Source organism: Andrographis paniculata, unplaced genomic scaffold (genome assembly GCF_009805555.1).
Source record: "Andrographis paniculata isolate CXL003 unplaced genomic scaffold, ASM980555v1 Contig69END, whole genome shotgun sequence".
Taxonomy (NCBI): Eukaryota; Viridiplantae; Streptophyta; class Magnoliopsida; order Lamiales; family Acanthaceae; genus Andrographis; species Andrographis paniculata.
Genome location: NW_026137605.1, coordinates 7,464,445 through 7,608,623, shown reverse-complemented (window position 1 = coordinate 7,608,623; position 144,179 = coordinate 7,464,445). Strand labels below are relative to the sequence as shown.

The 144,179-nt window shown below is 30.9% G+C and overlaps 14 protein-coding genes and 1 long non-coding RNA gene across 17 annotated transcripts; 7 read left to right on the top strand and 8 right to left on the bottom strand.

Moving 5' to 3' along the window:
* The first annotated feature begins 3,731 nt into the window (after positions 1-3,731).
* On the top strand, positions 3,732-7,465 carry LOC127263930 (cytosolic sulfotransferase 12-like). The gene is made up of 3 exons (XM_051293243.1): positions 3,732-3,875; positions 5,082-5,546; positions 6,836-7,465. The coding sequence occupies exons 1-3, from the start codon at positions 3,762-3,764 to the stop codon at positions 7,250-7,252; spliced, it is 996 nt and encodes a 331-aa protein (XP_051149200.1). The 5' UTR covers positions 3,732-3,761; the 3' UTR covers positions 7,253-7,465.
* A 6,473-nt stretch (positions 7,466-13,938) lies between these two features.
* LOC127263992 (cytosolic sulfotransferase 12-like) lies at positions 13,939-14,955 on the top strand. The gene has a single exon (XM_051293317.1). It carries the CDS (start codon positions 13,939-13,941, stop codon positions 14,953-14,955), a length of 1,017 nt encoding a protein of 338 aa, XP_051149274.1.
* An 11,460-nt stretch (positions 14,956-26,415) lies between these two features.
* On the bottom strand, positions 26,416-27,523 carry LOC127264053 (cytosolic sulfotransferase 12-like). Its single transcript, XM_051293398.1, has one exon. The coding sequence runs from the start codon at positions 27,490-27,492 to the stop codon at positions 26,485-26,487; it is 1,008 nt and encodes a 335-aa protein (XP_051149355.1). The 5' UTR covers positions 27,493-27,523; the 3' UTR covers positions 26,416-26,484.
* Positions 27,524-34,820: 7,297 nt separating this feature from the next.
* Positions 34,821-35,864, bottom strand: LOC127263991 (cytosolic sulfotransferase 6-like). Its single transcript, XM_051293316.1, has 2 exons — positions 35,525-35,864; positions 34,821-34,996 (listed from the first exon to the last, which is right to left on the bottom strand). The coding sequence occupies exons 1-2, from the start codon at positions 35,862-35,864 to the stop codon at positions 34,821-34,823; spliced, it is 516 nt and encodes a 171-aa protein (XP_051149273.1).
* Positions 35,865-42,091: 6,227 nt separating this feature from the next.
* On the bottom strand, positions 42,092-43,358 carry LOC127264028 (cytosolic sulfotransferase 6-like). Its single transcript, XM_051293362.1, has one exon. It carries the CDS (start codon positions 43,211-43,213, stop codon positions 42,206-42,208), a length of 1,008 nt encoding a protein of 335 aa, XP_051149319.1. The 5' UTR covers positions 43,214-43,358; the 3' UTR covers positions 42,092-42,205.
* A 12,456-nt stretch (positions 43,359-55,814) lies between these two features.
* On the bottom strand, positions 55,815-57,852 carry LOC127263380 (cytosolic sulfotransferase 8-like). The gene is made up of 2 exons (XM_051292371.1): positions 56,877-57,852; positions 55,815-56,484 (listed from the first exon to the last, which is right to left on the bottom strand). The coding sequence occupies exons 1-2, from the start codon at positions 57,760-57,762 to the stop codon at positions 56,342-56,344; spliced, it is 1,029 nt and encodes a 342-aa protein (XP_051148328.1). The 5' UTR covers positions 57,763-57,852; the 3' UTR covers positions 55,815-56,341.
* Positions 57,853-82,613: 24,761 nt separating this feature from the next.
* On the top strand, positions 82,614-83,624 carry LOC127263990 (cytosolic sulfotransferase 12-like). Its single transcript, XM_051293315.1, has one exon. The coding sequence runs from the start codon at positions 82,614-82,616 to the stop codon at positions 83,622-83,624; it is 1,011 nt and encodes a 336-aa protein (XP_051149272.1).
* Positions 83,625-92,708: 9,084 nt separating this feature from the next.
* LOC127263640 (ACT domain-containing protein ACR4-like) lies at positions 92,709-95,662 on the top strand. 2 transcript variants are annotated; one of them, XM_051292753.1, is made up of 7 exons: positions 92,709-93,183; positions 93,665-93,737; positions 93,829-93,874; positions 93,955-94,069; positions 94,181-94,248; positions 94,346-95,053; positions 95,146-95,662. In XM_051292753.1, exons 1-7 carry the CDS (start codon positions 93,180-93,182, stop codon positions 95,485-95,487), a joined length of 1,356 nt encoding a protein of 451 aa, XP_051148710.1. In that variant the 5' UTR covers positions 92,709-93,179; the 3' UTR covers positions 95,488-95,662. The 2 variants fall into 2 exon arrangements, with proteins under 2 accessions (XP_051148710.1, XP_051148711.1); XM_051292754.1 differs by having other exon boundaries at positions 92,709-93,216.
* LOC127263639 (cytochrome P450 CYP749A22-like) lies at positions 95,579-97,656 on the bottom strand. Its single transcript, XM_051292751.1, has 4 exons — positions 97,294-97,656; positions 96,964-97,187; positions 96,603-96,823; positions 95,579-96,520 (listed from the first exon to the last, which is right to left on the bottom strand). Exons 1-4 carry the CDS (start codon positions 97,562-97,564, stop codon positions 95,713-95,715), a joined length of 1,524 nt encoding a protein of 507 aa, XP_051148708.1. The 5' UTR covers positions 97,565-97,656; the 3' UTR covers positions 95,579-95,712.
* A 9,444-nt stretch (positions 97,657-107,100) lies between these two features.
* On the top strand, positions 107,101-109,377 carry LOC127263531 (cytochrome P450 CYP749A22-like). Its single transcript, XM_051292610.1, has 5 exons — positions 107,101-107,660; positions 107,727-107,950; positions 108,047-108,279; positions 108,493-108,853; positions 108,941-109,377. The coding sequence occupies exons 1-5, from the start codon at positions 107,384-107,386 to the stop codon at positions 109,370-109,372; spliced, it is 1,527 nt and encodes a 508-aa protein (XP_051148567.1). The 5' UTR covers positions 107,101-107,383; the 3' UTR covers positions 109,373-109,377.
* Positions 109,378-109,546: 169 nt separating this feature from the next.
* On the bottom strand, positions 109,547-115,792 carry LOC127263530 (uncharacterized). The gene is made up of 15 exons (XM_051292609.1): positions 115,427-115,792; positions 114,934-115,068; positions 114,508-114,655; positions 113,813-113,889; positions 113,403-113,462; positions 113,093-113,299; positions 112,777-112,905; positions 111,993-112,682; positions 111,712-111,904; positions 111,325-111,518; positions 111,130-111,231; positions 110,863-111,002; positions 110,233-110,505; positions 109,859-110,134; positions 109,547-109,715 (listed from the first exon to the last, which is right to left on the bottom strand). Exons 1-14 carry the CDS (start codon positions 115,649-115,651, stop codon positions 109,870-109,872), a joined length of 2,838 nt encoding a protein of 945 aa, XP_051148566.1. The 5' UTR covers positions 115,652-115,792; the 3' UTR covers positions 109,547-109,715; positions 109,859-109,869.
* Positions 115,793-118,805: 3,013 nt separating this feature from the next.
* Positions 118,806-120,115, top strand: LOC127263529 (uncharacterized). The gene is made up of 5 exons (XR_007841494.1): positions 118,806-118,917; positions 119,175-119,231; positions 119,486-119,693; positions 119,812-119,921; positions 119,993-120,115. It is a non-coding gene; the product is annotated as an uncharacterized LOC127263529 (long non-coding RNA).
* Positions 120,116-128,829: 8,714 nt separating this feature from the next.
* LOC127263528 (squamosa promoter-binding-like protein 6) lies at positions 128,830-130,868 on the top strand. 2 transcript variants are annotated; one of them, XM_051292608.1, is made up of 4 exons: positions 128,830-128,990; positions 129,467-129,973; positions 130,067-130,170; positions 130,278-130,868. In XM_051292608.1, the coding sequence occupies exons 2-4, from the start codon at positions 129,645-129,647 to the stop codon at positions 130,661-130,663; spliced, it is 819 nt and encodes a 272-aa protein (XP_051148565.1). In that variant the 5' UTR covers positions 128,830-128,990; positions 129,467-129,644; the 3' UTR covers positions 130,664-130,868. The 2 variants fall into 2 exon arrangements, with proteins under 2 accessions (XP_051148565.1, XP_051148564.1); XM_051292607.1 differs by lacking the exon at positions 128,830-128,990 and adding an exon at positions 129,003-129,330.
* A 5,177-nt stretch (positions 130,869-136,045) lies between these two features.
* Positions 136,046-137,756, bottom strand: LOC127263989 (protein CRABS CLAW-like). The gene is made up of 6 exons (XM_051293314.1): positions 137,648-137,756; positions 137,381-137,524; positions 137,201-137,303; positions 136,488-136,536; positions 136,295-136,370; positions 136,046-136,156 (listed from the first exon to the last, which is right to left on the bottom strand). The coding sequence occupies exons 1-6, from the start codon at positions 137,714-137,716 to the stop codon at positions 136,046-136,048; spliced, it is 552 nt and encodes a 183-aa protein (XP_051149271.1). The 5' UTR covers positions 137,717-137,756.
* Positions 137,757-140,520: 2,764 nt separating this feature from the next.
* On the bottom strand, positions 140,521-142,849 carry LOC127263790 (probable UDP-arabinopyranose mutase 2). The gene is made up of 4 exons (XM_051293016.1): positions 142,449-142,849; positions 141,404-141,654; positions 141,142-141,310; positions 140,521-141,046 (listed from the first exon to the last, which is right to left on the bottom strand). The coding sequence occupies exons 1-4, from the start codon at positions 142,764-142,766 to the stop codon at positions 140,699-140,701; spliced, it is 1,086 nt and encodes a 361-aa protein (XP_051148973.1). The 5' UTR covers positions 142,767-142,849; the 3' UTR covers positions 140,521-140,698.
* Between the last annotated feature and the right edge of the window lie 1,330 nt (positions 142,850-144,179).

Genomic DNA, 144,179 nt, shown 5'->3' with positions numbered 1-144,179 from the left:
AGTACAACAATTATTTTATACATATAAAAATTAAAAATTCTATTTTTTATAATAAATTTATAATTAAAATTATTTAATAAATATTATTATTAAATAGAAAGTTATTTTTAATATATAATAATAAAAATATATTTTATAAAATAATAATAATAATAATAATAATAATAATAATAAAATAGGCCGGTTAGTTAATTTTTTTTTTCTTTAAGTCTAAGCATATTCTATTTAAGTAAAATAGTTTTAAAGAAAATTTTGATTGCTCTTTTTATTAAATAGATCAGACCATACTAGGCCTTATGTAGGCCAAGCCGTAGGCCCTGATAGGCGGCCTGACCTATTCTTATCCCTACCTTGAACCCACGGGGTTGTTCGTTTAAGTCAGTAATATTTTTAATCGCTTAAACTTATATTATACATTAAATAAATTAAAAAATAATAATTTCTTTATTTAATCTATAAAAATGAATTTTTTTTTTTGGTGTGTGTTCGAAAGAAGAAAGAAGAAAAATGAAGTGTTTTGTGTATCGTATGGGGATACAAATCATCTCACTCCATTATATCAATTTCTCACTCCATTAAGTGGTAAACAACAAATTAAATTGGGTATATAGTTAATTGTTTGGGCTTGTGCTTGGGCCTATGCTGGAAAGCCTATTAAATTCAATTTTACAAATTTGAATTTAAATGATAATTGACTAATTTAAATATACTGATTCTTTTATATTTCATATTCTCAGTATAGATCCAATATTTTTAATATTTACTTATCGCGCGATCAATCAAATATTTCACCTATTTCGTGACCACAATTTAATGTAATACAAGGGAAAAGATTGTTTCCATAGGGATTGTACATGTGATTCACTCTTTCATGTTCTAATGCAGTAAATAAAATGAAAATTTTCTTTTATTATCTAACGAAGACAAAATAACAAAGCAATTAAATCAACAGGGAACTAGCTATCAAGGGGATGTCTGGCTCAATAGATGATATAGTTATGACACCTGTGTTTTATCATTAATTCAATAAAGTTAATTCTTATTAAAGTATCAATAAAATAGTTATAGTTATTAACAAGCTCTGACAACCAATTTTCTTTATAGTGTAGATAATTAAGGCACGACTGTTGACTACCCCTAATTAAGCAAATAAACTTAAGTGCGTCCATAAGAAATATTGCTTAATCGCATTCAAATTTAGAAAAACCTAATTCAAAACAATTACTACCTAAGAGGAGAAATTAATTTGATTGTCTAACCCCCGGGAAGGAACTATTCAACCCGGTTGTCACCGATTCAAGTGCAAATACAATTACGGATATCATACCTGAATTAACTTTAGATTATCAGACTAATTCAAATATCGGTACCAAAATATTCAATCAATCTAACAATCACAAATGTTATTATCAGAATTAGAAAAATATTGATAATAAAAAAAAACTTTTATAAAGAAAATTAAGAATCTCCAAAACAAAAAAATCAAAACACTGTCATCCATCAAACCAGAAAAGTATCTACTCCATAATTAAATAACAAAGAACAATAGAGAAAAATAAAGTCATACTGAGAGGGGAAATCTTCTATGTCGATTTGCTCATGCGCGATCTATGAGTTTGTTAGTCTCCTGCTCCTGTACGTATTTGCTCAGGCCGTTCTCCCCCTCTTTCTGTGTGTGATCCTCTCATTTTATTTAATTTTTGCCCTAATTATTGATGTGGTTAGTCATGGTCTAACTTGATTGTCTAATGCTGATTTTTTTTCTTTTATTTTTTTCCAAATTCACGAAATTTGTCGTTTTTTTTCTTACATGTCGGAAATAAATAATACGCATCGAACTTAGGCAGAATCCAATCAAAATCAATCGAATATCGCATATAATATGATTATTTAACGCATACGATTTATAGCTATCAACTTATAAGAGGCTTAAATGATATATGAATAAATTATTAATTTATAAATTTAATTTATTACTAAAATAGGTATACATGACTTAGAAGATATGATTTTAATTAGTGACAAATTGAAATTGATGGTTTCTAACCAAAATGATGATTTGAAACGTTTGATCAAGTCAATTTGATAATTTTTTTGAAAATTTCAAGTTTTGAAAATAGTTTTTTTTAGAATAATAAAAAAAGAAATTGAATATATAATATAATATAAATAAATATTGGATGTAGTATTTTTAACTTAAAGTTTGAACTAAATATAAAAATGTATGACCAGTAGTGAGAATTCAATCGAATTTTTAACATGAAGTTGAAACACGAATTTTGCATTTCTAGCACCTTTGTTTACATATAAAAATTTGAAAATTTTAATACTATTAATCTATAATATATATATATTGTTCAAAAATACTAAATCAAATACATTTTTTATCACAAAATATCATATAAAAAATACTATTTTTTTTTAAAAAAATTATTTTAAAAATTTTTAAAACTTCAAAACTATAAAAATGACTGTATAAACAAAATATTTGACATTATTTATTTATTTAGTTTTATCAAGTTGGATTGCAAGACTCTGTATCAGAAGGCTTATAAATTGGTTCAATGTAATTAACAACAAAGATTTCATTATTTCAAAAAAGATCATGACCAACTATTGCATTTGCAACCATGGCATGGCCACTAGGGGACCTAAGGATATTGCCTCCTAATTATTTTAATTGTCAAATTTTATTACGTAGTATTTGTAAATAATTTTAAAATTATATATTTAATAAAAATACTATTATTAAGAATATTCAATCTACATATCCAGAAAAATTAGTTCAACCAATTCTAATATTCAAACATATCTTAAAAAAAGATAAGATAAGAAATACAAACTAATGTTATAGGTTTGTAATTTTTTTTTATTTTAATTTTATTATATAATTTTAAAATTATTATATTTTAAAAAAATTTCTGTCTCAATCAAAATTTTTCCCTGGCTCCACCACGTTTGCAACCAACTTCATTTCATTTATGTCGTAAAATGGAAGAAAAAATATATGTGAGCAATATATTTAAAATTCAAAAATTCGATTTGAACCAAATTAAAATTTTAAAATTTGGTTCGGATTGATTGAGATTGAATATTTTATAAATTTTGAATTTTTAGATCAATATGTTAAAAATTCGAACTACTCCGAAATTCAAAATATAATATTTTAATATATATTTAATATTTTAATGAAAATATAACATTTCAATAAAAATAAAAAATCAAAATTATTAATTATCTTTTAATATATTTATTTTTATTTATTATATATATTTATATTATAAAAATATAAAATAAAATTTAAAATTTATAAAAGTAATAAAAAATATAGAATTTCGGATTATTTTGAAATTTTCTATTTTTGGTTCGAATTTTTTTATGCAGATTTTGGTTATTACAGTTTGATTCTGATTAATTTTTCGATTTAAATTTGAATTTTCGAATCGAAGTGAAGATCTTAATACTTAGTACCCCTAAGAAAAAGTGTATGAAAAAAAAAAAAAACATATATATAAGAAAGTTGTTTTTTCTTTTTTTCTTTATTGTTCCTTGCAATTCCGTACAAAATATTTTTCCCTACCTAAGCTAGTGACACAAGAACAACCCTCCACCATTTTATTATGTACGATCTGATTATTACACAAGTATATGAAAACACGACCCAAATTTCTCTATTTATGCATATGTATATATATATATATATATAGTCGTATAAAACAATTAATACCATACATGCATGCACACGAAGGAGGTGCAAGAAAATGTCGACATCGCCGATCTCTTCGCCGCCACGCCCAAAATACCTGCAAGAGGAAGAGGCATCGAGCCAAGAATTCAAGAGCTTCATTTCGACTCTACCCCGACAAAAAGGATGGGTAGTGTTAAGATATTTTAGATATTTAATTTATGATTTAAACTAAATTGTCTAATTAGATTAATTTGTTATTGTTAAACTTTCTCATTTTTAGGGCGTTGATTGGGATTTTTCAGCAATATACTGATTACTTCAGTTAACATGTAAAATACTATATATAACATATAAAAATAGAACAAACAACAATATAGTTCTAGTTTATATATGTGTTGAGTTCGATTCTAGTATATACTCTATGAACTATTATCATATGTTGTATTTCTATTATATAAATATATTAGTGATGTTAAATTTATATTAATGTACTGTCTGGTATATATTTAATTAGTAACAATTTTTTATTTGAGTGTATCCGGTTTAGGCATGAATCAACATATACTATAAAGGTAAACCGACTTATATTTATACATTTTTTTTTATTCATATTTATAGTACAATCTATATATTACTCTCTTCGTCCACTTTGAAAGTTTGCATTTACCTTTTATGTCATTATATTTAACATTAAAAATATCATTTTATTTATATAAATTTTTATACAAATGTCATATTTGTACTATAAGATACTAATATAAGTATTTTTGTCATTTTTACTTAATTTGTAGAATGTTTTAATATAATAATTAATATTTAAAGATCAACAAAAAAAAAAAAAAAAATACAAACCTTTATAATAGACGGAGGAAGTATATTATAACTTTATTTTATAACACAACGTAGCTGAGATATGTACAAACATATGCCGGTCACTATGCTGATCTCGTCAAATCAGCACCATGCTAAAGTTCGTGAACGTTAAGGAGCTGAGCCGAACAACATAAACATGTTCGTTTGGTTAACGAACGAGACCGAACTTTATTCGCGAATGTTTGTTTAAATAATATATTTATTATAAAAATTATATATACATATAAAACTATAATTTATAAATAAATAAAATATTAATTTAAAATATATAAATAAAATAATTTTAAAATTTCTTTTTAATTTATATATAATTTTAAAAAGTGAGACAACAAGCTCGAACGAGCTTAAACGAGCCGAACACAGGCTCAAACAATATAAATTCTTAACGAGCCGAGTTCGAACACTACGAACGAACTCGAAAGCTTAACGAACGAACACAAACCTTGTTCGTTAACGGCTCTACCTGCTGCTATCCAATTTATATCATCACATTACTTTGAAATTCTGCAAAATGTAACAGGTAGTATCGAACATTTACCAGTATCAAGGTTTCTGGTACGCCGCCAATCATCTCCAGGGCCTGTTTTCCTGTCATAAAAACTTCAATCCCGAAGATTCCGACATCTTCCTCGTCACCACTCCCAAATCAGGCACCACATGGCTGAAAGCCCTAATCTTCACTTTATTGAACCGCCATCGCCACCCTGTCGGCGAATCCCATCCTCTCTGCAATTCCAGCCCTCACGACCTCGTCCCCTTCCTCGAAATCAATCTCTACGCCGACAGCCAAAACCCTAATCTCGCCTTCTTACACACTCCCAGGCTCTTCTCCTCGCACATTCCCTACAGCTGCCTGCCCGAGCCCGTCAGAAATCGCTGTAAAATCGTGTACCTTTGCAGGAACCCTAAGGACACGTTCGTGTCCCTTTGGCACTTCACCAACAAGCTGAGGCTGCAAGAAATGGGCGCGAATTCGATGTCACAGGTATTACATTTTGTATAATTTCAAAGTTTCTTTCTTTTTTTTTTTTTTTTTTTTTTTTATCAACGAATGAATCAATAAAAGATACAAATTGGATAGACTCAACTTTATGAAATAAATATAATCAAACAATAACTACTTGATGTAAAATAATATAAAACAAGTTACATTTTTTTACGTATTGATATTTGAATATTAATTATATCAAAATATAATACAAATAAAAAAAAATAAAGACAAAATACTTTTATTAGTTTCTTATGATACAAATACAATAACATTTGTATAAAAATTGTACAAATATAAAAATATTAATATTAAATATAATAAAGCAAGAACTAAATATAATTCTTTTAGCCGGACGAAGAAATAGTATTTTCTCCTCGCGACGAAAAAAATTTAAGCTTTCTATTTTTATTTGTCCAAACAAAATATTAACATTTACATTTTAGTAAATATGGACAATACTATATATTATAATATTATTTCAATTATACATATTTTTATTAATACCACAAACCTATCATTTAAAGTAAAAGTAATATAATCAGTACATAAGAATATCATCTACTATCATTCAAACAATACTATACTTCTTAATTTCCTCATCTAAAATAAATGTTGAACTTTGGCACGGACCAAAGAAGTAAAAATCTAATTTAAATCATAAAATAAAGGGGTTGATTAAACCGGTACTGATCATTTAAACTAGACAACATATATAATAAAGGTAGACAAAAAATAATATAGTTTTACATATCACAACATATTATTAATTTCAAAATAATATACAAATATAAATCTTCATAGCACATGTTTCTATATTACATTAATAGGGAAGTTTACGGTTCTGATTTTCCATATCAACACCCATAAAATACAAAAATAACACAAGTCTTTATTAAAAACAACACGTGCTATTTGTAATAATGACATGTGCGCTTTGTTTATAATCACACGTGTGTTGTACAAGTGTATGTTATGTGCTGAAATAAACCATTGCAGGTATTGTATGAGACTATATCATTCGTTGTTAGTTCATGTATTGTGTTTGTATTATATGAATATAAATAATGTACTGTCACTAATATTATCGTATGTTGTTTGGTAGCTCTGTGCGTTATTAGTTCATATGCTGTTGTTTGTATTATATTAATATAAATGATGTGTTGTCACTGACTTTACTGTATATTATTTGCTAGCTATCTGTGTGCTGTTTAGGACAGTGTTAGCCGCCGCCTACATAAACACTCTAACCGCTCCCGATAAACTAATAAATATGTGAACAACAGGTTTTCGATTTGTTCTGCAATGGAGTCAGCCTGTACGGCCCCTTCTGGGATCATATTCTGGAGTATTGGCAAGGGAGCAAGGAGAATCCTGAGAGTCTGCTTTTTCTGACATTCGAAGGCTTGAAAGATAGGCCTGGATTTCATCTCCGGCACCTGGCGGAGTTCCTCGGCCGGCCGTTGTCGTCGGAGGAAGAGGAATCAGGCCTGGCGGAGGAAATCCTGGAATTCTGCAGCTTTCAGAATCTCAGCGCCACGGAAATCAACAGGAATGGGAAACTCTCGTCGGGGGAGGTCAACTGTGCGTTTTTCCGGCGGGGCGAAACCGGAGACTGGAAGAATCATCTGTCCGATGAAATGGTCCAACGGTTAGATCGAATTACTGAGCAGAAGTTCAGTGGGTCGGGGCTGGTGCTCTAATATTGTTCTTATTTCTTGTGTTATTAATAAATAAAAAAAACACTCATATATATATTTTGTTTTGTATTATATTGTATGTGCTTGCTTCTGGTAATTGGCTTTTGATGGTAGTGGCATCTTTTTTTGTCCGGAGAGTACAATATGTTGAAATTCTTCTACTCGTTCGACAATATTTGTCATCTACCATCACATTACCTAATATAGTATTTCTTGTCGTGCAGTTTCGCAGTTTCTATGTGCCCACGATGTATAATTCGCATGCGTCTGCTGATCCGCACCGAACTCTGGGGTGATTGGGCCATCGTGCAATACGAACATGATAAACCTAATCTTCTTCTGCCACCTCTTAAAGTCCACTCCCGTAAATAGTTCTGGAACTTGTACATAGGCATCATCTGTGGGCCAAGCCTAGGACCAACAGTTTGGGCCGCGAATGAAGCAGAGAGTGCGGCTCCAAACCCAAGAAATCCCCGGTATCCCCAGGGGCAAATCCAAAAAATAAAGGGCTATCCATAAAAGGAATTGGCCCAAGTGGATGAGCGAGTACCTTGTCTGCGGCTCCGGCAACTCCTCCGGCGGTGGCTCCGGAGATTCCTCCGGTGGTGGCTCCGGCGACTCCTCCGGCGTAGATTCTGGTGACTCCTCCGGCGATGGCTCCGACGACTTCTCCGGCGGAGGCTCTAGCGACTCCTCCGGCGGTGATTCTGGCGGCTTCTCCGGAGACGGCTCCGGTGGCTTCTCTGGTGACTTTTCCGGCGGAGATACTGGAGACTTCTCCGGCGGCGGTTCCGGCGGTGGCTCCGGCGGCGACTTCGGCAGGGGTTGACATTATCGCAGAGTATTATCTAATTTTCGATTGTTGGAATATATGGGTATTGCGAGAATAAAAGTGAAATCGAGTCAAGGATGGATCATCTTTCCGAAAATTAGATACAACCTGATAGTGTCTCCGATGGCTGGTGTTCTAACCCAAAGATAAAACGGTTTTCGTCTCCAATGAGAGTGACACCTATGATTGTTGGAGCTCTGGCGAACAAGAACGAGAGAGGAACTGAGTTGGGGAGGTTGTCGGAAAGCTAGGAGAGGTGAGAGAAGGATGAGAGAATTGTTGATGCTTATGTTTAGAACTAAGGGGGAGACCCTTTATATAAAGGTCTCAACTCGGCCAAAATGGCAGGGGATCAATTACTATCATAATTACGACCTTAATTATTGATGTAATTTATTTTAAATTCAAACATTCCGTTTGAAGCAGCCGTCATTGATTTTAATTACAAAATTTCTGTTTGTGACGATCGTAATTTATTCTAGTTTCAAACATTTCGTTTGAAATTATAATAAATCTATCCAACGGATAATATTTTATCCAAATAATACTGCGGGCCATATACCCGGGTTTAATTTAGGATTGCACAATTTGATTTGTCTCGAGAGAGGGACAGTATAGCCAAAATATTAACCAAATTCCATACACAATAAATAAATAATATTTATTTATTTCTTCCAAATTAATTTAATTAATTTGGTACACCGGCCCGTCGCATTTTCACTCACAAAATAATCGATTGCAAAATAACCGATTATCCAACATATTATAGAACATATTTCACCATTTATGTTTGATTTTGCTTTAAAAGTATTATTTTCTCTCATAAAAAATATTACATTCACCGGCAAAACAATTGATAATTACCTTGGCAAATAGCCTCGGAAACAATTTTAAGACTATAAAAATATGATTTTAAATAATATTATATGATGTAACTTCGAAAGCTCCGAGTCCATTATGTGACTGGTGTTTAGAACTCGGAAATTCCAAAACTTATTATATTTAATGTTTTTTAATATTTAAAATGTATAGAAAATTAAAACCCATTCGGAAGCCGGTGCTATGGGTTTTGGAAATTTTGAATCTTTATTAAAAATAATATTTTTAATATTTAAATACAAAAAATTTTTAGTCCATTTCAAAGCTATATTATGAGTTTTGAAAATTCCGAAGCCCTCTTAAATATCATATTTTAAATATTAAAAAAGTAAATAAATTCCAAATCCATTATGAAGTAATGCTACGAGTCTCTGAAATTTGAAAGCTTTCTTAAATATAATATTTTTAATATTTGAATAAGTTTCAAAAATCCGAGTATATACAGAATTGTTAGTTTAAGTCTCGAAAATTTTGAAGTTATATTATATAAAAATATATTTTAGTTATTATTAATATCGGAAGCTTCCGAGTCTGTAAAATAATTCAAACACCCCGCCTTCAGTAAAATAATTCAAATATCCCGCCTCCTCTCTTTTTTTCTTCGTCTTCTCCTTCTTCCCCTTACCTTTTCTTCTTCTTCGCAGTTGCCAGAATAGCTAGCTGGAGGAAGCTGCTGCTGATGCCGTTCGGAGGTTGCCGGAAAGAGCTAGCCAGAGGAAGCCGTTGTTGATGCCACTGCTGATTTATTCAGTGGTCTCCGGAAAGAGCTGGCCGGAGTCGTCACTGTGAGATTTTACTTCTGATTTTACTATTTCAACTTTTTTTTTTCTCCAAAAATATCAAATCTAACACTCAATTTTTATTTATTTTATTACACTAAAATCTAATTTTACATTCAAAACATCACATCAACACATATTTATATCACGTCAAATAACTATTTCAATTCAAAATTTTACTATTTAAAATCAAAATCAAAAGCTAAAACTAAAACCCCACAAGTAAACACACCCATAATTATATGTGTGTTTACAACCAAATGTCATATCCAGACGAACATAGTATTTAATACAAAAAAATTTTACACAATAAATAAAATACGAGATACTTTATTTTTTTTATATTTACTAAAACATAAGGTATATTATGAAATTCATCCAAAATATAGTAAACACTTAAGGGTGTGTTTGTTTGGGGGTTTGGATTTTGAATTGGGATTTGAATAGTAAAAGTTTTGAATTTGAATAGTTGTATAATATGATATAAATAGGTATTGATGTGATGTTTTGAATGTAAAATTATTTTTTAGTATAATATAAAAAATAAAAAATATGTGTTTAATTTGATATTTTTTGGGAAAAAAAATTAGATGAATAGTAAAATTTTGTTAAAATCTTACAAAGAAACATAAGTGTGAATAAAAATATATATATTATTAAAATATAAAACATATACGGGTAACCCGAAGAGAATCGACTATAATACTATATTAAAATATAAAATTAAAATTTCCTTAAACAAGACAACAATTATAAATATAATATAAATTTTTAAATATATCTTAACAAATACACTATGAGGACATTTATTTGATATCATATCATTATAATACATATATTCTTCTAATAAATTATATACTCGTATGATAAAATAATTTAATATCTACTTTAATTTGTTACTGTATCAAATTATTAATTTAATATGAAATATTTTTAATTATATGATAAAATTAATTTAGATATTAATAAAAGATATTCTTTTAAATAATACTTTAGTATTATTTAATACTCCTTTCGTCGCAATACAATAGTCTTATTTACCAATTTTTGTTTGTCCCAAAACAATAGTATTATTTCCGTAAATAATCATATCACTATAAAACTATCCCTACTTTTTCATTTTTATTACACAATTGCCACTACTTCTTACCTTAATACACTCACAAAGGCAAAATTTTTTTTTTATCTATACTTTTTACCAACTACCAATATAATATAATATCAATATTTCTTAAATCTCGTACCCAACTCAATTAAGACTATATTTATGAGATGGAGGGAGTATAATCTATAAAAAAATAATTTATTAATAATTTATTCTCATATTATTATAAGAGGACTTTATTTTATCCTAAATTATAATAATATATAGTAAGTATATTATTAGATTTATTGAATATTTATCCAAAGTCAACACATCCTATTTGTAGTATCTAATATAAATACACTGCATTAACTAATATTCCCTCCGTCCACGGATAAAGTATACATTTATTTTTAGCGCGGAGTTTAAAAAATAATAATATTTTAATTATAATGGGTAGATAAAAATAGTGAAATGACATTTTTGCCCTTGCTTTTTGGTATAAAAGTAATGATGTGATGTAAAGTAAAGGTATTTGTGAAAAAAAAATGGAGTATCTAATGAAATGGTTACTTTGCAATTGGACGTCCTAAAATAGAAATATGTATACTTTGTAGCTGACCGAGGGAGTGTATAACAATATATCAAACATCACTTTTATGTTTTGGAAAAGAATTATACTTTGTCAATCCTAGTTACTGTGTCAGTGTTAGTGTTAGTGTAGACACAAAAATTTAGGAGGAGTATAATTAGTAAATAATTAATAATGTATTAGTAAAATTAATTACAATATAATATAAATAATTATAAATTAAAGTTATAATAACTAATCAGTATAATAAAAGTTAAAAGATTATAAATTATAAAATTTAAAATGTGATTAAAAATGTATAATACTTTCTCAAAAACAAAAAATGACATAACATGCGGAACGAACAAAAATGAAAAGTTTGATAATATATGTGAGGTGGAAGGAGTACATTTAATCATATTTTAAATTTTTAAATTTATAATTTATTTTAAATTTTAATTAAACTAATTAATTATTTTAATTTTAATTTATAATTATTTTTATCGATATTTATTTTTACTAATACATTATTAATTATTTACTAATTATATCGCATATATATTCCTATGTCTACGGTAAAATGGATATAATATTTGGATAAGAGGGAGTATTTTACATGTGAGTAAAAAAAGAAAAAAGGAAAGCATCATTGTGCCGAATATATTTGATTATTAATTAGGGCTTTATTAAGTATGGTTCCAACTAGGGGGATGGCTGTAAGGTCAAGTTTTGCCGTCTCACCTAGAACAAGCAAATTTATTTTTTTCGTTTTTTTTTTTTTTAATTTATTTTTTATTTTTTTATTTTCTTCATTAGTATGTAAGACTTTGTTAGGTTGTTAGACAATTCGCAACAGAGATACCTACTTTTGGGTATTACAATTATTTTTACGGTCCATTTTATATTCTCTTTCGGAGATAGAAGTAGGGATATTTTATTTTATTTTATACTTACAATAGAGATATTCATATTAATTTTTATTCTCATATTACATATATATATTATTTTTTAATTATACTTTTTATTTTTTAATTAATTACATTATTATTATTTTTTTGTCAATATTTTGATTTATTAAAAATTTATGAAAACAAAAAGTTATATTATTCATTATTTAATTTATTTATTTATATCCAATATATTTTATTTTTAGTATAATTTTTATATTATTTAATTGTGTTAAAATATATACTTATATTTTATTCAATAAATTAAATTATTTTGTTGATATTGATTTGTTTAATAAAATTAAATAATATTTTTATTTATATATTTTAAAATTTAAATTAATAAAATATATCCAGTATTGATATTATTTTATAGGATATAAAATTTTATAAATTATAAAAATATTATAAATTTAAAATATAATAATATATTTAGAACTATAAATCAATAAAATCATTTATATACATATCTAATATATATGTATATATATTTATGTATGGAAGAAAACATCTCCTATTTATTTTTGTTTATTTATTTATTTTTTTGTAAAACTTAGAGCAATGACAATTGTTATTTAATAGAAACGGTCCTCTACTGTAAAATATTTTTAGTGTTGGAAGCTATATAATATTATTTCATCATGCTCTAAAAGTTCCATTTGTATGTTAATTTTTAAATATTAATTATTATATTAAAATATAATATAAATTACAAAAATATTACAAAAATATTTTCATTAGTGTCATGTAATACTGATAGAAATTTTTAAAAAATATATACAAATATAAACATATTTTTAATGTAAAATACTCCCTCGTCCCATAACAAAGTATTCATTTTTCCATCTTAGTCTGTCATATAAAAGAGTATCCATTTTATTTTTTAGTACCTAACATTACAAATACCTTTAGAACTTATAATATATTGTACTAATAAGGTTATTTTAGTCATTTCTACTTTATTTCTACTGTATCCCAATATAATACTAATATTTTTAAAACTACGTACAAAAAGTAAATAGATATTTAGTTTCGGAATTAAAGGAGTACAATAATGTAAAAAATAAATGTCACCGCGCTGACGAAAGGAGTATATAATAGGCTAAAAAATGGGATGGCCACCAAGACAGTAGCGCGCAGGCAATAGCCGTCCAAGTCTTCCATTTCATTCTCTCACACCAAAATTGCGCACGCACATCCGTATCCTCTCTTTGTCTCTCTATTTATTTGCCACTGTATATTTTTTTTATCAATTTCTTTCTTCTTCCTTGAACAAGTAAGAGGGAAGGGAAATATAGATAAATTTTTTCATCCAACCATTGTATTTGGCGCACGTCGCGGCTGCTCTTAGGCACTGCAAATAGAGAAAACATTTCCTATTTTTCTTTAAGAAAAAAGCTGAGGTGGCGCACGTTATGGCTGCTCTTATACTGCAAATTAAGTCAATGCTCATTCATGTCCTCCATTGATGCTATACAAAATTTCTTACTTCACTTATATATATATATATATATACTGCAAGTAATCTATACTCATATCAACAAATTCTCACCAAAATTAAGCTTCTCCTTTTAAAAAAAAAACAAACCACCAAAAAATGTCGTCGTCCTCATCCGATCGAAGCTCTTCATCGCCACCAAAATACCTCCAAAAGGAAGACGGAGTGAGCCAAGAATTCAAAACCTTCATCTCCTCTCTCCCCAAACGAAAAATTCATCTCACACCCGATCTCTACCAGTACCAAGGCTTCTGGTATCCTGTCATGATTCTTCGAAGTGTCATTGCCTGTCAAAACCACTTCCATCCTCAATCTTCCGACATCTTCCTCGTAACTTTTCCTAAATCAGGCACCACCTGGCTGAAATCCCTCCTTTTCACTCTTTCCAATCGCCGCCAATTCGCCGCCACCGATGCAAATCACCCGATTCTTACCACCAATCCCCACGAGCTCGTCCCCACTCTTGAAATTGCTCTCTACGTCAACAATGAAAACCCTAATTTGGACAACTTCGAATTCCCTTCTTTCCCCAGGCTTTTCTGCACCCACATGCCTTGGACTGGTCTACCTCAGCCTATCAAGAATTCATCCACCAATAAAATCGTGTACTTGTACAGGAATCCTAAGGATGTGTTTGTCTCCTTATGGCACTTTGGGAAGAAGCTGTCCCCCGAAGAAAGCAAGAAAATGGGGCCCGATTCTTTCGTCGAAGGTTTTGAAAGCTTTTGTGAGGGAGTAACTCCATTTGGGCCATTTTTTGATCATATCCAAGATTACTTGAAAGAAAGCAAGAAGAATCCTAGTAGGATATTATTTCTGAAATACGAGGATATGAAAGAGCAGCCTGGATTGCATCTGAGGCGCCTGGCGGAGTTCCTCGATTGTCCGTTCTCTAGTGATGAAGAGGAATCTGGTCTGGTCGAGGATATTGTGAAGCTATGCAGCTTCGAGAATTTGAGCAATCTGGAAGTGAACAAGAACGGGAAAGTATCGTTTACTGGTGTACTCAATAGTGCTTTCTTTCATCGAGGAAAAATTGGAGACTGGAAAAATCATCTGTCGGAGGAGATGGCTCTAAAGCTCGATGGAATATGGGAAGACAAGCTTGGTGGATAAAGAAGACCAACAATGTTTAAGTTAATAATGATGATGATGATGATGATGATGATGATGATGTTGATCCTTTGAGATTATGAATCTAAGATCTCGAAGCATTTACTTCTCCCGTAATTCAAATTTATGCCTACTTTTCTTTTTACATGTTATAAAAAAATATTCTAGTTTCTTTTTAATGTAAAAATTTATTTCACTTTTGTATTTTTTTATTATGAAAGAAAAAAAAACATAATTAATCATTTTTATTAAAATATGTGTCTGATCAAATAAGTATAAGTTTGCATGGCAGAAAAAGTAATAATTTATTGTTTACCCAATTTGGCGAACAATGAGATTTATATTTGAGGGTTACCAATCTAATTCTTTCCACTAAAATTTAGGTAGAATATGAACATATACAATTGCACGAACTCCTCATATACAAACAAACAAACTAACCAACACAAAAGCAATATCATGCATCGATTATCCATTGCTGCGGTAATATTCTCCCCAAAGAAACAATCAAAAGGCTTCAAACTCAAGATTCATGTTCTGTTCTAGGATGTTATGGTGGAAACTATTATCTCATTCTCCTCCTTCATACCAATCTTTCTTTAGAACAAAAGCAAAAGTGATCTCACAAGTTCAACATCAAGCTTGGTCAACAAACTTCGATCTGGCCGGTGATTCGGTCATTCATACAAATTGAGCAAAAAACAGATCCAGTTATACGAAATGAAAGAATTACATTATTAATTTATGGGTTTTCTTTCAACAATATCCCTCAAGAATATAGAATAATATCACTTGCAAGAATGCAAAACTCATCTACTAAAAACAAGGCTTGTGATTTTTGAACAATGTCTGTGTTGGTGAATATGAACACTCGTCTAGTTTGTCTCGGAGATTCTGAGACTTTTATTAGTCTCAATTATTCATAATCTATTTTAATTAGTCTTGAAAATTCCGAATTTTTATTAGTTTCTGAACTTTTGAATCAGTTTTAATTAGTTTCGAAACTTCTGAACCTATTTTAATTAATCTCGAAAATTCCGAGTTCATTTGTTAGTCTCGAAGATTCCGAAACTATTTTAATTAGTCTCAGAACTTCTAACTAATTAAAATTACTTTCGAAAAATTTGAACCTTTATTAGTTTTGGAACTCCTGCTCATTCTTAATCTCGGAACTTCCAAACCTATTTTATTAATTTCGAAATTTTCGGAACGTATCAAATAATTTAAATTTACCAGCATAATTTTGATTTCATTTTATTTAGATATATATTTATAATTTATTTATTGTGTAAAAATATATAAAAAATAATTGATTAAATTTTTACAATATAAAAATAATTTAAATAATAAATTTAATAAATAATTAAATTAAAGGTAAAAATACATTTTTGGTCTCTTTTACTCACTAAGATGTCATTCAATTTCAAATAGTTTCACAATTAATTTTCGAATATTAATTATATATATTATTTTATTTTAATCAAAATTTTTTGAGACTATAAAATAATTCATCATTCCCGCTATCCTTCTATAGTTTTAAAAAATTTTAATATTAAATTTTTTCTTAAAAAAACCAAAAATTTTAAAAAATATTAAAATATAATTTTTTTGTCTAAACTATTCTCCCTAATTTAAAAAAAAAATGTAATATTAATTTTTTTTATTAAAAAATATCTAAAATATGAAAAAAAAACCCTAAAAAACTCTACACACCTACCACCATCAAATTAATTTTCTCCTTCATTTATTTCTTTCTCTCTTAAATTTTCCTCCTCCTACTACTTGAAGACGGCGGCGGCGACGATGGTGGATGCGGCAACCGCGGAGCCCGTCCTCCTCTTTCTTTTTCTTCTTGCTCAACAGGCGGCGGCAGCGGCCCGTCCTCCTTTAATTTTTTTTTTTCTTCTTCTTCTGCAAGCGGTGGCAGCGGCGGAAGCTCGTCTCCTTTTTCTTTTTCTTCTTCTCCGGTGTGGTGGCCGCAGCGCTGGAGCCTCCTCCTTCTTCTCTGGCGGCGGTAGCAGCCCCTCTTCCTCTTTCTTCTTTTTCTTCGGCGACAATGGCGGTGGGGGCGGTTCGTCTTCTTCTTTGACTACCGCTAGGGGTGGCAGGACAGTGGTGGCTTTGGGATAAAATATTTAAAATTTGCTTTGGAAATTCTGAGACGGCTAGTATAGGTTCGGAAATTTCGAGGCTATTCAAATTAACCTCCAAAATTTTGAGACTATCCAAAATAGCCCTGGAATTTTAGAGACTTTACAAAAAAAAAAAAAAAAGCATGAAAAATTAGTTTCAGGTACCAATCCGAAACAAATTTCGAAACTAATTCAAAGTAGCTTCAAATTTAGTCTAAAATCCGAAGTTTTATATAAAAATTATTTTTACACTAAAAAATAAGTAAAATTTGAGATTTAGGGGTGGTGCCCGTCATAGATATGATATAGACGAGAGATAAATAAGATAAGGTAATTGTTAAGAAGGGATCCGAGCATCCAAACTCCAATCAATTGGTGATAGGTAGAGTGACCCTTCATCTTATATATTATGGGAGTCCACACATTTAACAATGTGGGACAATATTCAGCAGTAATAAAGTTAAAGTAATCATCATAATTGATGAACTAATAATAATAATAAAACAAGTAGATGATAAAACTATTATAATTCTAGTATGCAACAACGAAAAATATTGACAAAACCTCAAACGAGAGTGAGTACAATGCACATCTTTGAACACATACGACAATCAAGAGGAAATCAACAAATAAATGGGAATACCGCCCCAAATTTATCATTGTCTTGAAAATATTCCAATATAATCATAAAATATTCTAATTCAGATAGTTACAAAAGAACCTTTCAATATTCATAATCATCAATCAAGAATGCAAAATTCACAAAAACAGACTAAAATTATCAACCAACAATAATACATACATGCAAAATACTTGTGTTAAATCTTTGAATTCACAGCAGTTATTCCAATATAACACTTTTTAGTAAAGATCCATCATTTTTAGAGAGTCCATATTCGGAAAAAAATTGAGAAATTTCCTACTAGTAAAATTTTTCCCTCTTCTATCAACAAGAGGCATAAAAATAAAACAATAAATAACAAATAAATCCAGTGATGCCATCGAGTCATTTATGAAGTCTATAACATGTGAACAGAAAATTAAAAAAATGGCAGATTTAAGGTTGAATATTATATACATCATCAATGGGTAAACAAGCATGGATATAGTTAATGAATACAAACTAGACCGGTAAAAATAGAGTAAGTAATTAATAAGAAACTCGATATTTTGAAGTACATAATTTTTCCAAAGGCCTCCATAATTCAAGGTCAATAAACCATACTACAGACACAAACAAAACATCTAGATTAAACTAGTCAAATTTTACAGCAATACAAATACTATAAACTATAAATGTTTTTTGCACCAAAAATAATTTCAAGATAAGCATCCCAACACTATATCAAGTATAAACAAATCTGCAATTCTGTCAATAGTATTTTTCCCCATTTGATCTGTGGAAAGCCACCATTTGTCTTCGTATATTAAGCATCAATGTTCAATTTGATTGTGGACCATGAAAACGTAGCATTTAAGAAATAAATCATTGAGAATTTAAACAATAATAATAAATAGATTCTTTAATTAAACAATAATTAAAGTTTGGGAAGGAACACATCATGGGCATAAAACCTAATCTCAACCCCCAAAAGTAGGAAGAAAATAGACGCAAGATGGAATAATAGAGAGAGTGGTTTAATTTGAAAGGATAAAATTTAATTTGGATAAGATGTGTGTTGTTGTATGCGTTGTATGAATTTTACTAAATATAATAAAAAAAAATTAAAAGTAAAATTACTTCATAAATCATAGGGAGTGAGGTCCACTACCTAGTGTCTATTTCCTTCCTGCTTTTGGGGTTGAGATTGGGCTTTATGCTCATGATATGTGCCTTCCCAAACTTACCATAACTCACTTTACGCCTTATAGCTGGATGGCTCCGTGGCTTGGGGGCCCCGGCCCCGCCCTGCCTTCATCTTCAAGCCTTCTCTTTTGTAACTTCATCTTTTGGAGTTGTTTTGCTTGAAGTTTGATCCTCTGGAGCCTTTTTCTTTGGAGCCTTGTTGTCCGGCTAATAGGGGCTCTGGCTGAGTAGGAAGCTTTGGCTTTGGGAGACTCTTGTAACCTATGGGGTCTTGAAGCTTCTTCATTTTCAGTTTTGGTTACATGACTAACAATTGCAAAATTGCATTTAACATACAATAATCAAAATCTATGCAGCATAACAACTATTACAACAAAAACAATAATAATAATAATAAGTTGAAGGTTTACGTGCTTCCCGCGCAGATGTACTGGAAGGTTGATACTGAGAACCAGTCATGTGGCTATGACTTCTTTCGACAATTCGACCAGATCGGAGTCGAATAAAAAGAATTTGTTTTAGTGGTTAAATAAAATAATTAGATAATGACAATTTTCATACAATTTATATTAATTAAAATTCCAAGGAAATAGAATACAACAATGTGCCAAACACATAATTGAGATTCATTAATTATTAAAAAGTTTGTTAAAAACAAATATATCAATGGTTCATTGTCGCAGATTGGCGTCGCGGATCGACCCTAACCATTCCAGATACGTCGCAGCGTATTGGACAAATATCGGCCTATATAATTATTTTTTACAAAAATTTGTATTTTTAACAAAATTAATAATAAGCAATTAAAATTCATCAAATCATAAACATAATCAATTTTTAAAATATATAATATTAAAGAACATAACCACGGCGGGTGCATGCCTCAAATTGTTAACCTCTCGAACTGATGAATAAATTTTGTCAGCAATTCCACTATATACAACAAAATATTAGACAGTACCACATGCACTCCATAAATTCTAGGACGTGTTAAAAACATAACAATGCAAATATTTCCATCCCAACATAACAATACATACATCTCTATGCCAATGAATAACTATAACAAAGACTCTTTATAGATGGTCTGGAGTCTCATCATGTGCATAAGCCTTCAAAGATGCACTGCATGAAAGACCAACAATATGAATGTTAAATGTCAGATTTTTGAATAAAAAAATAGCAACTGACTTTCATCTAAATAAAGATTTCAAAGCCTAACATTGTTACATTGAAACCCAATACCAAATTTCCACAATTCTGGATCATTTCATGGCCGTCCTCTGAAATGAAACAATCTTTATTAGTTAAATTAAATTCAAGCAACCTCAAGTTGTTACATATAAATAAAAATTAGAAATAAAATTTTATAAAATATTTAAACTATGTTTATATTAAACATTTATACTTACCATTCAATACCTTGTGGAGTGTCGTGGAGCTTCAAAACCATTTCCATCTTCTGATCGATCATAATATGAATATCATTCTCTAAATGAACCCCTTCGATATACCAAGTAATAGGGATAATGATATGCATTTGGTTGGTCCCACTCTTGTCTCCCTAATCTATTACTCGAACTCGAATTGTGGGAAGAATCTCCATATGAATAACCTATATTCGAATCTTGTATATGTTCGTGAACTCCATAATATCTTCTAGTATCTGAAAAATTTGAAGCATCGGCTTCACTTGAAAATTCTGTTAAACTATTTAGAAAATCTCTTTGAGCTTCTATCCCAGGACGATATCCATGATCAGTGTCTTGGGTAGCATAATAATATTCATTTCCTTGAGCCCATCCCATATCACTTGAGTATCGACTATCTCTATAGCTCTCACTCTCACCACCACCATCATCGGCACCACCACCACCACCACCACCACTACCATCATCACCATCATCATCATCGTTGCTATTATTCTTATCTTCACCGTTAGTTGTTGAAGATGAAGATTCAAATATGATTGCTTTTTTTTTCTTGCTCATATTTTTGTTTTCTGATTTTTTCTTTTTGGCCTTCTTTTTTCCATCGATTATAAACTGAGATAAAAACATATCGCTGTCATCATCATTACGCTGACTGTCAATTTCATCTCCACTTTCATCAATAGGCTCATCCAACAAATTCAAATCACTATCATAAATAAATGGAGATTCATTTTCTCTGACTCATTTATCTAAAATATCATTTTCATAAAAAATATGATTCAAATCAATCGGGTCGTAGAAATCGTCTGTGTCTGTCCTTTGCATAAAAATTTTCACCCGAAGACGCATGTTATAGTGGACATAGACTAGCTTATGCAGTTTTTCAATAGCTAATATATTCCGAAGTTTAGTATGGATCAAGGACCACGTACTCCAATTGCGCTCACAACCAGATGATGTGCATGTTTGACTCAAAACTTTTAATGTAATTTTCCGTAAATTAAGGGCTTCATCACCATACATATTCCACAAGTTAGCTATTAAAAATGGTAAAAAAAAAGTTAATAATAATGCACCATATTATAACATGTTAAAAAAAAAACATAATTGAATGATAAGTTTTATAATATATACCTGGTAAAGATATAACTACAGCTCTAATAACAAGTTTAGGTCCAAATTCTTCAATTTTGTTAACAAATGTATTTATCTATATTTCTTGAAAGCTCATTAAATTATTTGAAATATTAGTTCTAAGTTTCACACATTTTACCTCATTCATAGCCTTTATTTGTATATCCAAATCTGGCTCGAGTCTTTTAATAACTTCTTTTACTCATTTTTGAACCTCCGATGAATCAAATTCACAAGTGCCAGAGTATTAAAGATCAGGATTTAAAAAATAAGCTGCATCAAATATATGTAGAATTAGAAAATAAAATAAATGATTACTACTATAGACACTAAAAATATATGTCTACAATCAATTAGATATCATATATTTTGGAAGGAAATAAAATTCCAATAATATAAATATATGATATTTAATTATGCACATATGTTAATTTTTGTACAATAAATATCAACCATTAATACAAAAATATGCTTAAAATGGAAGATATCGTACAAATATTACGTGCATAAATAGAGTCATAATAAATTTGGCAGCAAAATAAATTAATCTTGTCAATAAAGGGATTGATCTAGTCAATAAATGAAGTAAATAAATTAATATCTTCCAAAAAAAGACAATGATTAAAGATTTTGGCGAGAAAGGAAGGTGCGCAATCAAATCCGTCAAGAATGGAAAGCAGCATCTGATGGAAAAGGGAATATTATAAAATCTTTCAATCCACGTGGCACCATCCGAAAAGGAAGCCAAGGGCACCCTCCCCTATAAATAGGAGCTATGGTCAGTTCATTTGAGACACCGAAGTTGCATCGAGGATTCAAGCAAAGGGGTAAGTCTCTAGACTCTCTCTGTATTGTTCTTCATGTTCTTCGTGTCCTTCGAAGCGTTCTTCGTCGAAAGTCACTGATTTGGACAAATGATCCAATATTGGTTGATGAATCGATGAAGTTAACGTGCTTCGTCGTATGTCCAAGCCGGAGGAAGGATCAAAGCTCTCAAAGCCATCGAGGAATCCATCAAAGCCAAGGAAGAGCCTCCAAAGTCGCTTCCAAAGCTTCAAGGTGTTCATCACATTCTTCACTAAAACAACAACTCGGCCCTCTTCGATCCAAAAGTCAAAGGGACACGCCAACAAAAGCGTTATGGAGCACCAAATCCACCTTCTCAAAGATCAAAGCTGCGGATCGTTTAAAGAGGACATCAAATCCAAAGCTTAGGATCAAATCACCCGCACGGAGACCGAAGCTTTCCAAAAGGCGGAAAAAGCAAACTAAAGATCAAAGTTGCGGATCGTCTAAAGAAGACATCAAATCCAAAACCGACGATCGAATCGCCCACGCGGAAACCAAAGTCCTCCAAAAGCGGCAAAGCCAAAGCAAAGATCAAAGTCGCGGATCGTCTAAAGAAGACAACAAATCCAAAGACGATGATGAAATCGCCAACGCTGAGACCAAAGTCCTCCAAAAGCGGCAAAGCCAAAACAAATGTCAAAGTCGCGGATCGTCCAAAGAAGACAACAAATCCAAAGACGATGATCAAATCGCCAACGCGGAGACCAAACCTCCAAAAGCGGAAAAGCCAAATTAAAGATCAAAGCCTCGGATCGTCTAAAAAAAAAGACATCAAATCCAAAGCTACGATCAAATCGCCCGCACGGAGACCAAAACCCTCCAAAAGCCGGCAAAGTCAATCTGAAGACCAAACCTCTTCAAATCAAAGAAGCCATCGAAAACCAAGTTGGAAAATAAATCGACTCGGAAGGAGAATCAAAGGACCCATTTAGAGAATAGGACCCGCTTTAAATTCAAATCAAATATAATTTGTACAAATTTTGTATTTATTAAAAATAACACAATTTTTTGTCCACAACTACAATGTAAAAAAAAAAAAAAAACCAAAAAATTACCTACAGCATGCAAATCTTAATGCAATTGGTTATACCATATTTAATTGATGATATCCCAATATTGCCCTATCCATTGCCTCGTAAATGATAGGTAGTGTAGGTTTCTTTTATCTTGATCAACTACTTTTAAAACCTTCACTAAAGGTTCCATGACCTCACAACCTTGGCGTACCCGTTTCCAAAATCTTTTATTCAGAATCACGTCTGATATATCTCCAGCTTCATGTCTTCTTTTCAAGGTATAATTATACTCAACCAATTCGCTAGAAGTACATATTCTTTTCAAGTTAGTTGCGTATCTTAGAAGACTTTCCATTGCAACAAACTCGGTTGCAAATCTTGTTATGCCTGGTCGCAACAGGTCTCGACCATTCGTATATATTTTCATCAAATTGACCACTTTATCACTATTGTATATAAATCATGTAATTCTTCTGGCTTCTTTTATCGTATCCTTCATTGAAAATATATCTCCAATGTCTTCTAACATCAAATCAATGCAATGAGCAACGCATGGAGACCAAAAAATGTGTTTTCTTTTCCTCATCAGTTTTTTCCCAGCAGCCTTCATACTAGCTTCACTATCAGTTTCGATTTGTATAATATTGTCAACCCCTACTGAATCCACAACCTTGTCCATTATGATGTAGACAAAGTCTGAAGTCTTTACCTTATTCGTACAGTCGAACGAACTGTGATATATCATATCTCTGTCACAGTACACCATAAAATTCATGATTGGATGTTTTGTGTGAGTACTCCAACCATTGCATATAATTGTACATCCATGTGTTTTCCATTTCTACTTTAAAGAATCAACATATTGTACCACTTCTTGCATCTCCTCGTTCAAATATTCACTCCCAATTTGCTTACCAGTAGGCCCTTTAACTCCAGGTCTAGCGGATGCAATCGTGTCAATCATTGTTTGATAGTAAGGACCACTATCGGTAGCGTGAAATGGTATAGCATTAAAATGAAAAAAATTCGAAATTGCTCTACCCACCTTTTTCACATTATCTTTTGAAAGCATACTTTTCAAAGACTTATTCTTCGATTGAAACATGTATGGATCAAGCTTTTTTTGATGCAAACCTTCTGTCTTTCTCGTAGAGCTTTCGGAAAAATTTCTTTTAGCTCCTTTTGTATTCGAACTGTTTCCTCCTACAAAGATAAAAAAAATATGATTATATATAGTTGTTATTTCAAAATAAATATACTAATATTAAATTTATTTTTTATAAAATTTAATAAATATACCTGCTTTAAAATTTAAGCTTGGTAGATCTCCGGATACAAAATGTCTACGCTGCTGCTCTATAAATTCCATATTTCTGCTTTCAGCCATTGCTCTTTTTAATTGTTTTCTTTCAAGAGCATCTACCCTATCTTCATTTATTTCAAAAATTTCATCTTCTTCCTCATCAGAATCATCTTCAAAATGAATATAATTGTGCAATGCTTCTATTTTCTTTTTATTTGCTGCTCGCATACTTTTTCCTTGGATTAAGTGTTGTTTTAGTAACTCTCTTAATTCTTTTGGAGCTCTCGTACACGCTTCAACTTGACCTGTAATATGTGCTATATGTTGTTTCATCCTAGTAATCCCATCATGAACAATTTTTCCACAATAATTACATTTTGCTTGTTTTCTATAGTTGCTTATAGGAGTAGCATGATCTCAACCAATATCTTTATGTGATGTCATTTTACACAAACTCTGCAATTGAATAATAGAATTGTTAAAATATTTATAAGTAGTAATTTATTAGTTAATTGGACAAATTATACATATTATTTTATTAATAAATCAAATTTATACAAAAATTTAACTTAAATAACTAAATCGTAAAACTTAGACTTAGAATATATATTTATTAAATATATATATATATATATAAACAAAGTTAATTTTAATAAAACTTACTTTATATAGATTAAATAAAATTAAATACAATAAAACATAATTAAACCTATCAATTAAATAAATAAATCAATCAAAATAATTCAACATTAATTTCAATCCAAAAATTAAGGAACAAAAATAATTTTAAACTGTATTTAAAAAAAATTAAATTAATTAAAGTAATAATATATATAATTACCACACGTTTTTCTTCCACGGCGAATCTCCCGTTCTTCCTCTCAAAAATCCAATACTCGCCGAAGCTAACTTTTTTTCTATACAATATCAATAATATTTCTTCAATAGCCGAAATTTTTTCTCAAATCCTTCTACACATAGACGATTGCTAAAACCCATATTCCCAACACTATAGATACCCAAAACTTACCTTGTCCACCACCAAGAACAGAGAGCAGAAGCCGAGCAATTATTTTTCGTCACCACTAAGAACATTGAGGAGAAGCCAGCGACAAAGAGAAGAGAGAAAATAGGTAAAGGAATGAATAAGAATGAGTTTTGGATAAAATTTGTGTGTATTTGAAAACCCTATGACTGGCCGATCCGGCGAACTATGGTCTCTACCGAGATTCAATAGTAAATTTGTGAGTGTTTCATCCGGGAAGAAGAAGATAAAATTTGATACAATGACAGATTTGATCTTGAGCAAGGAGATGCATAAAAATTCAAGTTCAAACACTGGATCTGGATGGTCCCTAATTGCCGAAAATAAGGGAAGATATGAGGTGAGGAGAAAATATCAAAGTCGAAATAGATGATAGTCAGAAATTTCATGCGACAAATGTTAACATTTCAAAATTGCATTTAACATACAATAATCAAAATCTATGCAGCACAACAACTATAATAATAATAATAATAATAATAATAATAATAATAATCCTCATCCTTCAAGATTATGAAGGGGTCGTTTGGAATCATTTGATTTATTTTGTAACTGTTGATGTATGTGTGAAATTCATTACGCCTTTTGATTAATTTAAGTTGAAGGTTTAGAATCTGTTTTAGTGGTTAATTAATACAATTATATAATGATAATTTTCATACAAGATTAATTAAAATACGAAGAAAATAAAATACAGCAATGCATCAAATACATCATCTTGATTAATTTTTAAAAGTTGGTTATTAAAGAAATACAACCTCTTCATCAAATTCCAATAATTCGATTTATTTGAGTGATCAATGGTTGGCATTACTAGAATCCTAATTCTCTAAGCTTCTCTTCACAGATTGCATTGAGCTTTCGAACCATCTCACCCGTCAGATGATTCTTCCAATCTCCAGTTTTGCCCTGACGAAAGTATGAATTATTCTGTATACCTACAAACGATAGTTTTCCATTCTTGTTGACTTCAAGATTGCTCAGATTCTCGAAGCTGCAAAGCTTAATAATATCCTCTACCAGGCCAGATTCTTCTTCATCGGGTGAGAAAGGACAATCCAGGAACTCTGCCAGCCTCCGCAAATGCATAGTAGGTTGCTCTTTCATATCCTCGTACTTGAGGAAATAAATCCTATCAGGATTCTCCTTACTTTGTTTCCAGTAGTCAAGCATATGTCTCCAAAATGGTCCGTAGTCAGTAACTCCCAGGCAAAAGCTTTCGAAAGTTTTCACCATTGCATTTGGCTCCACACCCTTATTAGTTTCTCCGAGCTTCAACTTGGTCCAAAAGTGGTACAATGAGACGACTGCGTCCTTGGGGTTTCTACACAAGTACACAATTTTACCGGTGGAACTATTTCTGATGCTCTCAGGTAAAGCAGTCCAAGGCATGTGAGTGGAGAAAAGCCTGGGAGAGGGTAAATAGTTCAAATTAGGGTTTGGGGTCTTGAGGTAGGTCTTCATCTCCAAGAAAGGTACGAGGTCGTGTGAATTGGTGGTGCACAGAGGGTGATTTTTGTCGATGGGAAATCGGCGGCGATTCAATAGAGCGAAGAGAAGTGATTTAAGCCAGGTGGTGCCTGATTTGGGAAAAGTTACGAGGAAGATGTCGGAAGATTGAGGTTGGAAGTGGCGTTGACAGGCTAGGACACCTTGGAGAAATACAGCAGGATACCAAAAACCCTCGTACTCGTAGTTGTTAGATGCGATCAATCCCTTTTGTTTGGGAAGATTGGATATGAAGGTCTTCATTTCTTGGCTCAATTTGTTTTCATCTTCCACGCGTTCCCGTAGCCAAGCAGAGGGTTCATCGAACGACATTTTTTTTTTTAGTTTTTGAGGATTTAGTAAGATTATGGACCTCGCTTATAATATGATTTTGATTGAGATTGTTGGGTATAAATAGAGATTGGGTGGGCATCTAATTGATTAGCAAGAAATTAAAAGAATATTACAAAATGGTTGCCCACAATTGGTGGAATTATTTTCTATATATTTTTGTGAAATAGAGGCAAGATTGACTTTTTTTTTTTTTTAATAACGTGACAATCCGCATTTGCTATAAAAAGTGCGTATTACTCAAACCTCAGCTGAATCTAATACCTTACAAACTAGATTCGACAAAGCAAGTTACACTAGGTCATCTCTTGCGTGATTGGAACTACCATTTTTTTTATGCTATACTCCTTCCATTATTCAATTGTATATTAATTTAACTAAACACTAATTTTAAAGAAAATAGATAAAAATATAAATTTTTATTTTTTCGATAAAGAAAAAACTATTTTTATTACTTAAAAAATAAAACGAAAATAAATTTGGATGAAAAAAAAAAAAAGTAAGAAATTGATTTTGACTATGGAGGGAGCAGTATTTTTTTTGAACTGTTCGGCAACTATTGAGGATTTATTTCATGTTTTTGTTCTCTATGTTAAAATTTCTGTTCGTAAAGAAATTCAAACAAAAATAAAATATTCATTTTTTAAAGTGTTTTAGTATTATTTTTAATGGTCTATTTTCATTATGTAGTATTTGTAAATTATTTCAAAAATAAATTTAATAAAATATTATTATTACAAATATTCAATTAAAATATTAAAAAAATATAGTTCAAACACTTTAAATATTCAAACATATATGAAGAAATAATATAAGATAAACAAACTGAAATGTTAGCCGTTTGTTTTTAAAAAATGAATTTTATTATATAATTTTAAAACTTTTATATATTAAAAAAAATTGGCCCAACCAAAATATTTTGCAACCAACTTCATTTCTTTTCTGCCTTAAATTGATATAAAAAATAGATGAAGAAACTGCCATGCCATAGGAATTAAATGCAGGAGTCCAACCTCATGAGAGCATTCGTGTCATTCCTCTATTTCATTATTATTATTATTATTATTATTTATCTCATCTTACATATTAAAATTCAAATTACTTTTAATTACCTTCAATATATTACTTTTCCTATTTTATATGACTCGCAATAATTTATTTACATAATATATATAAATTATTTATTTATCTATACATGTTTCTATATATTTTTATTATTTAATAATATTTTATATAATATTATATTTAATTTTAAAATATTAATACATATAAATTTTAATATATGGAAACATATAATTTATTATTTTAAAATTTGAAATTATTCAAAATAAATCAACATATATATATATTTATAGATAATTTTTGTTATTTAAATTTTAAAAAATTTTGAATAGTATGTTTTTACATTTTTCTATTTTTATTGAAGATAACCAACTTCTGAGAAATGTTATAAATACTTAATAATTATATTTCCTTATTAAAGATGAAAAAGATAATTAGTTTATATAGTAAAAATAAAAAAAGACAATCATAAAGGTAAATATTAAAAAAATAGAGAAAAACGAAGAAGAAAAGTAATGTTGAGCATGTTAGAAAATAAATATATAATCAAATATGTTAGCGGAAGCGGAATTTAAACAAACCTTTAGCCATTGCTAAAAATTAAAGTTATTCTCGATATTCTTTTTCTCAAGCAAACGGTAGATTGGAATCGTGGGAAGATGGTGTTGCCAAACTCTGGAATCCTTGGGAGGATGTTGTCAAACAAACCCTGTGAAGATGTTGCCAGATCTTGGAACCCTAGGATGATGTTGCCGAACCCTGGCTCTCAAATAGCGATGGTGTATTCTGATTTTCTGAGAGTAGGTTTAGTAACCCGTATGTGAGAACATTTATAATAAAAAAGAGAAACCGTCCATCACGATTTTTCTGCCACTTCTCATGTATATTTTTGAATGTGATAGACTTAATGGGAGAAAAGTGGGCCACAATTTAAGGTTAGTTTAATTATATAAGACAATTAAAAAATATTCAAAATTCAAATATGATTAATTAATTAATTAAACTAACATTCTCCCACTTGGCCCACTCAAACCATCACAACATAACGAGAAACTTTACATACGAATCATAGCGGTAGGTCTTCTATAAATGAATATTACCTTCCATGTATCACGATATGTCAAGTATCTCAAACTAAATTCAAAACTTAATGAATAAATCTTATATTTATTCCGGGTTAAACTTAAGCGAGTTTTCTCAATAATAAACAAATATGTGCACAATAACGCGAGAAAACATCAAACTGAATAAGAGTCTCAAATAACAATGTGCGCAAATAAACTACATTGTATAATCAAGTCTCATACTTGCTACGTGATCCCTGAAATTCTTTAGTGGCATGCCTTTAGTCAAGGGATCAACAAGCATCAACTCTGTACTAACGTGTTTAATGAGTACTTTATTTTCCTTGACACGTTATCTTAAGGCTAAATACTTGATGTCGATGTATTTACTTCCACTCCCACTCTGTTTTTTTTTTTTATTTGCCATAAACACCGCAGCAGAGTTGTCACAGTACAACTTGATCGGTCTAGAAATAGAGTCAATGACTCTAAGCTCGGATATGAAACTCTTCAACCATACACCATGCGAGCTAGTCTCGAAACATGAAACAAACTCAGCCTTCATAGTGGAAGTAGCAGTGATAGACTGCTTTGCACTTCTCCAAGAGATAGCTCCACCAGCCAACATGAACACATAACCCGATTTGGATTTCCGAGTGTCAATGCAGCTAGCGTAGTCCGAATCGGAGTAGCCAATCACTTCCAGGATATCAGTTTGTCTATATATGAGCATAAAATCCTTCGTACCTTGAAGGTACCTCATATAATATCCCTTTATCATTAGTTGTAAGCAAAATATCATCCAAGTACAACTCAAGGAAGCAAATACGACTCCCACTAACATTCTGGTATATATAGTGATCTATGACGTTTTCTTCAAAACCGAATGAAAAGATAACATCATGAAATTTCAAATACTATTGGGGAGGCTTGCTTCAATCTATATATAGATTTATTAAGCTTACAGACTAAATTTTCTCACATTCCTCCATCAATAATTTTTCATCCTCTTGAACACACATGGTCATCAATTCATTGATGGACCATTTATCTTTATGTGTATTGTAAAATAATGTCCCACATCCAAATTATGTGCTCGCGCACACCCCTCACACCTGTGAATCTAATGGTGGAGAACTGAATGACTGGCATAATCAATGTCCATCCAACCTAAATGAAGGAGGATCATTTCCTTCCAGATTTCGTAATTATCATCAGTCAATTATGGGACATCACACTTAATATCAGAAAAATTTATAAGATTAAACACTTCAAAATTAAATATACATGCTCATCAATGAACGAGACAAGTAAATTACATGTTCTACCAATATAAACATGTTAAAACATGAATCTAGAGACATAAGACTTGCATGTGGGCTAAAGTTTTACTCAATTAGATTTCATCAAAAACTTTACAATAAAACTATCAACTTGCGTTCCTTTTCTCAATTCCTATGTGTAGATTAAGAAATACAACTCAATATTTTATCCTAATAATTCATATAAACATAATAAGACTCCTGTGGGTAGATCTAATCACATCGTACATGATAATTACAATCGATGTCTATTAATGTGATTTCAAATAAATCATAAATAAATTTTTAATTAATCGAGGATGCTGTGGCTATTCCCCAATTAAATAAAATTTAAAACAAATCACAGACATCATGAATATATAATATGAAGTTCACATAAATAAATGAGATTAACACCATCAGCATGCTTCAATCAAGAATATAGTACAAATATATGCAAAATAATAATGATAATAATAGTAACGATAGCACTGCAGAAAGAATAATAATAGCAATATTACCACTACAGAGTACTACTGCAACAATACTAAATGTCGCACGGATATCGAGGCATAATGTTTATTCAAGGCATAATATTCAACACGTATAATCTCAATTGTAACCGAAAGATGTGATTTAGAAATTTGATATTTTGAATTAATTAATTTCAAAATAAAACTCAAAATTTTTTCAAAATATAACGAAATTTTCTCAAATAACAGGATCGGATCTTGATCAAAAAATATCACAAAGCAATTGTTGAAAATAAAAAAAAATTCCAAATAAGAAATTAAAGCGAATCTTGATCAAGAATTTGACGAGAAGAAAATTCAAAGCAAGGCAGAGGCAAAAATTGCTCTGATACCAAATGTTAGAAAATAAACATATAATCAAATATGTTAGCGGAAGCGGAATTTAAACAAACCTTCAGCCATTGCTAAAAATTAAAGTTATTCTCGATATTCTTTTTTTCAAGCAAACGGTAGATTGGAACCGTGGGAAGATGGTGTTGCCAAACTCTGGAATCATTGAAAGGATGTTGTCAAACGAACCTTGTGAAGATGTAGCTAGATCCTGGAACCCTAGGATGACGTTGCCAAACCTTGGCTCTTAAATAGCGATGGTGTATTCTGATTTTCTGAGAGTAGGTTTAGTAACCCGTATGTGAGAGTATTTATAATAAAAAAGAGAAACCGTCCATCACGATTTTTCTGCCACTTCTCACGTATATTTTTTAATGTGATAGACTTAATGAGAGAAAAGTGGGCCACAATTTAAGGTTAGTTTAATTATATAATATAATTAAAAAATAATCAAAATTCAAATATGATTAATTAATTAATTAAACTAACATTGCAAATATCTCTAATCTGAAAATTCAATCAGAATCAAACCAATTTTTAATTTAGATTGCGATTATTTTCGTCGGTTTACATTGGTTTTTTTTTTTTTAAAAAAATTAATAAATTTGGATTTTCATATCGATTTGAATTTGGCAAAATTCTAACCGAAAATCCGAATAGTTAATACCCCTAAGAAAAAGTGAATGAAAAAAGCACAAAAAAACATATACGAAAGTTGTTTATTCTTTTTTATATTTTTTTTTCTTTCCTGTTTCTTGCAATTACGTACAAAATATTTTTCCCTACCTAAGCTAGTGACACAAGAACAACCCTCCACCATTTTATTATGTACGTTCTGATTATTACATAAGTATATGAAAACACGACCCAAATTTCTCTAGTTATGAATATATAATATATATGTATATATATAAAGCAATTAATGCATTATATTTATTTATACGAAGGAGGTCAAGAAAATGTCGACATCGCCAATCTCTTCGTCGCCACGTCCAAAATACCTGCATGAGGAAGAGGCATCGAGCCAAGAATTCAAGAGCTTCATTTCGATCGACTCTATCATGTAAAAAAGGATGGATAGTAGTGATGAGATATTTTAAATATTTAATTTATGGTTTAAATTAAAATATTATTATTCATCGTATTAATAAGATTAAGGCTTTGTTTGGATTGATTTCCGGCATGAGTTTTTGACTTGTGCTTCTAAAAAAAATATTTTGTACCGATTTACATTAATTTTTGTCGGAAAGTAAAAACAATTTTTTAAGCTAAAAAATATATATATATTTTTAATTTCTGAAGCACATTGGAGGTAACTTTTTAAATAAGTAGAAGCACTTATCAATATTCTCACACATAATTCATTTGCATTGGATATGATTATTTAGATAGTGAAAATTAATAAGTTACTTATAGTAAATTAAGATACTTTCTCCGTATACCCAAAAACTATATATATTACTATTTTGGATTATCTTATTATATGGTGAGAATATCAAACAATTATCATAAAATAAAATTTGATAATGAAAATAATTTATCGAAATAAAGTTGACATCAATATAACTTATCAGAATAAATTCGATATAAATATAATTATCAAAATAAATTCGATAATCACGCCGAGTCGAGGTAGAACTTCTTTTTCGAAAAAGAATATTTTGATGTATTGCGAGAATATCATCGCTCGATCAAATTGCGTACATTATGGATATTGTTGGCAATTCGAGTGTAAGCTTGACTGGCATTGATCTTCCTAGTGTGTCGCAGATGCCGTTTAGAGTCTCATTCGTCAAAACACTTTTCTTTCATTTTCAATTCTCTCATACAGTACAATGAACTGAACTTACACTTTTTTATCAAATAAATTTTTTAATCCATTTGTACTTTCATAAGTAATGAAAATTGCAGCTTTACAATACTAGTATATTCGGATTGATTGCTTGCTTTCATTCCTTAATGTTTAAATCTCTCTATCACAATGCAATTAATATTGAACAAAGAGCACTGGGAACTTTGTAAAATCTTCGATTGAACACTTACAACTTGAGTAGTCATCCAATATTTTACTACTTGGAGTTGGCAAAGAATCTACAGATTCAAACTCCATTCCGAAAGAAAAACTAGAAATAGTTAAAAAATAATTATAAGTAGCAAGTCATGCATGGAATTGAATTTGAATATGAAATTAATTGCCAATTTTCAGCTGAATTTTCAGTGCAAGCCTGACAACTAATTTGTACATTATATATATATATATATATATATATAAACAATAAACAGGAAGATAGAGAACTTTTAAAGACGGCATACTTAATATATGCTAGTTCTTCAAACGACAATTTCAACCCGAAATTATTCCAAAACGAGAAGTATGCATATAACTTCACAAAACATTACATTAAAGTTCAAACCATTATTCAAATCAAAATCCAAACCTCCAAAAAATCCGTGGTCGCAACTAGGAATTAACATTTAGGTATAAATTAAAAGAAAAAAGAACAAAAAAATTACATTTAAAGTGGGAGGGCCAACCTGCTGCCGCTCTCCCCCGGCCGACAGGCTGCAGTCGACGGCATCTGGCCAAGGGGCCGTTCCAAACAAAATAATAATAATAAAAAATACAGTTCTCTCATCAATTACCATTCAAAATCTTAACAAAATTAGCTCCAAAAGTTACCTAGATCTGTGAAGTCGAGTAGGGGAGGGCGGCCGGCGGCTGACGTCGTCGGGATAGGGGTCGGACTCGGGGGAGGGCCGGCGTCGTAAAAAAATAAATTTAGGGTTGTGTTGGCAACGGATTGTATTGTGTGGTGTAGAATGTGAAAAATAGATTTAAGATAGTATCAGTCACGGAATTAGCTTACGAAACCTGAGGGGCAAATACTTATAATTTTTTTAATATTTAATAAATAAATAAATAATTTAATAATTTTATCTTTTAGCAAAAGTTCAACATAAACAGAAAATATTTTGAGGGGGCAATTTATATCTTGGATGTCCCATGCTTTGAACTCGTCTCATAAGCGACAGGGTATTTCACCGGCCGTGATGAATGCTTGGGGGAAAATAGAATCAGCTCGGAATTTCGCCACCTTAACGGTGCAGCTGGATGAAAGCCAGAGACAATGCCTGTACGACGTACGAGCCCTACATCGCCTGGCAGAAACAGCACCAAATGGCGCATACAGCACAACTAGCCAAGGTTCCCTCTTGTTTCAAAGTCTTAACAGGTTTTCCATTTCAGGCCTGCTCAAGCTCACAATGCTTTTGGAGATAAAGAGATGGGTATGAACATAGTTTGTCGTCCGGATCGTTGTCGCAGATCGGCCTTTACCGTTCCAGATACGTCGCGGCTTATCGGTCAAATACATAATTTTTTATATAAATTTTTTTATTTTAAAAAAAATGATAATAAATTATTAAAATAAATTAAATCATAAATATAATTAATTTAGAGAATATATAATATTATAAAATATATTATAATTTATAGTAAACTAAAAACTTAAAATCTTATCTAAAAAAATAATTTTAAATAATAAATTTAAGTTGTTTTAAAATATTAATTTTAATAAAAATCAATTTGTATAAATTAAATAAAAATTAAATACAATTTAAAACTATAAAATTTATAAATTAAATAAACAAATTAATTAAAATAATCTAATACCAGCTCCAATCCAAAACTTAAGTAAACAAATTAATTTTACATTATATTTACAAGGATTGGCGGTAAGAATTGGGTGGTTTGCGTCGTTGACGGGGAATTGGCGGCGGTTGGAAAGAGTGAAGAGGAGCGATTTCAACCAGGTGGTGCCTGATTTGGGGAAAGCTATGGTGAAGATGTCGGAAGATTGAGGATGGAAGTTTTGCTGGAAATTAATGACACCTGGAAGAACACTGAGAGGATACCAGAAACCTTGGTACTGGTAGATAGAGGATCCGAAATGCATTTTCTTGTGGGGGAGGGAGGAGACGGAGCTCTTGAATTCTTCACTTACTGCTTCTTCCTTTTGCAGGTAATATGGCTTCGAATTAGGGTTTCCATTCGACGACGACATTTCTTCGTTTTTGAAGCTTTTGGTGTGTAATTGATGCAGTAATGATGGAGCTATATGGATATCCTCCCTCCTGCTATACTGTAGACACAGTATAAAACGAGTATAATTAGTAGATAATTAAAAATTTATTAGTGAATATATATATATATATATATTTGAATATAGTGCCAATAATAATGAAATTACAACCAAACTAACTCTCAAGTGTTACTTACCATGCAAGATAAAATGGGGAAAATAAAGAAATTTTTACACGGCTTATCGGCATTTAATTGTAGCTTCAGGATATTGAGGGCTTTTCTTTTATTTATTTATTAAATTAGTGTTTAATTTGGATTTAATTTCTTACATTTTGACAGTTTGTGCTTACTAGCTGTATTCAAATTAATTTTCTTGTTTTTAGTTTGATTCTTCAATGTTGCGGGCACTTCAGCATACATATATATAAATGAATACGAGGGGAATTGCTTGTTGATTTTAGAATGCGAAAATATTATTACAAAACATATTTTGAATAAAAATCATTAAAATCTTATTGTAAATCTTTTAAGGTCAAGTGCGAGCGAGTCAAGAAACTAATATTTAGATGAACAAGTATGATCACACTCTTTAGTTATGTTATCTTGTTTTATACATATATGTTTCGTTGTTTTTCTTTCACTATTCGCTCATTTCATCCATGATAATCTAATCATTTCCGAATGCACAGATCACACACAACTAGAGCTGTCAAAATGGGTTGAGCCCGTCGGGTTGGCCCGCGCACTTTACTTTTAAAGAGGGTTGGGTTGTGATTTTTTAAACCCGTTAAAATGCGGGCCTAAATGGGCCAACCGTATGAGTCGCGGGTTGAGGGTGGGTTAGCTCGCAGTGGGGCGGGTTAGCCCGCGGGTCAAGTAAATATAATAATTAGTACTCACTTGTCTAAGTAAATGTATTTTTTTACTATTTTTTACTGTCTGTATTAAAAATATATAATAAAACTAATCAAATATTAATATAACAATATATTTTAATTTTTTTATAGATTACAAACATACCATTATAAATACGAATAAAATAAAATTTATATTATCACTAACTTAAATAAATTATCAATATTGTCTATACGCTATTTTTCTTCTCTAATTATGTTATTCATGACATTGTTATTTGTTTCGATTTTTTATCATTTTTTTGTTCGTCTTCCATTTTATTATTTTATAATTTTACAAATTCATAAAATTAGATATGATTTATTTTTAAAATGAAGTATTTCTTATTATTAATTTTTTTTAAATACACCAATTAATAATATTTAGAATTGAGAATTTTTATATTTTTTATTTATTTTAAAATATTTATTATTTAAATCTACAATAAAACTGTTTTTAGCTATTTTTAAATATTAATTACGAAAATATTTATAATATTAATATTCTTTTAATATTTTTAAAAAGCCCGTGGGCTAACCCTCTTAGCTCGCCACCCGTCGATCGGTGTGTTGAGTTGGGCTGATAAAATTTTGATCCACCCCGTGCGAGTTGGCCCGCAAACAACTCGCTTATTTGTGGGTTAGGGCGGATTGTGGGTGAATCTGCCCCACTAATCTGTTTTGATAGGTCCACCCACAACGTTTTTTGTTTCTTTCTGACAAGAAAATTAAAGACCATTTCTCTACATTCTTATCGTTGTTATTATTGTCGCTCACACGCCCATTATCATTTTCATTCATTGCTCCACTCACCAACAAACTCACTGAATCCGCTGCTCCGGTCATCACCACTGGCCGCTCACTCTTACTGCTTTATTTACTTTATTGCAATTTACTGTTTTCGGCTCGTTTTCCAATGAGCCACCCCTACTGTTTTTCCGATTTAGCTATACTTAATAATTATTTTTTGATTTAATTTTATAACTTAAAATCTTTGTGTTCGACTTGAAAATTTACCGGTCAAATAGTATAAAATTAATTATGATATAATATTTTAGAGTCTACAAAAACTTCATTTTTATTAAATTATATATCTGACCATTACCAATATGCCAAGATTCAATATTACTTTAATTCATAAAAAAATCCTATTTGTCGAAATGCTAAATATCTTCAGCTACTAATATAGCTTACTAGTGGTCTTTCAGAAAAATAAATAAATAATAAGTGGGGAAACTAGTGGTCTTTCAGAAAAATAAATAAATAATAAGTGGGGAATGCATTGCATTGGACCGAAGATGACAAATTCAAGGAATGATTTAAGTGTGTGTTTGGTTTGAGATTTGAATTTTGAATTAAAACAGTTGTATTTTCATTCATCTATCTATATATCCCATATATATGCAGTTATGTCTGACATGGAACACATGTGAGTGCATAACATAGAACGGCCTGTCATAGACATCACAGTAAGTCTGGATCTTATAACACGGGCCTGTTTATAGCAAATACGACTGTGATGGAAAACAACTCTAAGGTTAAACACGGCTTGTCTTCGATCTGATTCAGTCGCTACCTCAACTTCATTACAATCACGTCAGCATAATTTGTTGAAATTTAAACGATGGAACAAAAAATGATAATTTGTATTTCGTATGACATTAATTTTGATAATTTATTTTTTTTAGTGGGACCAAAAATGAAAATATTGGATTTGAATGGGGCTAATAATAATTTTTGCATAACCAATTAAATACTACTCCTTTCGTCTCTGATATAATGTCATGTTACTATAGATAGGGGTGTCAAAAGTAAACACGACTCGAAAAATCGAACCCGTTCGACCTGAAATTTTTCAGGTTTGGGTTTGGGTATTTCGGGTTTGAAAAAAATCAGGTCGACCCGAATCTGAAACGTAAAAAATTCGTGTCGTGTTCGGGTCGTATTGGGTATTTCGGGTTTGAAAAAAATCAGGTCGACCCGAATCTGAAACGTAAAAAATTCGTGTCGTGTTCGGGTCGTATTTTGGGTTGACCTAATAACATGAAATATCAAAATCAGGTTAGGTTTGAGTTTCGTGTTTCGGGTTGACTTTTATTATTATTATTTTAATTTATAATATTTATATTATTTTAAATATAAAATAATATAAAAATTAAAATAAAAATGATATTTTTTAGGTCAATTTAATTTTTTTTTAAAATTTTCGGGTATGTTTCGTATCGGGTTCGTATCGGGTTTGTTCGGGTTTCGGGTGACCTGAAACTAATTAGGTCAACCTGAACCCGATTTGAAAGAATTCGTGTCGTGTTCGGGTCTAGGGTTTCAGGTCAGATTTCGGGTTCGGATCGGGTTCGGGTTGACAGTTTTTTTGTTATCCTCATAGCTCAATCCGACACGAACACGATCCAAAAACACGAATTGACACCCCTAACTATAGACATTAGAATCTAGGAGAGTTATGTTTAGTAAATAATTAATCATATATTATTAAAATAATTATAATATAAAAAAATAATTATAAATTAAGGTTGAGATAACTAATTACTATAATTAAAATTTTTAAAAATTCAAATTTGAAATTTTTAAATATAATTAAAGTGTGTTATACTTTAAAAAAAAAGTGACATAAGATGTTGGAACGAATAAAAATAAAAAATGTGACATTACATACGGAGGCAGATGGAGTATTATTTTTTAATCTAATATAAAACTCCAAAAGGATACATTCGAGTGAGACTGGAAGAGTATTTATTTTTAATAATTCATAATTTATAATATTTATAATATTATTTTTAAGTACTTATAATTTATAATATTTATATTGTAAATTATAGTACTATATATTAAAATTATTTCTTCTAATATTAAATTTTGATTATTTTTTTATATTTTAAAATAATTATGAAAATATTTTTTTTAATTATAAATAAAATATATATATATATCAAATAATTTGAAAAAAAGAAAATGAACATAACAATGAATATAACCTAAAATATAGCATGTTTAGAACATAATTGTGAATATGAGCATGAACATCGTTTTGTTCCGAACATGAATAGGAACATGGTATAATTATTAGTATTTTATCTATATATAAAACACATTGGCGTAGGACTGATCGATTATATTATTTTTTCTATTTTTTTGAAATTTTGTAATGAATTACTTGTATTAATTATTCTAATTAATGATCATATTGATAAAATTATAATTATCGAAATTAGTCTTATTATGATTAATAGATATAATTAGATAATAAACAATATTATATCTAACATAATTTTTATATATAACATTGGTGTGGATTCTACCGATTATTTTTCTCCTTTTTTATTTTTTAATAAATTGATTTTCATTAACTAGTCTTAATTAATAGACATACTAATAAAATTATAATTATTGCAATTAATATAATTATAATTAATAGATATATATATATATATTAAATAAATAATATTATATTTAAGATAATTTTATTTATATATATAACACAATGGTGTGAGTCCCACCTATTATATTTTTTTCCTTTCTTTTTTTAATTTTTTTTAATAAATTACTTTTCATTAATTATCACTAACCGAAAAAGAATTATTTGGTGCAAAAGAAAACGTGCCAAAATCATACTATTTATGTTTATATGGCGCGGTAATTGGCACAATTCTGATCCATTGCTGAATTACAGTGCTAATAGTTTAGCGTTGGCTTACCGAACCAAAAAATTAAATACATGGTGCCACCTTCGCACCATAAATGATGTTTACAGCCCTATTTCCAATTCTAAGACCATTGAGAGTTTTATTTCCGACTTTAACGGTACTGAGAGCTCTACTTTTGACTTTGATTCAATGAATAATCCTGACTATATGATTTTTAGTCTCTCTTTGGACAAACTCAGTTGGTTCGCTTCTAATATAAATTTGAGGGGTGTTAAAATATATTTTCAAAACATATGTATTATATTTGTGATAGTTGTCTTATTTAAAATTTTTGTAAAATTTTTGTCTAATTTAAAAGATTTCTAGGGTCATTATAAATATATACATATTTTTATTATTTATATATTGAATTTCATATTCCCATTCTAACAAAGATGAAAGATCATATACGCGGCACGGACTTAGAAGTGGCACTAGAAGGAAAAAAATAAAAATTGAATGAAGTTCTCTACAAGAAAATGGACATAAAGGTGATGAGTGTGATTCGATTTACCTTTTTGGAAAGCGTCATATTTCACACGTTCAAGGTAGAATCAACGAGAGAAGTTCTGAGGATCTTGCCTTTAGGAATAACCATTTGTTTAGGGCCGGCTTGGAGTTTTCTTAAACCGTGAGTAAAAAATAAACTATAGACTCTATAAAGATATTATTAAATTTATTTTTAAAATAATATTAACGATAAATATAATAAAAAAACTGTACAAAAATAAAAATTATGTTCATTATATATCCAATAAAAAGTCATAAGAATAAAATATATCCTTAGTGAAAAATAAATAATATCATGATTATTGTAAAAATCAATAGTATAATAATAACAACAATAACAATAATACTATGAACTCAAATTGTATTTTTCAGGGTAAAATCTTTGTACAAATAAAGATAAACAAAAATATATTTAAATTAAATTTTAATGGGTGGGACGTGCGGGTGAGAAAGAATGGAGATAGGAGTGAAAAAAAGTTGTTCAAATCTAATTTTATAATTAAAATTAAATTGAATAATTGTAAAAAAAAAAATAAATAAATAAGATCTAAAATCTAATTAAAATATAATAATCTAATAATAATAATAGTAATGAATAATGATATAAATTTTAAAATTATGGACCTTCTTACAATAGAGCCCTGAGCACTTGCTCATATTGCTACCCCTAAGAACCGGTCTATAGAAATTCAAGTTCAAATATCGGATTTTGAGCCAAATCTGCCTTAAGTGCCAAAAATAAAAATAGATCCCAGATGGGGGAAAAAGTCAAGATTGGATGTTAGAAATCGTATGCGACAAATATTCATATTATAAAATTGCAAATAACATACAATAATCAAAGCCAACAACAACAAATAATAATAATAATAATAATAATAATAATAATAATAATATCATTTTCATCATCAAGATTATGAATGCATCGTTTGGAAGCATTTGATTTATTTTGAAAGGTATTGATGTATGTGTGAAATTCATTGGGCCTTTTGATTAATTTTAGTTGAAGGTTTATAATTTGTTTTAGTGGTTAAGTAATACAATTATATAATGACAATTTTCATACAAGATTAATTAAAATACGAAGAAAATAAATTGCAGCAATGCATCAAATACATCATCTTGATTAATTTTTAAAAGTTGGTTATTAAAGAAATACAACCTCTTCATCAAATTCCAATAGTTCAATTTATTTGAGTGATCAATGGTTGGCCTTACTAGAATCCTATTTCTCTAAGCTTCTCTTCACAGATTGCATTGAGCTTTCGAACCATCTCATCCGTCAGATGATTCTTCCAATCTCCAGTTTTGCCCTGACGAAAGAATGAACTATTCTGTATACCTGAATACGATAGTTTGCCATTCTTGTTGACTTCAAGGTTGCTCAGATTCTCGAAGCTGCAAAGCTTAATAATATCCTCTACCAGGCCAGATTCTTCTTCATCGGGTGAGAAAGGACAATCCAGGAACTCTGCCAGCCGCCGCAAATGCATAGTAGGTTGCTCTTTCATATCCTCGTACTTGAGGAAATAAATCCTATCAGGATTTTCCTTGCTTTGCTTCCAGTAATCAAGCATATGTCTCCAAAATGGTCCGTACTCATTAACACCTTGGCAAAAGGCTTTCAGAGTTTCCACAAGTGAATTCGGATCCAATTCCTTCTTAGTATCTTCGAGCTTCAATGAGCTCCAAAAGTGGTACGACGAGACGACTGTGTCCTTGGGATTTCTACACAAGTACACAATTTTACAGGTGGAATTGTCTCTGATGGACTCAGGTAAAGCAGTCCAGGGCATATGAGTGGAGAAAAGCCTGGGAGAGGATAAGTGGTCCAAATTAGGGTTTGGGGTCTTGAGGTAGGTCTCCATCTCCAAGAAAGGTACGAGGTCGTGTGAATTGGTGGTGCACAGAGGGTGATTTTTGTCGATGGGAAATCGGCGGCGATTCAGTAGTGCGAAGAGAAGTGCTTTCAGCCAGGTGGTGCCTGATTTGGGATAAGTTACGAGGAAGATGTCGGAAGATTGAGAATGGAAGTGTCGTTGACAGGCAAGTACACCTTGGAGAAATACAGCAGGATACCAAAAACCCTCGTGCTCGTAGTTATTAGGTGCGAACAATCCCTTTTTTTTGGGAAGATTGGATATGAAGGTCTTCATTTCTTGGCTCAACTTGTCTTCATCTTGCATGAACTCTAGTAGCCAAGCAGAGGGTTCATCGAACGACATTTTTTTTTTTTTTTTTGTTTCCAAAATTTTTGGGGGATTTTTTAAGTGTGAGTCTTGGGTAATTGATTTGGATTCCGAAAGTGGAGAGTATAAAGAGTAAAAGCTTAAGGAAGTTCGACAAAAGAAAGATTTTTTAGTTTTAATATTTTTCTTGTATGGACTTGGGTTATAATATGGTTTTGAAATTGTTGCGTTTAAATAGAAGTTTGGTGGGCATCTAATTATGAACAAGAAAATAAAATTACAAAATGCTTGCCTGCAAATTAGGTAAGTAATTGGTAGAATCATTTTCTATATATTGTTGGCTTGTAATTACCATTTTTTTTAAAAAAATGTATATTATATTTTTAAACTATTAGGCAATTATTGAGGATTGATTTGACTTTTTCTTTTTATAATGCACAAATCCGACGAATACACTCTGGAAAATACCCTACAAAATAATTCTCTTTTTTTTTTCTTTTTTTTTATTTATTTGTTCTTTGCACAAAAAATTATTGATATTTATTTTATTTCAAGTGTTTTAGTATTTTCTCTGCCTCAATTAAATATGATAATTTGGAATTATGTCATGTGATAAGAAAAAAATATATTTATTTTTTTTTATTTAAATGATGTGATAGAATAAAATATAGAATAGGAATTTAGTAGGCTATTCTCAATTTATGTTCTTATATTTGATTGTCTTTTCAAATCATGTCCCTCTAATATTAATTTTGTAAAGTATATCTTTAATTTTTATTAATCAATATCAAATGTAGTCTAATTATCAATTAGAGGATAATTAGTGAATATTTATGAATTTCTCTCTCTCCTTTGTTTAATGTTTCTCTCACCATCTTTTTTATGATGATTATTATTATTATTATTATTATTATTATTATTTGCATTAATTAATATTAATAGTATATAATATAATTTCTGGTATAATATAATGATATTTTTAAAAAATAATATATATTTATTATATTTTTATAATAATACTATATTTTAAAATAATTAAATACATTAATTTCATTTGGGTAATTTGATTTAATCTATATTATATCACACAATTATCTAAATTCAAAATTTTACTATTCAAATCAAAACCAAAAACAAAAATCCTAACTAAACACATATTTTTCTTTTATCGAATATATTAAATACAATTTTTATTTTTAAATCATAAATTAATATTCGTGCTATAATCATTATAATTTCAAACTTTATTCTAATTTTCTGATAATTTCAATTTAGATAAAATTATATATAAAAAATTCTTTAACATTTCAAATATATTTCTAAAAGCAACCAACCACACCTTTATATTTGAATTTTTGGTGTGCTTTTTAGAAATATATATGAATGTTTTGTTGTTTTTCTAGGGAGATTATGATAATTATAGTAACCAATATTAATTGATATTGTAAAAATAAAAATTACATTTAATACATACAATAAAAATAAAATAAAATAAAATAAATTTGTGTATTTATTTGTATATGTATTTTTTCTTTTAATTACAATTTAAATTTTAGAATTTATAATATATTTAATTTTAATTAAATAAATTAATTATGTTAATTTTAATGTATAGTTATTTATACTAATATATATTTAAAATTATTTCCTAATTATATTTTTGCTTAAATTCTTATATCATCGGAAAATTAAACATTTAAGGGTAGGACCAAAAGAATATTATTTATATTATTTTTCATGTCATTAGAAAATTAAATATTTAAGACAGGATGAATAGAATATTAGTTATACTATTTTTATATAAGATTTATTTTATTATTTGTGTATATCTATGAGATTTGGTTTGACGAAATAAGTGATACACATTAGTGGAAAATTTATAGAAAACTATTTAAATATTATTTTTTTTTAATTAATATCAAATACTCCCCCGTCCCAAATATTGTGAAACATTTTATTTTGGCACGGGTTTTTAGGTGAGTAGTATTAAGTATGATAATTTATTTTTTATTTGGATGATATGAAGGGATAAAATGTGGGGTAGAGATTAAGTATAATTAATTATTTTCTATTTTTGAAAATATTACAGAGTGTTTGAGACGTACCAAAAATGAAATGTTGGAAGATATTTGAGACCGAGGGAGTATCAGTTATGTAAAATATAATTTTTTTTTTCTAATAGTTTAAAATAAATCGAGTATAGATTCCAATTTATTGGAATACTCAATGCAATTTAAATAATTAAATAGTACTAAAAAAATATTATAATGAATAGATTTTCAAATAAATATTTTATTAATTATCTATAATTATTATTAGCATACAATAAAATTAGTTAAATACATTTGTGACCTCAAATAATTTTTCTTTCTTCAATTTAAAAGTATTGTTTTTATTATTTTGTTTCTCTAAAAATTATTTATTTGGCGAAGTGGCGTTAAGCATTCCTAGCGGTTTATTATACTCTATTTGTTCTCTTACCTTGTCCGATTATAATAAATATAATTACTAAATAATTAAATATCTATTAGTAAATAATTATTTTATAATATAAATAATTATAAATTGAAATTAAAATAACGAGTTAGTTTAATTAAAATTTAAAAAAATATATAAATTAAAAATTTGAAAATAAAATTTTAATGTGCAATCATTTTTAAAAATGAAATAACATGAGATATTTGATGGATATAAACGGCAATGTGGTCACGATGCGTACGTGAGACGGAGAGAGTAATAAAAATTAATCACATATTAATATCAAAATACTCTTAATTTTTACATAAATTGCAAATATACCACTATATAAATCATTACTTTATGTATAATAAAGGACAAAAATATTAAAATTATTTTATATATTTCCACTCATCAATCAAATAACAGAAATAATTTTTAGTACAAATACTGAAAATACTTCATTGATGTGAGACCAAAAAAATACTTCCTCAGTCCGAAAATAGTTGTCTTGTTTTTCCATTTCCGTCTGTCCTAAAACAATTATCTTGTTTTCTTATTTATTAACTGCGGTCTCCATTTTATAAAATTATTTCTACTTTTCCAAACTACCCATAATTATTATTCTAATCAACTTTTTAAAATCGTAAGGACATTTTAGTTTTTACATTCTACATTATACCTACTTTCAATTAAAAACTATTATTCCTTAATTCTCGTGTCAAACACCCAATAAGACATCTTTTTTGGAACGAATGAAGTATAAAATATTAATTTACAATATGTTGTATATTTATTTACATAGGTTATAATATTGAATTTTAAAATTTAATACATTTTGTGCTAATAAACAACACATAAATACATTACCTCAACTTATATAAATAAATTTGCATCAATTTCTTTCTTCTTTTTTTTTTTTTTTAATATGTATATCAATCTATAGTAAAAGATGCCGATTTCATATCCCACTTTTATTTTTTTCATTAAAAATATACTAAAAATAGAAATAATAAATATTTCCGGCACAGATCTCGAGGCCTTATTTATCTTTGATTATTTTCCAAATATAAATAATTAAAGACATGCAACGGTTTTGGCGAGTGAAATATTTTAAAAAATAAATAAATAATTTTTAATATATATATGCATAAATAATAAAAAACGTGTTTTTATTATAATTTTTTATTCAAGAATTAATTTCAAGTGCAAAGTTTCCAGTCAATTTTTTTAATTATTATTATTTAATTTTTATCGAAAAAAAAAAAGTAAGTTAATATTATTGAAACTGGTTGTTGTTATGAATATCACAGCGCCATTCCATACCAATTATTAGGCCACAATTATTTATCTATTTTTTTTTAAGCAACGTTAATTTTTTTAAAAGTTACTCAAATTGTTAAAAATAAAAATATATTAGTTTAAAAAAAAACATTATTATTTATATTATTTTGTTAATAAGAAAAATACATGTCTAAATAAAATCAAAATTGAAATTAATAGTTTTTAAATAAACTAAAATTAAAAAAATTGAAATAAATAAATAAATATAAAGCGCCACTTCAAATCAAAACTAAACCGACAAATACAAATTAAAATAATGACTTAAAAAGTTCATGTTTGACTTGTGATTTTAAATTGTGACAGAGAATTTGAACTGTTAAAGAAAACTTAATTTATTATTTGAAATAAATATATATAATTTTAGTATTATTTCTTATATATAATTTTAAAATATTTTTTTATTTAAATCTATTCTTTTCTTTCTCAATATTTATTTCATTAAAATTTTAAGTATATAAATAACAGTAAATAGTTATTATTAATATAAATGAAATAATAATATATTTCTTTAACGTTTGTGACTTTGTATCAACGAAAATCGCAATAATTTTATGACTTAATTAGCTATAATATTTTTAATTACGACGAATTTAAATTTTTAAATAATTTTTAATTTTTAGCTACAAATATTCCTAACAAATATTCCAACACGGTCATGTTTAAGTCAATACAACTGTATTCAGTCCCAGTCCTGGTCAATTATCATTTTGGGACTAAAATTAATAAATTTTTATTTGAATGAAACCAAGATTTAATAAAAAAAAATTCAATTATACTAAAATTGATAATTATAATATTGAATTTGATTAAAAATAATTGTTGCTCTTCTTAAAACTTTTTAAAAACATTGAAGTATTTGATATAAATTTTAAAAAGTTCTTAAAAAAACTTTTAGATATTCAGTCATTCATAAATTGTGTACATGGTAAGAAATTGCATGTACAAATTTTTTACTGATTACCCAAAATCTCGAAGGATTTTCAAAAGTTAAAAGAATATATTACTATTTTATTTATATTAGTAACTATTTACTATTATTTATATACTTAAAATTTTAATAAAATAAACGATAGAGAAAAAAAAGAAAAGATTTAAATAAAAAAAATTGGCAATTATTTTAAAATTATATATATAAGAAATAATACTAAAATTATATATATAACTAATAAATTAAGTTTTCTCAAATAGTTCAAATTGTTTGTCACAGTTTAAAATCGTAATTTTTAATCTGTCGAAAAGTCAAATATGAACTTTTTAAGTCATTATTTTAATTTGTATTTTTCGAGTTAGTTTTGATTTGAACGGGCAGTTTATATTTATTTATTTATTTTAAATTTTTCTTTTCAATTTTAGTTTTATTTAAAAACTATTAATTTGAGTTTTGCTTTTATTTACACAAGTACTTTTCTTTTTAAAAAATTCATATAAATAATAATTATGTTTTTTTAACTAATATATTTTATGAAAAATTATATTATACGAAAAATTAATTTTACATTAAAAAATCATATGTATTTAAATTTATATTATATTAAATAATTATTCAAATTTATAATTTTCTTGTATATATCAAAATTCAAAATCAAATCACCAAAATGCACTACATAATTGTTTATATATATAAAAGCAATCTTTATACTGCAGAATTTAACTATCATATAACACATTATAATATTACCGGAAAAACATCATTGATATTAATATTTTTCGAATTTATATTAACCCTAAATAAAGTTATATATTTTTCAAATTTATTTTTAATATTTTATTGTAGAAAAACTAGTTTTTTATAGGGTGTTTAAGATACCTATTTTTTGTCTTATACAAACGTTAGTCGGTCATAATAAATATTTTTTTATAAATATATTATATTATGATTTAAGCATTTTCTTTATTTTTTAAGAATTTTTATCAGCGTTGTATCGAATCAAATAATTTATTGTTGAACGATAATTTCAAAATTGATCACCACACATTTTACATATTAAAATAGTGTTCACTTTGTTCTTATCTTCTACTATCATAAGCCCTGTGGATGAATTAAAATTTGTAAATTTATATCGACAATAAACACAAATAAATTTACAAATATTATGTCGAAAATATATATCTTTGCAATGATAAATTGCATCGAGTTGAAAGGAGGTTCTCGTGTCGTTTGTACTTTAATATGAGAAAAATATACTTTTTAATACAAAATTTTGTACTTTTCGAATTTATTTTTTATACTTTGTTGTTAAATAGTTAGTTAAATAGTTAGTACTTCTACACAGTATTTGAAAAAATACTTACTTTTTGCCTTACACGAACTTTAGTCAGTTGAGACCAATAATTTATATAAGTTTGCATTGTGATTTAAGTGCTATCATTATTTTTTTAAGAATTATTATCATTATTGTCATGTGATACTTTTAAACTTGAGCACCATATATTTTTTACTTAAAAAATATTAGTGTTAACTTGATTATTGTATTTTGTGTGTCATAAACCCTAATAAATGAATTAAAATTTGTAGGCTTATATCGAAAATAAACACAAATAAAATTACAATAGTTGTGTCGAAAGACATACTATAGCAATGGTAAATTACATCGACTAGAAAATGTATTTTGGTGGCGTTTGTATTTTTCGTATAAGAAAAAATATACTTTTTATAACAAAATTATACTTTTCAAATTATTTTTAATATTTTATTGTTGAGCAATTAGTGCTTTTATATAGTGTTTAAAAACAATATTTTTTGCCTTACATGAATTTTAATTGGTAGAGACCAATATTCATTAAAAATATTTTCTTTTGCTATCTATGCGTTGTCATTATTTATTAAAGAATTTTTTACTCATTATTGTATCAAATCAAGTAAGTTATTGTCGAACGATACTTCGAAAATTGAACACTACGCATTTTTTATTTAAAAAATACTAGTGTTTACTTGATTCTTATCTTCTACTATTATACAATAAATCTCAATGGTGAATTTTATTAAATTGAAATGAAGTTATGATATTGTTTGTATTTTTCATATGAGAAAAACACATTTTTTTTTTTCAAAAAAAAAAATTGGAGAGAATAGAAATAAATAAGAGTATTATGGTCTTTTTAAATAGACAGAGAGTGAAAAAAAAATTATAAAAATAAAAAATAAATAATAACATATTTATATCTAAGGAGTAAATAACAATTTGTAATAAAAAATAGATATTTTATTCGAAGTTGCCTTTAATATAATACAATAAAGCATAAGCACACAACCATATATGACATACTTCTACAGAGTACACCGAATGAAACAACAATGTAGGGGCACCTGACTTTATCCCTCAAAGTAGGGTTTTTTTTAAAAAAAAATTTAAAAAAATAAAAAATATGTATTTTTAATAATTCCTTCCCCCTGCCCAATTTTTCTTTATATTTATTTTTGTGTAAAAATAATAAAATTTATGTAAATTTGCTATATTATTTAAATTTTTTAGTAAAAGGTAATAAGATTTACTTACTATATAGTTTGTTCATTTTTTATTTTTTGCTCTAAAGATATTGTGTCTGTCCACTTTTTACCTTTTTTTTCCTTCTCATTTACACCCCTACAGCAAAAAAAATAATAATAATAATAATAACACCGAATTGATAAAAATAAATTTATATGTTTGTCCCTAGAAATTAAGAAGTTAATTCTGTCACTGATAAGAGTATATGATATACTCATATAAAGCACATTACACACTTCTATAGACATGCATTTTAAATATTAATAGATACCATATTTTTTTATTTCAGAACATATGCTATCCACACTTTTTATCAGTGCTATTTGAAGAAACTAGCATTGTAACCGAATCAGTATTTATGCTATACTTAAAAAAAATAAAAAAAAAATAAAATTGGAGAATCTAGAGAAATACCTATAGTAATATATGTGTTTCTTTTTAATTTATATCTCATATTTTACTATTTGAATTTTATGTTTTTCAAGAAATAATACTTCCTTTGTTCTAGCTAATTATGCCATAATGATATTTTAATATAAGAGTTGGGTAAATATTATACAAAATTTATTAAAAAATTAATAAAATATGATAATAATTGAAAAAAATAATAGCAAATTAATTATTATTTATTTAAGCATTGGTATTAAAACCGATTATACATAATTTTAACGAATAACAAAAAATTTTAGGATATATTTATAACATAGGGAGAAAGTAATAATTTCTTATATATATATATATATATATATACAAATTAACACATCGAATATTGTTTAAATTAACAATTGAAACATATAAATTTAGTCAATACTACAAAAATAAATAAATAAATAAATAAAAATTACAGATTTAACAATTTGTAATCTTGTACTCTATAATCTTCCACCATCTTAGAGCACCTATCACGGTAATAAATTTAAAATAAGAAAAACAATCCGTAAGGGATGACTTGGTGCTATGGGGAGTAAATTTGTAATCGTTCGACGCCTCCAAGTCTACTTGCCACACATGGTTCGCCTAGTGTAATTATGTTTACTTAGCATTTTAGATGAAACTATTTTTTTATATATATTATTAAAAAAATATAATACATACACATTAATACAATATATAATATATATTTTTATCTATTCATAAAAATAAAAATTTAAATAAAAATATTATTTTTTATATTACTAACATAAATTTTCATACATAATCAAAAAAATACTTACATCTAAAACACAAATACTAACATAAATTTTCATACATAAATACTTGCTACATCTGCTTTGTTGTGTTTTTGTTTTAACATATTTGTATTATCATATATTTATTGATATATTTAAAAAACTTTTAGTGTTTTCGTTCGCCATTTTTTAAAATTTAGTTAGTAATTAAAAAGAATAAGGAGAGAGAATGTAATAAAATTAGTAATAGTAAACAAGTGTTGAATTAAATTTTAATTTTTTAATTTTTTCCAAATATGATAATAGGACAAATTTAACAAACCGACAAAAAAAGAAAAATAAAAATAAATTTATGAAAAGAAAGTATTTTTTTAATAAATTGGGTTGGGCCTGTATGGCCCGGTTTGAACAGGACTAGACCCATCACAGTTTTTCAATTTGATCATACTTACCCGGTCCAAAATTATTTTGGGCCTAATTTTAAAGCTCAAATTCAATTTTTTGAACCGTGTTTAAATTGAATTTTCGGATCGTGTTTATTTTTGCAATCTAATTATTTTAATTAAACACTAAGTGGCAAGGTCACAAATGTTTTTGTGGCCGGCCGAATTGCAAGAGGAGCGACATGAGCTGAATTCTGAGACTTTGATCGAGGAGGATCAGGTAAATAGGACATACCATTTTCAATGTCTTTTATGCAAACAAAAACAAAATTTATAACTATTCATGCTATGCAGGTTATGCCGCAGAAGCTCTGTCTCTTAAGAGTGCAAAAGCTACCGCATCATCAATGATACACTTAATGTTTTATTTGAAGTATATAAAGTTTTTATATCTCAATTGGGTACGGCTGCGGAAGACGACACCCGTGTGGAAGTGAAAGTCTATGTATGTTTTCGTCGACTGACTTCTCATAAGCATCGAAATCCATATTGTAGTCACTACATAAAAGTATTTAATTAGCTACAATATTTTTAATTACGAAATAGTTTTGTAGTTAAAATGTATTAGTTAGAAACAAAAATTAATTTCATCGCTAAAAGTAAATTATGTACTGTAAAATTAATTTCATCGCTAAATTTGTTTTTTCTAAGAAAATTATATTATCATAGCAAAAAGATTTTAACTACAAATTATATTTCATAGCTAAAATCTTTTGGCTATAAAAATCATACATATTTTGTTGTTAGAACTCTTTTGTTATAATTTTAAGTTTATAGCAAAAGAGCTTTAGATACGAAATTATATTTCCGTAGGTATATCTCTTTTCTTAATTCTTATTGCAAAAAACTTATATTTTATTATGAAAGTCATATTAATCGCTAAAGACCTTTACTAACGGAGTATAACTATGAATTCATTACCATTTGCTACGAAAAGTTTTTTAGCTAAATTCCATTTTTTGTAGTGAGTCTTGTGTAAATTGTGTAATGCTTACATCTTTTGGCCGCATAATGTATCAAAATATTTAAAAACTGTTTGCAAATCGAAATGTACGGAGGAGGGGAGAAAGTGGGCTCTGTAATGGCATAGACATGGCGATGGTATGCGACTGAGATGAAGGTATGCCAATTAATTATGTGAATTTTTAAAATATTAATTTTGATTTCTTTTGTTTTTTGGTTTGAACATTTACGTCATGTCAGGTCCGGCTCATAGGAACAATACCTAAATAAGTTTGATATAAGGGCACAAGTGGAGTAAAATAAGTTGATGTACGATATCAAATGTGCGAAGGATAATAATGCGGCTATGCATTTTCCCCACCCGGTGCTCGCCGCGTGGAAAAGGAGCTTCGGCAGTGCAAAACAAAATAAGTCAAAGAATGGCAAAAAGAGTACACACTGGGACAATTTAGCGTGTAAGGCATATTCGAACCGGGGATCATGCTCTTTCATGGAAACCCCAAAGAAGATGGTTAGTATTATTTTCTTCTCCTCAAAATAAGTAACTACATATTTGATTAGTTTCATGTTCCAAATGCAATTCGGAATCTTGAGAAATGACGAAACAAACACTACTAGAAAAAAATGGATAATTGCGAAAACTTATCGCAGATTTTAATTCGCGATAATTAAAAGTCATAGAGAATAATTTTGTGACAGATTTATGCTTTGACTGTTCCTTGTGTAATATTTGCAGAAAAATTTACAAACAATATCCATGACTATTACGAAAATTTCCAGAAAATTAAGATAAAATAACAAAGACAAAAGAACACAAGAATTTGGTAGCGCAGTTCGATCACGATGATCTACGTCTGGGGGTGTTGCCAAGCCAAGAATTTTACTATAAAGTACGCAGGCACTCGTTAAAGTGAGAATACATGGATATTTATAGGCTAAGCCTATGCCAATAATATCCAAATTATATCTCTAAAATCTAGAATATAATATCTAAATCATATCCCTAGATTTTAGGATATAATCAGGCTTCATATCTCAACAATGACTATTTAAAGTAACGGCTTATGTAACGAAAATATCCAAGATATTTATATTCCGTGTCTTTTGACTATTTCGTCACAAAAATTGTAACGAAATTTTTTCGTGACTATTTTAAGCTGCAGCAAAAATAATCAAAATATTTGCTAACATTTTAAATTATTACAGATGTTGTCATTGTATAATTTTTATAATATTTGTTGAAATCAAATGTCACGACATAAGAAGTTATGATAGAGGTAGAAGGAATGTCCCAACTTGGGGACAATAACTACAACATAGATGAGATGTTCTGAGTGTGATCCTCCATGATAATAAGAACCGTATATTTGGGATGGAGATGTTGGCGTCAACGTTGCCCAGTGAATAATTGTTGTCCACTAACGATGATGATCGTAGCCTTGCAGCTGATCTTGCTTGCCATGAACACATGACGAACATAGAGCAACAACAGTGGTTTCTAATGGAGCAAAATATGAGCAACTCATTGTCGTTGGTTCCGCGCCTAAGTTTCGTCTCCTTAGGTTGTCGCTACATGAGCATATATGTCCATAGATATGTCGATACCTTGACTGATGATTGAATGTTGGTTGTACTGGATTAATAATTTAGCATTTTACTATTGATATTCGGATTATAAGATTTATGTAGTTGTTTGATGCGTACTTGACACAATTGTTGGTGTAATAGATTTGTATTACTATTTTTAGCATGTTGTTGGATCACCTTCATTTGTAAGTTTAATTAACAATTTTGTATTTATTGTGAAAAAATACATTTTAAGCAATTTATCATGAAATTGATTACGTAAGAAATAGCGTTGTAATTGACTTATTTTCTTAGGTCGTAATGAAAAGTTTATGTAATGCACAAGAGGTCTTTGTAATGGACTAATTTTGTAACAAAAAAATTTCTAGCATTTTTTGCATATGATTACGACAGATGCAATTGATCTCCCAAATTTCCATTTTTCATTAGGCGTGTCTAGTCCAACTTGCTAGTTGGAGTTTGGGCTTTTATCTCGACTTATCATAGACGTGGTTTTTAAGTACAAGGTTCTCGTCTAGCTTAGAGTATTGCACAATGGGGCCAACCTTTGTATGTTGGTTTTTTCGTACATGACCTTTTTAGCCCTTTCGATCGAGTGTTTCTTTACAAAAATAAATAAATAATTTTTTCACGTGCCTTTAAAAGGTGTTGACCACCATCTTATTTTTTTACAAAAATTATCGCAACAAATACTTTTTGTTATTCAATTTTCTGTACCGGTCAAATTACGCAACAAAATTGAAATAAAAAACTATTTTATACGAAAATTGAATATTTGTTACGGATTAATAACCATTATAAATAGTCATTTTTCTTCATACATTCATCATAGTATGAATTCAATTCAATATTTTCACATGCTTGTGTGTTCACGTTTATTTATTTTTTTGAAATTTATTTTAATTTAATTTGACTGTTCTTTTTGTATAATTTTACATACATTTTTTTTTAAAAAATAATTCATTACAAACATTCATTATTTTTATATTATCGATATAATTTCTTATATTTCACTTAAGAATATATCCATTCAAAGTATTTTTACGAAATAAACATAAATTTGAGACACTTATATGTTAAAGCTTATACTAACTTAAATCGGAACAATAGCCATGATTGTCTTTAAAATTTATTAATATTAGGCAATAGATTTGAATGAATCAAACGAGAAAAGGCAAAGTAAGAGTTATATGGAACATGGATGATTTATTTTTCACACGTTGATAGATCTATCACACTCATTTAAGGAAAAATACAATAACTTACTTCATTGAACATGGGAAAGAAGACAACTTTAATTGTCTAGAATAACCCAAAGTTGTTAGTCAAGTTAAGACTAACACTTGTCCACACTTATTCTAAATGAAAAATATGATAAAATACTTAATTGAACCTGGGAAATAAGACAACCTTAATTGTCTAGAGTAACCCAAAGTTCTTAGTCAAGTTAAGACTTAGCACTTGACCACACTTATACTTTGAACATGGGAAATAAGACAACTTTAATTGTCTACAATAACCCAAAGTTCTTAGTCAAGTTAAGACTTAATACTTGACCACACTTAATACTTGAACATGGGAAATAAGACAACTTTAATTGTCTAGAATAACCCAAAGTTCTTAGTAAGTTAAGACTAACACTTGACCATACTTATTTTACCTAACACCACATTATTCTTCAACATAATATTTTTGATAAAGTGGGAATTCGGATTAGTATCCTAATCCTAATCCTATTCCGAATCCACCAAGCTTGTCGTTGCATATTCCATCGAGCTTTAGGATCATCTCCTCCGACAGATGACTTTTCCAGTCTCCAGTTTTTCCTTTACGAAAGAAAGCACTATTGTGCATACCTGCAGGGACAGATTTACATGTTGGAGTGTGGTGACACGTGCCGACAGTAGTTTTATTTCATAAAAAAAATAAAGTTATAACTAAATAATTATGTTAACACTAAAAAAAATTGTATTGTTTTGGTTAGAAATTTGAAATTGCATCGTTATCGGAAAAAAATAAATTATGTGAACTATTTAAAATTTAAAATTATATCAATACCTAAAAAATTAAAATTCAATCCAATTAAAATAATTAATATATATTTATAAAATATAAATATATAAAAATAATATTATATTATTATTGTTCTTTAATAAATCCAGTTTTCTAATTTATATTTGTTTTAAATTTATATATTGCGACACCAATAATAAAAATAAAATAAGATCTAACACTGTCCATAGCATACCTGTCTGTGATACTTTCCCGTTCTTGTTCACTTCCAAATTGCTCAGATTCTCAAAGCTGCAAAGTTTCACAATATCCTCCACCAGACCAGATTCCTCTTCATCGCTAGAGAACGGACAGTCGAGGAACTCCGCCAGGCGCCTCAGATGCAATCCGGGCTGCTCCTTCATATCCTCGTATTTTAGAAAAAATATCTTACCAGGATTCTTCTTGCTTTCTTTCCAGTAATCTAGGATATGATCCCAAAATGGTCCGGATAGATTCAACCCCTCGCAAAACGATTCAAAAGACTTCTTGAAAGAATCCAGACCCATCTTGTTTGGGCCCACTAACTGGTTTTCATAGTGCCATAAGGACACAAACACATCCTTAGGATTCCTACACAGGTACACGATTTTATTGGTGGATGAGTTCTTGATAGGTTCGGGAAGAACAGTCCAAGGCAAGTGGCTGCCGAGAAGCCTTGGGGAAGAAAGCAGGTGGTCCAAATTAGGGTTTTGATCTTTGATGTAGAGAGCGATTTCAAGTGTCGGGACGAGCTGGTGTGGATTGGCGGTAAGAATTGGGTGGTTTGCGTCGTTGACGGGGAATTGGCGGCGGTTGGAAAGAGTGAAGAGGAGCGATTTCAGCCAGGTGGTGCCTGATTTGGGGAAAGTTATGGTGAAGATGTCGGAAGATTGAGAATGGAAGTTGCGCTGGAAATTCATTACACCAGAAAGGATGCTGAGAGGATACCAGAAACCTTGGTACTGGTAGATGGAGGGTCCAAAATGCGTCTTCTTATGTGGCAGAGTGGAGACGAAGGTCTTCAATTCTTCTTCCTTTATTGCATCTTCTTGTTGCATGTATATTGGCTGCGAATAAGAGCTTTCATTCGACCACGACATTTCTTCGTGATTTGATTTTGTAGAAGAAGGTTTTAATTTGGTGAGTAAATTGCTGCCGTGACTTTGAATCACTTACACTATCATATATATATATATAGTTAATGAACTTCATAGCTGTAACCTCCAACAAACTCTTAATGGGTGTGTTTGTTTGAGAATTTGGATTTTGAGTTTGGATTTGAAATGTAAAAATTTTTAATTTAAATAATTGTATGATGTGATATAAATAGGTGTTATGTGATATTTTGAATATAAAATTAATTTTTAGTATAATATAAAAAATAAAAAACAAATATTTGATTTGATGTTTTGGAATAATCTTATAAATAGTTAAAATCCTTCGAAATCTTCTAAACAAACACCCCCTAAGGTATTCATCAAGAATTTGATTTTATTTTATTTCAATTTTTTATTTAAATTTAGACTTAGATAGTATTTTAATATCATAATTTTGACAGACAAAATAAAATACTTACATTAAAACCAAGAAGATTAAATAGTATTTTCTTTTGTACCATAACAAATGAATTTTTTTCTTTTTTCTTCTTTTTCATTTTATTTTGTCTTGTAATAAATAGAATTTTTATATATTTGGTAAATTTTATTAATTCTAAATATGTTTAACAAATATAAATTAATTTTTAACATATAATATTATACATTACATAGAATTCATTTAAAACTTCTGAATTCTTCTCTTACTGCATCTTCGTGTTGCATGTGAATCGATGGTGAATAAGAGCTTTCATCCGGTGAAAACGGCTACATTTCTTTATGATTATTGCTTTTGGAGTGTCAATTTGTTGCCACCAGTTTATATATATTGTTTGCACTATAAATGCCAGCAAAACCCACTATTGTTCTTAGCGGGAGTAGAGTGAGTAATTGTTCAGGATCAATAATTCAAAAAAAAAGCTCATATTTTAAAAAGTTAGTATATTATTGTTAAATTTTAAATTTTAATTTATATTTTTTTCTTAATTATTCAATTTAATTTTAATTTTAAAAATTAAATTTTAAATCATATATTTTTCTTATCTCTTTTTAGCTAACTAAGTCTCACTCCGTCGCCAACACCTTCCGCGCCGCATCGCCGCTCTCTTTTTTCTCTTTCTCCCTCCCTCGATCCTCCCTCTCTCTGAACTTTCGGACACAACCGTGAAGCACTGGTCTGCCTTCTATTTTTTTTTTTTTCTTAATTAACACCATCAAATTTCTGCCTTCAAGTAACCTTTATTTTTCACCTGAAACCAATACCAGTGATATTATTTTAAATATATATTTAATTATATATTTATAGAGCCTATAATTTATTTTATTCAGGACCCCGAAAAAGTTGGAGACGGCTATGGCAAAACAAAAATATGATTTGTTTTATTATGATTTGAAATTGATTTGAAAATAAAATATAAATTTAAATTATTGTTTTAATATAATTTTGATTTAATTTTTTTTTAAAAAAAAATTAATCTTTTTTATTAAAAATTATGTTAAATAAATAGTATTGAATTTGATTAAAATATTAAAAAAATAAATCATTTTTAACCGCTTGGGAACTCTCGTTCAAGGGCAAGGGGCTGCCCCTCCCCCAACTAATTACATCCTTTTATATGTATAAAAAAATAAAAATAAATACTATTTTTTTAAAAAAAAATTGATATGAGAATCTGAAGTTTTAATATGACTATATTACTTTAATACTCTCTTTTCTTTTTGTTTGTTTCTAATATTCTTTTAATTTCATGTAATATGATCATATTATTTTAATACTTTATTCGTCCTAAAATTATAGTTTGGGTTGTGTTTGATACGAGATTTAAAAAATATTGATATTATATTGGTAGTGGATAAAAGTATCGGCAAAAGACTTTTTTGCCGTTGTGAGTGTATTAGTGTAAAAAGTAGTGATAATAATAATGAAAAAGTAAGGGTAGTTTTATAGTAATATGATTATTTATATAAACGATACTATTGTTTTGAAACGGATAAAAATGGTAAATAAGATTATTGTATTGAGACGAGGGGAGTACTATATTTTAGATAATATATAATTATTAAATAACTAAAAATATATATTATTAACAATAATTATAATATAATAAAAATAATTATAAATTAAGATAACCAAATAATTTAATAAAATTATGAAATTTAAAATATAATTAAAGTGTATAATTATATTTTCAAAAAAATAAATGATAATTTATGTATGTAAAAAGTAGATATAATCTACTATTAAAAATTAATTCATTTTTCAAAGAGTGATTGTTTTCTTTTAGAAATTATACCATTTATTGGTTTTAAATGATATAAAAGTAAATATTACAATTGCTCCGTTTACCCAATATTTTTAAATAATATATATTTGTATGTGTGATATGAGAAATTGTATCAAAATATAAAATATATTATTTTGAGTTATAATATTTGACTTTTTAATGAGTATTGAAGTATTTTTTTTTTATTTTTTGAGTTTTTACTGAGTATTTGAATTTTTTTATTTTTCTTTTACTTTTTGACTTTTTGTAAATAAGTATTTGAAACTTTTTCAATTTTCTATAAAATAATTTGTATTTTAGTTTTGGGTATCGCAATTCAAAAATAATTTTATAATAAAAGAGAGGATATGTAGTTAATGTTGCTATGGTTATTTTGCATAATATCAAAGTGTGAAGTGTGACATGAGGACATATGGATTTTATATTTTTAATTTATATATGTTGTCTTTTATTTTTAAAATTGGACCGGACCAAATACAAAAAATAAAAAATATATAAATTAAAAAAATAAATAAATAATTTACGTGTTCACGAGGTGTCGCTGACTAGCGTATACGTGGCCTCCGGAGAGCCACGCGGATATCATGCAGACATCTCCGACACCGGAAGATTAAAACTACGAAATTTTTTTACTTACAGAACTAATTTGCGACACTTCAATTATAGGACTAAAATGATAAATGTGTCTAAATTACAGGGCTAAAAACAGTTTACCCCTATATATATTGATCGGATCAAATTAACACCAATCAGCAAAGAAAGCCTCCGTTCTTTTTATATCCAACAACAAAAAAGTTTGTTTACCCAACAATTTTTTGTGATACGATCTATTATAAATATTATTAAAATACAATATATATATACACGATAATACATTATATATATTGTATCTACTCACAAAAAATCAAATGTTTAATACAAAATATTTTATTGTTATATTATTGATATTATTATCATATCTATCATAAAAAAAATATAATTATAAAAATCACAAAATGAACACAGCTCAGCATATAAATAAAAAAAAAATCTTCGATCGAGAAAATTGTAAAAATTATTTTACATATATACCTTATTATCATTTTTGTTTTGTATTTATCTCACTGACAAAATATATCCCACCTGTTTGCAAAAGTCGTTATTTCTATCATTTGGCCGCACATGGGGCAAATGACACAAATAGCGAATTTAGTAAACACGTTGAATATATTTTTTTTACGAGATAAATATATGATAAAAATGATAATATAGTATAAATGTGAAATATTTTTTTCAATTATCTCTGGATCTCCCATCATAAAAATAACATAAAATAAAAAGGAAAGTATAGATTTATGTGGTAGGTGATATGGCACCTAACCACCTATCATATTTTGTTCTAATGATTTCATGTATTTAAAAATAAATTGAAGTTATATAAATGGGAACGTGTTTAATAATGCCACAACTAATCAAATATATATATATATATATATGTATAGTACAATTCGACAATTTATAATTCATATCAGGATTATTTTATAGTCATTAAATTAATGTGGGGTACGGTAGTCGAAATAGGATAATATAAGAAAAGACCACAATTAATAATGCAAGTAGCTATCACTACCCAAAAATAAATAAATAAATAGACCACAATTAATAATGCAAGTAGCTATCGCTACCCAAAAAAAAATAATAATAAATAGCGTAGGAGAAGAGGGATCTAAATAATATCTTATAACAAATTATATATATATATATATATTACTCATTTTTCTATGATAATAAAAGTATTTTTCTTCAAATCACTCACATTCCTGGAATAAAATATTCCACATTAATTTTTCTTTACATCGAAATAGAAGGAATGAGTTTTCATGTTTTGATCTTTCCTCAAATATGTCTTTTGTTTTTTGGAAAGTCTTTGCTACAAAAATTAAGACACCATTAGTTGATATGTCAAAATAACTTAAGAGAATTTCCATTCACATTATCCCCCGTTTTGGCATATGAAACCACGAATAAAAGTGGAAGAATTAACCTACTTAGGCACTTAATCATCCAAGAGTAAGTTCAACTATTACATGTCAACAAACATAAAAAGGCTACAGACAACCTTCAAATTGATATGGTTTTAATCACTTCGGACTTCCAATGAAAATAGCAGTAGATAAAATCGATAATCAGCAAAGCAGACAACATCAGAACTTGGGCAACTCCCCTTGAAAATATGATATCCCATTTTCCTGCATTACTCCCCCTCGTGGGAGCATTTGACAAAAAGAACATAAACCTTAAAAAACATCCTCACTTTGTTGAGAAATGGTTGCAGCAGCAACTTTATAACCGTCACCTGAAACTGTTCCAACAATATCATCAAGAATTTCAGTTGCTTCACAAACAATTTCACTTGTTCCATTTTCACGAATTCCTTTTTCATTTGGTCCGCTGAAAAATGCTTGCAGCAGCAACATCAACATCAACATCAGCAGCAGCAGCACCAACATGAACAACAACAGCAAATTAGGTTGATTCGGCATCAATTTTGTTGCAGTAACAACTTCGTAACATGAAGAATGATTTGTGCAACGTCACAAAGCCTGGAAATTTTTCAAAATCCAATGTAGGACTGAAATGTCCCCACGTCAAATTAATCCATAACCAAAACATCAACAATGGCATCAAATCTGACTCTTGTCATTGCTCAATAAAATCTTTTCTCAACACCCTTTTTTTTTTGGATTTTTCAAAAATATTTTCTTTCCAAATTATTTTCATTCTCCAATATTCACCAAGAATATCCCAATCAACATAAATATAGTGGAGAATTTATTAAGCACCCATTCATGCAAAATCAAGTAGGGTGCGAATGCATACCCAAATGACGTCCAAACTTTTCAAACCGATTTGCATCCAACCTCTTCGTAAGAATGTTTGCCCTTTGATTTTTCTTGGGCATCCATACCAATCTGACTTTAACATTTTGTCTGAGTTCTTCAGTAGGCCACTGAATATTTTTTGTCATTCATAACATCCTTCGCCAATCTAAAACATTTTGTAGCTATATGTCCAAGACATCTGCAATATCCGCAGTTATTACGTCGTGATAACATTTGTCTAACACCTTGTGTCCTGCGATTTTCATTCCAATCTTTGTTTTTGTTCTTGTTCCAATTCTGCTTCACAACTGAGATTTGTTTCTCTTCTGGAATTTCAACATCAACAAGAAGTCCATCCCGGACAAATGTAGTAGGTTTTCTGTGTGATGACTCACAAAAAACTATTCCTTTGTGATCACCAAAAGGTTTTCCAATCGAAAGTACTTCATCCAATTTTTCTTTTCCTTTCCGAAGACGATCATTCTCATCTTTTAGCCTCAGATTTTCATTCCTCAAAGCATTTGATTCAATTGATTTAGCAGCAACATCTTTCTTCAGAACTTCGATCTCATCTTCTAATTTATCATTCTGAGCTTCCAATCGATAGATGGTATCAAGTAGCTCTTTGTTCTTCACCACAGATTTCTTTTGCTTTAACCATCTCCTCATAGGCTTCAATCAACTCATTTGCATCCAATTCTCTCGACTCTTCAGTAGTTTCTGTAACAGAGACATCTTTATCTTTATTGTTTTCTTCAACACCAACCATGAAAGCTACAACTTCGTCATCTTCAGCTTGTTCTTCGACACAGACAGTTTTCTCTTTATCATTGTCACTCCATGTTGCTTGATATGCAATTTTCTCTATTTTTTTCACTGTCGAACATTCAGACTTGATGTTACCGATTCCTCCACATCCATAGCATGTTGGTTCTTTGATAGATTCAAGTTTAGGGGACACAATGAACTTCTTCTTGAATCCACCATCAAACTTCTCCTTTGGCTTGCTGTAATTTGGTGCTTTCTGTTCAAAGTATTTTCATTGTGAGCTGGAAGTACTCACACCCTGATAACCACCTATGTTCTGGCACTTCCCATACTTCAGCTTGGCTGCTCGTTTCTTAATTATCATTCTTGAAAGTTTTTGACTCAATATAGCCATTTTCTCATCAGATTCGATCAGCTCCATGTCTTCCACACTTAAGGCCATAGTTTTTGGAGTTTCATCTTCAAGATAATTCATTTCATAGCTCACTAATGTGCCATATAATTCATCCAATGTCATATTTTTTAGCTTTGGTGGTTCATCGAGCATAATCACATTTGGCCTGAAATTTTTTGTGAGACTTTTAAGCATCTTCCTCACCAGTCTCTTTTCTTCAAAGTGCATTCCAAGAGCTTCTGCTTGATTGACAACATTCATAAAGCTATTATAGTAAACATAAATTGTTTCGTCTACATTCATCTTCATTCATTCGAACAATGTCTCCACATGATCTAGTTTAGATTATCGGACTTGCGCTGAACCTTCGAATGCATTTTCCAGAATGTCCCAAGCTTCCTTGGCAATTTTGCAATTTGTTATAAGCTTCGCCTGAGTTTCATCCACAGCATTAAAAATTGAAAATAGGGCCTTCGAGTTTACTATTCCAGCAGCTTTTTCATTCAACGTCCATTCTCTCTATGGTTTCTTCACAAGAGTAGTAGCACCATCTCCATCTTGGATGGTTTTCATAGGATAAGACCATGCACACTCAACGGCATCAGAAACATCTTCACCTTGAAGCATCGGAAAGGCTTCCATTTTGTTCTTCCAACTTTGATAATTTGTCCCATCGAACAATGGAGGTCTTGATGTTGAACATCCTTCCTTACTCATGTCTGCAACTGTGACCAGATCTACTCAACGAATTAGAGAACACTGTTCTGATACCAGATGTTGGGGAAGTGATTTATCGAACAAAACACATTCAAACATTTTAAAGGGTCAACTCTCGAAGCGTGGACGGTTCACAGTTATAACTATGTTTTAACAACGAAAAACAATGCAGAACGTAAAACAACAATAAGACAAAGTGTTTGTTGACCCGGTTCAATTATCAACCAATCTACATCCGGGGGATTCCAATCCATGAGATATTCTACTAATCAGTGCTAATTACAGAGTATAAACAATCACAACTCCTTCAACTTAAACTCCTATCATGGTCTACCTTGGAAAATACCTCCACAGGTTCACGTTGTCACAAACGCGTACTGACAACGACCATATAGCAGAGCCGCTCAGAGTTTGATCATCATCTCCAGTTGGAACTCCTTTAACTCCGATCACGTCGACCTCTCCGGTGAATTTTTCTGTTAAAAACTCATTCAAAACTAAGGAGAATTGATATGGATAGAGCGATTTTAGCTTCACTCTATATTCTTCTTTCTAAAGTAGAGCGATTTTAACTTCACTCTATATTCTTCTTTCTAAAGTATGATCTCCAAATCACTCACATTCCTGGAATAAAAGATTCCACATTAATTTCTCTTTTCACCGAAATGGAAGGAATGAGTTTCCATGTTTTGATCTTTTCTCAAATATATCTTTTATCTTTTGGAAAGTCTTTGCTGCAGAAATTAAGACACTATTAGTTCATATGTCAAAATAACTTAGGGGAATTTCTTTCCACAATATATTTCAATTATATTGGAATATATAATTATACATACTCAAAAAATTAAATTGAGCCAACTCAACGTAGGTGCAGCTCAAGAACATTCGTAGTTCATCACACAGTCTAAAGGAGTAAACGGACCTGCTGACCAGTCTAGTTCATCGTTCAAGGAGGTCCAGTTAGACTTGGAAACAGTCCAAGAGGCAAGAAAATCAAATAAGTTGTTAGAAAATTATTGGAGCTAGGGGATGAAAAATTGGAATAAGATCTTATCCAAATAAATTCCAAAAAAATAACAATAAAATCAAGATCAAAAAGGCAAAAAAAAAAAAAAAACGCCCCATTCACCATGATCTTCTTCTTTCTTTTAATTTCTTTCTGCACTATTTTTCTTAGAACACTGTATTTTTCCATATTTTTTATCTTTAATTTCCAGCTTCCTTTCCCACATTTTCATGTTTTATTAGTTTTATTTTTATCTTCTTTTTTCATCAATTTTTTTTGTTATTGCAAAATAGCTCGGATCCTTTCTTAAGAAAGTCGGAAAACCAAACGATTAAATCAATTCCGACAAGATTTTCCAAGTAAGCTGTCGGTGGCAATTTTTTACGACAACAGAATTGGCATGCCTGGTGGGACACCAACGTCTCGCGACTTTTTCATGCACCTTCGGAAGAGAATTGATGTCGCCGACGATTGCAAAGATGTTTAAAAACAAAGAAATCTTTGGCGATTCATCATCCTACCTTACGCATGAAATTTTTCCACATGATGAGGTGTCCACAGCTGTTGGAAGCTCACATCAGATTATCAACCTTTCTTGCCAACTTACTTCAAGAACAAGTTTTGGATCCACCCTGAATCAATCTCGGTAAATTACTAACATTGTGAAACTCGAAATTTGGAACGAGTTTGCTCTGCTTTTGGAGGAAGAAACTCGAAAAAGCAAGGCCCGAAAGGTCAATTCCTGTTAGCCAGAGATTTGGCCTCCCACAGGCTTTACAACCAGCTTCGTAGCAGATCCGACCACCAAAATGCTCAAATACGGTCATGTCTCTATCTTCGGTAGGGATACCGGATCTAGAGGACCTCCGATCAACCCAGAAGGTTAGAGAATCTTGGGCATCGGCCAGACAGGCCTCTTTTGGACCGTCTCCAACCGACAGATTTTGGATGACATTTGGGTCAATCTTATCAACACTATAGGGGCAAAATAATTTTCTATTTACTGGAATTATTTACAGCACTCCAACCTCTATTCCGGGCCTCCAAAAAAATCCGTTGTCCGGACAAGGGATTTCTAACGCTTGGGGGGCATGGCCGACATTAGTTCCAGCACATTCCTTCATTTCAACACCTTCTGGAATGACATGGGAACTAAGGGGGACCAGTCCCAACGTCATCCCGGTACACTGGGGGGCAGGAAACTGCTGGGGAAGGTCGATTTCTTGTTAGTTCTGGGATACAACAGAATTTCAAAGTTTTTTGCCCAAACAGCCCCCGGAATCCCCTAGTGTAGCAGGCCCCAGTGTTTAGAGATGTTGCGAAAGGCTTTCGAATTCGTTTCCCACAACGGGGACCTGCTCATCAAGCCTTCCCGCAGCCGGGAGCCTGCAATCTGCCGTTCGTCCTGGCAGCTCCCGAACAGCCTAGGGGGCAGGCGAAAGTGGTGCCGCCGCCTCATCCATTTATAAATCTCCAAACAGTCGATGATGTAATTAAGAGGATATATGGCGATCCCATCCACCTACCGGCTAGGCCTCACTATCAAAGGTTTTTCCCGAGATACATTCATTTGGATCATCTGTTACCCCGCAATACTCGAATCCTGAAATTCACGTTTTTTAAGGAAGATTCACGCTCCATAATCGAGCATATTAGCCGATTTACGGCTCAATGTAGAGGAGAATGCGAGAATAATGACTGGTATAAACTCCAACTTTTTTCTTTGTCTTTGACAGGTCCAGCTATTTCGTGGTATACTTTGTTACCTCCGAACTCCATCAACACGTAGGCAGACACAGAAAAGGCCTTCCATGAGCGTTTTAACAGCCCTCGTCTAGAGGCGACCGTCTCAGATTTGAGAAATTTACGTCAGTGCGCTGACGAATCTGTAGAGTAGTTCTTAGATCACTTCAGGAAGTCGGAAAGTAGGTGCCAAGTTCGCATACTAGAGAACCAGGTAGTGAACATGACAATTGACAACATGACGCATCACCTGCATGAGCGGGCGATTTTAATCATCGACTTTGGATTTGATGTCTTCTTTGGATGATCCGAGACTTTGATCTTTGAGGAAGTGGATTTGACACTCCATAACACTTTTGGTGGCGTGTTCCTTTGACTTTTGGATCGAAGAGGATCTGGTCGATGCTTTTGACGACAAATGCGACGAGCGCCTTGAAGCTTTGGGATGAACTTTGGAGGCTCTTCCTTGACTTTGATGGATCCTTCAACGGCTTATGGAGCTTTGATCCTTCCTTCGGGTTAGACATACAACAAAGAACTATAACTTCATCGATTCGTCAACCAATATTAGATACTTTGTCCAAATCAATAACTTTCGACGAAAAACACTTCGAAGGACATAAAAAAACATAAAGAATAATACAGAGAGAGTCAAAAGACTTACCTATTTACTTGAATCCTCGATGTATCTTCGGTGTGTCAAATGAATTGGCCATAAACCCTATTTATTGGGGAGGGGTGACCTCGGCTTTCTTTTTTAATGATGTCGCGTGGCGCGTCCTGATTGGTCAACATAAATATTTTATAATCTTTCTTTTTCCATCAATGTCGTTTTTCATTCTTGAAGTATTTGATTGTGTGCCTTTATTTTTTGTCAAGATCTTTATATTATTTTTTTGTTGGAAGATATTAATTTAAATACTTCATTTATTAACGATATTAATTTATTTTGCTGCCAAATTTATTATAACTCTATTTATGCATGTAATTATTGTATGATATCTTACATTTTAAGCAAATTTTTGCATTAATTGTTGAGATTCATTATACAAATATTAATATGTGTATACTTAAATTTCACATCTTTATTATTTCAGAATTTTATTTTATTTTTTCAATATATGATATTTAATTTAATTTAGAAATTTAATTTTTAATGCCTACAATATAATATCAAAATAATATTCAAATAAAATATAAAAAATACTTCTTCCGTCCCTTTTGAAAATGGTCGTTTGGAGTTTTCTAATAGATTAATAAATAATAGTATTTTATTGGTTAGTTGAAATGTGTAAGAAGTTTTGATATTTTTCTCAATTGACTTTTTGTATAAAGTAATTATATATAAAATGATATATTTGTAATTTAGATAAAAATTAAGAATATTTTTATATTAGTGTGATTATTTTTACTTAAAGAAATACTACTTTCGAGTAGGACAGACGAAAATAGTAAAAATATTATTTTGAATTATAACTTAACAGAATAGTAAAATTGCACAAAATGGTCGCACCAAATTGTGTATGTCATTGTTTTGATAAATTATATAACATCCCATTGTATTTTAGTAAAAATGCACAAAACACCCTATGTTTTATTTATTGCATGAAACCCCTTTGTGTTAATATAAAATTTGCATTAAACACCCTCATTGTCTAAAACTGATATTTTGTTTTAAGTAAAGACCTAAATTACACAAGTTTATACAAAAAAAAAAAAACGTAAAATATCTTAAATAATTTTTTAATAAAATAAATAAATAAATAATTGATTAATCATTTATTTTTATAATTTTGTTAAAAAGCAGATAACAATTTATCTTCTAAAAACTATTAAATGAAAATTAATCAATTACTCCTATTTTTTTATTTATTTTATCCAAAAAATTATTTAAGATATTTTTTATTTTTTATTTTTATAAACCTTGCATAATTTAGGTTTTTATTTAGAATCAAACATTAATTTTGAACAACGAGGATGTTTCGTGCAAATTTTAACATTAACCCAAATAGTTTCACGTAATAAATAAAATATAGAATATTTTTGTACATTTTTACTAAAGTACAGTAAGGTATTATATAATTTGACCATGTAATAATTGAGTTCTATGAAATAAAATACGAAAGGTATTTTTCTAATTATGATTTATATTTAAGATCTTTAACAAAATCTTGGTATCCAATTAAAAAATGTAAAATATAGATTTATATGTGGTAGGTGAAATGGCACCTAACCACCTATCATTATTTTATTCTAATAATTCTATTTAATTAATAAATTGAAGTTTTTTTTTTTTTTTATGACGTAAAAATTTGCAGTTGCTATCGGAAAGTGCGCACTGGGTAAACTCCCGGTCAAACCTAATACCCTGCAAATCAGACTATACAAAAAAGTCACATTAGACGAACTATATGTGACAGATACCTAATAAATTGAAGTTTTATAGATGGAGAGCGTGGTTAATAAAGCTACAACTAGTCAAACATATATGGTACAAAGCTACAATTTAGAATACACATCGCGGTTATTTATAGTCGGTGGCAATTTGGGTCGGGTCGATTTTTTTGTATCAGGTTAGCTCTGTCGGGGCAAGTTCGGCCTGATTTTAGATCGGGATTGGAAGCCTAAGCCCAGGCACAGTATGATTCAAATTGTGTTGGGTCAGATCAGCCCAACTTTTAAAATTTTTTATTTTTAGATTTATTTTGTATAACTTTTATATTAAAAAAATTATTCTAATTAAAATAAATAAAATTATGCTAAAATACTATTTTTTTATAATAATAAAAAATATCATTAAATATATAATTAATTTTTATTATTTTTATATAATTATAATATATTTTTAAAAACATTTAAATTAACTTTTTCTATTTGATAAATTGTTCTGGCAAGGCACAGCTCGGTTTCATAGGTCTAAATACGGTGTCTGAATTTTCAATCGAGTTAGGCTGACCTGACACGAAAAAAAAATTTTGCTTGTGTTTTAGACCCAAATGCTTATTTTTCATGTCGTGCTTGAATAAAATTTTTGAACGATTCTTTTTGTAGGGTATATCATTAGTTAATGGGATAATACAAAAATAGACGACAATAATGCAAGTAGCAATAAAGCAGCGAGTGGTATCGAGAAAATTTGAAGCCATTAGTAATATTCTTTGAATTAACTTTATATTTATAATATTGTATCAATATTTATTTGTACTGTATTATATCAAATAATTATTTTAATTTAAAATTTAAAATTCAACTTTCAAATAAATGAACAACACACTTTTGACACATAAGGAAATAACTGTGAATTTATTTAAAAAATATTTAAATAATAGACTAATAACACATTTTTGTTCAAGTTGTCAATTAAAAAGGTATTTGAAAACAAGTAAATGATGAATTTAATTAGTCCTAATTTAAATTCGAATGTTGTTAAATAATATTTTGATATAATATTTTATTTAAAAAAATATATATATATATTTTTTATTGATAAGTATACTAACTAAATATTTGTGATTTTAGTTCAAAGTCAACTTCAAACAAAAATATAGTAATTTTATTATTATTATTATTATTGTTGTTGTTGTTGTAAAATAAAACATTGCATGCGTCAATTTTTAACTCTATTTTGATTGAAACCTTTTTTTAGGTTTTAAATAGTTTTGAAAATAATAAAAATTTGATGGTGTTTTTTATTTTAATTTCAAATCAAAACTAGTATTAAATATTATTTAAATTTTCATATTTCAAATATTTTTAAATTTAAGATGTTTATATTTTTAAAACTTTATAATGCATATATTTTATAAATAAAAAAATCATTTTTTTTTATGAAATGTTAAATGTATGAAGCATATTTGGATGTCATTATATCTAACAAAGAAAAGTCAAGTACAAGCAAGGTAATCCTTAACGGCCTCTATTCCTTCAGTGAATGACCTTTCTTCTTCCCGGTCCAATATTTGTGCTCTAAGATCTTCATTTCTGTGTATATGATCTCCTCTGTTCCAAGGGATTCGGACATAAAATACACCAGGCTAGAGAATTCACTTGGCCTTGGTTGGATGGTTTGATTATTTTAGACGACGAAGACCCACTCGTGCTTCTGGAATATGCGTGTGAAATAAATTTTAGTATAATATACTGAATAAATAAAAAAAATAGATGTTTTGATATGATATTTTAAAAAAAAAATAAAAACTTTTAAATAATAAAATCACTCTCAAAATTTTACAAGTAAACACACATTGAAGTTGTTATATATTTTGGTAGGTAATTATTGAGGCCTAATATGCACACAACCGACCCGTCCAAAACTGAAGTTCGGATCCAGCAATCCGCTACCCAACCCGAAACTTTGAGAGACTGTCGGATCATAGCTTGATTCAAGCTGCCTGGCTTTGGACTGTGCTCGACCTTTCTCTTTGAACCGGCCTGATCTGATTTTTATATAAATATATATATATATATATGCTTGAACCGGTTCATTCAGATTAGAGAGACAAAACATACGTAGCCCTCATAATCGATTCGCGATTCTCTCAAGCCCTAAGTGATTCCGATCGATCTCTTCGTGCCTTCCCTGGTGAATCTGTTCGGCGAGTTGGAAAGTTCTTCTTCCCCTTCGATGCGCGTCTTTCCCCTTGGAGTTTCTACGGTTTGGTTTTTCGATTTGTGTCTTCTTTGTTGGCTCGCGGTGTAACTTGTCTGCGATGTGGTTTTAGGCTTAATTTCGGCAATATTTCTTTAGATTGGGTTTCGGTTTAGCGTGTTTGTTGCATTTCCATAGCAAGTCATTTGTGATTGGTTGGAGTCTTGGATGTGTATTATGTGTCGGTTTGTTTGATAATATGGTAAATTGAGTGCAAATCGTTGCTTCCGTAATAAATCAAAATTTTCTTTATGATTTGTTCGATATTGATTTGGTTAGTGAGAATATTGCCTAGTAGATCTTGGCATTAGTAATAACATAAGTTATTATAAATACAAATAATTTGATACCCCTTCCGTCCTACTTCTGATGTCCACCTTTCCATTTCTATCTGTTCTACTTATTTTGTTCTTTTTTTTAAAAGAATTATATATTTTAATCTTATTTTAAAAATTTAATTTATAATTTTTTTAATTTTAATTATGCTAATAAGTTATGTTAATCTTAATCTATAATTATTTTTACAAATATATTTTTAATTATTTACTAATTATACCCATCTTAAATTCTCGTGTCTATAGTAAAATGGACAAAATATCTCGGACGGAGGGCTATTTAGTTATTTCATTTCTTTTATTAATTTTGCTCAAAATTTTCATTAATTATTATACTATCTCCGTCCACTGTCAATTTATCAATTTACTTTTTGCATATTAATCTTTGAATATTAATTATTATATCAAAACGTAGTACAAATCAAGAAAAAATGACAAAAATATTTCTATTGGTGTCTTATAATACTAATGTAATGAAATTTGTACAAAAAAATTATACAAATATAAGGATATTTTTAATGTTAAAAACAATGATGCCAAATACAAATGGATAAATTAGCCGTGGCCGGATGTAGTATTAAGTTTACTAATTTCTTTTTATATTTGTATTGATTTTATATTATTATATATTATCTCAAATTAAAAATTTATCTATAAATTTATTTAATTCATAAATATTTTTATAATTAATTATATTGCAAAATGATTTAAAATAATTAAATTCAAATATTTTTTTATTACGGTAATAAATTATATAAAGAATAATTTTATAAATTATATAACGAATAATCGATTTTTTTAAATATTTATTATAAATATACCATTTTCAAATCTATTTTAATTATTTACTCAATTTATCTGGTAAAATTATATAAATTTGATTGAATATGAAGACTAAATAGTAGTGACATTTTTATATTAAAATGAAGTAAATTAAAGTAAAATAAAAATATTATAAAAAATTTATTAAATGATTAATAAAAAATAATAGGGATAAGTAAACAAATACTAGCAAATTGATAATTATTTGTTAAAATAAAAATATTTAAATTATAGATGAATATAATTATTTAGTGTAAATAAATTGTATATGAATTTTAAAATTAAATAACAAATAAATAATGGCATAATTTTAATGAATTGAATGAAATATTATATCATAAATATATATATATATATCAATTAAATAAATTTAATCAAATTGAACTTCCAACCACAATCAAACCATTACTGGTTTGGTTGTGATTTGAGTTTCAAATTATTATCATTCATTATATAAGGTTAGCAACAAATGTATACTCATTCCGTCCCAATCGAAATTGGTCATTTTTGTAGTAAATTAAAAAATAATAATATTTTATTAATTAGTAGAAGTTTATAAAAGATTAAAAAAAAAATTAGAGAGAGAAATAGGCATTGTGTAGTACTGTTTTGGTTTCCCCTAATTTGTATTAGACATCGAGTGTTTTAGATATTATGTAATTAGTGAGTAAGTAACAAATATATTAATAAATATAATTATGATTTAATAAAAATAATTTAATTAAAATTAAAATGACTAAATAATTTAATTAAAATAAAAAATCATAAATTTTAAAATTTAAAAGGTGATTAAAATTTATAATTGTATTTCCAAGAAAAAGTAAATTACATGGATGAACGAAAAATAAAAATAATTGACAAATTAACTGAAACAAAGAAATTATATATTTTAATTAAAAAAAAAAAGGATATGTTTATTGGCAATAGTTTTCAAAACTATACTGCCTACATACGGTTGAAAGAAAAATGCCCGTGAAACTCTCCTACTGAGATTTACTTTTTGCAGAATAGGGTGTGACAATTATGGAGAGAAGGAAAAAATATTATAAAACATTTGTATAAATAAATTTAGTGAAGAAGAAAAAAAAAAAAAAGTGATGAGAAATACTATTTTATTTTTGTTCGTATTACTGTTTAATGTACTATTTAATTAGCATAATAAATACTATGTCGAAATCATATTATTTTTATATTATACAATATTAATAGAAATATTTTAGTCTTTTGAAAACATATAAAATATAATAAAATTATACAATTATTATTTATTATATTAATATTTATTATTACTACAAAATTAAAATCAAACCTATTAATTCAAAGAAGCGCAATTTCCTAAAACTATAAAATCCAATTTCAAACACAAACAAAATCTTTCCAAATGAACTTCAAATAAATGCACCGAAAAGCTTCTAAAATTTATGAGATGTCATCGACAAATAGCCGATTGCTGTTGCTCTTACTTCATCCACTCTGTAATTCACGAGACATGTTAGATTGCAGCAGAATCAATCATCAAATTAAATGTGGTCTGAAAGCTGCCCAAAATTAGGATGATCATCAACCAGAACCAGGCCCTCAATTTCATTATCTTATTTTCACTTCTCATCAGAGAATTCCAAAAGCTCAAAGGTCATTGCACATTCTTAATCAAGCAATCCTAATAACCAAACAAACAAACGTAAAAATAAAAGGCAGCGGAAGAAGAAGATCTACAGAGCAGAGCAGCTTTGGATTGTTGATACATTCAGATCAGGCGCACGCCACCGCAGTCGCCACCAGGGCAAAGGCGGCACCACCGACAGGCCATGCCAGCACGCCCGGAAGGCCCGCTCCCAGCGACACAATCACGGCCATGGCCGTAGCCAGTGCACCAGCTTTGATCAGGCCGCGCGCCACCTGAGGCCTAGCGCGGCGCAGTCCTATCCCCGCAAAAATGCAAGCAAATGCAGCCATAGTGGCCGTGTCGGTAAATGCCTTAAGCCCAATGTGCGAGCCGGAGGGCATAATTGCGCGGCCCAGAGCTGCACCGTCTGCCTCTCCAACGACGGGTAGTGTTGCCTTGTTGAATACCGATGGATCCGACAATTTCTCCATCTTCCTAAGAATTATGTATTTCTCCCATTAGCGAAACCTGGTGTAGGAATAATGATCTTCTCCTCCTCCTCCTCCTCCGACCACATCAATGGCAACATGATCCGGCCAGGTCGGTCCATTGGCCCGCAGATATGGTAGCATTCCTCCAAAGCCTCGATTGGACTTATCCATTATCGACTGGGACGTGGACGCTCAAACTTATTATAATCATTATTGTGGATAGGGATTCGTCGGAGTTCACCATTAAAATCCATGAATAGATATTTCTTTCGACGGAAGGCAGCAGCTCTTGCTCGATCGAAGACCTACCAGCTGGGACAGAAAAATACCAGCGATCATAATCAATCTTTCCACCAGCTCCTTCGTCTTCTTCTTCTTCTTCTTCATAAGGATGGAACTTAAGAGCAGCAGCAGCAATAGGTATCTGTTTATAGGGGTCTTCTTCTTCTTCTTCTTCTTCTTGGGGCTCATTTGGATGATCTAAGCCAAAGCTGAATCCTGGTCTTGATATGGAGCTCCCCTCACCGTGATCACCAAAGCTGCTGCTCCTGCTGCTATTTGATTTTTGCAGGTAAGAGTCAATTGCAGACATGAAATGTTGATGCATTAAATAAGCAGGTGAAGAAGAAGAAGCTGTTAATCCCATTCCAAAACCACAGACATAAAATTCCATTTTAACCACAGCATCAGTCACGACACGTTTTTCTTCTTCAGGACTCAACTTCATTATCATTTTCATGTCCTCCAGAATCAACTCTGCGTATTCGATCACCTGAGCAGCAGCTAACGCCTTATCAGCAGGAAAATTCCCTCCATCTCCATGCTTCTCCTTCCAATCCATCTTCAGGTACAAGTACATCCGGTGAGCCAGATCATCGTCAACATCATTCCGCGGCACTCTGACGTCTTCCATGTTTTGATTCATCTGAGCCTGATCTCTCTCTCTCTCTCTGCTGTAATTTAGGTTTTCCCTTTTTCTCACTACTCTCTCAATTGGGTGTCACCAAAAATCAACTAATTAATTCATTACCCAATTCATTTGCAGCAGCAGCACCATCTCCTCCTCGTATGGCCTCCAAGAACACCAAACACTTTGAGCTTTATCATCGGCCCTCCTTCACCAAATCTTCAGAAAACAGGGATAGGGTTTCTCCGGTGGTGGTCGCGCTCAGTTCCGGCGCGGCGGCGTTGCTGCCCTTTCTTCGGCGGAAACCCCCAGACGCCGGAGATCAACGTCTTCTATCTGCCTACAATGCGTTAGTGATCTGCCTTATGCTCGCCTTTTCCTGCGCTTTCAGCGCCGTATTTCTACTGCGAAAAAGACCGACAACCGCCGGCGTGCTGAGAATCGCCGGAGCTGTCTGGATATCCTCTGCTTGCGGTCTACTGCTCCACTCCATCATCATCCATAATCGGTGATCTGCACGTGTCCATCGGGCGAGGCAGGAAAATATCAATAAACACACCATTCGTATCGATTTGGATTCTGTGTGGCTTTCAGTTTCTCTGTGATTTGGCGATGCGAGTTTTCCTGCAATGAATTCCCTACTACAAGAACAGAAGAATTATGGATCTTAGATTAATTGGCAGCTAGTGGTGGATTAGTGTAGTGTTTTCATTATAATAATATTTTTTGCACTTGTGTTTTCATAAATTCATTGCCTTTTGTTCCTGCTTAAGCTAAATTCACAATGCTAACCTGCAAATTGAAATTAACTGCAAAAATCACGAGAAGATAGATCATTTTTATCCCATTTTTTGGGGATTGGATTAGATTAGATTTCCACTTATCACCAAAAATCACCTTTGTTTGGGGGATTGAATTAGATTTTCACTATTCATCCCATTTTTTTCTCTAAAAAACATCAAATCAAACACCTATTTTTTATTTTATATATTTTACTAAAAATCAATTTTACATCCAAAACATCACATCAACACTTATTTATATCACATCATACAACTATTCAAATTCAAAACTTTTATTATTCAAATCTCAACGCAAAATTCAAACCCCCGACCAAACACAACGTAAGAGGAAATCAAACCTGAAAGGCTTCACATATTGCTGCAGTGTACTGTTTATCTAACAAACCATTACAATATTGAAAACCTTAAAAATAGCTGCTAATTGATTTGGAAGTTGTTTGTGATTGCCTTGTACGTTGAATTTGGGAGTTGAATTGTCACAGCTGAACTGATGTTTTATTTAATGTTGAGAAACCATTTTTTCATACCTTGTTAAGCAAGGTTGGAGTTAAATATGTTGTTTGTGGTAATGCTTTATATTGATGGCTAAATTTTGTTAGTCGCGTATCTGACCCACTTTATTATTTTAAGATTTTAAGTGAATAATGTCTGAAAATAGTCTCGTAAATAAATATTTTTTGCTAAAATAGTCATTCGGGACTCGCCACGTTGGCCCGTCGTTGTTGACGTGGCGCTGATGCGACTGATATGTCATTGTCACGTAGATGCCACGTCAGCTATACATGAAACTTTTTTTTTTTTTTTTACAAAATGTATTGGTAAACTATTTTTTAGTTTTGTATATAACCCCTTTATCATTTTTAGGACATTTAAGTGGACTCTATTTCAAAATAGTCCTGTAAATAAAAAAATTTTCGCTAAAATAGTCTTCCGACATGACATCTACGTGGCGATGACATGTCTGCCACGTCAGCTCCACGTCAGCAACGGCTGCCAGTGTGTCCGGTACTGGAAGATCATTTTAGCGAAAAATTTGTACTTACGGAACTATTTTCAGACATGGTTCACTTAAAGTTCTAAAATGATAAAAGGAGGTCAGATAGGAGACTAAAAAAATAATTTACACTTATATTGATTGTATGCATATGTCGATTGTTATATTCTGGTTGCACAAAACAAGATTGAACTTATTGAATACAAAATAAAACACTACAAATGGTGAAGAAAACACTACAAACTTCATAACTACTACCATGTTGAACATTGAACAAAACACTACAAACTTTATCCACAAGATTGAATCAGATAGTGCTGATTGAGCATACTGTTGAAACGATAAATGCATAATTCATGATGGAATATCATACCGCGATCGAGCATATACTAAAGCAATACATTCACAATGTAACAACGTACTTCACCGCCCTACAATCCAACATATACTTTCAACATCAATGCACATAAAAGCATTGTTATAAAGCCAACGGCTACAATAATACTTCCTCCATCTCATATTTATATATCCATTTACTTTTTGTACGGAATTTTAGAAATATTAGTATTATATTGGGATAAAATAAAAATAAAGGGAAAAAGACTAAATTAATTCTATTAGTATTGTATGATATAAATGTAAATAACATTTGTGTAATATATTGTAAATTGGAAGGGTATTTGTAACGTTAGATTGACAGTACAATTACTATAAAAAAAAATAGAATGTATACTTTGTTATGAGATGGACCAAAATAAAAAAATTGATAGATTGTTAAGGGATGGAAAAAGTATTCTTGAACATCATTTTCTTTTGATGCTTCAATTTCAATATTTATTTATTCTTTTATTTACTTTCTTCAACAACCTGAGGATGACTGCTTTGGCTATTGCATGTATTGGAGAATTTTATTGAAGAAAAATATCTTCAATCGGCTTCTACACCTCTCTTAAAATAAAGTGAAACATCCACAATCAACTTAATTGAATTACAATGTAATAGTAACAATTAACAAAAAAAAAAAAAAATTACAACGGTTAGCGCTTACTTGAAATTTGACATAAAAATTAAACATCTTACTAGAATTTTCATTCATCCATGAAGTTCTAATAACACTCCTTCATCCATATAGACATTGAATAAACTCAATCGTTATTGATGAAATTGATATTCAGATGAAAAAATGACATTCTCATTTAACATCTCATAATAATAATAATAATAATAATAATAATAATAATAAAAATAATAAATAAAAATAAATCACTCCCTTCAATATATGGAGACTTGCATCATATAAGGAAAATATACGAGCATGGTAATCATGAGCTACTTATCGAGCTCATATGGTATGATTCTTGGTGCATAATAGTTACCCTTGGTTTGCGATTAAGTTGGACGTAATCGCAAATAAGATATTTGCTATTGGGTTCAATTGGACCAAAATAAAAATATCCAATTTAACCAAAAAAATTTTTTTAAAAAAATAGATATATTATGTAACTGTTCATTTATTATATCATTTCTATTGAATTTTTTTTTTTTCAAAAAATCCTAATTTTAATGTAATTATCTCATAAAAATTGCGGATTTTAATATATATATATATCCACAATTATCAACCGATGGATAAATGAACATACATGTTGCTATATGGGCCAAGATAAGGGATATGTAAACGATATCCGGCTATTATTTGACATTGAGATTAAATATAAAATAACTTTTATTTGAACAACCAAATACACATGGGCCAAAAAGTATTACAATGGAAAATCAATTGAACTTATTATGTGATATGAAAATAAATTAAATTAATACGCAGATATTTGATATTCAAATCGAAGCGAACAAATTCTTGAAATCGCAAATCGTATCCAAACAAAAAAGAATAAGTTAAAATATTTGTAATATTTGCAAATAGGTCGACTCGAGCTGAAGTTAAGAAAAAATATATTAAAAATAATTAAAATTATAATTAAATAAAAAATATTTGCAAATATTTTAAATGTCCAAACCAAAACCATAACGAAACCAAATCGAATATAATTATTGATATAAATTTTAAAATATAATAATATAAATATACTCGGTTCAGTTAACCGAACAAAAAATATCAAAAATCAAAATCGAATCGAATCGAACATATATCAAATATGCAGTATCTGTATTCGAACCAAATTTACTCGATTAATCAAAAATTCAGTTCGGTTCAACAGTTCGACGATTTTGCCGACCCTACATTTATTGTCTTCCTTTATAATAAAGCTAAGTATTTGCTAATAACAGCCTATCTATGGTTGTGGACTAACCCCACCTTCATGCTATTTTCAACTGGGTTTAGGGTAATTATAATTGCAGCATACAAAAAGTTGTAGCTTTTATTGCAAAAGGTTGCATCTTTATTGATTCTTTTATTTTTATTTTTTATATATATATAACCTCATAATTTCTGTTACATGATCAAAAAAAATGTGCTGAAATTATAATAAAAAATTTTACGATTTAAATGTAGATAGATTCGTAGAATTTCGTTAGTGATTTCTTTTTAAAAAAATATTAATTTTATAGATTTCCGTAACAATAAGTTATTATTGCAATAATAAAAACACAAACTAATGACTTTATAGTTATTATTTACCTATTATACCAACTTAGTATCTTCTTTAAAAAGTACTTCCTTCGTCCCGAAACTAAGTATCCATTTGCTTTTTACACATAGTTTTAGAAATATTAGTATTATATTGGGATATATTATGAATAAAGTAGAAATGACTAAAATAATCTTATTAGCATGTGTGATGTAAAGGTAATGACATTTGTGTAATATATTGTAAGTTGTAAGGGTATTTGTAATGTTAGGTAGATAATACAGTTACTAAAAAAGGAAATGGATACTTTGTTATGGGACGGACTAAAATAGAAAAATGGATACTTTGTTATGGGACGGGGGAGTATTTATTTTTGTTTTGTTTTATATTTTAACTATGTAAATATTATTGGTCATAAATTTATTTATTAACAATACATACATATTTAATTAATATATATTACAGCGGCAAATCTTGTGTGTTGATTCGGCCAAATCAGCATGATATATACTTATTTAATTGGAGTATATGTTAAATGAGTGATCAGCATATGTTTATGTATATCTCAGCATATGTTGTATTATAAATACGATGAGTTATAATATAATATATATTGTATTATAAATACGTTGAAATATGTATAAATGCATGTTGACCATCCCTACAGCATATGCCGACTTGAGCAGCACCTGATCCATGCACATATATTACTCATGAATTTTTAATAAAAAGAAATTATTGATTTTATTTAACATATTTTTTTTTTTAATATTGCAAACAACTTCTTGAATTTTATCTGTTGTCTATCAATTATATTTTTAAATAGCAAGTCAAATGGTAATGAAAAATTTGTGGATGTTTAGTTATTTATGCTGTAATATATTTTAAGGCATGGATATTATACAGTAGTAATATTTATAATAATTTAAAATATTGCAAGTATTTTTATTATTTGTAAAATGATTACAGAAAAAATCCGCGACATGAATATTTTTGTTACTTTAGTTGTTTATAGTCAAACAAAAGTTACTTGTAATTTTTATTTTATTTAATATTACATATAGAACAATTATAGCAAAAAAAAATTAACATAATTTTATCACAAAATTGTCATCAGTAACTTTTAATTGTCGCGAATTTCCTCAACTATCAACATTAACATGAGAAATAATTTTTAAAATATTAAATAATAATGTATTATAACCATTACATATATATATATATATATACATATATAAGATCCAGCTAATAAATTAACTAGTTGATGCAGCTAGGAATAGCAATTGGGTCGGCTTTCATTGCGGACTCGTCCAAGGTGTTAATAGGGTAGGTTGGGTTCATATTTTAAATTTAATAATTATAAAAAAAATAATAATACTATTATATATGTATGGTTATTTATTTTATAAAAGTTTTTAATTTTATATTTCTACAGTGTTGAGTGATTTTTGTTCTTCAATTTTTTCAAAGGTATTGTATTTTCCCGTTCACAATTTTTCCCACCGCTCAGTCGCTTTCTATTTTCACTATTAGGGTGTGTTTGTTTGAAAGATTTTACAAAAATTTACTAATCATTCAAAATAGGATGTGTTTGTTTGAGGGATTTTACTAAAAATTCATTATACATCCAAAAAATTTTCCCCAAAAATATCACATCAAACACTTATTTTTTATTTTTTATATTATTCTACAAATCAATTTTATATTCAAAACATAACATCAATACCTATTTATATCACATCATACAATTATTTTAATTCAAATTTTTTACTATTCAAATCTCACTCAAAATCCAAACTCTCAAACAAACACTCGCAAATCAATCCCAAACCCTGCTTTTCTATTTATAGTGCAACAAATGCAAGATCAGTAGTAACAAAAAAAAAATGACTTCTGATGAAAGCTTTTCACGGATGCAAAAATATTTGAATGTAGAAGACACACTAAGCCAAGAATTCAAGACCTTCCTCTCTACTCTCCCCAAAATAAAGGGGTCCTTTGGACCCTATGGATATCTCTACGAGGGTTTTTGGTATTTTCCGATGATTCTTCGTGGTATTGTTGCCTTTCGACGCCACTTCCATCCTCAATCTTCGGACATTTTCCTCATAACTTATCCGAAATCGGGCACCACTTGGTTGAAATCACTCGTCTTTACTATAATCAATCGCCACCGATTCCCAATCGAGGCGAATCATCCTTTGAACACCACCAATGCACACCAACTCATACCATTTTTGGAAACACATATCTACCACAAAGAAGAAAACCCTAATTTAGATCACTTACCCTTCCCTAGGGTTTTCTCCACTCACATTCCTTGGACTACTTTACCAGAGTCAATTAGAAATAGTTCGACCTGTAAAATTGTGTATTTGTGTAGAAATCCCAAGGACATAATCGTCTCCCTGTGGCACTTTCAGAACAAGTTGATGCACGACGAAACTAAGGAAATGGCGACGAATTCGATCTTGGAAACTTTTGAAAATTTCTGCCAAGGAGTAAATGATTACGGACCATTTTGGCGACATATGCTTGATTACTGGAAGCAAAGTAAGGAGAATCCTGATAAGATTTACTTCCTGAAATACGAGGATATGAAAGAGCAACCTAGTATGCATTTGCGACGGCTGGCAAAGTTTCTAGATTGTCCGTTCTCATCTGATGAAGAGGAATCTGGCCTGTTAGAAGATATTATGAAGCTTTGCAGCTTCGAGAATTTGAGCAACCTTGAAATCAACAAGAATGGAGTTTTATCGTATTCAGGCATGCAAAGTAGTGTATTCTTTCGTCAGGGCAAAACTGGAGATTGGAAGAATCATCTATCTGATGAGATGGTTCAAAAGCTGATCAATGTAATATGTGAAGACAAGCTTAGTGGCTTGGGGTTCAACTAATATCCCCAAGTGCCATGCATGAATTTAATAAAGTATATATATATATATATTAATATAGTAATTTATGTTAATATTAATTTATAATTATCTGTATTATATAGTAATTAATTTTATTAATATATTTTTAATTATTTATTAATCGTATTTTTCATAAATTCTTATATTTGACATAATACCACGGACCAAGTATTTATACTTTGAACCAAAATCACAAAATCGAACACGACACTAAATCAGTTTCAGATTATTTCATGTCACTCTACAAGGAGCTCTTGGGACCCCAACCCATTTGTCGGATCGGTGGGTGCTGTGCTCCCAAGAAACACTCAAACTGAATGCGACGTCGTTTCGAAACAATCACTCTCCATCAATCATCCATTTATATGTCTATTTGAATATTCAAAGCTCTCAAGAGTTTTTATTTTATTCTTCCTGAATATAACGGATGACCCATTGCTCACGTACGCAGTTACGTAACAAACTTTAATTTAATTCCAATTAAATATTATTTTGATATAATATTTTATAAAAAAAATAATAATATATTTTTATTTAAAATTATGCAAAATGAATAGTAGTATTTTATAATTTAATCTAAACCAAACACCCCCTTGGATTCTAAGTCATTTTAAATTTATCGACTAAATTGGATAAAAGTGAATAAAAAATTCATAAGATAGTTGAAATTTTATTTTATTTTAAATACATCCTACAAACAGTCATTTCATTTCCTAAGTGGGTTTTTTTTTTTTTGTGATATTGACAAATTTGTGTAGCTTAATTAAATATTATTAAAGTATATTTTTTTAATACTTCATATAAATATGATACAAAAAATCTGAAACAGTATATATAAAATATTTACAAATTTCGATTAATTAAACAAAAAAAAATATGATAATTTTTAAATTTGATAGATTTAAAATATATATATATATATATATATATCTTAAATCATCTCTCAAATCTAAAAATTCTGTCTGAACGAACACAAGGAAAAAGGAAAACGGACAAATAAAAATAAAAATAAAAATAATTAAAAGGACAAAGCAAGCCGCCGAATTGATGATGTCATTATAGTGGGACGCAGGGATTGGTGGATTTAGCTGTGGGCTGACTCTTGGGCTTCTGAAGAGTCGACAATATTAAAAATAAAAATAAAAATAAAACAAAAGGTAAAGGCCAGTAAAAGGTTGGGCCCACAAATATCTTCGATCAACCTTTTCATACAACTATTTTCTTTCTAATATCTATCTTCTTTTCAGTAATTTTTTGTTTTATTTGTTTACTCTCAGAGTTCTACCATAGTTTATGTGTTTGTTTACTCAATTAAAAAAAATTTCATAACATAATCCTCAATATATATAATTTTTATAATTTTTTTTTTCAATAAAAATCAATCATTTAATATAAAAATTATTTTTTCAATTCTAATACGCAATCTCATACCTTATATAAAAAAAATATATCTCAAACCAAAAGATCGAACAAACAAATTCTATATACTTTTTTATTTTAGTGTGTTTCATAATATAAGATTGATATATTTTTTATTTTTAGTAACTATCATATTCTCTAGGAAGAATGTCATTGTAGCTAAGAATTTAATAATGAGTGCGGGGCATAGCAGACGATCAAGTGAACTCCAAAATTTTTTCATAAAAATCAGTCCGAAATTCACCATCTCCACTTGACTGTTGATGCAGTATAATAACTTTCCCATCTCAGATCCCAGAGACGATAAATTTTTTGTTGGAAAAAATACTAAAAACATATAATCGAAATAAACAATAATACTTTACAAAGAGAAAAACAAGATTGAAGACAAAGCTTTTCCGGTTGATATATAATACGAGCAACTCCACGCTCAGACAAGTTTAAGTAGTGTTCCAGTTCAAGGTTAATGCAGAAACCTCAAGGATAAGGAATAATCTCAGAAGACATGTTGACCAATTTACAGCGGATATATACCTTGTGGAACCACTCAAACTAAGTATTGAACATTTCTTTGGTGAGATTCGCATAACATTTTTTAGTGAGATTTCGACAGTATCGACAAAAGATGGATGACCAGTGATAAAGATGTTTTCTTCAAAAAAATTGAAAACCCCAATTCTCTACAGCCAGTGTTGTCAAATCTTGCTTTGGAGATAAAATCTCGTTCTCTAGAAAATCATCAAAAAATTCTATAGTATCTTAAGAGTAAAACTTACTTTCTCCGTCCGCCAAATTTATTCCCACTTTCATTTTTAGTCCGTCCACTAAATTTATTCCATTACTAATTTTGGCAAAGTCAACAAATCAACATTTAATTATTACCATCTATTCAATATTTATTTAAAAAAATATCAATAACATTATTATATTCTCTCTCTCTCTTCATGTACTTTATTTTTAAATTAAATTTTAAAAAAATATCCCCAACTACCTATTACTTTTGCAATAAAATATTTATTTTTTTAATCCCCGTGTCGAGCCCAAATGAACTCATTTTAATGGACGGAGGGAGTACTATTTAATGCATTATAGGGTAAAGAGCAGGAAGGTGAGATGTCCTCAGTTACATTCTTTTTTCTTTTGCATTAAGTATGAGAATGAATACTCCTAAGAGAGAAGGCAATAGTAGTTTATCATCTTCATTTGTTTGCCTCCTTTCGATTGGTTCATTAGTCGATTGAGCTCCAATGCTTGCACTATCACCAAGTTGTTCAATTTTTTGTGCTTCCTTTTGATTATTCAGATTCATCATTTCTTCAGTGGCTTTAGCTGTCTTTCCTATATATTGAACATTTTAGGATTGATGTTTTGTTTTATCTTTAGCACGGACATCGTCCTCAATTGCAACATCAGAATCATTTCTCCCATGTTCATCGTTTGTTGGTTTGCCGTCCTCCACTAGCACTGGTTGGTTCATGTCAAGAATCACGTGGGAGGGCTTTGATTTGCCATTTTTAGTTGGGTCACCAGAACAAGAGCGACATCAATCTCTACACTTGTTAAGACCCGAACACGGAAATTCCCTACACGCTTAGGATGCCCAACAACCTTTCTAGTATTTGAGGATCTTCCAGTGCAAATAGTAACCATATTGATGGAGAATACTTTCAACTCTGATGCACTTTAAGAGAAAAGAACACAATATATATAGAGACCAAACAAGCAAATGCTAATTTCAAACCTCCGTTTCTTCTCCCAAGACCAATCAATTTTGCATAAAACAATGTATATAACTGCGGAGATCTCAGAAGATACTTCAGCTTTTAAGATTAACCATTATAACTAATATTCATATAGAGTTGTCTGTCCGTCAATCAAAATATCCTTATTTGCACTCCAAATTTGCACAAATGCCCTTGATATTATATAAATGTAGATTTTAACATAAATGGGATGATTAAGATTATTACAAAGCTTTATCAAAAATAGTTCAAATGTGATAAACCCAGATTATTCCAATCTTCCATCCATCCCAAACCAAATCAACAACACATCGAGCAACACTGATATTTATTTACATATATGTATATATGTGAAAATTAATAAAACTAAGGATCGAAACAAGAAGAATGCGAAAGCTCTGACCTCATTGATAAGTTCATATCATCAATTCTCTTCTCAATGCCTTAAATTGTTTGACTTTTGATGCCTTGTTCAAAAAATCTACATGTTGATGAGTTTTTTGTATGTGCTTCAGATCTTATACTTTTGACTCAACCAAATCCCTAATGAAGTGGTACCTGATTTTAATATGTTTAGTCCGGCCATGTTGCACCGGGTTTTTTGAAATATTGATGGCATTATTGTTGTCGCAATGCTACTATGATCAAAATCATAATCTTGTAGTATTTGTTTAATCCATAGAAGCTAAGAACAACATGTTGATGTTGCTATGTATTCCGTTTCGGCTTTGGACAAAGCAATGCTACTTTAAGAACCAACTGATCAAATTACTTCCCAAATCGAAGCAACAACCAGAAAGGCTTTTTTCGATCATCACATGATCCTCCCCAATTAATGTATGTATATTCGATCAGCTCTAGAAATAAGCCATTTCCGCATTGCCAAATCGTATGTTTCTTTAATGTATCTCAAAAAAACCTCTCGACTGCTTTCAAATGAAACAACTTAGGATCAGCTTGATATAGCGCGCAAACTTCTATGTTGAAACTGGTATCTTGTCTACTCGTTATCAAATACTTCAATCTTCCTATCATGTTTTGATATTTCTTTTGATCTACAGAAACACCAACACAGTTATTTGACAATTTTTCTGGTTGTCCCATTGGTGTTCAAATAGCCTTAGCATTTTCTAACCCAAATCTTTACATGATTTTTAGCACATACTTACTGTGATTCAAGAATATACCTTTTGAACATTGTTTGATTTGCAATCCTAGAAAATAATTGGGTTCGCCAATTATCGACATCTCAAACTTTCTTATAAGTCCGACAAAATCATCATTTATTCTTTTTTAGGTTGAGCCAAAGATAATAACATTAACATAGATCTGTGTGATCACAATATCATTTATATTTCTCCTGAAAAAAAAATGTTGTCAAAAGAATGTTGACAGAATTTCTATGCAAGCAGATAAAATGATAACCTTCCTGCTACGCTCTTGGAGTCTGTTTAAGTTTATAAAGCGTTTTATGAAGTTTGTAGACATAAATTAGAAATTTTGGATTCTCAAATCCTATAGACTGAGCAACATAAACTTCTTCATTCAATCATTCATTCAAAAATATTGTGTTGACATCCATTTCAAACAATTTGAATCCCAACATACATGCTACATATAAAAGTTATCGCATTGCCTCCATCGTTGCAACTGGGGAAAATGTTTCGTCATAATCCAATATTTTCAGGTGTGAGTACCCTTAAGCCTCTAACCTTGCATTGTCTCTAATGGCATTCCTATTATCATCGGTCTTATTTATAAATCTATTTCATACTAATGATATTGACATTCGAGAGTGGTTTCACCAATTCGCACACGTGATTTCTTTTAAATTGGATGAGTTCATCTTGCATCACTTATATCCAATATTTATTCTTTAGTACTTTTGTGACAGTGTTGAGTTTAAAATTTTTTAAATAAAGCAGTTTACTCCAGCAAGTTCACAAAATTTTCTTTTTTCCTCTATCAACTCTTCCACCCAAATGATTGCCAATGATAAGATCAGGTCGATGATCTTTGTTAAGTTTGATTTTTTCTTCCCCCATATGACTGTTGTTCAACTGTTTCAAAATGTTGTTCATCTCATGTTTTGAGGACTTAAATTTTGTGTTTAGATTCTGGATTCACTTCAGTTCTAGTAGACTTTTGATGCTTAACTTTTGTCATTTTTTAATCGTTTGACTCATAGTTTCTTTTATCTTCCAATTCATCACAAAAGTCACATTTGCAAACTCCATTACTTTCTTCTTGATCAGATTAAATAATCGATAAACATGGCTATTCATGGAGTGCCCTGGAAGTATAACATCATCCGTTTTTTTATTCAAACTTGCTTCTAAGATGTCTATAATTCGTAACGAAATATTCAAAACCAAAATCGTGGAAGTAATGCTCACTTGGCTTCTTATCCTTCCATCTACAACAAAAAATAGCAAATGAACACATAATATGTTTATCCAATTTGATTGCAAAATCTATGTGTGGGGGTATCAATCTAAGTCGATTCACTATGATATTTTCATGGAATACAAAATCTAACAAAGTGTCATGATAACAACATAAACTCTACAACGAATAACACCAACAAGATATCAAGAACACAACTTATTTTTTCTCATTCAGTGTAAATTTTTTGGATTTGGGTTGCTTCAACTTTGTATCTTCTTAATCCTTCATTACCATTATGAATCACCTTATCTCCTTTATTTTTATTTTTTATTTTTTTTGTATCTTCTCTGCTCTCCAAAGAGTATAGACAAAACTTATCAACACTACACCTCTCAAACTCTAAAAAGTTAAAATCGTATAGCAGCTGTGTTCAACCACTATTAGAGGGGAATTTTGAAAAATTCAGTACAAATTTGTTACACAATCAAATAACTTTGTGGGGACCAAAACTAATAAGACAAATTGCAAACTCTTTTTGGAAAGTATGATTAGACCCAATTCCTTCAATCCACATCAGCTGCTTACATGTATAATTTTGATGAACCTAATTAGCCACATCAGCAAAACATGATATAACATTTTCAATTAATCTAATTCAAATGAATTCAGTCCACGTTAGAATAATTATTAGAGTAACCTGCATAAAACATCATCTAAACAACAAATATGTCAAAAAACACTAGTATGCTTAAGTGGCTTGATTAAAAGATGTACATAAGATCAAGCTGCCTGGATCTATGACTCTTTCTCGAGATTTTTCGTGCAAGTTGGTCTAGCAATTAGTTACATTTCTTTATAAGTGTTGCAAATCATCCATGTTTCATACTTCCTCCGTCCCATAACAAAATATACATTTTTCTATTTTAGTCCGTCCCATAACAAAATATTCATTTCCTTTTTTTTAGGAACTTTACTATATACCTAATATTACAAATACCTTTACAATTTACAATATATTACACAAATGCCATTACTTTTATATCACACATACTAATAAGGTTATTTTAGTCATTTCTACTTTATTCCTACTATATCCTAATATAATACTAATATTTCTAAAACTACGTGCAAAAAGCAAATAGATATTTAGTTCCGGGACGGAGGGAGTATCACTTTCTTGAAGTTTTTGTCATATGCCATTTTATATTGGTGTAATTCCAAAAGAGAATAATCCAATTTTGGTGATTTCAAATTTTGAACCAATCTCCTTCAACTATTTTCGAATTTTCTATAACTCTAATTGCAGTGTCTCTCGTTCGGCTCAAAGCTTTTAGGAATAGACTTCCTTGTTAGTTTCGTTTTGCCCTTCAATAGAAAAGGTCGAGACATACTCTTTCATATTCTTTTTTTTTTTTAGTGAATCGAGCTCCAACATTATATTTTTATTGTCCTTCTGCATTAATTGAAGCAATTGTCTTTGCTCTGAGATGTTATGTCGCAAATACGATTGACTAACTCCTCCATCTTGAAAATTTGGCTAGATGACAAATTTTGAAGTGGAAAATAACCGAAGTGATTAAAATTTGATCCATCTGAGGGTAAGAAAACTCAATTTTGAATTGATTGGAATATCTACCAAAAACATCGATCAATCAAGAACATTAGTGAGAAAAATATTTACACTCGAGCGATACTCTTGGACAAAGGCATTTGTTATCTTAAAAATATTGTTTGATCAAAATTTATAGCAATATTGAATCCTAATTTATTTTAGAGGAAGTCCAATGGTGTGCTTGTTTTGTGAGAAAATTTGAAGATATATTTTTTATGTAAGGTATAAAGAATTTGATATGAAATATAAAAATAATGAATATATATATAATATATTAATATTTTTTTAAAAAAATGTGTAGAAAAAAGCAAAGTTAAAAGAACATACCCCAATTTTGAGAATCTACCCACCAAACTCAATAGTTATGGTACCCAAATCTATTGCACGGATACTTAGGGTGTATTTTTTAAAGAAGTTTGGGAAGATTTTAGTAACTGCCTCCTAAAAAAATGTCTCAAACCTCTCTGCCTCCATAACTCAAGAGTTGCAGCAAACAACAACTTTTGTTTTTTTTGTTTTTTGTATTTTTTTTTAATTTAAATTTAAAATTTACAAAAATATTACACTAACGTGCAAATACTCAGCAAAAGTATTTGATAATTATAATAAATATAATTTAATAAGTTATATAATATATATCATTTTGTAAAAAATTAAAATTTTATATAATATAAATAAATACAAATATGAATATATATATATATGTAAATATAATATAAATACATACTTAAATCATACTATTATTAATTTTAAAAATTTAAATTTAATACACATTTAAATTATTATATTTATTATCCATCAAATCAATATATATCAAAACACCTAAAATTCAAACCAAATTTACATAAAAAAAAAAAAAAACACATCTTAAAATTCAAATCAAATCTAAACCCAAACTCAAAATTTTTCAAATCTTTCAGAGAGAAACACACCCTTAGTTAAAAATCTGGCCAAATTACTTAGAGTTGAAGACATTGATTAATATAGTGAAAAGTTGAATATCCCCTTAATTTGCCTTACTTGTCATTTGAACAAATAAAACTTCTGAATGGATCCCAATATTTCATTCAAAAATTGGATGTTTTCATTTTTAATTTAATTGCTTTTGTTGTTTTAGGTTTTGTAATTTCTTCTTTATATTCATATTTATAATTATTTTGGCAATTCATCTAGATTTTTCCATTATATTTTCCTTTCAACATTTATTCTCTTCACATTTGAATTTTCATTTTTTTATTCAAAAGATTCAATATGATTCCGAATACTATTTTTAAAAAAATAGAATGAATGGGTGTGTTTGTTCGGGGGTTTGAATTTTAAGTTGGGATTTGAATAGTAAAAATTTTGAATTTGAATAGTTGTATGATGTGATATAAATAGGTATTGATGTGATTTTTTTAATGTAAAATTGATTTTTAGTATAATATAAAAAATAAAAATAAGTGTTTGATTCGATGTTTTGGGAGAAAAAAATGGGATGAATAATGAAAATCCAATCCAATTCCTCAAACAAACACGCCCTTAGATAAGTTTATTATTATTATTATTATTATTATTATTATTATTTCTTCAGATATTGTATGATATATATAGTTCGTCTATTTCTACTTGACTGGTCGAGTCTACTTTGCATGTAGAGCCTAATTTATAGGTTAATTAGACCAATATTATGTTGAAATAATAATTCTAATTATTACTAATGAAAATTAAGACTCTCGAACGAATTCAATCCTCACCGTTAATTCATAATTAACGGTCATGATTGATCCACCAGAACCTGAACCCAACCTCAACCCGCAAGACTGTCCATCTCTAGTTAATTTAGGGGCAGAGTAAGAGATAAACGAAGCAACGCCAGATTATTACAGTCCAATCAACAAACCGAATCGCCACGTTAAAATGTGAAAGCCGTTAGGGCAATCGGTGTCTTCCCTTAAACCTTGGAGGCTCACACCGACGCAGGCCCCACCAAGAGGGCGGCGGGGCTTCTCCCGATGTCGATCCGATCCGATCCGATCCGATCAAATTCATCTTTGTCTGTCTCTATCTTTCTCTCGCAAGTGTAATATTCAAATCCCCGTTCCCATTCCCACCCATTCCCCCATTTCTGACCACCTCCCTTTCAAGATAACGACAACCTACGGAGACGAAAGCCCTCGATTTTCCATGGGCGGCTGAAAATTGGAAACCCTCTTTGCCATAAAAGCTGCTGTATGTATGTATGTATGTATGTCTGAGTGTTTTGTAAGTGCCTGCCTATTGGCTATTGGCTATTGGCTATTGGCTATTGTCAAAGATCAGTTTCTGCTTTCCAATTGAGATTATTGTGGCTGCGTTTTGGGAATCGCTGCAAGAATTGGTGAAAGGGATTTTGTGATGGGTGCGCATCGATCTTTCGTTTTTTCATCTCTGTGTAATTTCTTTATCCATCGTCTTCCTCGTTCTGGGGGGTTTCTTTTTCTTGCCCTAGTTTTTTATTTTTGTTCTTTTAAATTCCCAATTGGGTTTGATTTTCCATTAATTGTTGATCATGTTTTTGGGTTTCTTTTGAGTTCGGCTTGTTCATTTTTCACGTGTGTTTCTTTATTTAAATTTGTTGCTGTCTCCAGCCTGGGATCGTTTTTGATGAAAATATACCCCACCTGCATAGAAATGGGAAAAATTGATCTTTCTAAGTATGCATATCCGAGGATTATTTTAGAAGATTTTCTAGTAGCTTTCCAAATCTTGTGATTATTTTTAGAAGATTTTGTATTAGTTCCCCAAATCTTGTGATTGTTCTTGCCCAAATTTGCTATCGTTTTTTATTGCTTTCCTATTTCATTAATCTCTATACGAAATTGCCACTCGCTGTTCTTCAGAGGCCTCGGTCAGTTTTTCTCACAACATGGAAGACGAATACGAGAAGTTTGTAAGGAGAATGAACCCTCCAATGTACGTACACAATATATATATACACACAGATTCCAGTATAGGAAGTGATTAGAACATCATCGTTTAATCCGAAAAATCTTCTGTATTGCAGAGTCGTAATTGACAATGAATCTTGCAGAAATGCAACCGTTATTCAGGTGGGTGTTGGAGTGATCCTTTGTTGAGCTTTCGAATTCTGTGTTGTTCAAGGTTTCATTTCATATGCTTTTTATTGCAGGTCGACAGTTCTTACAAACATGGAGCTTTGTTGGAAGTCGTACAGCTCCTCACGGATCTCAATCTTATTATAACCAAAGCGTATATCTGTTCCGACGCTGGTTGGTTTATGGATGGTACTGAATCTCTAATATTTTTTAGATTCTAGGCATAATTGTTCGATCCCCTGCTGTCCTAATTGTGCGATAACTTGTTCTAATTCATCCTCTGTTTCTCGTTTTCGACAGTATTTAATGTAATTGATCATAATCGAAACAAAGTAACCGATGAAAGGATTCTAGATTACATCAAGAAGGTGTGTTCTGTGTACATTCGGAAAATTCAGACAGTTTTGGTGTCTTGGATCTACAAACATTTGATTACATTTTTTTTTATCGTTGTTTCAATTTTAGTCGCTTGGTCCCGACTCGTATTTCGCATCTTCGATGAGGAGGTCGGTCGGGGTGACATCAGGGACAGACTATACCTCGATTGAGTTGATCGGAACTGATCGTCCGGGGCTGCTGTCCGAGGTGAGTGCTGTCCTAACCCATCTCAAATGCAACGTGGCTAACGCTGAGGTCTGGACACACAACACTCGCGCGGCGGCTGTAATGCAAGTGAAGGACGAGGAGACTGGCGGCGCAATCTCTGACCCCGACAGGCTGGCGCTGATTAAGCGCCTGCTGTGCAATGTCCTAAGCGGCAGCAACAAGTCCCGGGAGGCGAAGACCGCCGTCTCTCATGGAGAAACTCACACCGAGAGGAGGCTTCACCAGATGATGTTCGACGATCGCGATTACGAAGGAATGGATGGTGCGGATTCGTTGGATGAGAAAGAACGGCCGCAAGTGAACGTCGTGGATTGGCACGAGAAGGACTACTCGGTGGTGACGGTCCGGTGTAAGGACAGGCCGAAGCTTCTGTTCGACATCGTCTGCACTTTGACGGATATGCAGTACGTCGTTTTCCACGGGAGTATCGACGCCGAGGGATCCGAATCCGAAGCTTACCAGGAGTATTGCATAAGGCATGTCGACGGATTCCCTGTGAAATCGGATGCCGAGCGACAGCGGGTTATTCAATGTCTTGAAGCTGCGATAGAACGACGAGTGTCGCAAGTAAGGACGGAAAAAAAAATCTTATTTTTTCGCGATCGATTAATCCTTATCTTACATGAGTTTTGACTGTTTTTTTCCTCGTTCTCTTACAGGGATTGAAGCTCGAGCTCTGCACGGCGGACAGATTCGGGCTATTATCTGATGTGACCAGAATTTTCCGTGAGAACAGCCTGACCGTAACGCGGGCAGAAGTGACGACAAGATCGGGCAAGGCAGTGAACACTTTCTATGTCCGGGATGCGTCAGGATACCCGATTGATCCGAAGATCATAGATTCGATACGAAAGACAATCGGGCAGACAATACTCCGCGTAAAAGGTTGTCCCGAGGAGCCAAACCAAGTCTCGCAGGAATCTCCGACAAGATTCCTCTTCGGCGCCTTCTTTAAGTCCAAATCACTCTGCGGATTCAGCTCTGTAAGAACATACACTTGAAGCCTGAATCGGTACGCGCTCTCTATCTTGTACATTCCGATCCTGTGTAGATAAAACGCATCGTATAATCGCTATAGTTTGTATAGAATCATTGCACAGAGATTGGTTCCACGGTCTAAATTGTGTAGTCGATGCGACAAGGTAGTTCTGTCTGAAACATTACATAGCTTGTACAGATTCATGAACTCTCGGAGTCTCGATTATTACAGCGAAAACAGTAATCTTTCATAATGTCTGGAGCAATATTTGAACTCCACGGCTAGGCTGTGTTGTAAGAACTATGTCCGGTGCGTGGACATAGTTCGGCGATAGTGTGAACTTGTAGCGCTGAAGGATCATCGAGAGCGCGATCTTCGCCTCATTAATGGCGAAGTTCATGCCTACGCACATTCGAGGTCCGAACCCGAATCCTAGGAAAGCTGTAGGAATTCCGTCGGTGGCTTTTGCCAGCCCTTTGGTGAATCTCTCCGGTCTGAAAAGATGCGCATCTTTCCCCCATAAGTCGGGATTCTGGTGAAGCGCCTGAACGGGTATGTTTATAAGCATGTCTGCCGGGAATTCAAACTTCCCGAGCTTTACTTTTCTTTCGATTCTTCGTTGAATTGACGATACGGGACCGTAGAGCCTGAGGCTTTCGTATAAGATCATGTTTACAATCTTTAATTTTGCGACGCCGTCGGAGGTGGGTTTGTCCCGACCGAAAATTCCGACGACTTCTTGCCGGGCCTTCTCTTGCCAATTGGTGTCGATTGCGAGAAGAAGTGTGGTCCAGGACAATAATGCGCTCGTCGTGTCTTGTCCCGTGAAGTAGAATGTCTTGCATTCATCGACGATGTCTTCTGCCGATATACTGCGGCTCTGATCGCCGTCATGGTGGGCTTTCAGGAGCGATCCCAAGAAATCGCTACCGAAACTCGTCGACTCGCCGGACTTCATTTCGTTTTCCCGCTTTTCGACGATTTTCATCACTGCGCTGTGGAGTAGCTGCTTGATTCGATCTGCTTCTATTTCATCCTTAGTTTTTACAAAATGTCTGCGGACAGAAAGTTACGGGTAATCAAAATGGGATATATGTAGCTGAATTATGTAAGAAACGGAGGTGAATTGGCAAGAACCTGATCGTTAATGTGTTTCTGGAAATGATCATTCCCAGCTTCGTCAGCAAATCGAAGATCATCCTACCTTCGATGTAACTGCTTCCGAAAGCTGTCCTGGAAATCACCTCGGATGTAAGAGACTTGAATTCGCCGGAGACGTCGATCTCCTCGCCGGCGGCGCGATTCTGCCATTTCTCGAGCATACTTTCGACGCTGGCAACCATTACAGTGAACATATCCTGGCATCAATCAATCAATCAATTTTATGTCCTGATTATCCACTCATTATCACGTTCTTGGATAATTCATTCATTACAGTTGAAACCATTGTCTGAATCATCTGCTATATATATATATATATATATGTATGTATATGTACCTTGAGGCAATCGCCATGGAAGGCATGGTTGGCGAGCTTCCTAACCCTAATCCATTTATCACCTTCTGCAACAACAAGCCCATCTCCCAACAATTTCTTCAGGAAATATCTGGTTCTGGTTTTGGGATATGCACCATCTTTGTTTGTAAGGATTTCTCTGATCAAATCAGGATCAGAGACCACAATTTGGGGCTGAGTGCCAAACCAGTTGAGGAAAACACTCCCTGACATAAATCCGGTTAGTAATTAACAATCGCCATTGTAGAATCAATTAAGGTGTTATTCATGGCCCCGAAAATTTATAAAAAAAAAATATAAAAAAATTGGTACCATATAATTGAATCCAAGCGTGAAGGTGAGGTAAGGTTTTGGGAAAGATGTCGTGAGACAAATCCATGGTTGACTTTCTTGCTTGGTCCTTCATCTCCATGGCCTCTTTGTTGGTGCCATGGAAGAGCCTGTAAGATGGACCTCGGATTCCTTGAAGCTTCATTGCACGCTGGAACTGACGTGGGCCCCACCAGAACTTGTACAGAAAGGCCAGGGAAGACGACAGCAACACTAATATTAGCAGCAGCAGCATCAGATGAACAGCACCCATGGCGATCTGATCAGTTTCACGGAGAGAGAGAGAGAGATTATTTATATCAAAATGAGAATTAAGATTTAAGCAGGAAGGTTTTTTCAATCAATAGGTGCAAGTAAAAGTCAAAGCAAGAGTTATCAAACTGGTATTTTCTACCCACTGTAATAGTGACCACACGGATCGTTCAGTCACCAATGCATCAATAATTTCTGTGGTACAGAGAATTATGTCTAAAATATAAAATATATTAAATATTTGATTTTTTTTTTCATAAAAAAAAAAATTGTATTTTTTATTATTATTTTAAGATTAGTAATTTAAAGATAGTGTTTAAAGAACATGATAATGATAATAATATTATATTTAATAAAATATTTTCCCATAAATTGAACTTCTTCCGTCCTATATATCGTGTCTGTTAGTATTTTTGGAGGGGTGCAATTAGTAGATAATTAAAAATATATTAGTGAAAATAATTATTTTATAATATAAATAATTATAAATTAAAATTAAAATAACTAATTAGTTTAATTAAAATTAAAAAAATAAATTAAAAGGTTTAAAATGAGAGTAAAGTGTGTAATCATTTCCAAAAAAAAAAATAACTTGAAATGTAGGACGAACAGAAACGCCAACGTGAACATGGTACGCGGAGAGAGTAACTTCTTTAATAAAAAAAAAAATATCATTTTCCACATAATGTATTTTTGTACATGTGGATAGAAACAATGACGGAATCATATTTGCGGCTCTGGGGAAAAATTGTTATATTTATTTGTTTTATTATTTTTACCGTTTATTTTTAGTTTTAATCTATTTCGAGTCTGTTTTTTATTTGAATAACTATTCAGTTGTTTTTGTTTGTACAAAAAATAATATAAGAACTTTCTTGTCGATTCATTTCTATCAACTTGATGTAATCTTAACTTTTTCAGTTTTTATTATCACTAGAATGTGATTGTGAATAAAAATAAAAAATAAACGGAACAATATTTAAGATAAAATATTTTATTTTTTATATAATATATTTATAAATACAAATATTAATATTATTATAAATTAAAATAATAATAATAATATGAAGTTATGCAGCATATTAATCCTAAATTTGAGGGCAAATTTGATTACTAAATAAAAAAAAAAAAAAAAAATTATACTTCAAAAAAATTGGGAAGAGCTTAGAGGGTCAGGTGACCCCCAAACCCAGTGTAGATCCGTCACTTGATAGAAATATACCATGCATAGTGGCAATTGTCAATTAGGTTAGATTTTAGAAATTTACGGTCAATACACTTTCGCTCATTTGATACTATTTATTTTTTCAAAAAATATCACATCAAATACACTTTTTCTCTCACGAAATATCAAATTAAATACTTATTTTTTAGTTTTTCCAAACTTCCAAATTTCCAAAAACCTAAAATTCATATCTAAACAAACCCTTAGTTTTAGATTTTTTATATTTAGATTTGTTGAGTTTAGATTTATGGTGTATTTGTTTGGGAGTTTGAATTTTGAGTTGGGATTTAAATAGTAAAAATTTTGAATTGATATAATTGTGCGATGTAATATAAATAGGTGTTAATGCGATATTTTTAATGTAAAATTGATTTTTAGTATTATTGAGATATTTTAGATATTCAGATTTAGTATATTATATCTAGATTTGATCTTATTCATAGATTAGATTACTTAGATTTGAGTCTATCGAGTCTATTTTGTATGGCCAATATATAGGCTTCTTATTTTGACGATAATAAGACAATCTCATTATTTTCCCCCAAACTTTCTAACATGGTATCAGAGCATGGTTTTTCAAAACCAAAACCCTAGTCGTCGCCACCGCTGTTCGCCGTCCGTCGTCCGCCCTTCTCCGGTCGTCGTTTTTTTTTCGGTCGCCGCCTCCTGCTTTGTTCCCTACGTCGTGGTGTGGTTGGTTTTGTCATCGGAGTTGATCTCGTTTTGCGACTGCTACCTATTGCATTGTTCGATCTATTTTTTTTTTTGGGCTTTGATTTCGTGATACAGATATTTTTATACGTTTTTTTGTTATGGAGCGTATGGACGTTCATTTACCTATTACTACCATCTTGTCCGGCGATAATTATGATCTTTGAATGCAGTCTATGAAAAGTTTCTTGATTGGTAGGAAGTTATGGCGAATTGTCACTGGCGATATCCGACCACCTGTTTCTCCATCTCCTTTTGTGCATGTTGATCCCACCTCTCGGGACCATGAAGATTATGTTGCCAAATTGGAAGATTGGGATAGTAGAATCATCAGATTCTTACTTGGTTGCGTAATACTTCTGTACCTGCGATTCAGGTACAATTGACTCCTTTTGATACTGCATGGGATTTCCTCGCTGCTCGTTTTCAGACTACAGGTCTTGCTCATTATTATCAACTTTGGACCACGATGAGCTCCGCCCGATAGCAACCTGGTCAGTCTGTTAATGAATTTCTTGCTCAGGTTCAGCCTATTCGTTATCGTCTCCGGCAGTCACAAATTAGTCAGGACCATATTAACCTTATTCAGATCTTGATGGCCCTTCGACCTGAATATGAGCTGTTCGTGCCTCACTCCTACATCGACATCCATTGCCTACTCTTGATGCTGCCATTCAGGAGATTACTTTTGAGGAGACCCGTCTCCAATTGGCTAAGACACCGAATTCTGATTCTGCTTTAGCTGTGTCTCGCCAGTCCCGATCTGCTCGTACTAGATGTCGAGTTTGCAAATCTCCTGATCACACTTGGTCTACCTGTCCGAAGATTGAGTGCCACTCATGTCGTCTGCGTGGCCATATTGCTCCGGTCTGTCCCACAAGATCTCAACGTTCAGGTAGTTCTGCTCCTAGTCATTCCGGTAGCTTTGCTCCCAAACCTCGGGAGCCTAGTGAGTCTTCTTCGACTGCATTTTCTACGATTACGGCTGCTACTACTGATGAGACTCAGCATGCGCCTTACAATCCTCAGGACATAGAAACCATCATCAAACAGGTTATGCAAACCAATTCTGCTATGTCTACCACTCCAGGTACATCTACTTGGTATTTTATTCTGGTTGTTGTCACCATATGACCTCTAACCCTCGTAACTTGACCTATATGTCCCCTGTCTCCCATTTACCACCCATACATACTGCCAATGGTACTACCATGCATATTACCCACACCGGTCTTGCGTCCTCCACTTCCTTATATCTTCCTGATACATATTGCATCCCTGACTTAACCTTAAATCTTATCTCTATTGAGCAATTAGTTGAACAAGGTCTTACCGTTACATTTTTTCTGGTGGTGTGCAGGTTCAGGATTCTCAGACGGGTCAGCTTCTCGGGACGGGATGCAAAACGGGTCAGTTATTTGAGCTTGAGTCTCTTCATACCTCCTGCACCTTTAGAAAGTTATTTGAGTCTTTTAAGTGTGTCGATTGTCAACTTGGTAAACAACCCGTTCTTAGTTTTTCAGAAAGTTCATCTATTGCTACTGAACCTTTTTCTTTAGTCCATTTTGACATTTGGGGTCCTTCTCCTGTTGCTTCCGTTAGTGGTTTTCAGTATTATGTTATATTTATTGATGATTTTTCACGATTTACTTGGATTTATTTTTTGAAAAATCGTTCTGAATTACCTTCTATATATGCTCAGTTTGCTCAGATGATTCACACTCAATTCTCCCATCCTATTAAAGTCCTTCGTACTGATAATGCTTGTGAGTACAATACGTCATCATTTTCGCAGTTTTTATCTAGTCAGGGTACCTTGGTATAGCGTTCCTGTCCTTATACGTCCCAACAAAATGGGCGGGCAGAACGCAAACATCGTCATATTCTCGATACTGTTCGTGCCCTTCTTCTTTCTGCTAAGTGTCCTGATCTTTTTTGGGGGGAAGCAGCGTTAACTGCTGTTTACAGCATTAATTGGTTACCCTCGTCAGTCCTCCATGATGTCAGTCCCTTCGAGCGTCTATTTGGTCAGTCTCCTGATTATAGTTTATTCCATCCATTTGGTTGTGTGTGCTTTGTCCTCCTCCCTCCCCATGAGCGGACAAAGCTTCAACCTTGAGCTCGTTTATGTTTTTTTTTTGTTATGGCGACTAACACAAGGGTTATAGATGTTGGGATCCTATTTCTAATCGGTTGCGCATATCTCGTCATGTCACCTTTTGGGACCGCACATATTTCTCCACCTTATCCAAGTTTAGCACACCGTTTCACTCATCTTCTCCCTTCTTTTCGTCTTCTCTCTCTGATCTCTTCCTAAACACCTCTTCCTCTTCTTCACCACAGCTCATTGATCAATCTGTCTTGTCATCGTCTACTGGAGTTAATCCGTCTGCGCCTCCTGAGCCGACGCCTCTTGAGCCGACGTCTACTCCTACACCTCTCCCTACTTGTCGTCGCTCCACTTGTGTAAGTAAACCTCCTTCACACCTTAATGATTACCATTGTTACTCTGTCATTTTATCTCAACATGAACCTAGGTCCTTTCGTGAGGCGAATGCTGATCCATTATGGCAGCAAGCTATGACTGAAGAATTGCAGGCTCTGGAAAAGACTCACACTTGGGATTTAGTGGATTTGCCCTCAGGAAAAACCCCTATTGGGTGCAAGTGGATTTTTAAAATTAAGACACACTCGATGGTTCCATTGAGCGCTACAAGGCTCGTCTGGTGGCCAAAGGTTATTCCCAAGGGTATGGAATTGACTATGAGGAGACCTTTGCTCATGTTGCTCGTCTCACTACTGTTTGTTGTCTTCTTGCCGTTGCGGCTGTTCGTCAATGGTCCCTTCTTCAGTTAGATGTCAAGAATGCATTCCTCCATGGCACACTTTCTGAAGAAGTTTATATGACCCCTCCTCCAGGTTTCTTGTCTTCTGGAAAAGTTTGTCGCTTGCGCCGTGCTTTATATGGGTTGAAGCAGGCCCCTCGGGCTTGGTATGCCACATTCAGCGCTGCACTATTGGAGTTTGGTTTTACCACATGTGCTTACGAATCTGGTTTATTTCTTCGTTGTTCTTCATCAGGGATAGTTATACTCTTACTTTATGCAGACGATATGATCATCACCGGAGATGATGCATCTGGTATTTCTGATCTACAAGCATATCTTAGCCAGCAGTTTGAGATGAAGAGTTTGGGTCCCCTTCGTTACTTTTTGGGGCTTGAAGTCTCTGATTCTCCCGATGGTTTCTTTCTGTCCCAGGTTAAGTATGCCTCCGATCTTCTTGCTCGAGCTGGTCTCACAGACTGTCAGGTAGCATCTACACCACTTGCGTACGACGTTCGACTTACTCCTCATGATGGCTCTCTTCTTGATGATCCTACTCTTTATCGTCAACTTGTTGGGAATTTGATCTATTTGACTGTCACTCGACCAGATATCGCTCATGCAGTCCATATTGTAAGTCAGTTCATGGCAGCTCCGAGGACCTCTCACCACTCTGCCGTCTTACAGATTCTTCGTTATGTGAAAGGTACTTTTCTGCATGGCTTACAGTTCTCCTCTAACTCCTCTTTGACTCTCAGCGGTTATTCTGATGCTGATTGGGCTGGTGATCCCACCGATCGACGCTCGACCATTGGTTTCTGCTTCTTCCTGGGTGATTCTCTCATTTCTTGGCGCAGCAAGAAACAAACTTTAGTTTCTCGCTCAAGTGTCGAGTCAGAGTACCGTGCTCTTGCTGACTCTACTTCAGAACTTTTATGGCTTCGACGGCTACTCACTGACCTTTGTGCCCCTCAGCCATCTTCTACGGCTCTTCACTGTGATAGTCAGAGTGCTATGAAGATGGCCCATAATGATACCTTCCACGAGCGCACCAAGCATATTGAGCTTGACTGTCACTTTATTTGACAACATGTTGTCAATGGAGTAGTTCATCTCATTCCAGTATCTTCTGAAGATCAGACAACAGATATCTTTACCAAATCTCTTCTTCCAGGCCGTTTTCGATTACTTTTGGACAAACTCAAGTTGGTCTCTACTGCCCTATCTTGAGTTTGAGGGGGGATGTTGAGATATTTTAGATATTCAGATTTAGTAGATTTATATCTAGATTTGATCTTATTCATAGATTAGATTACTTAGATTTGAGTCTATCGAGTCTATTTTGTATGGCCTATATATAGGCTTCTTATTTTGACGATAATAAGACAATCTCATTATTTTCCCCAAACTTTCTAACAAGTATATTACAGAAAATAAAAAATAAGTATTTAATTTAATATTTTGATTAATCTGTTTTATTGATAAATAATATAAATCCTCGCAAATCTCCCAAGCAAACACACCCAGATCTAAAATCTCTAGACAAAAGTAAAAATCTCACATATCACGAAAAAACCACACACTTTGATCTGGATCTTCATTTTGTCACTGAACAAGATTATTGAAATTGCTTACGTAGCCATTACAGAAGAATAAATTGCGGATAAGATGACAAAAGGTCTTGTACGATACCATAGCACCAGTTAAATCTGTTGGAGTTGTTACGGTTTGTTGTAGTAGACATATAATTATGTATTTACACAATATATTCAAAAACAAAAAACAAAAAAAAAAATTAGAAATGGCAAAATACATGTCTGTTCTCAGCTTCCGCTGTTGATTTTTTCGTTTGAAGTTGACATATTGATAATAATAATTTTAAAATATTTAATTAATAAAACATCTAATGGGCGAACTCGATTATGAATCGGGTATTACAGGAGTATTCTATCTGACTAAGAGAGAAGCCCTAAATGCAGAAGGAGATAAGATTTGGAGATAAATTAGATGTTTTTGTATACATAGCTGTGTAAATTTCAGACAAAGTTGTGCATTTGGTCACTATTCAAGGATTAGATGCCAGATCACCGGTTATGTCCATATCAATGCTTTCCGTATGTTTATAAAAATTAATTAAGATTGTTTATAATGTAAGTAAAATTAATGATTTTTTTATATTAGAACTAAAATTGATAATTTTTTGTTTCATTGAGGTCTATTTTCAATATTTATGTCTTTTCCCAATTGATACTCCCTCCGTCCCTTAATAATCTATTTATTTTTCTATTTTGGTCTATTCAATAATAAAGTATCTATTTTTTTTAAGTAATTATACTATCTACCTAATATTATAAATAATCTTTCAATTTACAATATATTACGCAAATGTCATTACATTTATATCATACAATACTAATAGGATTAATTTAGTTTTTTTAATTTTATTTATACTTTATTTTAATACAATACTAATATTTTTAAAATTACGTGCAAAAATCAAATGAATATATAGATAGGGGACAGAGGGAGTATTATACTACAAATTTTCTGTTGTTTTGTGCTCAATACAGTTTCTTCCGTGCATAAAATGTGTAACGGACAAGAAGCAACAAATCGTAAATGCCTATACAACTCTTACAGATCTAACCTAAACTTGAACTCAAATTCAAACCCGAAGCTGACATATATCAAGATTTATGTTTTTATTTTAAAAAATTATAATAAAATCATCACAAATAAACGAATTTTACATAAATAATTTTTTTTAAAAAAAAAAATTGCAATGTTGAAAATTATTTTTGTCTTTAAAAGTCATTCATATATTATTATATTAATCATATCAAATCTAAATCCGGATCCGAATTGAGTGCATCCTTATCCTTGTAAACACTAATTAAACTCAATTCAAACCCGAATAAGATATATAATACCATACTCATACCTAATACTTGAATAATTGAATGAATCGAGTTCGAGTGTAGTCAAACCCAACAAATAGTAAAAATCATTATCGACTTGTTAAATAAGACTTGAGAAGTTTGAGAAATTTGAAAGGTAAATCGAAAGTTGAGAACTCCGCGAACGTGGTCAGTTATGAAAGTGATTTACTTCTTTTAAATATAAATCCGGTTGAGAATTCTAATTGGGTGATGGATTCTGCTGCCGATGTCCATATATGTAAAGATCAAATTTTATTTGATATTTTGCATACAAAGGGAGATTTTGGCTATATCAATATGAGGAATAAGATGAAGCAACGAATTGAAGACATTTGAAGAGTTCGCTTGAAGCTCTACAATGGTAATGTCAAAACGATTTTTAATATGAGTTATGTGCCTACTGTGGAGCTAATGTTATTTCATTGGCGAGTTGGCTTCACATGGACATTATATGTTGGCACTAAAAATCTATGCAAAATATAAAGGAATGACAACTTGATTGTGCAAGGGAGGAAAAAATAAAACATCTATTATCCAGATGGATGCGCCGTGTGAGCAATGTGAAGAGCAGCAATAATACGAAAAATCAGAAAATCGAAAAGAGAGTTTCTTTTTCTGACATGGTCGAAATATGTGAAACTATGGGAAGAGGAATGAGTTGTTGTGTAACTTCCTATGTTAAATAATTTAATATAATAAACAAACAAACAAACATCATTTCTCTAGCAATACATTGGTCAAAAAATTGACCGTAGTAACAACATTGGTAGATTGTCAGTCTAATCAAAAGTAAATTATTTTGTGTGTTGATCGTTCTTTCCGTTATATATTTTATTCTTTTTGAATGAGACTTCTAAATACCATAAAAGTTTTATAATTATACCTTATCTCATTGGCTGCTTGTTATATCTTAATTTTTTCCGCTTTTTGCGATACACCAATTAAGCCAATTCATGTCACAATTTTGGATTGCACTACTCTATCGACCCTCCCCAGAATGTTACGGCCTTTGCAGATGCTGATTAAGGCACATATTTTGATAGTCATAAGTACTTTCTATTGCGGAATCTGAATACCGCAGTATGAATTTGTACAGTTATCTTACATATTTCATGTCTCGAAGCTCGACAACCAAGGAGTTTTTCACATTCCAGAAAACTCCATGTTTCACGATCGGACCAAACAAATCGACATTGCTTGCCATTTCATCAGACATTATTACGACATCAAATACCCGTTCCTGTCTTTACGCGCAATAGTGATCAGTTAACCGACATCCTCGTGAAACCTCTTCATGGCACGACTTTCTTCCAGCTAGCTGATTGCAAAGGATGTAGTTACAAAAAGTTCCCAGAAGTCGAAGGTTGAAGATGACTCTCAAGGCCGTTAGTTTATTATTTTTCGTTGGGCCATTTAATTTAATTTGGTCTGGCCCATTTCCTTATTTTAGGCAGTTTGTTTTTTGTTTTCGGTTGTATATAATTTGTACCTTCATTTCATCGGTTGAAAAGTAAAATCATCAGAACCCACTGTTATCCTAATCTTTGGGGGTGATTCTTATGCTCAGAGACTCATTGTTTGTAATATGATCCCAAAATTAATACTAATATTTAAACATATTTTTGAACTATTGAAAAAATAATAGAGAATTTAATTAAAAAATATTTATTTAATTTGAAATTAATAAAAAGACAGGCTCATTACATACCGTGCACACTATGTATATTAATATAATAAAAATTCATCGCATGAACAAAGAAGACATACTAAATCACATCAATACACACGAGCACACAGTATTATTACAAATTTTAAAATATTATATCTTTAGGCATTCAGCATAATTCAGTAATGATTCAATCAGCATCGGCATCCGATGGCACAAATACTCCATACGAATAATATAGAAACTTAACATTACCATCAAGTGCCACTATTTCGATTATATTATATATCAGAACCTTTCGACTCTTACCAATTATTGTCTAGTGAGACCATCACGGGTGGGTTTGGTTCTATGGTCCCAATGGGTCACAAGATTTGTTTATTCAGTACCTGCTTAATTATAAGATGTCTGCCATGACTCGTCGTGGACTTCCACAGCACTCTGTTGAATTGAAATGGCGATATTGCTCCTCCTCCTCCTCAGCCTTCCGATCATCTGTCTCCTGTTACTCGCCCTCGGATCACTAAAGAAACTATGGCTGGATGTGATCCGCGTGCAGGCCGCGATGAATTCGCAAGGCGTCAACGGGCCTTCTTACAGATTCCTGCACGGGAACACAAAGGAGATCGTCAGCATGAGAAGAGAGAGCACGGCGAAAGCCATGGATGGCATATCGCACGACATATTTCCCCGAATCCAGCCTCACTTGCACACATGGACCCGACTCTATGGTGAGCCGACTCATTGCATCCATCCTTTTCGATCTTGTCTCCATTGCTAAGATTATTTTCTCGTAGGCACAATCTTCCTCTTCTGGTATGGTTCGACCCCTGAACTGGTCACCACAGAAGCAGACCTTATTAAAGAAGTTTTAACCAACAGGGATGGCCACTACACTAAATTAGTTCTCCAAGGATACAGTAAGAAGCTATTAGGAGACGGGCTCTCATCGTCAGAAGGTAAAAAGTGGATGAAGATGCGGAAAATCGCAGACAGCTTCTTCAATGGAAAGAGTCTCAAGGTAGGATCCGCCGCCCTGTCATTTAAAAAAATACATCAGATCACTTGAAACAAAGCCTAAATTAAAATTTTAGAGGTACAAATGTTTTGTGAACAGAGTATGATTCCTGAAATGGTGGCGAGTGTGGAGACAATGCTTGAGAAATGGAAGGAGTATGAAGATAAAGAGATTGAGGTTTTGGAAGAGTTTAGAATCCTAACATCGGAAATAATTTCCAGGACAGCTTTTGGCAGCAGTTACACAGAAGGGAAGAACATATTTGACATGTTGATGCAGCTCACACTGATCCTCACAAGAAATCATAACAAAATCAGGTTTCCCGGTATCAGGTATTCTCCAACTAGCTCACACTATAACCTAATTCTGCCTACACACTATGATTCAGTTGTATATTCAAAATGAGATAATCGAGAAGCAACTGCGTCCGGGTTCTAACAAGAAACCAATTCATAATTCATATCAGTGGTTTAGATCTCACTATCAAGAAACTTACTTCAGCAATAACAGTGTTCCATACTGGGCATCATTTTCAACTCTTGCAGCCGATTCCTGCCAGATAAAGACGAAATAGAATCAGACAAGCTTCAACAAGGAATCCGAGATCGCATTTTTCAGATGATAAAGAAGAAAGAAACAGAACAAGGAAGCAGACCTGATTTTCTGGGGAAGCTTTTGGAAGTAAATCGAGACACAGAGGAAAGCATGAAAATATCAGTGGAAGATATAGTCGACGAATGCAAGACATTCTATTTTGCTGGGCATGAAACATTAACTTCGTTACTCAGCTGGACAATTCTTCTGCTTTCAGTCCATCAAGAATGGCAAGAAAGAGCAAGGAAAGAGGTGACTGAACTGTTTGCAGGCCAGAAACCTGATCCAGAAGGAATTTCGAGGATGAAAATTGTGAGAACTGATCCCCCCAAAATCAAATTTCTTTAACCACACAATTTTACTCATCTCAACATATTCTGTGCTTCGGATTCCATGCAGATGAACCTGATCATTCAAGAATCGCTGAGATTATATCCACCAATTCCTGAAATTAAAAGAAGAGTTGATAAGCAAACAAAACTTGGGAAATTATCACTAATTCCTGAAACTAAGATTGGTATCTCACAATTGGCAATTCATCATGATCCCAAAATTTGGGGAGCAGAAGCTCACCTTTTCAGACCAGAGCGATTCAAAGAAGCGGTTGTGAAGGCCTGCAATGGAAACGCAGCTGCATTCATTCCATTTGGGTTCGGGCCTAGGATCTGTGTTGGCTTGAACTTTGCAACTGCAGAGACAAAAATTGCAGTTTCCATGATTCTCTTGCGCTACAAACTGATCGTGTCAACAACTTACATCCACTCTCCAATACAGGCTTTCACAATTCGTCCGCAGCATGGCATTCCAGTTATCCTCCAGAGAATTAAATAGCAGGAAAAGACAAACAGTTCATAATGCTATACAAAATCAAAATAATACCAAAGCTGTGAATGGCTGGAGAAGAACAGCCAAGAAGCCTTAAAACAGGCTGTTTGCAAAGTGACCTGTTGATGTTTTATATTGCATTTAATTTTGCTTCAATACTCCTGTCATTGTGGATTTGAATGGCACAGAAAGAATAATATAATTGCAACAAATTTTAGCATCTTACAATACAAATCAATAAAACAGGATTGAATCCTGTTAGAGACAGGTTTCTTGGTCAACTCAGTTTCATTTTTCTCCGACGCATGAACATATGATGAATCCACACCACCACCACCCATAAATATGTCTGCAATAACATTCATCACTAATCAGAAAATAGTCCATAAAATAGCAACAGGTGAAAACTTATCAACAATGTGTATTATAACTAAAATCTAAGAATACACATGGGCGCAGCTCATGTCTAAGTAATGGAAAGAAGTTAATTACCCGAAGCAATATCACTTCTTTCTCTTCTTGCCTTTTCCTAACTGTCCGGATTTATAAGCGTGCTCCTGCTCTTGGAGGAATGCTTTATGCCTTCCATACTGCTCGGCTCGTTCTTCCTCCATTCGTGCCTTATCCTTTTCCTTCACCTCTGACAAGAAGTAATTATCTTTTCGTAATTCACGTACTGCACCCTTAGCCTCCTGTTTTAAATGTTTCTTTAATTTTTTCCTCTCTGCTCGTTCGCGGTCTGGATCATAATCTCTTCCCTTAACAAAGCTGCCAGATTAATTCAAGTTACCATAAGTGAACTTAACAGCTTAGCTTCTCTAGGCAGATTAAGGAAGACTTGGAAAGTAAATTGAATGATGACTCACTTATCCTCGAACTTAGGAACTGCTGTTTTAATAACCTTTGGCTTTCGAATTCGTAGTGGCTGTCGCAGGAAGTGGTGCTCCTTAGATTTATTCTCAATATATTCAACAGCATCTTCAATTTCATTCTTTAAAGCATCAGGCATATGATCTTCTTTGGCTAGCTCCTGTAATATTTTCGAAACCGGCAAAAATATCTCCGGGAAGGATTTGAGTTCCTCATAAATGTTGACAAATCCTTTTAGGTTCTTGATAATTGCAAGAAGTATGCTTGCCCTGTACAAAAGTAGAGAAATTACAGTGCATATAAATTGTGGTAAACTAAAAACGTCAGATACATCAATATAAAAGTTAAAGATCCAAAACTGATAAGACTCAAACTTGGATATGTTTAGTTGTATTTTGGTTTTGTTTTCAGTTGTTTTGGGCTTTGAAATATCTAAAGTGAAATGGATCGGAAGTGATATTCAGAAGTAAATACATGTTGAGTTCACTATCAATAGAATAGTGCGGAAATGGGAAAAAAATACAAGTAAACACAGAGCTTTGCAAAATAATCTTTTATACAAGAAGTCATGCACTAGGTCATCTAAGGTTCATGCAAAAGATAGAACCATAAAGTTAAGTCCTGACCTGAAATCGTCGGAGGTAAAGTAAGGAGAATCATCTGGGGAATTCATCAATGTTAGAAAGTCTAATGTTTTAATCTCTTTAACTTGCCCTTGAAAATGGAGCAATGGATGCAGTGCTTTTAGTTCCATAAGATGATATAACTGCATCATAGCAAACACCAATTAGTCAAATCTTTACCCAAACACCTGGGTGCAACATAAGATATACTTACAGTTAATTTCAGAAGATAAAAGTGTACAAGAGAATAATTGGGAGCATGGAAAGGACCTGTGAGGCTTCAAGTTTTTGTTTGTCAGATTGAGCTGCCAAAAGAACTGCAACTATGAAAGAAATAGCCTCAGGACAATACTTCTTGGATTGTCTGCAGACCTGCAATAATTTATCATATGGAACAGTAGATTCAGAAGAGAATGCAAATGACCAAGTAGAATCTGTGAAGAAGAATGTGAAAGAAACACTCACACAAAGCAACATAGAACACAAGAAGGAACCGATCGCAATGTCTCGGCCAGAAGTCGCAGGACACCGCATGATGTATTCAGACATTAACAAGATTGCAGGAGTCGTGACAGCATGACGGAAATCAGAGCAAGGGAAGATCAAGGACCACAATCGCAAGAGAAACAGAGTCTTCACAGAAGGCCAGCAAGTTTTACCTATTGTTGATGGTGAATCAAAATGTAAGAATGAAAATGAGCTGACAATCTCAATAAACCAAAAGCTCTTGAGTCATGTTGCTTTCGTTCGTCATCAACATATATTCCATTCTTACACTGTAACAAAATTGTGTAAAGGAATGTACAGTGTTTAAAATGGGTTAAGAACCTTTTGACACTTATTATGGCGTACCTGTATCTTTAATACACAGACAAAACTGTTTGTGGGTACTAAACAACCGCTGGCGAGCACAAAGGGCTGCGAAGTACGGTGTTTCAGCACTCATTTCTATTAGTGGCTTGGTAAGCATATTGAGCAACTTGAATTTTAACGGCTTTTTGTTTGCCAAAACAGCAAAATATTGCAGTAGCAAACCATAGAACACCTGGAAATTAATCAAACCACCTATTACAAATAGATATAGTAAAAATAAACAAATAATAAAATCACAAAACCAATATAAGATGTCATACTTGCATCTTTCTTCGATTCTCTGCAGCTATGGAGACTGCATTGAATGTTCGAATTCGCCTTATTGCCTCCACAATTTGATCATCCGAAAGATTGTCAAACCTATCAGTAAGCCCTTTAAAATCTTTTGGCGCTTCGATTGTGTAGGGAAGCTCTCCTTTCCTATCCAAATCTTTTTTAACCTTAGTCTTCACTTTGCAATCAGCACCATCTTTTTGTTTCTTTTTACTCTGTTGCATATTTTTCAGGTCTGGTACTCCCACGTGCTTATCAGTATCATCACTTGCCTCACCAGCATCTTCTTCCTCCTTCAAATTAATTTCACTATAATCGTCATCACTTTGTTCCCAGTCCCTGAGAGAGTGGGGCACCTTATCTTCAACATTTTCCTCATCAAATTCGTCATGCTCCTCATCTTCCTTGTCATCATCATCATCACCACCCTCATCTTCACCATCAACCTCTGATTCACCGGAACTCTCAGTATCTTCACCCTCAAGATTATTAGTATTTTCTCTTCTCAGGATCTCCTCAATCCAGCCAACTTTAGATGTTGACTTGTCAACATGAGAGAAGGAGTCACCCAGATCGTCCCCAGAAATATGTGTAATCTGCTTCTCATCATCTTCAGAAGTATTGCCATCTTCATCGCTGGAATCATCAGCTGCATGCATCCTTTTTAGGCGTTCCTCCTGAAACAAAATACAGATGAGAACTTTCTCCAAATTCTTATTTACACAATTTGAGTCTTTTCCTTTTATAGTTCAAGCACTAATAGATATATACCTCCATGTGTTCTAGGTGATCTTTCTCCTCCTGAGCCAACTCCTCAGGTGTTTTTGTCCTGTCTGATGGTCGAGCCCTCATATCAAGTGCCATTTCACTAACTAGTTTATCATATTGATCATATTTTTCCTGCATAAATTCCCACAAAAATTAAAGACCTGCTTTGGATGGAACAACATTCATCATACATGATTCTAGAAGCATAGTGCACTACAAGGAAAACCATGCAAAATATAGAGGAAATAGTAGATTTCCTTAATAGTCTTTCTGAAAACATGAATATATTAGTTACTGTAATAATAAGAGCATGCAGTACCTGTGGAAGAGACACATTGTTCTGAGCACTGTGTGCTTCCACTTCTACAGTATTTGGCATGCCGGGATTAACCAGAGCTTTAATAGCTTTCATTTTATCTGGTTGTGTCAGTGAAAGGAGGGCCTCAGACTGAACTAAGGACATGAAATCCTTATCGAGCTGTTCAACAAGTTTTTCATTTTCTTCCTTCTCATTAGCTTTTTGAGCCTGATAGGCATCCACAAGACAAAACCAAGGAGCAGTCAGAGACTATCATTAGCAAATGACCTATTGCATTTTAAAAGGGGAAAGAAAACGCCCACACACATACCTTGAAGAACTTACTTTTTGAAATAATATCCTCCATTACTTCTTTCTTGCTCTTAGGCCTCTGTAGTAAAAGTAAGAAAGTAGTCAAGAATGAACTGAGGGATTGGACTTTATAAGGATACAATAAGTACTACAGGTGAAACAATGAAATAAAAGCTTAACCACTCACCCTCAACATTTTTATACATCATTATGCACGCAAATTTACAAAAGACTATTCCTCCAACATGATAACGAAAAAAAAAACCAAAAAAAGGAAAAAGGGGAATCATCTCTCTTTCTATTAAACAATAAAAGATCGATGGTTTATCGATGGTTTGGTACAAATGTATAAAAAATAAATAAATAAATAAATAACGATGGATAGCAGGTATTAAGCAGTGCAACATCAAAAAAATAAATGAATCTCACACGTTCAACTCCTTCTGAACCTGACTTTTCACCATCTTGTGCTTCATTGTAATTTAGTTGCTGTAAGTTAATATTTTCTGCACAGTAAAGAAGCATATATGATTATCCCCATTCAATCACACACACATAGTTCCTTGTAAAAGAAAACTAATACAAGAACAAATAACATGAGGGAAAATGATAGATTATTGGATTATTTAACCCAACATTTACCACCAATCAAAACAGGCTATAAGTTTGATATAATCTCACTGTTGACAAACCGGCATAAACAGCTCTTAATAGACCCTGACGTGAATGTATCTGCTTAACTGTTATGTACTCTATAGGGATAAAGAACTCTTGAAAGTTTTTGTATTTATGAGAACAATAAGCTCAAGTATTAAATACATCTTCAAAATACTTAATAAATTTTTAAAAATAAATTAAATTGATGGAAATATGAAGATAATATGTAGTTTCAATTAAATTCACAGGAGAAACGAATTGTATATATCCTGCCTCCAAAGACAGGATCAATGAACTTCTCAGCTTCAATTAACAAAATTCTGTTGTGTTTTCTTTGCAACATGCCTTAAACAAATATCCTTTCACATTGACCCAAAACCTACTCAACAAGAAGCTTGAAGCTACTAAAAAGTCAAATAAATAGAAACAAAAGAGAGGAAATCTACAAATTTGAGGAGAAAACTTACTCCCAGCGACAGAAAACTCGCCATCCTCATCCTCATCCAATGTTTCTTCATCTTCAAAATCATCCCTCACAGGATAACCATTGTCTGGAAACTCAAAGTCATCTTCTCCATCAGACAGATTGAACTTGCTTTTCTTCTTCAATTTCAACTGATTACACCAGCAGGAGTACAACATAATTTAGTAAAGACATCTGACACCTATATACCAAAACTAACAGTATTGATGCTTCAAGGATTGTTCTTTTTCAGTGACTCAGGTTCTTCATGAGTATCATATGATTTCTGATGTTTTTTAATTAGCATGAACTTAGCTATATTAATTGTTCCAGCTGGTAGATCAGTATGGAGTAAATGTTCTTTTGAAATTACAAAAAAAAATGGAAACCCATAACATCAGAGACAATTTAGAAGATATAATCAGATCACCTGCCGTTCACGCTGAGACCTCATGATTGCCTTGTCAAACTCCCCAAGTCCTTCACTCTGCTCGCCAATTCTCTTATCCAGAAATACAGAAGACTTTGTGCTCTGTTGATATTCCTTCAGCAGAGTATTTTGCCTCTGCATTCATTCCAACCACAATAATATTCAAGTTCAAATACACTCAAATATCACAAGACACGCACAAAATCCAAATATATATATATATATATATCCTTAAAAATCCAAAAGAACTTTAGTAATGTAAGAGTTACGGCATCCAAATTAACAATGCATGCAATGAGTCCCGAAGAAATTATGTAAAGGCTATCAGGGACAAGAAAAGGGAAACATCAAATTTTCTATAGAGTTTACACAAGCATAAAAATTCAACACAAAATACCACTTTTCTAAACACCTGTATATATACAATCCCTATTCATGGAAAACTACACTAGCCAAACGAGAGGAACAATCGCCAAATGCATCTCACGCATACCTTGAGAACGGCGAGTGAGCGAGAGCGCCCAACCCGGCGTCGCTCTTCATCCTTGCGTTTCTTGCCCAAGACATCGAATTTCCTCCGCGACCATATGCTCTCAAAAGGATTTTCCTTGGAAACTTTGGTTTTCCGCGACTCCGCATTCAGAGTGCTCAACTTACTTCTAATTTTGCTCTTACTCTTCTTCTTCTTGCCACCTTCAGCGCTTGATTTCTTCCCCATGTCCGTAAATAAATTCGTTCGATGGTATTCCTGAATTCAATTGAATTCCACGAATCGAACAAAAAACTGGTCTCAACCTGCAACCACCGATCCCTTGCTTAGCTACAGGCGGAAGCGCAAGAATTAGGGTTTATCTATGGTTTAAGACACGGATGCATAACAGATTAATGGGCCGGGTTCAATTCACACTGTCTACGTTATTTCAAGGCATATAATAAAATAATTCAGTTAAAAATCATAACATACATAATTAAAATAATATATTTATAATTAAAATTATATATTAATCTTTTTTTATTTAAATTTATATTTATTTTTTTATAATTATTATTAAAAAAAATTAAAAGTAATAAGTACTCATTTATATTAAAAATTATATCTAAATATTTGAATACAAATTTTTATGACTAAAATAAATTTATATTGTATATTTATATTTTTTGTTTCATAATTTTTATTTATATAATTTTATTGAACTTAAATTATATTAGTATTATTCAATATATTAGTATTTTTTATAAATGATTGTATTTTACCTAATTATTTAGATCAATTCTTAATTGAAAAGAATGTAAAGTGTGTTTTTTTTAATAAAAATTTTATATATTTTTATAAAAATATTAATTTATCATATGTATTTATTACTTTTATATTTTCTAAATAATTTTACATAATTGGCATAAAAAAAAAAAAAATTTATTCAAATTATCTTACAAAACAAACACAAATGCAAGCAGACCCGTAGTAAGTACTTCTTCTTTTCTATTTCACTTGGTCTTCACTCTATACCCAATTGATTTACTCTCTACCCAGAATCGTTGGATTCACTTTCTATCTCAAAATCGTTAGTTAATTTTTCTGCGAAATCGAAGGTAGTGATATGAAGGGAAAGAAACCGACAATCGCAAAATCGACACCGCCATGCAATCAACCAGTGTCCGCTGGTCTCAAACACTCAATTCTATCCGTATCTTCCACCAGCGCATCAGTTGCCCTCCATCTCCACCGCAGAGCAACATCGGAGTTTTCTGTTATGAGTAGCTTACACTTAATATTGTATTTTGATTTCAATTTATAACCACTGGACTATGTTTACTTTTAAGATTTTATTCCTAATTTTATTTTTCTCAAAAATATCGAATCAAAAACTTAATTTTCATTTATTTTATTACACTAAAATATAATTTTACATTCAAAACATTATATTTAAAATTACATCAAACAACTATTTCAATTCAAAATTTTATTATTCAAAATTAAAACCTCTTAAGTTAACACACATGTTGTCTATATTTGAGATTTTAAATAAATTGAATTTGGCCTTTAAAGAAAAAATAAATAAATAAATAAAAATAAAAATAAAAATCTTTACAAATTAAGAGAGAATGATTTATGATTAAGGTGTATTTGGGAAAGAGCTTATTAAATAGCTTTTAAATGTTTCGCCAATAAAAAAAAAAAAGTTTTTTAGATTCAAAAAATTTAATTTAATAGCCAGCAATTTTAGAAAGAAAATTCACTTTAATTTTATTTATTTTTTATTTATTCTTAAAAATTAATTATTTATTTCATACATATAAATATATTTTTATAATATAACTATTTATTAAATTATATTTTTATTTTTATAAATTTAAAATAATTTTAATTATTAATTATTACATATAAATTATTTTATTTGTAAAATATATAAATTTATTAAAATTATAACAAATAAAAAATACAAATATTATTAATTTATTTATATATATTTTTATTATATAAATTTTATATTAAGAATTAATAAACAATGATTAACATATTAAAAATATACATATGAAATATTTATTATTTTATCTTTTACACAATTTCATAAAAAAAATTATTATTGTTTATTAATAAAAATATTTTTCTCAAATTTATAAAATAAAAATATATAAATATTCTCTATTGTCATTTTACGTTTAAACAATTAATGTCAAATTTAATTGAATCAACCAATCAAATCAGCTAATTGAATAAATTAGTTAAACTAACTAATTGAATCAGGTAACAATTTATCAAAACAACTAAAAGTTAAAGTATTGTAATATAAAAAAATAATATTTTGTGATGAATGATTAATTTTTTTATGAGTAGATAATATATATTATATAATTCTGTATATATTTATATTTTTTTAATAAAACTTATGAATTATTCCATTGAAAAATAGAGTGTAAGACTGATTCGATTCAATTCAATGAGATAAGTAAATAATTAATGATAGTGTATGTCTTTTTTTTACTCTAATCGATTTTCTTGCAGAATTCTATTCGATGGAAGGGTTTAGGGTAGAATTATGTATATAATTATTTTTAATATAATTTTAATTATGTTAATTATCAACCTATCAAATTCAAAATCCTAGATCAGCCATTAATTTGATAACTCACTGCAGCAGTCTCTTGCCGATAATTTTCGTTGGACTACCGAGGCGAATGGAGAAGTATCCGGCTAGATAAAAAAACAGTTAGCAGGCGTGGTTGAATGTAAGAAGAAGAAGGATCGAAAATTTCTGCAGTCGGCGGCGCCTGCAGGCAAAAGCGACTTTCCGATGGCAACAGCCATTAACATAAATTTAACCTAACTGCACTTAAAATTTTTATTAATTTAGATATGGTTTGATTAATTATTTGAATTATAAATAAAATTTCGAATAAAAGATAAGATATTGAATATTAAAAGTAAAGGTTGTTACGATATTTCTTTTTATAGAAAAAACTATTTTTTTTAAAAGATTAAATAATAGATATAATATATATGAAAAATAATCTAAATTTAATTAATTTAATTTTACAATTACTTGGATTTGGGTTTGTTATAAATTTATGTTTAGGATCGCTATAAATTTGGTAGTAGAGAATTTCAGGTATATTTGTTATAAATTTATATTTAGGGTTGCTATAAATTTGGTAGTAGAGAATTTCAGGTATATTTTTTCTCTTCAATTTGTATCTTCTTTTTCTTAAATTTATTTCAATTTCTATCTTATTTCTCTTCGATTATCTTATTTCTCTCTGATCCATTTCAATTTAACAATTTGAAAGGTATTGAATCAAAATAGATGTTTTAAGAGAAAAATAGTAATTTTTTTAGTGGAAATTGGATGAATATTGTAAAAATTTTGCAGGATGGGCTGTGTTTGTTCTTGCTTTCGTATCCCGCAAGATAATGTGCCATTGAATACTTCCAACCGTCGCGATTGTTCGTGTCCAAGATGCGTTATTAGCAGGTTTTTCAACAGGGTAATCTTATTCATTTGATTTAATTTATAATCTAGTGATATAGAAAAGTAAGTAAGACATTATAGAGTACATGTTACAACTCCATATAATATATATTATGTTTTATAATTTGTTATTAATTATATAAAGTATGTTGATGTTTATAGAATATATATTAGAATTCTATATAATATATATTATGTTTTATAATTTGTTATTAAGTTTTCAAATAACATCAATGCAAAAATTCATATAGCACTAATAAGTTTAATATGCAGGAGAGATCTTCTTCCTATCCGGAAGAAGCAAGATGGTTCTCGTCCGAAGTCGAAGAAGTAAGATATTTATAGAGTATATGTTACAACTCTATTTAATGTATATTATGTTTTATAATGTGTTATTATTTCTATAAAGTATGTCGATGTTTATAGAGTATATATTAAAATTCTATATAATATGTATTATGTTTTATAATTTGTTATTAAGTTTTCAAATAACGTCAATGCAAAAGTTCATAAGGCACTAATAAGCCTAAAAAATATACATATTTTAAATAATATCGATAGTAAAAACGTGGACATATATGTAGGGGAGATCTTTGCCCTATCCGGAAGAAGCAAGATGGTTCTCGTCCGAAGATGAGGAAGAAAGACAAAGATATAGGCAAAGACAAAGACATGCCGAGTTAGTTCATCAGTCGATATTGATTTCTTTTCATCGATTTGGTTCAAAAGATAACAATTCCGACGAAGATCATTCATCTGACGATAAAGATAGTTGTCCGATCTGCTTTGAAGGTATAAATTAAAGTATGCATGCATTGCTCGGATATTTAAATATGAAATTCAATTCATATAATAATATTTTGTGTTCGAATTTTGGTAATTTGAAATTATTGTTATGTTTGAAATTAAGGGTACAGCGAAGAAAATCCTAAGATAATAGCAAAATGTTCGCACCATTACCACCTGAGTTGCATTCTTGCATGGCAGGAGAGGAGCGATAAATGCCCCATCTGTAAAAGGGTAAAAAAAATAAATAAATAATCATTCTTTTAGGATTTTTATTATTCATTTTTTATTGATTTGGATTGTAGCTGATGGAAATTGAAGATTTATCTTGAACTCACTGCAAGAAGAAGAATTTGGACGATCAGACGTGCAATTGGTACCCTAAAGATTGGATTTTTATTGTTATTTGTTATTTTTAAATTTTTAAAATTTTGGCAACGTGGTTACTGATTCTCGAGATTTTTGTGGTTTTTTATAAATTCAATTTAGTTTTTTTTTATTATTATTATTTATAAGGGGGGAACCCACGGCCGGGTAAACTCCCTGCAAACTAGGCTTGATAGGCAAGTCACACTAAGCAAATTACGTGTGATGTGAACCCATTATCCACATCCAACCCCAACACCGTCGGGTTATCCCGGGATTTGTGATTTTATTGGGTTTTGTTTATTTGTATTTTTTCATAGAAGCTATTTTTTAGATTAAGTATAGAAAATTATATTAAAAATATAAAAAATAATATTTTATGTTAACTTTATAAGTAAATAATATATATTACAAAAAAAATAATATAAAGACAACGTCAAATTTTAGCATAGATTCAATTGTTCTCTCTCAAAATTAGATAAATCCAACTCACATATAAACCCACGTTCAAAGCCAACTCAAGATTGGGTTAAAAGATTATGTAACAAATTCTAACAAGTTAATTAATTAGTTAAGCTTAGGTATGATTTTGGTTTGAATTTGGGTTGACGGCAAGGTTGAACTAAAGAGTGTGTCATCATTATTATTAAAAAAAATTTGTTGGATTATATATTGAATTATTAATTTTCGTGAATAAGTATAATATATATTGTAAGAATGTATATATATATATATATTAATTATAATTTTTATAAATTATATATAATTTTTGCAAGCATATTAAGAAATATTAGTAATTTTAATAATAGTGCAAAGATCAAATTATCTGTACTTTTAAATATAAATGTATAATAAAATGATGATAAAATGATGAATAAATATAAAGAAGTATTAGCAGTAAGTGATAATGTAACCTTCAAATTAAACATAGATAAAAATAAAAAATATGTAAACATTAAAATTGGAAAATATATATATATATATATTTATTTATTTACTTATTTATTATAAGATGGACGCATCCAAACTCTTCATCTCATGTAACCTAAGTGGTTGAACACGTCTTGGCGCTTGAGGTTAGGAGTTGTAGTTTTTAAGGTCCATGACAGATTATTTCTTATTAAATTATAGTATTTGTTTTTATAATTGTATATAAAAATTCAATAGATATAATTGTATATATTAAATTATATCTTTATGTATAGTAAAACTCGAATAATAGAAATCAAATAAATGTATGTGTCCGATAGTCTGGTGGTGTGGAGGTTGGATTTGTGACTATGACGCAAGTGGACGGGGGAATAATATTTTAGGGGATAGGTAAAAAATAAATTATGAGCATTATGAGAATTTTATTAAATAAAATAATAATAATAATAATAATAATAAAAGTGATTGAGGTTAATAAAAAAATAGTGACAAATTAGTTATTATTTGTGTAATATTTCGGAGCTGGGTAGGGGATAGGCCATTCAAAAATAAATAATAATTAAATGGATCGAATAAACTGTTCATATCGTCATATTGACCTGTGAGATGTCATAATATGTTAAATTAAGAATAATAAAATTATGGTGAATAAAATTGTTTATTATAAACAAACATTCATAAATTTAAAGGACAAGAAAAAAAATATATAATAATATAATTTTAACTGATGGAGTAAACATAAATATTTAATAAATAAAAAAATATTTTAATAATATTTTCATAATTTTCAGTTCTAATTGAAATTATAATTTTTTTTGAAATTTTTTTAAAAAAATAAAAAAATAATTATTTTAACAATACTTTTATAATTTCTAATAATTAAGAATAAAAATACAATTTTCTAAATACTAAAAATCACAACTTTTTTTTTAATTCTTATTATAACTATAAAAAAATATATATTATAATGTTATACAAACAAATTTAAAAATTAGGATGTGTTTGTTGGTTTTAGATTTAATTTTACTATTCTATTTATTTTTTTAAAATATCAAATAACATAATTAAATGTTTATTTATTATACTCTTTATGTTTATAAATAATTTGTTTATATTTTCTATTTTGATCCATCCAAATAAATTGTTAGTATTTTTATTTTTTAAAAAATAATTATATACTTTAATCATATTTTATTTTTATAATTTATAATTTTTATTAATTAAATTAATCAATTATCTTAATTTTTAATATATATATAGTTATTTGTAATGTAAAATAATTATTTTTACAACTCCCTTTGTCGTCCAATTATGTGTTCATTTGACCGGGCACGGGTTTTAGGAAAAATATGTAAAAATAGAAATTTTTATTTTTATTTTTGGTAAAGAAAAGTGATATTTTTTTACTAAAAAATGAAACGTGAATAAATTTGGATGACAACCAAAAAAAAAATGATAATAAATTTGAATGACGGAGAGAGTAATATATTTGTAGAGTGTGTTCATTTTCCAAAAACAATTACACATTTTTCTAAAAAAATTAATATATCACATATATTCACAATTTCTATATTACTTACATAATTCCCCATATTTCATATAAAATATTATATTTTCAAACAATCTAACAAAACAAGCACACTTTTAATTATTTACTAATTATATTTTTTATCTAAATTAATTATTTAATTACTATACTTTTGTCTAAATTATTGTTAAGTGGAATAGACGGAATATTATACTAAAATACCCCTATTAGTATTATGTTATATAAAAGTAATGACATTTGTGTAATATAGTATAAATTAGAAGGGTATTTATTATGTTATGTAGGTAGTACAGTTATTAAATTAAGAAATAGTAACCTTATTTTGGCACGGACGAAAATAAAAAATAACAATGTTGAAATAAGTACTAATATTTTGTTTTTACAATACAAAATATCAAATTTTTATATTTATATCACATCAAATAAATATTTTAATTTAAAAATTTATCTATTAAAATTTAAATTCAAATTCAAAATCCTATGATGTGACGAGTTGGCCCAAAAATGTAAATATATTTCTTATATATTTTTTATTATTTATTTTTTGATATTTACTAAATAATAAAATCCAAGACTTCCTCCATCAATCAACATAATAGATGAAACGAAACAAAGAAATGCACCAACTCTACTGTGGAATGCAAAATCAAACACACAAAATCCACCAACCGTAATAATCTGGTGTATTATTTTGGGCTTTGATTAAGTTTGATTTTTTTATAATAAAATTTTTAATTAAAATAATTATTTGATACTTATATAAATAAATATTAATACTACATGTCCACCGCCAATCTATCCATTTGTATTTCACTTTATTATTTTTAATATTAAAAATATTCTTATTCATTACATTAGCATTATAAGATATCAATAAAAGTATTTTTGTCATTTTTCGTTGATTTGTACTATGTTTTGATATAATAATTAATATTCAATTGTTAATATGCAAAAAATAAATGAATAGATTGACGATGAACTTAGATAATATAGCATTTTACATAAATAGTAAAACTTAATATAATATTAAATAAAATTAATAGTATTTAAAAAATTATATATTTAAAAGAAAATTTTATATGAATAATAAATTTATTTTATTTTTTAAATCCTCCAAACAAACACATATTTGAATTCCAAAAGCAGCTAAATGTACGAAAAATTTTCATTTCAATGCCCATCGGATCCTCTATTCCAAAATCAGATTGTGTCCCGTTATGCCTACAAACAATGTGTAATATTTACATGTGTGTATGTACAGTGGCGGAACCAGCTCTGCGGCTTCGTGAGTAAAATTGTTATGTTTATTTGTTTTATTTTTTTACTGTTTATTTTTAGTTTCAATCTATTTCGAATCTATTTTTTATTTAAAATAAACATTCAACTGTTTCTGTGTGTATAAAAAATAATATAAAAAATTTCTCGTCGACTCATTTCTACCAACTTGATGTCATATTAACTTTTTCAATTTTTATTAACACTATAATATAGTTGTGAAGTAGAAAAAAATGAACCGAAACAATATTTAAGATAAAATATTTTATTTTTTATATAATAAATTTATAAATAAAAATATTATATATTATTCTAAATTAAAATAATAACAATATGGAGGTTTATGTAGAATATTAATCTCAAATTTGGAGGAAAAATTTGATTATTAAATAAAAAATTTAAAAAATTACATTTAAAAAAAAATTGAGAAGAGCTTGGAAGGTCAATTGACCCTAAGCCCCAATGTAGATCAGTCGCTGTGCATGTATAAAGCCTGATTTATACATATACACCGATTTATACATACACATATGTGTATATACACGTTGTGTGTAGGCACATCAGGACACGACCCAATTAAGAGACCGAGGATTCCGCCTAGCTTCAATATTATGGATCATGTGCTGACCGCTCCGGATTTTTATAGGGTTGAAAGTGAAAATAAATTATTTAAAAATTCTTATTAATATTTAACAATATATACTTTCTTCATCTCTTGATTAGATATAGAAATATTTTTTGCACATAATTTTATGTATATTAGTATGAATAAGAAAGAAAATTAAAAAGATTAAAATGCTTTCCAAACATACATTTTAAATCACAAAGTGATGATAACAATTTAGACTCTACGAGAGGATTGCAAATATAGATGGTTCTGATATCCACTTCATTTTCTTATAGCTCTCAAATAGCCTTAATACAAACATAAACAACTTAGGCTGGTTTCGGACAATACAATTATTAGAGGTTTCAACAACAACAAGTAATGTGGATAAATTGTTGGCTGCTGTTACAAAACCCTTTGAGAAACTGACCGATACAACATTGGATAATATTTTCTTAAGCTTATAGGCATGTCTTAGGGAAATTATGGTATGCAATGATGAAAATAATTACAAACTTCCTCACATTGGTAAAGCGACTATGAAAAGAACTAATAACTTGCCTACAAACTTGGAGATTGATTGAGAGTTGATCAAATCAAGTATTGACACCCTTTAATCGAAACATATGAGGCTTGAGGTTTGGAATATCTTATTATGTACATTTGAAGAAATGATCTGAATGAACAAAAAGATGTTTATTTTTGTAATACCTTCGGAATTGGGCCGTTGCTTGGCCAACTCATTTGTGTGGATAGGCCGGTATTAAGCCATCCGAAGTGAATAGATGTTAAATAGATTGAATAGACTACTCATGTCAACAATGTGCGCATTCTTTTTTGGGAGCCCTACTGAAAGAATTCTAAAGCTAAGCGTGTTTTCTCTAGAGTAATTTGAGGATAGGTGACGCACTGGGAAGTCTCTTAGGGTGCGGATGATGAGAACAGAAGCACGCTGGAAAGACTCGTGTTGATTTGTGGGGAGTGTATACACGCCTGACTATGTTGTTGTAAAACAACGTCTATGTAGTTGCAATACAAACTTATCAACATTTGCAATGCCAGACATGAACAGAAAGGCAAATACTCTCACACTACAAAGATCACTGAGTTATAGAATTTAAAAAATTTCTATTTCAAGGTAAATAAAACATAATAGTTATAAAATATACACCAGTCATCCAATTCGAGATCCCGTGTTGAAGGACTTTCAATCACTAATCGTTCCGATTAGTGATGGTGCCTATAAAAACAATAATGGAAGCTCAACATTACTTAATTAACGAATTTAAAAATTGAAATAGAAAAAGTTACATCCATAACGGATTGTCGGTACATCGACGATGAGAGAGTAATATATTCTAAGCAACGTTAACACAATTTTACAAGCGAAAGAGTAGCTCGACAAAACTATTTCATTCCACCATGGGTAGTGAGACAGAATGACGAACTAGAGATTGGTGAGTATGAACAACCATGTAATGGAGCCTGTTCTCTTGGTCCTGCACCGACTCCGAATCTGGAGCGAAACCAAAGAGAAAGATGGAAACACCGGCCCACAGTGAAAATCCAATTATCTCCTCAATTGGTTTCTCTGTGTCGAGCTTTAAATCAAAGAAAATATCCGATTCGCTAAACAAAAAGGTGACACTAAGATTCAAGGGAGATATAACCCTCACAGAGAGGAAACAACCTTCTGTCAGCGCTGGAGACCGAGAGATATAACCCTCTCTTGGAAATATCATTTATTAAAGTGATTTGATTTTCAATAAAACATATATATAATTTATTTTCACAAATATCTCATACACAATACTATCATTTGAATAAAGATTTAAATCAATATTTAATTTTAAACCACAGACCAAACAAATTTTATATTTCCAGCTCATCTGCTTTTTTTATTATTTGTTTGAAATTTCAATTTTAAATAATAAAATTTTAAATTTAAATATATATTTATTATAGTAATATAAATAAATAATGATGTACTCTATTTGTCCAGTATTTATTTATTTATTTTCACGAAGTTTTAAAAATATTAGTATTATATTAAGATATAGTAAAAATAAAAGTAAAACGACTAAACTAACTTTACTAGTATTGTATGATATAAAAGTATGACATTTGTATAATATATTTTAAATTATAATGATATTTTTAATGTTAAGTAGATAGTACAATTATTAAAAAGAAAATATATAATTTGGTATGGAACATACCAAAATAAAATAAAAAACTTAAATTTTTAAGGGACGAAGAGAATAATATTTTATATATACAATGAATTTTGAATATTATCTATAATAAAATAATTATTTAATATAATATTATCAGAAATAAAAAAAATTAATTAAATATTATTTCATCTTTCCACCATATTTATATTTTTTTGTTTATAAAAAATAACTCTTACCCAACTGTTTAATTTATAGTCTTCGATATAAAATGTCATTACATTCATTTTATCAAAATTTTTCTCAAAATTCACTCAATTACTTGTTTGAAAATACTCATATTTTATATCATAATTAATCAATATAATAATATATTTATTAAGAGTTATATTCAATTCCAATGAACATATATAGTTTGTTTATTTATTATTTTGATTTGAAATTTTTTTTTGAATTTTTTATATATGGTTTAAAAAATTGTATATGAAATATAAAAATAATACTCCATTCGTTCCAAAAGAAGAATTAAGGAATACTAGTATTTAATTGAAAGTGGGTATAAAGTAGAATGTAAATGACTAAAATGCCTTTATTTTTTAAAGGATTTTAAAGAGTATGTTAAAGTAATAATTAGGGATAATATGAAAAAGTAGGAATAATTTTGTTATAAAGTGGGGACCACGACTGCTAAATAAGGAAACAAATTACTACCAGAAAATTAGGCTATAGTTGCGGTAAAAAAAGTACCGGTTTTAATACAAATTGGTGACTTTTTACCAAAAAAGTCACGGAAAAATATACGGAACCATTTCCGTGGAATTTTGCTGGTGACTTTTTTTAAGTAGTGACATTTTTGTGACAATAAGTTATAGAATAATACCATGACATGTCCGAGACTTTGTATAGTAACAGAAGCTGCAACAAAATTTCGTGAATATTTTATAATTGTGACATTTTCGTGACAATAAGTTACAAAATAATACCATTACACCTCTGTGACTTTATATTAGCGAAAGTTGTAACAATTCCGTGATTTTATATTTTTGAAAAAAAAGTATAATTATATTATAATATTTTTTGTTTGTTATTATATTTTAACTATATAAATATTATTGATTATAAATTTATCTTTTAAAAATATATACATATTTATTTAATATATCATAATGAATTTTTAACAAAAAACTGAATAGGTACGAACGATATTGAATAAAGATATTGAAGATGATTTTATTATTTTGTTATTACTTTGAATAGCTACAAACAATAATAAGAAAAATTTATACTTGTTTTCGTTACTTATGTTGTGACATTTGATTTTAAAAAGTTATGAAAATTATATTATGACAATATCTGTAATAATTTAAAATGTTGGAAATATTTTGGTTATTTTTTCCGCAACTTAAAATAGTCAAGAAAAAATTTCGTGACAATTTTTGTGACGAAATAGTCAAAAGACACAGAATATAAATATCTTGAACATTTTCGTTACATAAGACATTACTTTAAATAGTTAGGAAAAATTATTTGTAGCTTTTTCTGCAAATATTACTTACGGAATAGTCAAAGCAAAAAGTTGTGACATAAATTTGTCACGAAATTACTTTCCGTGACTTTTAATTGTCACGGATTAAAATTTGCGACATATTTCCGCAATTATCAACATTTTTTTGAGTAGTAAAATAATTGTTTTGAGAAAAACAAAAATGAAAAAACAAAACAAATCTTTTGAAATGGAAAGAATATTTTATTTTAAATATTTATTTGTTATAAGATGATAATACATGACGTATAATTATATATATTGAGAATTAAAAAAATATTATTGAAAAAAAAACTCATAATTTTGTGAATTGACAAAAAAAAAATATACACTCCTTCCCACATATTTTGTGGGTTTTTTTTTTTTTTTAAATTGATTATACACTTTAATTATATTTTAAAATATAAAATTTAAATTTTTTTAATTTTAATTATATTATTTAATTATTTTAATTTTAATTTATAATTATTTTTATTAATATATTTTTTAATTACTTATTAATTATATTTTATCTAAATTTTGGACGGAAAGAATATATTTTTTTTTTGAAAAACAGACACATAGATAGCTTTATATAGTGATTTAAGAAAGGAGTTTGAGAAGTCTTGCAAACACACTACACTACTTCACTGCTCATCTTTTTTTATTTCACAAGTGGGAATATATTTACTTAAGTTGAAATGATGGGGAGTCTGGCAGACCCACCCACTCACCTCTCTTCCCTGTTTCTGGTTCAAACTCAGCTCATTCAAAATTAAGAAAAAATAGAAATCTATGTATCAACTTTACTGTACGTACGCTTCGTTCATTACCACCCACCAGTCCCTTTCCCCCCATCTCTTCACTCACTGTTCACCAGGTAAGCATTCATTATTCATTTTTCATAGATATCTCATATCCCCCTCTCCCTCACCTCTCATCTTCTTCCTTGTCTGCTTTGCTTTTGTTTAATTTGTTTTTAACATGAAGAAATCTTTTGCCTTAATTTTCTAGTTTGTACCTTGTTATGTTTCTTGATTGTTCTCCTCCTCTAGTGGGATTTATCATAATTAGTTTTTACAACTTTAGCTTGTTCTCCAAGTTTGTTTGTTTGTGGGTTCTTTGCTAATTTCTTCATTCTTGGGGGTTGAGCTAGCACCAACTAGCTACCTCTCTATCTCTCTCTCTCTGGATATTATTCTTTACTGCTTCTTGATCTTGTAAGTTCTGGGAATATATATATATATATATATACATATGTGTGCATATAGGTTTGTGTAATCTTTTAATTTGTTGCCTTATTGTGTATTTTTGTGCTTCTAACGTACTGTTGATTCAATTCCTTCTTATTTACAGGTTGGGTTTCTTGAATTCCTTACTTTAGGGTTAATGGTATTGTTATACAGTTGGGTGTTGAATTTTGGAGCAAATTAGCATATAGATTGTGTGTTCTTGATTTCATTTCTTCAAAAATATTTTTAGATTCGTGGGTTAGGATCAAATGAAATTCAATTGAGGTTTTAAAAAGGGGAAAATGGAGTCTATTGAGGGTAAGGAAATGGTGTTTTTTCCAGATGAAGCAACAGATTTCCAATTTGATTCAACCATCGCATTGAATCCATTAATGAAATTCACGAGCTCAATTAACGATGACAAGTTATCAGCTCCAATGGAAATTCGATCAAGATCCCCTCGGACAGCTACGAATCTGCAGATTCCGACCTGCCAAGTCCATGGATGTAGCAAGGATTTGAGTTCATCCAAGGATTACTACAGAAGGCACAAAGTCTGCGATGTTCACTCCAAGACCGCCGTCGTCGTCGTCAATTCAATCCACCAGAGGTTCTGTCAGCAATGCAGCCGGTAATTAAACAACCCTCGTACCTAATTGTGTTCATTTCCTCATTAGAATCTGCAAATTGGATTGAGTTTTCTTGTTCATTAACCATCTCGTAGGTTCCACGTCCTGTCGGACTTCGATGACGGTAAGCGCAGCTGCCGTAGACGCCTCGCCGGCCACAATCAGCGCCGCCGTAAGCCCCAATTCAATCCTTACTTAGGTATTAACCAATTCGCCGCTATGAGTACAGACATTTATTGTAATAACAGGGCAGATCGAAATTGGTTCGATTGATCGAGATCTTTACGTTTATCGACTGCATTGCAGGCTCGACGTACTTTGCGATGAATGAGGCAAAGGCCTCGTTACTTTTATCGGGGCTTCTGCCCGGCGATATCTTCGGTCTTAAATGCGACAACCGGCCGGAAAAGCGTCTGAAATTGGAAGATGAACAGAGTCTGACATCTCAATTTTCCGGGCCGGCTCCGGCGACAGATTATTGTCCGAATTCAAAATTATCTTCCTGGAATCAGACGACATTATCGGTTTCGGATTCCAGCCGTGCTCTCTCTCTTCTGTCACCGCAATCATCGGATGCTCCGATCGTAAGCATGCCGTGGAGCGTCGATGGCGGCGGCGGGACGGTGGATTTGCTGGAGCTGTCGTTGAATCTGCAAAGAGTGGAACAGCAGAAATACGTAGGGAGACGATGAGGGTAGCTAAGCTGCTCTTTTTTATTTACAAGCTTGAATTTGTGGGTCATATTATTATTAATTGTTTGTTAGAGCATGAAATTGAATATTCCAATTTACATGGACTTGTTTATAATTTAAAGGTGAATGTATGTAAGTATGTTTGTGATAAATTGAATTGAATATATACGGAGGGAGGCTGGCGTGCTTAAGCGTGGGGTAATGTTAATATTTAGATATAATTAAGAGAGACAGAGACATGATATGATCTTTTAAGGAATCTTGTTAGGTCAGAGGTAGCGTAGCTTTAATTAGTGTGATGAGAATCTTTTGCATTAATTATTTTAAGGTATGTGGAGTGGAGGAGGAGGAGGAGGACGAGGTGGCTTTGACCCGCATTCGATTGGTTAAGAGCATATTATACGAAGATCTTTTGTGCAAAAAGCCTTCACTCGCGACATGACTATGACGTGTCTATCCTTATTTTTTAATCAAGCAGTTACTCCCTCGGTCTTACGTAAAATTTTTATTTTTTATTTTTTTTATTTTTGTTTTTAAATATGATTATATATTTTTACATTTTATAATTTATAATTTTTTAAATCTTAATTAAATTATTTACTTATTTTAATTTTGATATATAATTATTTTTATTATATAATAATTATTTTTATTAATTTATTTTTTAATTACTTACTAATTATACTTCATATAAATTCTTGTAAAGGGAGCATAAAATAAAAATATGTTTAATAAAATATAAATTAACTTTGTAATATCCTACTACTTCTCCTATTTCTGGTACCTTAAATAAATATAAGGTGGTTTTTTTTTTTAATTAAGAGAAAAATACAAAAATGATCTTACTAGTATTATACTTCCTTCTTCCAAACACTTTTTTTTTTTTTTTCTCAAATCCATTGCAATATTTCTAAATTTAGAAATAATTAATAATATTTATATACATCTATTAATATACACTTCACTTTATCCCATCACATCACTCAAATGAAAAAACAAATAATCATTTATCTATTCAATCATATCACTTAATATCCAAATTATCCCAAATTACCGTACTTAATACTTCCCACCTAAATTCACGTGCCAAATGCAAATGTTGGACGATGTTTGGGACGGAGGGAATATTATATAAAATAGGTGGGATTACATGTTGATAACTAAAATTCAGTATTATATTGATTGAATATTAGTCATTGGATAATAATTTTTTATTTGGCTTGTATTAATTTAGAGGTTTAAAAAAATTATTCTAATTTATATAACACTTTAGGCCCCCATCCTCCATCCTCCTTTGCTTTGGCAGTCGTAGAAAAACAACCCAGAATCTTCCGACAGAAATCATGGATGACATCGATGAAGACGAGCAAAATCAATTTTTCATTATTCCAACTTCAATCATTCCATCAAAAGGAATAGAGATATCGAAAAAATTGCAGTTTCAGATACTTCAATGCCTTCGCCAATACCGAATGTAGTGGAAATTGCTTAATCACATAAGTTATATATGAGCAATTGATTTGAAATCGTCAATGCCTTATGCGATTTATTAGATTGCATTTACTGGATTCAATTTATTATACTCCTTCTATCCCATAACAAAGTATTCATTTTTTCATTTTAGTTCGTCCCATAACAAAGTATCTATTTCCTTTTTTAGTAACTGTACTATTTACTTAACATTACAAATACTTTTACAACTTACAATATATTACACAAATGTCATTACCTTTATATCACACATACTAACAAGGTTATTTTAGTCATTTCTATTTTATTTATACTATATCCCAATATAATAATAATATACCTAAAACTACGCGTAAAAAGTAATTGGATACTTATTAATGAGACGGAGGGAGTATTGAATTATTGCATTTTTAATCAAAATTTGATAATAATTTAAGAAATTGTGTTAATCTAATTGTTTTTATAGTTTTCCAAGATTTAGATATTAACGAAACTATTATAATTTTATCTAGTGTATTGGTAGATATGTATTAACAATCATATTTTAAGTAAAACATCGAAATTACTATTAATTAAAATAAGTTACCATCACATTCAGTTGACTTCAATATTTACCTATGCATGAAGAAGTATCTTATATTATGTTATATAACACGACATTTGATAAGCTTAAATACAAAACTCGGTATTTTTCAATTTATATGAAAATATTTTATAATAAACACACAACATATTGTTTGACATATTTCATTATCTATAAATTGATGCAATGAAATTTACAAAATCGGAAGATGTATACAATTTCTATAGTGAGTATGAACACAACATGAGCTTTTCAGTTAGAATTAAAATATAGAAAAAATTCAAGAATTATCCGTATAAGATAAAATACATGAAATATTATTGCAACAAAGCGGGGTTAAAAGAAGAAAACAATACGAAACTAGATCATCCCGATATTCATCCAAAAGAATGCAACAAGTTAGAAAAGATCAAGACAATGCATCATAATCATAAGACGAGAACAAACTGCAATTAAATTATACGGCTTCAACTCGACAAGAAAATTACAAGATACAAAGTGACATACTTTGAAGACAACCACAATCATGATCTACAACCTAACAAATACAAGCACATGCTTGTATTCAACCATAACATTGATGAATCACACTTAATTATTCGAAATACAAATTAAAAAGACAAAATATTGATTAGATCATCATCTGATTTGATGAAAATAGCCGCGGAGGAAAGAAAAAAAAGTGGGATTTTTTAAGTTGGATTTGAAAAATCAAAGAAAGAAATTTTTAAAGAGAGCAAAATAAATATATTACTGCAATACTTCAATCAAAGATCAGTGGATAATTTTTTTTTTTATTTTATGAAACTGAAATGGATTCTGAAGATAAGATTGCTAATATATTCTGGTTAGATGCTCAAATAAGGAAAGACTACTCATTGTTTGAAAATTCTATTACGTTTGATACGACATACCAAACAAACAAGAACTACATACCAATAGGTAAATTTACAGAATTTTTCTCTGTATGTAGTCAATATTTCATCTTTCATTATTCAACATTTCATCTTCTATAAATCAATAACTTTGAGAGAAAAAAATTATAAAAGGACGATAACAAATAAATAGCATAATGCAAATAAGAAGATTGATTTTTTGTCAGTTCATTCATGATTTAATTGTAAAATATTATGAACAAAGTATTATAAACATTTACTGAACCAAACATTTTATTGAATACCAACAAGTATCTCTCTATACTATATTTAGCATGTTACCAACAAATATCTTTCTGTATTGTATTTAGCATGTTACTGTACTATCAAACATTACGAGTTTTATATAAAAATTGCCACAAAAAAGACACTCTAAACGTGTTTTCCACCAAAATTTATTGAAACAAACATAAAATGATGAATAAACATTGACACATACTAAACCAAAATATATTATTGAATACCAATAAACATCTTCTTGTACTGTGTTTAGCATGTTGCGGTACTATGAAACATTATGAATGTTTTTGAGAAATTACTGAAATTACTATCAAAGGGATACTTAACAATTATTGCCAATATTTTATTATTATTAAACATATATCACTACTTTTTTAAGATCAATATAAAAAAATGTGTCGTAATTGATTTGAAATGGAAGTGGTATATTTTACAACACATTTTCCTTTTGGTCCTAAACATGATCGATATATATATATCCATCCAATAGTTGGGAGAGAAGCGAAGAGAAGAGAAAATGTTCCTTAAATTGGTGGGAGGGAATCAAATAGGTAAAAGAAGACAATGAAAAGTTGTGAACTAAAAGTAATTGAAGATTAAGGTGGTGAGATATTTAAGACATTTAGTTTTAGATTTAGTAAATTTAGATTTAAATTTGGTCTTATTCGTAGATTAAATTACTTAGATTTGAGTTTATCGAGTATATTTTGTATTGCCTAAATGTAGGCCCCTTATTTTGATGATCAATAGACAATCTCATTATTTTTTCCCAAAATTTCTAACATGGTATCAGAGCCTATTTATCTTATGCCGTAGATATAGCCTATCAATCCGTATTTCTCCGGGTACATTCAACCTAGATTGTACCCGGAGGTCTTGTGATTTTGAGATCATGCATTTGCAAGTATGTCTTTTTGTGAATCTGTCTCGTTTGCGATCTGTCATCTGTCCACTGCCTATCTGTTTCTGCATGCAATCTGAAATCTGTCTGCGATCTGTCATCTATCCTGTCTGTGGCCTGCGTGCGATCTGAAAGTTTTCAGATCCGGTGGAGTGTTTCATGTCGTTTTAGGCTCCGGTGGAGTCATGTTATTGTTGGCTCCGGTGGAGTCATCTCGTTTTCGACTCCGGTGGAGTCATATCGTTTTCGGCTCCGGTGGAGTCATCTCGTTTTCGACTCCAGTGGAGTTATATCTTTTTTTGCTCCGGTGGAGTCATCTCGTTTTCGGCCATTTCGTTTTCGCCTCTGGTGGAGTTATGTGGTTTTCTGCTCCGGTGAAGTCATGTCGTTTTCGGCTCCGGTGGAGTCATATCGTTTTCGGCTCCGATGGAGTGATTTCGTTTTCGCCTTCGGTGGAGCGTCATCTCGTTTTCAACTCCGGTGGAGAGTCATCTCGTTTTTTGCTCCGGTGGGTGGAGAGTCAACTGCTAATTTTATTAATGTTTTCTTTTTGTGTTTATATTCAAATTTCTTATCAAACTCAAGTTGGTTTCTATTATACCACTTGAGTTTGAGGGGATGTTGAGATATTTTAGATATTCAGTTTTAGATTTAGTAGATTTAGATTTAGATTTGGTCTTATCCGTAAATTAGATTACTTAAATTTGAGTCTATCGAGTCTGTTTTGTATTGCCTATATATAGGTCCCTTATTTTGATGATCAATAAGACAATCTCATTATTTTTCCTCAAATTTCTAATATAAGACACTTACAAGGAATAATAATTACGTACTACTTCCTCCGTCATTTAAATCTATGTTCATTTTTCTTTTTGAATTATCATAAAAAAATGTTATCGTTTCTTTTTTTTAAGTACAATATTATACTTTTGTACTTTTTTTTAACTATAAAAAGAAAAAGTAACAATTATTACTCACTTTTATTAAAATTCATATCCGATCAAATGAGCACACATTTGCATGACCGAGGAAGTACTGTTTAATTTGATTTGCAATAGAATTAGTTAGTTATGAAGCATTTTTTAGTAACCAGAGAGACCTCGTCAATTGCAATATTGCAAATATTATATATAGATAGTTTTAGCAGCTTCTTGTCATTTTTCCAGATTCACATTTCTAATTAATAGTTAACCTCATGAAATAATCCAACTTCGATTCATTTAGCAATTCCATAATTCATTATTTATTATTTATCATAAACTGTAAAAGATTGTTTTTACTCCATTGTTGCTGCTGCTGCTGCTACTGCTGGAGGAGGAAGCAAACCCTTGTGGAGTACTACTGCTTGGAATGTACTTAGCCCACTGCATTCATCAAATTAAAATACATAAGAGATTGATGAGAAAGAGATAAATAATTAATTAAAGAGGTGTGTGTGTGTGTGTGTTAGCTTTTCATTACATAGGAGTATTTTTTTTTTTTTTTAAAAAGGGTCTTCTTACATTTTTTGCAGCAGCACTGAAAGCCTCCCGATGAGGTATCTTGGGGTTCGCTGTCTTTATCCTCTGAATCTCCTCTCTGCATAACGTAAAAAGACATTATATTAAAAAACAATAATTATAAATAACTAATCCTATATTAATCACAACAAACTAAATTAATTATATATATATATATATATTATATGCTCCCCACTTCATGAACCGATTGTAAGCAGATGGAAGTCTGTGTTTCTTCTCCGGAGCTGCACATTTTCAAAAAAGGAAAAAGGAGGCAAAAAAAGAGTTAGATTAAAAAAACTAAATAGATACTTTTTCCATCTGAAAAAACTTACTTATATTTGGTTGGACACAAAAACTAACTGAAAAAACTTACTTATATTTGGTTGGACACAAAAACTAAGAATGTAATAATATTTTAATATTAAAATAAAATAAAAAAATAAATTAGGGGTATTATTAAAAATAAATTATTAAAGAATTTGAAAAAAACGATATGGTAAATAAAAATAATAATAATAATAGTGGCATATTTGTTACTCTCCCGTCTCTTTTTTTTTTTCACTTTCTTATTACGTCGGTCTCTTATAATTATTCAAATTTTTTTATTTAGTAACAAATCGTCCAACTTTTTATATGTTTTTTAACCATAAATATAAAAAAATAACCAAAAGTATATGTTTTTATTAAACTCATTTCTAAAAATATGAGCACATTTTTTTTAATGGGGAAGTATTATTTATTAAAGTTGGGTAATAAAATATAAGTAGATAAAATTGTTTATGAGACATAAATTTAATGAACAAATTATTTTTTTTAAAAAAAAAACGAAGTGATATAATTTTAGGGGGAATTAGAAGGAAGTATATGGTAATTATGTAAAGGGCAATCTTGAATTCGCATACTTACGTTTCACCACAAAAGGGGCTTTTGGGGACAATGGCTGATCGCCGCCGGATGTAGTAGTCGTCGTCGAAGAAGAATTTACCTTTTTAACCTCACTGCAAAAGCCCTACATTTCTTTCCAATTAATTTATTAATTTTTCCTTAAGTTTTTAATTTCCCATAAAATTAATTAATTGCAGTCACCTGATGAAGATTTGGTGGTTGATGATCCATGAAGCTTTGGTGGGCCGCCGCCGGCGCCGGCCGGGTGCTGAGGAAGGACAGGTTGCTGCAATGCCCACATTTGACCGTTACTGTCTCCAGCAACTTCTTGCATGGAATTCCCACCTGATGATATCAATATTTCATTAATTTAATCAGTAAATACATAAATTAATTAATTTAGCAGAAAATTAAAATGAAATAAAATAGATTGATGTAGTAGTTCTTGATGATGAGAAATAATTATACTGCAAGAACAGTGTTGCAGAAGTTGCAGCGAACATAGCAAAGATGTTCTGATGACTGAACCAAATCCATGGCTAGAGCTATATATATATATATATATATATATAGTGTGTGTATATGTATGGAAAAATCCAGTGGCGATACTGATAAGCAAAGGCAAACGCTACATGAGAGTATTTATAGGAACAGAAGAATTCATTGCAGGTGCAAAAAGGGTTAGGGTTAGGGTTTCTTGAACAGGCAATTTAATTAACAGCCAGCCTCAAGATTTCTAGCCGAGGAAGATAGGTTGTAATGGCTATAAGTATTCACCCACACATACACATGTGTGTATATATATATATATATCTCTATATATGTATGCATGAATTATTTATAAACCAATATGAGTGTTTCTTTACCCAAAATCTCTCAAATTTTATTTTTTGGACAGTGTATTTTTAAAAAAAAAAAGATATTTCCTCCGTCCCTAAACCCTAAATCCTAAACTAAATCTTCACAAATTTTTACCAATTTGAATGTCTATAAATTTACTTTTTGTGTGTAAATAGGATGATAACAATTTTACTCATAGAAATATTTTGTTGTAATTAAATTATATGGATGTATTAATTTTGAACGAAAATAGTAATACATATATGTATGTGTGTATATAAAAGTTGGGCGTTTTAAATTAAAGATGAGTAGTCTTTTTCTTGATACAAGTGTACACTGCATATATAATTAATTAAATTAAACCATTCCTAGGAATCTCTCGATAAAACAAATCAACTAACGGTTTGATTACGCAATTACGATATATAATAGGACAATGCAATAACAAGACATATCATAATATTAATATTTACTAGTCTCCCGTCCTTAACAATCTATCCATTTTTTCATTTTGGTCCATCTCACAGTAAAGTATCTATTTTCTTTTTTAGTAATTGTATTGTCTACCTAATATTACAAATACCCTTTCAATTTACAATATATTACACAAATGTCATTACCTTTATATCATACAATACTAATAGGGGTAATTTAATCTTTTTATTTTTATTTCTACTTTATCCCAATATAATACTAATATTTCTAAAACTCCGTATAAAAAACAAATGGATATATAGATATGGGACGAAGAGAGTATTTTATATGTGTGTGTGTGTGTGTGTGGGGTTGTTAAGTTGGTGTGAGTGACTGTATGTATGTACATATAGATATGATGATTATAACCTGCAGATGTTGAATGCACTAGCCCCCTGTCTCCCCCCTGGCCTGGCCTCATCAAACCATATACGTCAAAAACACTACAGATTATAATATAATTTAATTCTGATGAAGTTATAGTATATTTTTTAACTAAAATGATCACATTTATATGTGTAGTACTTGTTAGGAAAAAAATGTCCAAGTTTGTGTATGTGTTTCTGTGAGAAGTAGAATTGAAGTCGACAGGAGGGAAGATCATGTGTCACAATCACTCAAAAGGACAGCTGATGAAGGGTTTCTAAATTTTATTAATATTTTCAAAAATAATTAGGGTTAGGGTTTGGTATCTGAATGTAATAGTAATAATAATAATAATAATAATAATAGCGATGATGGAGTTGTCAGTTTCGATTGCCAAAGATGGAATACTAATCTCATCTTACAATTGTTTCCCACAGCATTCTTTGTCAGTGAAAACCAATTTTTCCTAGCTGGGCCTTCTTCTGCACGGCCCACCTGGACCCGGATCCGAACCCGGTTTATGTTCTGGATCTCTACACAGTCCTGTCTTGGCTGGATCTGTCTTGGTTTTGAGATATATATATATCGCTGCGACTACAGTGCTCAATTTAATATTTAGCACAACACTGCTCTAAACAGTACATCGTGTGTTATTATACAACATAGAATATTACTATAAACAACACACTGCATATGTTAATATAATACAAATATATTCACATGAATAAAAAATACATGCTATAGTGTTAACAGCACATCGTGTACTGTCTTGACAGTACACAATACTATTTGTACTGTCTGACAGTACACAATACAGACAGTACACAATATTACTATGGACTTAATATAATACAAATACAACGCATGAACTAACAACACATACAACAGTTGATTTTAGCCCATGACATATTTATATACGGCACACTTATTATTAAAATACCATATACAAAACACTTATTTATATACAACGCATGTGTTGTGTGTAATACTAATGTGTGCTATATATATATATATATAACGAGTGCATCATGCTGATTTTTTCAAATCGACAGCTTAACGATCCCCTGTATATATACTAATGTGTGTGTCTTTATATGGATTTGATGATTTATCATATCTTGTATGGCTGCCTCTGCTTCGTTTCTATTCCGGGTATGCACTATTATACACTACACCCACCACCTACCCCCTACCCTACCTCATTAACTAATTAATTTACTACCTTGTCTACCTCATAAATATATTTATGTGTATGTACGTAGTTAATTTGCATTCCAATTTGGCCTTACTGCATAATTTCCAAAATGAATAAGATAACACAGATATGGCTGGCTTCTTTCAGCCAGCAGGGTAGTAGGGGTTGTTATAATTTGGAATGGTCCCAAAAGAGAAGAGAAGAAAACTGGGCCACACTGGGAATCTCCCTGCTGACAATTAATCAAATGAAATGTGTTGAGAGAAACTAAGACAACATTCACACAGACGGATCTACACAACATGGGATCTACCAAAACATTATTCTTATTATTATTATTATCAAAATAATGAGCACAACAAACGCCTTAAGAACTGGTCAAGTTGATGTGTACTGATGACTGCTACTAAGTCACCAATTCGAGTCTTATAATCCCAACCTTGCATAAAATAAACAACAACAATAATAATAATAATAATAATAATAATACCAATAATTTAAAATAAAGTAAAGTTACATAGTGAATCAAGTCACTCCTCCTCAAAATCCAAGTTCATATCCGGAATCAGCTCATGACCAAAAAAGACGAAAAAAATGCAGTAGTGAAATAAATACTAAGGTTGTAAGGTTGCCTGAACTCAGCTCTATTTGGCGGCGGGGGCACCATTGGGGACCTTCACAGATGCATCTCCTGAAGGGTTGAGCTCATCCCAGGCCTCGATCCAAGTCACCATGGCATCCGCCAGCTTCGTGAAGTACGGATCGACTAAGGAGAGTTTCTCCTTAACTTGCTTCGAAATTTCAATGTAGCAGTCCTGAACAGTCTTGCTCTCCTTGGGGAGAACTATGGATTGGAAGAATGGGATGATTTCTTCCTGCCAGTAGATGCCTTTGTATTCCTTCTTCAGATTCACAAATGGGTTGCTCGCCTTGCTGTGCCAAATGTACGGCAGACCTGTCTTGATCCCGAGATTCAAGTGGTCGCATATAACCTGAGATTTTTCAATCCACATTATAAATCATGTAAATGTCTTAAAGGGATCATAAACAGAGTAAAAACAGAGCAACGGAGCAGATAGTTTGATACCTTGGTGCACCAGCCAGCCCACATGTCGTCGTAGCGCCCAATTGGCTGACCATCGCCCATAAGGCCAAAGTACATTGCAGGGCCAATGAGGTCACGGTTGAATGCCAAATTCATACCGCACATAGGGAAAATGGTGCCTTTGGGGATTGTCAGAACAGCATCGACATATCTGGAAAACCAAACACAACAACGTGTGAAATGAAGTTAGCAAAAGCATTGAATTTGTGGAGCAAATTTATTCTATTGTTATAGCAGATCATGCCTGGTGTTCCTCTCCCGTGGCTTGACAAGCTGGGTGGGGGCATCGTAGTCAGGGATGTTGAGCCACAGGCCATGGGAGACAGCTGTGGGAACTCCCTCGCGAAGACTGAAGGGGTAACCACGGACGAAGTCGGCGCCATCCCTGTAAGGATCATAAAGGGTATTGAAGAAATGTGGAGTGGATGGAGTCAAGAGGTTCTGTATGTGCTGCTCCAAAGCATTGATGTCTTTGCCAGATGGATCCTTGGCAACCTGACATGCCATCAATCGAAATATTGTGGAAAAATTAGCATATGCAATCAAGAAACAAAGTTACAAACTCCACTCTACATTAGACTAGCAAATCAGCTAAATTACACATTTGCTAAACAAATGAATCAAGAAATTTATCTAGTGCAGTCTGAATTAGCCCAAGGGATGGAATTTTTTTTAGATCCCGGTAGATCAGTTGGAATTGAGTAGTTAAACTAGTAATGGGACCTTAACCAATTTGGTGTAAAAAGACACAAACTTATGATTACAGAATCTGACAAAACTTGAGATTTCAAGAGAATGGACTGCCAATCAAGAAAAGGGAAGCTTCGGATTTAAGATCAGACAGTACAAAGTACAGCAAACCGACACTCAACTACAGATCTATTATTTGTGTAATAAACATTCTACTTACACATCTGGAAAATACATTTAGATGACAAAGAAGAATACCAGATTTTCAAGCAGATCAAATTGTTTCAAGCAGCAAACCACAGCACAATTAACTTCAAGATAGGTAACAATGTCGAAATCAGAAAAAGCAAACAAACAGCCACAAAATCCAGACAAATCTCACAGATCAGCACGTCCAATTCAAATCAACACAAGCTAATAAGAGTTCAAAATCCAGACAATTTTCACCAAAAAAATAAAAAGGAACTCGAAACCACAGAATACTTAAATACCGCCAAGATCCAAATTCAAATCTGTGATAAACGATCCGCAAAACATTATAACCAAGGAAAGCATAAACCGAAAAAAGTAAAAGCGAATCAAAGCAACAGCATACTCACAAAGCAATCATCATCAATAGTATAAATATACTTCTTCTTGGAGACCATATAACCGAAGCACCGACACGCAGAGTCCTTGAACGAGATGCAGGACGCCTTGGGGCCGAGAATCCTGTTAATATCATTCCGATTGTAGAGCTCGTAATCAAAACCCTCGGGCACCTTGATCGTCTTCGACGGATCCCCATCCTGAACTATGATCAAATGATACTTCTCAAAGAAGGGCCTCCACATCTCCAGGAAATCCAAATTCCTGATCGTCGGAATCACAATATCCAATTCGTCCTTCAGCACCGGTGTCACTCTCTCCCCCGCCATGGCTCCGCTCCGCCCTTCGATCGACTCTGCGCGACTGTGTGGAAAGGGTAGAATGAAGTCTGCGTGGTAAGAGGGCAGCGCTGAACGACGTCGTTTATATAGCGGAGGACTTGGAGGAAGTTGCCGACTCCTCTCAAATATTAATTATTTTATTTTATTTATTTATTTCCCGTAATTTATTGCTTGAGTCAATCCACTAATATTGCAAATAAATACATTTAGTTAAAATTGCAGAAAATATTATTAATAACAGCAATTTATGGAAAAATTGGCATTGCATCTGCATCTTGTTATTTTTTAATTCTATCGGATTTTTCCCTTTTAGATAAGATATTTATATTAAAATATCAAATAATTTTTTTTTGTTCTATCACAATTTCAATACCTAGTAATTATTTCCTATAAAAACACGACCAAATCAAATACAGTATATTTCAATAAATTAAATATATATTCGGAAAAGAAATTAAAAAAAAAAAAATGTCGAAAGTAAATACAAACAACTCGTTGAAATTTCTGTGTAGGTAAGTAGAACAAGGACAACTAGGTAAAATCAATTCACTGGGGACAGCTGTAATGGGTTGTATACTCTATTGCAATTTTGAATTTTTATTTTTATTTTTATTTTTTGAGTTAGGCAATTTAGTTGACTATTGTTTGAAAATTAATTATTTCAAGTACAATAATAGGCGTTTATATTTTGTTCGTTGAATATTAGTTTAAGCATAGAGGATGTTTGGTTTGATTTTTAAATCCAAATTACTCCTTCCCCCTCCGTCCGTCCAGTTAGAAAGTATATATATTTCTGTTAAGCACAAAAAATAATAATAATAGTAAGTGGCAGTAGGATTCTGGGTAGGGTCTGAATGAAAGCCAAAAGGTCTGGAGGTCGGGCAGAATAAAGGTCGGGAAAAGGAAGAAAGGTCGGGCGGAGTCTAAAAAAAAAAGGTGTACCCAAGTCGGGTAAACCGTAGATCGGATGGAAGGCGAAGTCGGGCAGACGCGGAGGTCTGTCAAGAGGAAGGTCGGGCAGACGCGGAGGTCTGTCAAGAGGAAGGTCGGGCAAGGAAGATGTACGGACAGACGCGGAGGTCTTCGGTCAAAGACGGAGGGCGGCTGATGCGGAGGTCGGCCCAAGTGAGGTCGGGCGAAGAAGCAGGTCGGGCGAAGGACGAAGTCGGGCAAAAGAAATTTGGCAGTGGACAGGCAGGTCGGGTAAGAGGCAGGTCTGAGTTCTGTGACTGGTGGGAACGGTTGAAGGAAGTTGTAATACGTGTCAATAGAGGAGAAATTGGTGGTCGGTTGACAGCGGTTGCTGTAACCGACCAGACGGCGGTTCAAACCGTTTTCTCTGAAAGGCTATTTAAAGGATTCAAATCCGTCAGAAAAGGCATCTTCAATCAACTTCAACAA

Coding starts and splice junctions, on each gene's coding strand:
- LOC127264028 (XM_051293362.1), bottom strand. CDS start 43,213: ATGTCGTTCGATGAACCCTCTGCTTGGCTACTAGAGTTCATGCAAGAT.
- LOC127263990 (XM_051293315.1), top strand. CDS start 82,614: ATGACTTCTGATGAAAGCTTTTCACGGATGCAAAAATATTTGAATGTA.
- LOC127263991 (XM_051293316.1), bottom strand. CDS start 35,864: ATGTCGTCGTCGAATGGAAACCCTAATTCGAAGCCATATTACCTGCAA. Junction 34,997..35,524: donor AATTCTTACCGCCAATCCTT/GTAAATATAATG, acceptor AACCTTGGCTAG/TTGTGCTGTATGCGCCATTT.
- LOC127263530 (XM_051292609.1), bottom strand. CDS start 115,651: ATGGGGAAGAAATCAAGCGCTGAAGGTGGCAAGAAGAAGAAGAGTAAG. Junction 115,069..115,426: donor GCTCACTCGCCGTTCTCAAG/GTATGCGTGAGA, acceptor GAATGAATGCAG/AGGCAAAATACTCTGCTGAA. Junction 111,905..111,992: donor AGAATCGAAGAAAGATGCAA/GTATGACATCTT, acceptor ATTAATTTCCAG/GTGTTCTATGGTTTGCTACT.
- LOC127263380 (XM_051292371.1), bottom strand. CDS start 57,762: ATGTCGTGGTCGAATGAAAGCTCTTATTCGCAGCCAATATACATGCAA. Junction 56,485..56,876: donor CGGGAAAGTATCACAGACAG/GTATGCTATGGA, acceptor CTGTCCCTGCAG/GTATGCACAATAGTGCTTTC.
- LOC127263640 (XM_051292753.1), top strand. Junction 94,070..94,180: donor CGCTGGTTGGTTTATGGATG/GTACTGAATCTC, acceptor CGTTTTCGACAG/TATTTAATGTAATTGATCAT. Junction 94,249..94,345: donor TTCTAGATTACATCAAGAAG/GTGTGTTCTGTG, acceptor TTTCAATTTTAG/TCGCTTGGTCCCGACTCGTA.
- LOC127263639 (XM_051292751.1), bottom strand. CDS start 97,564: ATGGGTGCTGTTCATCTGATGCTGCTGCTGCTAATATTAGTGTTGCTG. Junction 97,188..97,293: donor CGCTTGGATTCAATTATATG/GTACCAATTTTT, acceptor GATTTATGTCAG/GGAGTGTTTTCCTCAACTGG. Junction 96,824..96,963: donor TCCATGGCGATTGCCTCAAG/GTACATATACAT, acceptor GATTGATGCCAG/GATATGTTCACTGTAATGGT.
- LOC127263989 (XM_051293314.1), bottom strand. CDS start 137,716: ATGGATTTGGTTCAGTCATCAGAACATCTTTGCTATGTTCGCTGCAAC. Junction 137,525..137,647: donor TCTGCAACACTGTTCTTGCA/GTATAATTATTT, acceptor TGATATCATCAG/GTGGGAATTCCATGCAAGAA. Junction 136,371..136,487: donor GCTTACAATCGGTTCATGAA/GTGGGGAGCATA, acceptor TACGTTATGCAG/AGAGGAGATTCAGAGGATAA.
- LOC127263528 (XM_051292608.1), top strand. CDS start 129,645: ATGGAGTCTATTGAGGGTAAGGAAATGGTGTTTTTTCCAGATGAAGCA. Junction 129,974..130,066: donor TTCTGTCAGCAATGCAGCCG/GTAATTAAACAA, acceptor ACCATCTCGTAG/GTTCCACGTCCTGTCGGACT. Junction 130,171..130,277: donor CCAATTCAATCCTTACTTAG/GTATTAACCAAT, acceptor ACTGCATTGCAG/GCTCGACGTACTTTGCGATG.
- LOC127264053 (XM_051293398.1), bottom strand. CDS start 27,492: ATGTCGTTCGATGAACCCTCTGCTTGGCTACGGGAACGCGTGGAAGAT.
- LOC127263531 (XM_051292610.1), top strand. CDS start 107,384: ATGGCGATATTGCTCCTCCTCCTCCTCAGCCTTCCGATCATCTGTCTC. Junction 108,280..108,492: donor ATCAGGTTTCCCGGTATCAG/GTATTCTCCAAC, acceptor CAACTCTTGCAG/CCGATTCCTGCCAGATAAAG. Junction 108,854..108,940: donor GAATTTCGAGGATGAAAATT/GTGAGAACTGAT, acceptor GATTCCATGCAG/ATGAACCTGATCATTCAAGA.
- LOC127263790 (XM_051293016.1), bottom strand. CDS start 142,766: ATGGCGGGGGAGAGAGTGACACCGGTGCTGAAGGACGAATTGGATATT. Junction 141,655..142,448: donor CTATTGATGATGATTGCTTT/GTGAGTATGCTG, acceptor ATGGCATGTCAG/GTTGCCAAGGATCCATCTGG. Junction 141,311..141,403: donor CCACGGGAGAGGAACACCAG/GCATGATCTGCT, acceptor TTGGTTTTCCAG/ATATGTCGATGCTGTTCTGA.
- LOC127263992 (XM_051293317.1), top strand. CDS start 13,939: ATGTCGTCGTCCTCATCCGATCGAAGCTCTTCATCGCCACCAAAATAC.
- LOC127263930 (XM_051293243.1), top strand. CDS start 3,762: ATGTCGACATCGCCGATCTCTTCGCCGCCACGCCCAAAATACCTGCAA. Junction 3,876..5,081: donor TACCCCGACAAAAAGGATGG/GTAGTGTTAAGA, acceptor AAAATGTAACAG/GTAGTATCGAACATTTACCA. Junction 5,547..6,835: donor GCGCGAATTCGATGTCACAG/GTATTACATTTT, acceptor TGTGAACAACAG/GTTTTCGATTTGTTCTGCAA.